The sequence below is a fragment of the Rousettus aegyptiacus genome, unplaced genomic scaffold, assembly GCF_014176215.1.
Source record: "Rousettus aegyptiacus isolate mRouAeg1 unplaced genomic scaffold, mRouAeg1.p scaffold_m13_p_17, whole genome shotgun sequence".
In the NCBI taxonomy this organism is placed as follows: domain Eukaryota; kingdom Metazoa; phylum Chordata; class Mammalia; order Chiroptera; family Pteropodidae; genus Rousettus; species Rousettus aegyptiacus.
The window spans coordinates 6,959,909-7,069,643 of record NW_023416292.1 but is presented as its reverse complement, the minus strand read 5'-3'; the positions used below and the strand labels follow the sequence as shown (position 1 = coordinate 7,069,643).

Genomic DNA, 109,735 nt, shown 5'->3' with positions numbered 1-109,735 from the left:
GTGAGGCCCTGGAGAAAAGGGCAAGGTAGCCACTGTTGGTGGGAACGGAAACGGAAATCACTGTGAGGACAACGGAAAACAATATGGAAGTTCCCTAAGAAGCTAAGTGTAGAGCTATGGTAGGCCCAGCAATCCCTCCTCTGCACTGACCATCTATAGATCATTTTAGGGCGAGCTTTCAGTGAAATACCTGAACACGACCAGGCAGTTTTCAAACACCCATGTAGGGTAGGGGTTCATTTCCAGCCGAATAAATGGGGTTGAGAAGAAGCAACAGGGGAGAGGAGGCAGGGGTTGCGTGGGGAAGGCATTCCGGGGGAGGGGCCGGGGCGGGGAGGACTACACAGAGATGGCAGCGTGTGGGGAGGAGCAGCCCGGGGCGTTTGCATGCATGTTTCGAGCAACGTGGATGCAGGATGCAGGATGACCAGGATGCAGGGTCCTGTTGTTTCTGAGGCAGCAGCAGCCTAGTGCTCTTCTGAGCTGCTCAGCAGCTTCCCTGCGAAAGCCGCCCCTGGCATTTGGAAATGAATCCTGCCAGAGGAATCGTGGGCAGGCCTCGGAGGAAAAGGCAGGTGGGCGAACACTCTGTGTTCTGAGGTGCCGCCTTCTCTGGGAAAATGATACTAACATGTTCAGACAGGAGAGGATCTCAGAACGCATAACATTCTCCCCTCCTCTTCACCCCGCCCACCCCAATCCAGTTCCTCAGGTCTGACTTTTCAGGATCTCGTAAATCTGTGCCATGGCTGCCAAACTGTGTCCCCAGTTATGGAAACCACTGTTATCTACTCACACGGACTCCTCCCTCCTGTCCCTCCAACGTTTCTTCTCGCTCTGCTGGGAACGTAGATCTCATTAGTCAACCCTTCTGCATGACCCTATTCCTAATCGGTAAATTCACGCGCATTTTCCAACTAATGGAGACTCAGATATGGGAACCTGAACCAGAGACGGGATGGGCCGCCCGAACGTGCTGTCCTGCCCCATGTCCTGTCACGTGTCATCTGTGGCAGGGGGACTGGTGGGGCAGACCACCTGGAGCCTGTTTTCCTGGGAGAGCCAAGAGCCTCTTGGGGAAAGATAGGCACCCTGGCGAGGCCTGGCCTATGGCGATTGCTGCCTCGGTGGGGTGGAGCGGAGGCTGCTCCGATTACGGGGGAGTTGCTGTTTCTCATGTTTCTCATCTGGCCTCGCTCTCGCGAACTTGCGTCTGAGCATGGGGGCGAGACTGGGCCCCCGCACAGTAACTGCCTGGAAACTCTGGTGAAACCTGGGTGAGTTCCTCACGGCCGAGAGGACCCACTCCAGCAAAGCTGCCACGCAACTTCGGCCGTCCGCTGCTGCTGCTTGCTTTGTGCAGCCCAGATTTCAGGAAGCTTATCAGGGGGGCACAGCAGCCTCAGCCAGGTGGGTTTTTTTAGGGTGTCAGTGGCTTCAGCATTAGAGGGAAGCCACTCTCATTTGGTGGGAAGTAGGGTTATCAGATTTAGCAGATTTAGCAGATAGAGATACAGGATACCCAGGTACATTCGAATTGCAGGTGAACGATCAAGACTAATGAGACCTACTTTCCCAGCAGAGAGAGAAGAAAAGTTGGAGGGACAGGAGGGAGGAGTCCGTGTGAGTAGATAACAGTGGTTTCCATAACTGGGGACACAGTTTGGCAGCCATGGCACAGATTTACGAGATCTTGAAAAATCAGACCTGAGGAACTGGATTGGGGTGGGCGGGGTGAAGAGGAGGGGAGAACGTTATGCGTTATTTAGTCTCAACTATCTAGTGGGATGTTCTCATATTAAAACATTATCTGAAATTCAGATTTAATTGGACACCCCGTGTTTTATTTTGCAATCCTAGAAATGACATGGAACTTTGGGAACACTGAGAAACTGTGCCTCAGGTGTGGACAAAATGTTCTTGACTTCTACTGTTAGCAGAGTTGAGACCAGCTCATCTACCTTCCCCGCAACGGAGCCCAGCAGCCTGGCCACAGACGGCCCCTGAAAAGGGCCCTAAGAAGGAAAGGAGGGAAAGACTGCCAGCTGCCGGAGGCTGGCCGAATGGAGATTTCATCTACTGAGGTTTATTCAGCACTTACTGTAGGTCAGCTATTATGAATGAAAAAACAAACAGAATGCTTTCCAAGCCCTATGAGAAGACAGATGTAGAAACAAATGAAATGTGTGAAGCGTTACTCGTGATGTGATGGAAGTCTCTGGTGGGGGCGTGGAGAAGGAAGTAGCCTGTCCCACGTGGGGGATGGGCAGTAGGGAAGGCTTCAGAGGCTAGGTGAACCTTGCCCCATATTGAACCAGGAGCAGGAACGCGCCAGGCAAATGGGGAACGTGAGCACTGAGTTGAGTTTCAGGAGTGTGTGGGGAGAGGGGAGGGTTGGTTTCTAGAACATTTCATGCAGAGAAGCTGTGTGAGGACATAGAAGAAGGTGGGAAAGAAAATGACCTGTTCGGGAAACTGCAAACAATTCCACATGGCGAGATCCTTGACCCTTAAGGGATGGGGTTCCATGGTGAGAAGAAGGAAGCCTGGAGAAGTAAGCAGAACCACTTCCTTGAGGGCCTCGAATATCAACTTCCGGGATCTGCGGTTCTGGCCATTTACTTTCTGCCATGCAGCCACTGCACCCTGAACTCCGCCTTTTGTATTTCGTCATTGCCTTATGCCGAAAGTCGTGCATCCCCGCACGCCTCAGGCTCATCGGTCTGGCCCCACTCCCTCCATCAGCTCCCCACGCTCCCTCTCTGTCCACTCTGGGTGATCTTCCTCCCTCTTGTGGCTCCAACCACTATCTCTATGTCGACGAGTCTAAAAAAATCTCTATCTCCTGCGCGTTTGCTTCCTAAGCGTCAGGAAGCATCGCCACCTGTTTACGCAACCTTTCCTTTTGAATGAGTCCTAAACGCCTCGAACGCAACATGCCAAAACTGACATGATTATTTTCTAATAGCTTTTTTTTTTGGTAGTATAGTTTATATAACAGAAGATTATCTTATGATAATTGTACAATTCAATAATTTTTAATAAGTTTGCAGAATCGGGAAACTGTCACTACAATCCAATTTTAGAACATTCCTGTCATCCCAAAAGATCCCTCCTATTCATTTACAATTAGTCTCTGTTCTCATCCCAAGCTCCAAGAAACCAAAAATCTACTTTCTGTCTTTCATATTAGCGGAATCACATAATACGTGATCTTTCGTGTCTGACTTCTTTGACTTCAGCATAATGGTTTTGAGGTCCGTCCATATTATAGAACACATCGGTGCTTTTTCCCTTGTTATTGCCAGTCACATTCCACTGTATGGCCATAGCACGTTTTGTTTATCCATTCACCAATTCACAGACGTTTGGAATTTTCCACTTTTTGGCTATTATGAATAGTGCTGCTATAAACATTGGCATGAAAATCTTTGTGTAGACACTGTTTTCTTTCTCTTGGGTGTGTACCCGAGGATTGCATCGCTGGGTTTATGGTAAATTTATATTTAACTTTTCAGGAAACTGCTAAACTGTTTTCCAGGGACTTCGTTATTTTCACTCACTGTCTCCTGGTGATCTCCATTTCAATCAATGGCTTCACCATCCAACCACTTGATACTCCAGAGCCTTGTCGGTTCTTCTTCACTCTTCCCTCTCCATATCCCCACATTCCAGCACTCGCCAAGCCCAGTCGATTCTTCTTCCTAAGTGTCTCTAGAACCACCTCCCAATCTCCACCCTCACTGACTACCCTGACTCAGGCCACTGCTGTTTTCTGCTTCAGTCACCTTCCTGGTCTTCTTCTCTCTGCCTATCTCACCTTCTCCAATCCATTTATTTAAAAAACGAAAGGTTGCAAAACGTTTGACATGCACAAAGGGGTATATGAAACCCTATAAGTAACTTATGAGGTATAACCAAAAAAACGAAAGCCTCATGGGCTTCCCATTCGCCTTAAGACTCAGCCACTGCCAACCCTGGCAGTGCCCTGCGGCGCCCCCTCCATCCGGCTCTTCTTCGGTGGCTCCTTGCTGTTCTTAAGATAAAGTCCAGACTCACTCATTTCATGGGAACCTCTTGCCACACCTACCCCTACTCCTTCTTATCCTTCAGGTTCTATCTACCCTTCAAAGTCACCTTCCCAGACAGGTGATGTACCCTGCTCCCCCCACCCCCCAACACTTGGCATTTCTCTTACCGTAGCTCCCCACAGCTGCTCATTTGTCTGTTTTTCCCATTACACACAGCTCTGGGAGGCAGAGGCCTGACCCACCTTGCCAGTGTATCTCCAGTGCTTAGCATGGTGCTTGGCACACAGTAGGTGCTCAGAAAACATCTTTTGAGTGTTTAATGGAAAGTGATTACTAGACATCCAGATAAAGATATCTGGTATGGATTTGGAGCTCTGGGGAAAGGTCTAGGCTAGAGATATAGATTTGGGGGAATTAAATCATATAAGTTAAAGTCGAAACTGTAAGAACAGATGAGAACGCTGCGGAGAGGCCGAAGGGTACGAGGAGCAATGAATGCTGCTCTTAACGTTTATGGGTCAGGCAGAAGAAGAGAGCCGGCGAAGGAGAACGAAGGGGAAGCCGGGAGCAGGAGGACCTGAGAGAACAGGGAACCCTGGGGTGGAGGGCGTATGTCTCAGTGAGACGGGAGAGGTCACAGCTTTGAAGCTTCTGAGAGGCCAAGGAGGAGAAGTGACAGGAACGCATTGGGTCTGGCGTATACGAATCCCTGGAGATCTACGCCAGAGGTTCTGAAGCTGGATGCATTTGGCTCGAAGAGTGAGGGTACATGAGGAAAGAATGTTCAATGTAGGCATCGGGGTATATTTTTGAGGAACTTGAGAGGTATGCACATCTGAAGGAGTGTTTCGATTTTTAGGATAGCAATAGGTTAAGTTTTTATTCAATTGTTTTTGAGCATGTTCTCTGTGCTAGACACTGAGCCAGGCTGAGCATGTTTTCAGCTGTGGGACAGATCCAACAGGGTTCACAGAATCACTGGAGAGGCATGATTCATGGGGTCTGACAGCATGTCACACAGCTCCAGAAAAGGACAATTGAGACAGTAAAGCGAGAATGGATATTGAACCCTTATCTTCTGCTTTCAAATTAAGTGAGCTTTTTAGCCTAACCTGTTTCGCGGTTTAATTTTGGGGAGGCAGATAGATGTGGCTTCCCCATCCACCCATCTCTTTGGGGGGCAGGGGAGGAAGAAGAAGATGGAGAGAAACTCCTGAAGGTCTGCTGTTCCTCAGGCTCGACGGCAACATGTACCTCTCACTCTCACGTCTGCCTCCTCCTAGTCCCTCTTGATCTTTATGTGCTCAACCTATAAGGCCAGGAAGTCTTTCCCAAGTTGGTTGGATTTTTCGCTTTCTGATGGCAGGGGTCACACGGCGTTTGAGGGCTTGGAAAGAGCCTGGGGAAACAACCTAATGGGGACGGCAGGAGAATTTTTGAATTTAGATGCTAAGAGTTTTAACAGGCTTCTGCCAGCAGAGGGAGCCCCAGGGTTGGGCGAGAAAGCGCACACTGCAGAGGGGTTAAAAATCACCAGGATGGGGACTTCATTTCTGGCAATGTTTTCAGTGGCCTAGAGGGATTTATGGGTTAAGTTCAGATGAAAGAGGATGAAAAGGGGAGGGAGGGAGGAAGATAGGCTCACAATCTGCTGACATATACACCAGAACAGAACACTCACACTCATCCCTCAGTCCACACACTCACAATTTCTGCTCTAGTCCAGGCCCACTAAGGCCTGTTGAATCAAAACCATCAAGGGTGGGACCCAGGAATCGGCATTATTACAAAGCTCCCCATGCGATTCCGAAGTAAACTGAATGGACAGACTGGGAACTGCTCTGGGTAATTAGGTAAACACTTTAACGATAGCTCGTTTCAGACTTAATTTAATGGCTCCAGGCATCAGCATGTTGACCAGTAGATGGAATGCAATCCGTGGGAGACTGCTGTTATGATTGAACCATTTTTTTTCTCTTTTCAAAGAATTATTTTTATATTTATAAATAGAACACGTGAGGAAGATTTTAGAAGACAGATGGTACCAAAGCCTTATCATGAATAACAGCCTCATTCAGAGGTGACTCCTTTTTTAAATCTTATTTTTTTTCCTTTGCGGATCAACCCCATATTTTTATACAATATGCTTTTACTGCTCTTTCTTGATACGCAATTTTAGAAATTATTAGTTTTCTACTAAGAAATATTAAAATTTTGCTTTTTAATTTTTTTTACAACATACATAGATCCTCATTTTCTTCCTCCTAGATTCCTAATACTATTTTAAAATTTTCAATTAAATTAATAATCAGTGTTCATATTCCTGTGACGACTTGTTTACAGCTCAGCTATGTAAGGTAACTACGACTGCATTTCTTTTCTTCTCTTTTCCCCGCATCCCCGGAGTTTACGATCGCATTTCTGTGTTTGCTGACTCCGTTGTCCACATTCTCCAAATTCTCTGACAAGAGCTAGAAAACTCAAATAAATTGGTCAAATTAATGGGATAATCTGTCTGTGTGTTTCCTTGGCGAGATCCCTCTTGGAGCCCCCAGTCCTCCCGTTCCATTCTGGACTAGGAGTTTGATAGCTCGGTGGGAGCCAGGACGTTCTTTTGCCATCCGACTTCTCTCCTTCTTGGTTGACTTCTCATGAATGGTAAGGACACATTTTGAGACCGCGGAGGCAGGAGTGAGTGCCGTTTTACAGTTAACGTCTTTACGTGGGCATTAATCCATCAGACCGTGGCCGCATAAACCCCAGGGTGGCGGCTCTGCCTGCTTGTCCTTAGTTTACTCTCTCCTTGATTCATGGTTTGGCTGGGTACGGATTTATAGTCTGGAGATGATTTTCTCATGGAACTGGAAGACACTGCTGTGTTGCCTTTCGGTGTCCAGCTTCCGGTGTTGATCCTGAGAAGTTCAGTCGCTGCCTGGATTCCTGGCTCTTAGTTTTCGAACTGGTTTTCTTCTTTCTAGAACTTTTGGGATCCTTTTATTCCATCACATTTACGGTGATGTACTTTGGGGAGAGTTTTTTTTTTTTCTCTCTCTCTCATTTATTGTGTTGAGTACCCACTGGGTCCTTTCAAGATAGAAATGCAAATCTTTCTTTGTGGGAAATTTTGGAGAATTTTTTTTTTTTTTTTTGGTGGATGTTTTCCCTCTCCATTTTCTCTGTGCTCTCTTTTTGGAATTATTGTTAGAAGCCGTCAGAGCTCCTGGATGGATCTCGTAAGTTGCTTATTGTTTTTGTCCTATTTTTAATTTCCCTTTTTATCCTGCTTTCTGGGAGATTTTATCAATTTTATCTTCCAGCACGTCACTTTAATTTTTAAATTTCTAGTTGTACTTTTATTTTGAGAAGTTCTTTCTTGTCACCTACTACTGTTTTAAAACTCTGATTTACTGGTTTTCATTCATGGATGCACTTTTCTCTAAGAGGATATCGATGTTATTGTGGCTGTTGTTATTAATGATTTCTCCTGCTCTCTCGATTACTTATTTTGGGGTCTGCATCTTCAATGTCAGAGCCTTTCATTCTATGATTGGCGATCCTTGGAGTCCATTCCTTGGCTGTTGGAAGCTTTGTGTGTGAGGGCAGGGCTCGTTAATTGTTGGACTCTACTGAAGGATAATCCAGAGATTATTGGATAGTTTCATTGGGAGACCCCAAATATCAGTGACTTTGGGTTTTCTTCTTTGGTTGGATACTTCCTTCTCAGAGGAATCCTTAATTCTTCTGCTTAGCGTGGGCTGGAGCAGGGTGAATGGAGAGGGACATAAGCCAGGCTGTTGGTGTTCTGGGAGCTGAGCCAGGATGAGGAGCTGGGGAATCTCATCTTTCGGGATGGAGTCTTTCCCTAAGCCTCCTGTTTCTAGCTCCGCGCCTGCCCACAGCCTCTGCTGTGCCTGGTGTCCCTGAGTCTGCTGCCTCTTTGGCCAACTTTTCCAGAAAATAAACTTTCCATCTTTAGTTGGAGGGCAAGAGAAGGGCTCTGGAGTGTCTCTTATTTTTGCCCTCCTCTCTCCCTCCCTCTTGTGTTCTGAGATTCCCGATGCCCTGATTCCTCAGACTCTCCCGGGTTCTGTGGCTTCCTTTTGGCTTCCTGTCATGGGCACTCGGGCTTCAGCAGTCTCCAGTTTGCCAAGTCACTTATCACCCGTCCATTCACTTTCCGTCTTCTAAAAGGATGCTGACACCTCTCATCGGCCGTCGTCTCTGTTCCGGTTCTTTTTGTTTTTGTGTTTTACAGCATGTAAATTTTTCTACTGTGATCAGTGCATTGGTAAGGAAGCAGAAATTAATAGGGTTGTTCATGTGCCATGTTTTAACTCTTGGATAGCTCTTCTGAGCACACTGTTAGGCTTGAAACCAGGGGAAGCTCATATAGTAGTGACATCTTCTATCTCCCTGCAAGTTACCCAAGAGTCAAGAGTGTAGAAATGAGGCTTTTTATTAAATCATTTTCATAGAAGAAAAGGAAGGGAAATATTTTATTTGTTCATTCATTGAGCACTAATAAATGACCCAAACCATGCTAGGTGCCAGGAATATGAAACCTGAGCAATATTTGGTGTCTTCCTTCAAGGAGGTTGTAGTTAAGTATAAGAAAGATAGGCAAGTAAATGAAAAGCCACAATAACATAATAATTTCCTATAATAAGGGTGTGCATAAGATGCTAAAGAATGCAGAACAGGCCATCCAAATCAGCCCAGGGTGGGGGTGGGGGAAGACTTTTTGGAAGAAGGTGTCCTGGAGTTAAGTTTTGAAGGATAAGTGCAAGTTATGAGACGAAGTTGGGGGAAGGGCATTCCAAGCAGAGGGAACTGCATGTGTTCAGGCAAGGGGTCCAGAAATAGGATGATATGTCAGAAGAAACTGACAGGTTGACATGGCTAGAGCAAGGGTCCATGCTGGGGAGTGGCCTGAGTAATAGTGTCATGGTTGCTACACTGTAAGTATCCATGCTGGCCCAGAGCGTGATCATGGGCCTACTAATGAGAGATGCCAAAATAATAGCATGTTATTCCTTCTCTGAATTCGAGCAAATTTAAAAATGTTATTTTAAAAATGAAGATACTATATGATTATATAAAGAGATATGCAAAGTGCTGGATGAATAGTAGGAATGTAAAATATTCTAGTTTTCTTGTGACAAACTCGCCTTAAATCCTTCTTTTATAGCCTCTACTCCCATGACAGTTATAAAACAGATTCTGGAAAATATTAACTATTGGGCAAATCTTTCCTTTCTTTCCACTTCTGCCAGGCAAGGATTACGTGAGCATCTTTCAATGGAATGTTTTATTTAATCAGCAGATGCAATGTTTACGTGTTCCCAGCATCTAGGGCACCCTTTCTGTAAAGTTTGGGTGGTTTCTTGAAAGGCCCTGGGCGGGACCAGGAGAACTGCATTCCGGTCTCCCCTCCATCACTGACATATATATAACCTTGGGCAAGGCCCTTCCTCTCTCTTGGCTTTGATTCCCTTACCTGGCAAATAAGAGGAATTAAATTAGATTAAGATTTGTTCCAGCTCAGAAATTGAATGTAGGGAGCTTTTAGCTGCACCGAAATTACTATAAAAAGCAGCTTGGGTTTTTGGATTTTATTTTCATATCATGCTAAGGAGAGAAAAGGCAATTCCTTTCGAATCTTGGCAAGCAAGCAGACGTGAGATTCCTCTATCTCTCTGTACCTCTCCCACCCTCCTTTCGGCTTCCGACTTTGATTTACTCACACAAACCCCAAAGAGAAATACTGGCACTAAAAAAAAAAACCGTTTCGAGTGTGTCCCTCTGGATTGTTAAGCTCTGTTGGAAAAGTTGGGGGAGCGGGACTCTTAAAAGCCAACTGTTGTGAAAACACATCCCCATCATCTATAGACACTCTCCAAAGCATGAGTCTAGCTATTTTAATCCCTCAAAGTGACTGGATCAGTAAATCGCAAGCTTCTGGATGATACTGTCTATTGATGGCAAGTAAAGGTTTGGATAAATGGTGGGGGTAGGAATGGCATTTCCTGTTCCTGTCAGGGTTTCTCAAAATGACCTGAAAGAAATGTCTTTGAATTCTCTCTGAACAGGCCCTTTTAAAGCTCAGAAGGTCAGTATCTTGAGCAGCCAGGGTGGACTGGGATTAAGGAATGGGTGAACAGCACATGGAGAATTTTGATCGACAACTTTAGGCCTCCCTTGGTCGACTGAACAAGACTTCTTGAAATAAAATGAGCCTTTCTCAAAGCTCCAGATCTCGTTATTAATAATATTAAACTAGCTGATGATTGGACGCAAAATGCAGACATCAGCACTCTTAGCAATTCCCAAGATACTGCCTGGTGTTTGTGCTCTGTCGTCGGTTTAAAGCCAATTTTAAAAAATGCTTACGACCTGCAATCTTTGTATGATATCAAAAGAACATGCAGACATTTTAAAAACTATTTTTGCAACTTTTTGTTCCAACTTAACTTTCTGTCCCAAAATGATCAGAACGCTCTTAGCGCCAGTAACAGACATTTGCTTCCATCTGCGTCTTATCGCATCTTTTCTCCTACACATTTCGTAACTCATTGGGCATTTCTTCTTCTTCTTTTTTTTTCTTTTTGACCAACATTTGACATTGAAATCTCTCTTCATCCCAGCTCTCTAGTTTATTCCAATAGAGGCATTATTTCAATAGTAGTTTTTGGAAGACCTACTGTGAATTAGAACCTGACATAAATGGTGATGCATATATATGATAGGATTTTAAAAAGTCTTACCTTGAGGCTTCAACCAAACGCGACTTCTTTTTTATTGATCTCCCTTTTCTTGCTTCTCGTCTCCCTCTCCCTCCTCCTCTGCCTTCCCTTCTGTTTCATCTCTCTCTTCCTCTGCGGTTTCCCACTCTTTGGGGAGGGGCAGGATTTCCTGCTCAGAAGTTGGTTGGTTTCTGGGAGGAGTCAGAAGACCTGATTTGGGACTGGAACCAGCTGGTTTGCCACCTGATACAAGGAGGTGAAACCCAGGCCAAGGAAGAAGGCCCTATGTTTGGACCAAGCTTGCAGCCAGGAGGCGCCAGGAGAGGAGCCCCATAGGGAGTTGACCAGGGTGAGCCAATGCCCCAGCAGCAGGCATCAGGGTCCCCAAAGGCCAGAGGACCTCCCGAGGCTCCCCAGGGCCTGGATGATTGGAAGTGGTCCTGGTTGCCCTGGATACTTATCCATTACTCTTGTTAGCTCTAAACGTGCCAGAGGCCCACCACACAGAGACCTTGTCCTGCCCTTAGGTTCTTGCTCTCAGATTCCTGGCTTTGCCTCAGAGGAAAGCACTGAAACAAGACCTGGGTTCAGGCATATTTTCCCTCCCCACGCGGGAGGACTCTGGTGATCCAGAGTGCTCCGTGGAGCCTGTTCGTCTATATGTTTCTCAGTTATAAACTCCTTAGGAAACAATCTATGTGACATAAACCATTATGGCGACCGGGGGCTCCATAAGTAGGGACAATAACTCTAGCCTGATTCACGCCAGTTAATGATGGAGGATGACACTCCAATTCATAGGTTTTTGTTCTTTAGGACTAAGGCATAGACAACTGTGTGTCAACTAAAACATCACTTTCTTTATCCATTCACGTATTCACTATTAAAGAAATATTTAATGGGCACCTACGCCATGCCAGGCACTGGGCTAGGAGCCGGAATAGAGTGCTGAGTCAAACTAGACATAGCTCTGTCCTGATGGGGAATATAACTGGTATGGTCGCAAACTGGTCTCCCTGGGCCTTGGGGTCATACGTCTAGAGGAGGGACTGGAATTGTTGGGCGCTTATGTTTCCTTTGGAGCAGCACCATTGGACAGCTTTTGGATAGTTATCTTTCTCTTTCTTAGCCATAAAAAGACACTGGTTCTTCTGCTCACCATATATACAAGTATCCTTACCTATAGCCTCCCAATGCTTAGAGGATAGACGAGCTTTTAGCTTTGTTTTTCTTTCAGGAGGCAGTTGTTTTACCTAGAGAACTGTACGTTCTATTGATTTCTAGCTTATTAACACTCTGAGGCTCTCTGAAAATGTCTATGCGCATATTGAATATCTTTTAAACTGCTAATTTTGGATTTCAATTAATTTGTTCCCCTCATTATCTCCTAATTCATATTTGAGCCTGTTAGAAGAAAAAGAAAAAAAAATGAGAAAAACAAGTCTCCTTTACTTCAACTATTGGGTCTACTCCAGAATACTCTTTGAAAGTTTTCTGAAGTCTGTTTTCATTTTTATTTAGTTTATGATTTTGAATCTTTATTCAGTATGTCACTAAAAGAAAGGCTTCTGGAATTGTCTTTTGTACTGTATTTTAAATTTTTTTTTCTTGTTCTCTTAAGGTGCGTTTTCTTCATTTTACACAGATGACTTATTAAAAATTTTCATTTCTTACTCTGCTGCTTTTAAATATTTTTCTCCAGTTGAAGCATTACCAACTGAAGTAGTTAGTACAGGTCTGTAGATCAGAACAAGTACCTAATGAAATCTTGAATTGTGTAACAGATTTCCACCTGGCTTCCTGAGATTTAGTTAGGAAAATCTTTGGTTATAACTTGGTTATGGCTCCAGACCAGGGTTAAAATTTAACTTTTTTTTTTTTCAATTCAATTTATTAAAACAGAAAACAAACAAACAAACAAAAAGCCAAAACCAAAACAAAAAAATCGTTCTCCCAGCTTCTTTAGGGCTGTGTTCTGGTCTAGTAAATTCACAGTGTGATTGGTTCTCCCCACCCCAACCCTGCACCCCTCCCTGCCCACCCCCAGAAAACTCTGAAAAAAACCATGGCTCATATAGAAGTTCAGGTAGAGAAGAATGGAAAAAAAATATGAAACGAGGATGGGTTTCAGAAGATATCAGAGTCTTTGAGTTCATGGTGGAAATAGAATTTTGTTTTTCAAACCTTAGCATACTAAATAAAGAAGCTAACCATTGACCTTTAGATTTCTGGACTTCCTCTTAAATGAATTAATTTAATGATTTTGATATGTCTGAAGTTCTCCATCATGGTCACTGCTATTCTAACTCAAAATTTTTGCCCTTTACCAAAGTAAATGCAAGAGTAGGCATTACAGTGCAACTTTATATGGAAAGCAGTCCTTCCAAGAGGAAGTTGTGTTTTTTACACAGAAGAGCCCCAGAGAGATGAAAGAGGCTTTTTAGGAAGAGTGTGTACCTGTGAATGGTGTCTTGAGTTTCCTTTCTAAGCAAAGGTTAGAAAAGGGACATGCAGTTAATGACCTGACGTTCTTTGACCCCAGAATCCAGGCTAAAAGTGACCTTTCACACACTGACAAGATGGAGAGTACCTTCATGAACAGTTTGTAGGGAACCTGAAGGGAAGTTTGACCAATTGCCTTTTCCCGAATTGGTTACCAGTCAAATCCACCTCCACCTGTTGTCCCTTGGGACTAGCTTGGATTAGACTGGTGACTTATTGAGCCATTCCATATGAAACACTCCCTTATTCATATATCAGAAATAAGGACTTCCAGAACAAAACAAAAATACACAAAATAAGACTTTATAATATAGACAAACAAAAGCAAAAGCAAAGTGAGCGCCAGGGGCATTAGCAGTTTAATGGCAAAATTAGTTACCGAATGGTACACTTCCAACAGAGGAGGTCTGATGAATTTGTACAGACCCGTGTCTAATTACTCAACGGTATACCTCCCAAACAAAATGTCTAATGACCTCATACGAAGGCCTAGGTATAATTATTTACCAGAATGGACAGCCGGAACTAAAACTTCTAATTACTTCATACAAAGATTGAGGTCTAATGGTTTTCTACGAAGACCTACTTGGTTACAAATCATAACTCAGTGAAACTAGTTGAAGTTAGATTGTTGTTGACACTGACTTACCTGGTGGCAGACTGAAGGACAAATAGAGTTTGGACCCAAGGAAACCAGGACGTTCACTCGTTGGTTTTTGGGAAGCATGAAGTTTGGGGATTGGCATGCTTTCCTAGACATACTGGGCTGACATTGTCTATAAAAGCATATTTATTTGTCGATTGACTGGCATTCTGAAATGAGTCCGTTTTTGGTTAGCTGACCCTCAGAAGTGAGGGGCTATCGCTGTTTGGTTGGTTGGTTGGTTTGTAAAAACATGTTAATTGAGGTGGGCTGTCATTGATTAAACCATTGGGTTTAAAACTGGTTCTGGGTACCATGATTATAGAACAATCACACTTTTCCCAAGAATGTACTAATTTTTAATATTCCCACAGTTGGTATCTATTACTTATTTTCACTAGAACATAGTGCAAATTGATATCTGATATAACACAAAATAACATATTTATTTACATTCGTAGGTCAGAGTTGTGTGGTGTTTTATACAGAGCAAGGTGGACTATTAAGTGTTTCACTAGGACCCAGTCTGGGAACCATTAGGTTCAACCTCTAGGTTAGGGTATTTTCTAAGAGGCAAAAGCATTAGTTAGATAAACTTAATCAGGAAATCATTTATTTTTGGAATTAAATGTATTACTTTTAATAGTCATCCAGCAAGAAGGAAAATATTTATCGACATGCTAAGGAAAAGAACAAAGAGGCATTAGAAACAGAGGAGAGGGGGTGGGTTCTAGAGAAGCAGGCTGGAACGGGAAATACATGCCCTAATTGGTGGTTGTACTAAACAGACTACTAGCTTCTTATGCTCGGATAGGACCCCAGAGGTCATAAGACTCAGATCCCTCCAAGTTCAGAAATTCCCTCTCCAGTTTATACCATCCCTGGCAGATGATTTCTAGCCTCTGCTTTTAGTAATGGGGGTGCTTACTATTCATCACAAGGCAACACATGTTTTGAAATTCTCTGACTTTTTAATGACCCAAGATCTGTTTCCTGTACATCTACTTGCTAGTCCTAGTTCTGAACTTTCAAGCCACATAAGTTTATTTTATTGTACTTTATTGGACCAGTATGGCAGCCCTTCAAATATTTGGAGGCAGTTCGTTATGTGACACTACTGTATCTTGTCTGCTCTAGTGATCCATGGGATTGTTCTGTATGTGACACTGTTTCTGGACTTTTATATGCCTGTCACTCTAAGCAGATTTATCTTAAATTATAACAACAACAACAACAACAACAACTATAATTGACTAAAAGCTTACTGTAGTTGATCCTTGAACAACACAGTTTTGAACTGCACTGGACTACTTATGTGAGAATTTTTTTAAGAAATACTTGTGCCAATTTCAATTCATGGAAATACTTGTGCTGCTTGGGAGTCTGTGGATTCTGGTAGCCTACTGTATGCATAGATCTCTGCTACGTTATACAGGGGACTTGAGCAGCCACAGATTTGGGTATCTGCCAGGTGGAGCAGGGGGGTCCTGGAACCAATCTCCTATGGATACCAAGAATAGTTAAGATTTCCAGGAGTCAAAAATTATACACAAATTTTTGAATGCAACAGATGTCATTGCGATTAACATTGTTTAAGGGTCCACTGTATATGCCAGGTACCCACCAAGCACTTAATCTCGTTTAATTTGCAAAATTATCCCATGAGGAAAGGACTACTTTGTAGACAAGGAAAGAATTTAAGTAACTTGAGGCTGACTGTATACAAGTAACTTGTCCAAGGCCTTGGAATCTCACAAATAGGGAAGTCAGAATGCCAGTCCCAGCAGCTGGACTTAACAACTTTTGTTTCCCACCTGCCAGATTGCAAAGTTAAACAAAACCACCTCCTCTTCACTTTTACTGAACATTCTACTTCTACCAATAAGATGTTATAGGGTTTTAGCAGCCCTGTCACAAGCCCTCGTTGGCTTACCTTGAGCTTATAATCAGTGAAAATGCCTGTGTCTTTTTCATACGATCTGTGATAATAAGTTTTCATATGATAATAAGCTTTCATAATTCCACGGTCATGTGACTGATTTTTTTGGACCTAAATTCTGTATCGTGTCTTCCTTATTTAGTTTCAATTGGTTAACTTCGGGGCAAGATCCCAACCTGTTGAGTTGTTTTGAATCCTGACTCTACTATCTCAGCTCTGTATCACCAACAGAATTGATCAGTCACTTCTCCTAGGTTGCTGATAAAATTGCCAACCAGGATAGGAACAAGGATAAGTTTTGTCCCTGTTTTTGGAGAGGGACTTACCCTATTTGATCACAACCAGGCATAGTCTTGTGAGACTACCTCGAAATCTTGATTCTGAAACTGTTAAGCAGACTCTTTCCCCTTACTTTCCTTTAGCTCATGGTTTCTCAGCCTCAGCCTCATTGACATTTTGTCATGGGTTACAGTCCTGTCTATTGTAAGATGGTGTGTAACAGCACCCCTGGATGTGTAACAGCACCCCTGGTTTCTACCCACTCGATGTTAGCAGTGGTGCCCCTCCTTCCTTACCAGACAGCCAGAAATACCTCTGGACAATTTTCAAATGTCTCCTGGGGTGACAAAATTGCTCCCGTGCCGTTGGGAACCACTGCTCTAACTTCATAAGTAGATTAATTGAGCAATTAAGTATTTATTAAAAACCTACTCTTTGCCTAGGATTTGATAATTTCTATGAACTGAAGAGGAAGAGACGGCCCTTGACCTCAAGAATATTATACTGTGAGAGATATGACCAGATCCATAAAACAACTGGGAAAAAGTCTATTACTAAGTGACCCAGTATGAAACCCAGACTGTATGTCCTGCAAGGATTCAGAGAAAAGACATCGGTGAGGACAGAGAAGATTTTAATAGCTCAAACTTGATTGGGTTGGATGGTTTGATCATCTAAAGGCACGAGGCATAATCTTCTAAACTAAAAATATATAGGCGTTGTACAATTAGGCAAATATGTAAAAAAATATATTTTCTTATATATAGGTAAACCAAAAAAAAATATAGGCGTTACCTTCCAAACCAAAAATTGGAGTACATGATTTAATATATAGGTTTGAAATCATGTCTGTCTTGGAGAATTTGAGATATGTGGTTTCAGAAGATGTGGAGATTGTGAGTGGGAAGGGTAGTGTGAACCAAGATGCAGAAGACTAGAAGGAATGCACCGGTTTCATACGGAGCAGCCCGAGAAGTCAAGTGGCAGGGCCGAGATGGAAGGAGATCACGGACACTTGGAGGCACAGAGTTCAGTCTGTGATGTTTCTTGCATGGAGGAGCAGCAGGATGAAAGGAAGAAAGAATAGTCTGGCAATGAGTTGGTTTAAGGCCAATGTGCTAGGAGGTAATTTGAGCTGTCGAAGGCTGGACAAGGTGGTGGCCAAATGGGCGGAGGAATAATTAACATAAGACCAACTGGAAGAAAAAGATTGGATAGATTCCTAAGAAGTTTCTGGACAGTTAAGGTGAGGCTATGTCTTAATATAGGGCTGAGTTTTCCGCTTTGGAAACAGGGAGAACACTGATATTCTTCTCTTCTTTTAAAAATGTCTCTTTTCCCTTGATTCATCTCACCTCATTCTGATTATTTTTTAGTTAGGGGTGATAGGATAGATTTCAGGGAGCAATGACATTTAATCAGGGCCAGGAACCCTGGGTAGGTTTTGAGCAGGCAGAAAGAAAACGGAGGGGTGTGTGTGGGAAGGGGGCGGTAGTGGAGAGTCTGATCAGAGGCAATGACAGGAGCCACTGGCATGTCTGGCAAAAACGCGCAGCCTTCGATGGCGAGAGTGAGATGTCTGAACCTGGTTAAGGCAGGAGACATACTAAAATCGAGAGGAGAGTGGCGTCGAGCTTGTGTCTCTTTAAAAGCCGCTGTTTAAAATTTCCTTTGCAGAGCCCTGTGGAGCCGCTGAACTGGTTATTACCGCAGCGCTGCCCCTGGCGGAAGGGGACTCAGGTCTGTGACAACCAGTCTTTTCTCATTCTAACCTAGAGGTGACTTGAATTCAGGAGGAGGAAGGCTGAGAAGAGCTAGGCATCCCCTTAGGTGTCCTTGGGAGCCTGCTTTCCCTTTTCCTACCGGGGAACTGGTTTTCTCCCTGCCCCTCCCCCTTCTCCTTCCCCTCTGTCTCTTTCTCTGGCTAGAATAGTTAGGAAGAAGGGGGCATCGGCCACAGGAGCCCCCGGTGCACAGGAGCCCCCCAGTGCAAAGGGAAAATGCAGATTCTGGCCTAGATTCGATCATTATCTCCCATTTCCATATTCTACCTCGGAAGTTAATTTATCTTCTGATTTTAAAATGAGGAGTCTGGTGGAACTTATGAAAGTTTCTCTCTTCCCACCCCTAACATGAAACAAAAACAAATCCTTAACAGACTTATAAGCATGTAGTATGAGTATCAGAGTCCCTGGCAGTGAAGCATCTGTTGGCTGACCTTCAGGAGGCTTCCCTCTCCACAGTGCCCAGGGAAGACCCCCCCCACCGGCATGCTCACCCTGCCTGCTGCCTGTCCACCCCAGGGGACCACGTCCCTCAGGAATCAGATACTGAGATATAGTATAAAACACTTTTTTATTTCAAAATGCAAAATGGTGGTCATTTGTCATAATAATAATAATAAAATAATAATAATAATAATATAAAAAGCATTTCTCCTTCTTCCCCAGTGCAAAATGGTAGATGCACTCGGCTCAAAGACATATGGTCTTGGATATGTCTTTCTCCTGCAGTGCTGCACAGCAGCAAAACTCAATCCCAAACTCCTTTTGGTGGATCTGTGTACGTTCAGTCCTAGAAGTCTCCGAAGGAAGTCCAAACAGCGCAGGAGTCCTGCTCTCCCCAAATGGGTCAGTCTCTGACTCTCTCTCTCTTTTTTCTCTATTTCCCTGCCTCTCTTTCTCGTCTCCGTCTCTCTCCCTCCCTCTGCTGGCCTCCCGCAGTTCCTAGGAGGCGTGCTGCCGTTTGGAGAGGGCCTTGCTGCAGACGATGGCCTCCTGCTGCTTGCCTTTCTCCAGCAGGGCCTGTGTCCGGCGGGTCTGGCGCTCCAGCGAGGCCCGCAGCGCGGCCACCGCTGCCTCCTCTTCCCGCTGGCGGCTGGCGGCCGTGAAGGGGCTGCACACGGTCTCCACCAGGCCGAGCACCACGCCGAACAGGGCCAGCACGCCGCCCAGCACGTACAGCTTCACCAGTTTCCGGCTGGACTTCTGGGCCATCATCTCCTTGGCCAGAGGAATGAGCTCCTGCACCCTTTCCATCAAGGATCTAGGCTCTCGGGAGCGGGAGGGACCTGCAGGAGGAGCGGAGCAGAAAAGGGGACTGTTAGTCACTGAAGGATGGCTTCGGCTGCCCCAGCACCCCTCCCTCAGCGTCTAGGTAGAGACCCGCAGAAAGGGGACTCCCGGGCCCCGAGCCCCGCCGTGCCGGTCCCCGCCGGGCTCACCTGAGCCGCGCAGCGGGCTTCTAGGAGGCAGCGCGAGCTGGGAGACGGTGAGCGCGACTGTGGGTCGGGGCAGCTCCGCGTTCTCCTCCTCCCCGGCAGCCGCGGTTCTTCCAGATGGAGACTCGGCAGCTGGCACCTTGCTAGCGGCCAGCGGCCGCTTAAATCTTTTCTCTAAGACCCGCCCCCTGGGCTCCTTGGGTTGCGGCCAGCGCAGCGCAAGCCAGAGAGGGGAGGGGGCGGGGGAAAGAGGAAAGGGGAAGGGGGAACGGGGAAGGGGGAAGGGGGAAGGGGGAAGGGGGACGGGAGAAGAGGGAGGAGTGAGGCAGGGGCCTGGGGGGAAGTGGCCACGATCTGCTCACGCTGGGACCGCGCGAACTGGGGGCTCCCTCGCCTGGGTGCAGGGGAGGGCAGGCCCGGAGTCGCAAAGTCCCACTTCGGGTGCACGCTAGAGTGAGGACCCGGAGCCCAGGGAGGTGTCCGCGTACTTTTGCGACTTGACTCTTCCTTAGCGGTGTGGGTGGGTGCACAGCCTCCCTCCTACGAGGCAGCTTGAGAAGGACCCCTACCAAGGACATCCTAACTGAAAAATCACTCGTTTTTGCTCGGAAGGGTTGTCATCTTCCCACAGGTGTGGCGATCGGAGGGGAGAAGGCCAGGGGGAGGGTTTCGGGTAAGGAACAGAGCATGTTTCCAGGCTCTGCGTAAGGCAGTGTGTGCTTACGGACTGTGATGGGCTATTTCTTTCCAGCCTGAGTAGTCTCATTCACAGGAGCTTGCATCGTTAGGGTCACCTGAGAGATTACTCACTGAGGATTATCTTTTATGCACAGAGGTTGTGTGTGTGCGTGATGTCCGTCTCTGTATCAGGGGACTGCCCTTAAATCCAAATCACCCCCTTTCCCACTTGAGAAGTGAAGTTGGGGGCTAGAGGGAGGTGAAGATGGAAGGGGTGTTTGTCCGCTTGTCCGGGAGGTAAATATTTTATGCTGTCCTCAAGGCATTATTTGCCACCTACCTGGACCCCGGGGTGCAACTCTGCTGTGCCTGCTCAGTGTATCATGGAAACAATTCAGGGTCAGAAGGGTGAAAGTGGTTTGGGTAAGAAGTTAGAGTAGAAGGTACTCTTGGAAGCCTGAGGCTAGTGGGATTGATAGTGACTAGGAATAGACATCATTACCTTGGCCGGGGAGTTCTGATTTAGCTTTGGTTCTCCATATACTAGAGGTAGCAAGCAGAGGAAAAGTAGAGCTTGGTAGGCCAAAGGGCTTTAAGCAGGAAAAGGGGGAGGGCAGAGGGAAGGAGGGGAAACCAGGCTGGCCAGAAAGTCACAAAGGTCGGTGATGCAATCTTGCAAGAGCCTGTCACAGTCAGTCAGGCTGAGTCCTGCAGGGAGGGACAGGGGGAAGGGCTATTTCAGGAATCAAATGTTTGAATATTTGAGTCACTGGAAATTTTACAGTGATCTTTCTTTGGGGGTCCGAGGCAATTTTCCAGACAATTCAGTTAAAAAAAGGCAATGATAACAACCATTCTCTGTGTTGGCTATTGGTAGTTCAAGGCATAGGATTGGTTTGTGCAGATTGGGCAAGATTACCTAAATAGCTATTTAGCATTCTACATTTTTGTCCGTACACAAGCAATCGAGGTGACAAGGGACCCAATAAGGATTATTCCTGAAGAATTGTATCCCCTGCTTATTATTCTTTTAAACTTGTCAGGCAGGAAAATCCAATAATATGGGACCAAGCTGAGATTAATATCGGTTTTGGCATTTTCTTTGAATCTTCCTTATTTTGGAGAAGTTTTTAAGAACTGTCAGAAACGATTTGTGAGCTTTCCCAAGATTTGTGAGTGTTTCTGGGAGAACATATGTGCACCTTACTATCAGGGCTTTTACCTGATTTCTGCTCTGAAAGTGAGTCAACCTGGCTTACTCCAAAATTGACGTGTCAATAAGCATTTCCGGTGTTTCTGTAACTCAAAGACACAAACCACATAGTCTTTCAAGGTCAACAGACTCTAATTTCTCTGACTTCCCCTTTCTTGTGATTTGTGGTGGTAGAGCCACCTCAGATGAGTTTCCTTCTTTCCCTCTTTGATGATATCTGACTTTGTCCTTCAGGCCCCACCAGCTTGCTGGCCAGGGCTGGGCAGAGAGGCCAGCAAATGGCATGAGTTAGGGTCACCTGCAGAGTTGATGTTCCTGGTTTAGCTGGTTTGCTGGGGCTGCGTGGGAGATGGGGGAAATAGAAGGCTGGGGAATCCAGGGTCCCTTCATGCCTAAGAATTTCTGACACAGCTCCCCTGTCTGGGTGAGGGAAAGAGAACCCAGCTTCTAGGGGAGGGGATTAGGTAGAGTTTGGGAAACTAAGCACATGCTTTAACTCACTGACATCACTTGAGAGATGTAAAGCCTGTGTTGCGTCACACAGGTCAGACACAGGTTATAGCTGCAAAGCTCAGACCCATCACAGGGTGACCGACCATGCCACTTTGCTCAGGGCTGAAGGGTTTCCCCAAGATGCAGGACTTCCAGTGTTGAAGCTGGGACAGTTCTGGGCAGACTGGAACAATTGGTCCTCCTACTCATATGGTCTACCGCAATATTTAATTCTTGCTATTTCTAGGAAGGCAAAGGAGGCCAGTTTAAAATTTGTTTATTTTGCTTTCCATATCTCTTTCTCTCAAACATTAAAGCACCCAGAGTCATCTGCAGAGGAAACAGTCACAAAGGAGCAACGTATGGTCCAAGGGGGAAGCTCAGAATGGGATAGAGCTGTCCCAACACCTGGGCCTTAGGGAAGGAAAGGACAGGGGACAGAGGTCCTTGGGATGGTTGGTCGTGTATTTATCTCAGTTATTAGTATTATTGTTTTGTTGCCTGCTGCTTGCTGCCTACCGGAGTCTTTAGTCCTTGGGTTACTTTCATTACATATAAATTAGTTTTGGAGAGAAGCTTCTTATCATTCACATATCAACAAATGATTTTTAAATCTAAACTTTACCTTCCTCTGGTCTTGTAGATCAGAGTTCTGGAGTCTAGACATTTTTGTGTGGATATCCTGCTTTTATCACAAGCTTGACACACTTGAAACAAGACTCCCCACATTCTCTGTACTCTTATAAACTAAGTTACCTTCTCAATATCCTCATTTCCAGCAGTGGCATCTCCATTTTACTTGTTCCCTAGGATTTTACTGTGGCATTTTCTTGGAGAGGTCTTCCTTGACCACTTCACCCACCCTTCTCTACCCAATACCTTGCTCGACTTTTCTCCGTAGCGCTTAGTACCTGACTTTATATTGATATAATTATTGACTTGTTTTTTGGATTGTCTTTCATAACCTTGAAGGATAAGCTTCATGAGGGCTGGGACTTTGCTTTGTTTTTCTTATGTCCCCAGGGCCAAGTATAATCCTTGGCACAGAGTAGGTCCTCAAGAGATAACTACAGGATTAATGAGCATTTTCTCCATTGAATTGCGAAGCCTGGTAGGGGAGGCACCATATTTATTAAATTTGCACGCAGTCAGACTTTAGTGGATGCTTAAAGAAGCATTCAAGACTTTTCCTTTTTTTTGGATAGGTTTTTAAATTTTTATTTATTATTATTTTTTTGCTTTTTGTCCTCTCTCTAATCCATCTCAAACACTACCATTCAATAAATCTATCTAAAATTACACTTTCATTCTTAATTACCTGTTTAAGGTGATTAAGATGCACTAGATTTTGAATATTGGATTTGTTTGACCAATAGTCTTAGAATCCAAGACCTCTGTGATCTGATCTTCCCTACTCATCTAACTTTATCTCTCAGTCATTCTCTGAGGAGAACGTTTTGCTCCACAGATGATTTTCTCACAGCTCGAGAAATATTCGTCCTCCCCTTTGCTGCCTTCTTTGCTCATGCTCTCCTTCCTACCTGAAATGCTGTTCTCTTTCTATTCTGTCTTCCTCCCTTCAGGTCATGTGCTCCAAGAAGCCACCACTGCTTCTGCCAGCACGCCTTGACCACTCCTTTCTGTGAATTTCGGCACAGGTTGGCACTACATTGTGCATTGTTTCATACGGCTCTCCGGGGTTTCCTGCGGGCTTGCTCTATCTCTGTGGAAGACCAGATCCTTGTCCCCTTCATGGTGTTAATATATAATAAGGGCCTAATCAATACTAGTTACACTGACCTGGAAGTCAGTACTGGGATAGAGATTGCAAAAGGATCAGTGAAAACTCTTCTGGGAGGTTATTTTAGGCGCAGTGGTTTATCCTTGGGGCTGAAATTTCTTAAGACGTGGCAACCTGGCTGAGTTCCCTCCACTCTGGCCTCCTCACCTTTCGCTTGCACTCCCAGCTTAGTGTCAGACATTGCAGCAATTGGCTCCCTCTCAGGCACCCCGCAACCTGCTCTTGGGACCCCAGGGCTTGACAAATCAACTCTGAGGAACAGACCCTTCATAGAGATTTTGCTTTTGTCCTTCATGGTTTCTTGCCAAGCAGAGGCACTAGCAGCTGGCGCGTGCAGGGTGTGCTGGGAGTTTTGGGAAGCCATGGATGCCCATATGCCACTTCCGAATTGCAGGACTGTATGTTACAGGTTCGAATCAGCACAAGAAATTTTTTCCGAGTTCAAATGCTAGCTGCACTTGAGAGCCTAGGGCTCTGGAGTTGAACAGACTTGGGTTTGTTTAAGTCCTGGCTCCTCTTACCAGAGTCTGACCTTAGACAAGTGACTTCTCTGGCCTCCACTTCCTCTTCCTCGTCTGTAAAGTGAGAGTGATGATAGCACCTATTAAATGGGATGTGGTGAGGACTGAAGGAGCTAGAGCACTAAAAAGGACTTAGTGGTCTGGCACGAATGGAGCGATGAATAAATATTATTGTTCCAGTTATTATTCTGTTATTATTCAATCATCTTTACCTCTTAACTCCATGTTAGCAGTTCCCATGGTCCTTTATCCCAGCCCAGGACATTTGCATTCCCTAGGTGACATACAGGAAGCAATAAGGTCCAAAAATATTTGTCGAAGCCAGCCACGTATCCAATATAGTGTCAAGTATAGTTATAGAAAGCAGAATACAAAATTATTCTTGCCCTCAAGAAGCTCATTGTCAAGTAGAGGACAAAGACATTAGACAAGTTATTACAATATACTAGGATAAGCACAATAATGGAAGTACATATCAGGTAAGCAAAAAGAACAGATGAGAAACATTGATTCAATTTGGGAAGGAGGTGGTCAAAGAAGGCCTAAGAGGAGACGATAAGTGAGTAACTTAGGGTACTAGAGGATAGATAGAGTTCACCGGGTAACTCTGGGAAGGAGTGGAGGTTCAGGGTTGGGGGAGACCTGGAATAAGAAAGGGCTGCATAGGAAAAGAGGGGATGCATGAGGAAGCGTTGCGTGGTCCAGGAGTAATTAGGCAAGATTAGTGTTACAGCGTAAAGAACGGGTTTGGGGAGACGGCAGGAAAGGAGGAGGCTGCAGTAGGCAGGAGCCAGATAATGACCAGTTATGAGCATGGTAAGCAGCACATACCATGCCTGGGAACTGCTGACCACTCTCTTCCTCTAGGGACACATTCTCCTTGGCTTCCATGATATCACAATCTCCCAGTTGTCCTCCTACCCTATTACGGACATTCTTAGTTATTTTTCTCACTTTTGCTTTTTATCCCACCCCTGAATGTCAGCATTTCTCAGGACTCGATCCAGGGGCCTCTCTTCTTATTCTGCGTGCTCTCTGCGGGCGATTTAGTTCACTCCCAAGGCCTCCGTTACTGCTTCTGTGCAGGTGACATGCAAATCTGAGCTCTAGTCTCGTGTCTCCCTGCCTGCGGATACCTTGCAGATATCAAACTCACCATGTCTAAGGCCAAATCCAATATTTCTACCCCATAAAATTGCACCGCCATCTTTCTAAGTCTCGGCTGCCTCGTCCACCTGTTCGCTCAGGTCCTAAGCCTGGGAGCCATGCTTCACTCCCCTCTCTCCGCCCCCTCTCCTATGTGAACAAACCCAGAGATTTGTCATTCTACCTGTTAAATATCTCTTGATTTTCTTTGCTTTCTACAACAAGGAACTGAATTATTCTGCAACTACATCAGCTTGAAAGAAGAACCCGAGATCCGGGTGAGGACTCAGCTCACCAGACAACTTGATATCAGCTTTACGAAATCCTAAGCTGTTGTGCCCAGACGTCTGACTACAGAAGTGTGAGTTAATAAATGGATTTTATTTTAAATTATTACATTTGTGGTAATTTGCTATTCGGCAACCAAAAACTAAGATAAGCAGCATACTAGGAGCTGCTGCTGACATGACAAGACAAAACCTATTATAAACTTGACGAAGACTGGGAGGACAAACGAGGATGGGGAGAATCTGGCTTGGGTTAAATGGTCCATGGTCATAAGCAGTTCCTTGCAGACACCTCATACTCCCTTGCATGTCTCTGTTTCTTTCATATTTACCCAGAAACACACAACTATGGTTGGAATCAGCTGTCTGCTCTGTATAGATCTAAACCCAAAGCTTATCATTGTTGGGAAAAATTACCCAACTAGACTGACTGTTTATTTTCTGAAAAATCTCAAACAGGCAGTCAGTTATAATTTATTATGTTTTTTTGAGTCAATTATCTTTATTACTCTCTAAAAGTATGTTTACACACTTTCTCCCCACTTCCCAAACAAGCTATATCCTCTTCTTCCCTCACGCCTCATATTCTGGTGAAATAGAAAAAATCGGACAGGACTCATTCATTTTCCAACCATCAAACCTATCTGCTTCAGCACCCACATGCTCTACCTTCTGTCACATTGCTGGAGTGTGTGCGGGGGTGGTGGTGGTGAGCATCTTATTCTTTGTATGTAGAGCTGTCCTTCCAGCTCATCCTGACCCATCTGCTTAAGGTGTTGGGAGCCCATGAATAAATCATGTTGCTTTAGGCTACAAGTAAGAAAATATAATTCAAAATGGTTTAACAATAAGAAAGATATACGATTTCGCCAGACAGGGTTTTCAGGATTGACTAATTCAGTAGTGTAACATTGTCAAAAACCCAAGTTCTTTCCATCTTTCTCCTCTTACCTCTTCAGAATGGAGACTTGTCACAGTCATTATGGTTCCAAAATAGGCTGGAGAGATTGGGGGCAGTGTAGAGAAATGGTTAAAAGAAAGTTAGGCGTGTTTGAAGACAGACAGCAACTGGAATGAATTTGCATTATCTGTTTAACATCTCCCTAGAATTCTCAGAATTATGGTTCTTTGAATAGTAGAGGAAAGAGTGATTTTTGGGTGGCTAAATGAGTTGAGGTCACTCTGGTTGCATAATTAATAAATTATTTGGTCATATGTGTTTAATGTCTGTGTCCTGTGAGACAGTTGGCTCTCCCTGGACAGTGACTTTATTCCTGGGTCGCTAGATTCCTGGCATCAGATGGGTACTCGATAAATATTTGTTTTGTGAATGAGTGGTTCTGGAGGTTTCTGTGTTTCTGGGTCAAAAGTCAGAGGGTCTGTTGAGACGTGATGAGGAAAACCAGAAGAAACCCCAGGCTGTGAGGATGACCAGGCAGAAGCTGAGGATAGAAGAGGATCTCTGTGCAGACTGATTTGCTGGGAGGTGTCAGACCCGAGTTCAACTCCCCTGGACAACTGGCGGGATAACAGGACACTCTTGACCCCCAATCAATGGACTTAAAGGAACAAATATTCCTAGACCTTGTCTGGTTGTGGGGAAGGGTTTCTTAGTGTACTAGCTGGTGCTCACTGGTCAAGGGTTGGGATGGGCCTAACACTGCCAGGGGGCACAGGGACAAGCGGGGGCTGACAGGGCTTTCGCCATATATGTTCCCTGATCCCCCGGGAGTGACAAGGAATCCTTAAAACACGTTTAGGAAGCCTTGCTCCCTAAGACCCTCTCTTCGTTCGCGCCCTCCTCTCCCCGTCATTGCCTCTCAGGGTTCTAAAAGCCGGGTCTTGAATCCCTTGAGGACCTGGATCCACGGCTTGACCCCAGACATATTGCGGTTCCCAATACCAAAAGTACCACCAGTTTGATTCCCAGCCTTTCTGTCCCCAAGCACCAGCCATGGTGAATGGAATGCGACACACAGTCTCGAAAGCCAGCCGATTGTGAATTTTCTCAGGTTCCGGTTCTCAGGGGAAAAAAGACATTTCTTTGTCTGGATGATTTTCTCTCTCTGTCGTCTTGAGAGGGAGTTATGGGGTAATATTCATGGCATCATATTCTTCAAACACTTTTTGTTTGAAGGATCCACACTAGCGAATCAATATCCATTTATTGAGTACTTATTATGTACAAAAACTGGGTTATGTACTTGATTAGGAGATAAAAAGACTAGCTGAGAGTTGTCCCTGTCCTCAAAGAGTTCGCAGCCCAGGTTTGGGGACAGATCACACAGTAACTAAAAGTTGAACAGCCATAAGTGTGTCGATTTGAAATAGGAGGGGTTCACAAAACAGAACGGAACTGATTGTTTACTGAATTGTATCGATGAGGTCTGCCGCTGGAGTTTAGGAAGAATTTACAGAGAATTGTAGAGAAGCTATCACTAATCCAGGAATCCGAAATGACTCCGGGATTTAGGACTTGGCCGAGGACACAAGAAGCGGAGAGGGTAGTGTAGACAGAGTCGGATGACTCATGCCCAAGTGTGGTCAAGGGAATGACCTGGCTGCTTTAGAACACCTAAGTGAAGGAGACCGTGTGAGTTAGGGGCAGCAATGCAGCTTTTTTTTTTTCTTTTTTCTTTTTTTCTTTTTTTCAGCAGGACCTTAAGTGCCTGGCTGTGGACTCTGGACTTTCACCTGGAGAAGATGGAGAGTGTACAGGTCAAAGTGCATACAAAATCCAGTTTAGCAAATGGAGCACTAGGGCAACTGAGGGCGAAATATATAGGTAAAAGTGCAAAGGTATGTGCACTTCTGTGTGTGTGCATGCCTACTTTAAGAGCAGCACAAAGTCAGGTGGGAGTAACCTGTTTCAACAGTATTTGACTAGAAAAAGACAGAGGTATTAATGTATCTACACGCTCGATATGGGTCCGTGGTGTGATTTGGCTCGATGCAGCAGCAGGAGCAGGGTCTCTACAGCAGAAGTCGTGTTAGCGTACTGTTTCCTTCCCCCAAGTCCATGGAGAGGACTGCTTTACGAAGACGGGCCAGCATTCACGCAGCACTTCCCGAGCTCTGTCCTGCAGGAGAGTTTCGTTCTCATGTGCTATTTCCATCCAGGTTTTTCTTGGACTCCGAGCCAACTTCGCTCTCTCAGGCCATTGTGCATTTTCATGCAGAGTTTACTGGGCCACCTGAGGGAGAAAAAGTATCAGTGTACCACCAGGTGACTAAGCATTTGTTTGGGACTGAAGGGTGTCCTGGGACATGGAACTTTCAGGGTTAAAATGAAGGGAGTCCTGGCAAACTAGAATGATTGGTCACCCTACAACTACGAGAATCTTCTCCTTGAAGATTTGCCCCCTCCCCCACCAGTGGTTTTCCTCTTAGACACTGGAATGACATACATGTCTCATAAATGTTTGCCCTCTCGGTATAACCTGCAGAGATCTCAAGGTCTGTGTTTCTGAGGCTGTCAACGCTGTGATGCTTTAGGTTTTGTAAATCTGAAACATTCACCGTGGCCATTCTTCTTACCAGTATTTTTCTTTCTTTCTTTATTTTTTTTGAGGTCATAGTCTACAAATTTTCCTCCCCTGAGATTTCCTATTGGTGGGGAACAAATTCTGTCAGTCTCGGGAGGCCAAATGTTATAGTGGAAAGAGTATGGACTTTGGAAGCTTAAGGACCTGCCTTTGCATTCTAGTTTCACCATATACAAGTTGTGGCAGACGGTGCTGTGCGTTCACTATGTCCTGCTTCGTTTTCCTCTTCTGGGAATGTAGGAAGATTACTGAGGAGTGCTGTGAGCAGTTCTGGCCAACGGGTTGTAAGCAGAGTCACTGTGTCACTTTGGAGCCAAAGCGTGGAATAACTGGGGAGAGTTCCTTCACGCACCTCGAACCTTGCTGCTGTGACCGTTAAGGCCATGTGTCCTGGTCGGTGCGGCTACGAGATGGCAGAAGTCCCCGAGTGACTGTAGAACAGAGGACCTCTCCCATCACCACTGTCTTGCATTTTTGTTTATACGAGCAACAAATAAACATTTGTTTTGTTCGGCTACTAAGATTTGGGGGTTAATTTAATACTGCAGCTTAGCCTAGCCTAACTTGACTAAAACAATAGTTCTGTGTCTCTATCACTTCAGGCTCCTGTAACACAATACCACAGACTTAAGACACTGTGGCTTAAGCAACAGACATTGATCGCTCATAATTCTGGAGGCTGGGAATCTAAGATCCAGATGCCAGCCGACTGGGTTCCTGGCGAGAGTCTGCTTCCTGGCCTGCAGACAGCTTCGCACTTGCTGTGCCCTCTGGTGTCTCTTTCTCTTCTTATAAGGGCACTGATCTCATTACGGGGACTCCACCCACATGACCTCATTTAAACCTAATTATCGTCCAAGGCCCCCACCTCCTGATACCATCACAGTGGGGTTAGGGCTTCAACAAATGAATTTGGAGGGCACATTCCGTCCATAACACTCTGTCACCTTGTACAGGCTACTTAACAATGCTGAGAGTATAAAAAAGGGGAATAATATCTCCTTCAAAGAGGCATCTTAAAGGGCTGCTATGATACTTAAATGAGATACGGAAGATACAGTGTTTAGAATGGTGCCTCATGCAGAGCAAGAGATGGAAAAATATTGTCCCCTTCTGTCCTTTCATGGCAATACGTACCTATTTCTTTCTGGAGCAGTATTTAGAGTAAATATAGCCTATAATGCCCAGGGAAGCGTACGTGTGGTCTCCAGATGGTGGAGAGAATTAGGTCGAGCTCTGCACTGATAGTTCAGATCTCAGTCCTTCACCTGGAGTGGTTTTTAATAAAGCAACCCATGCTCAGGGGATGCCACCAGGATGTCAGGCATCGGGACACCAGGAGACTTGTGTTCACCTCTAAGCATTCATATTTTAGGAAGATTATTGGCAGGTGGCGGAATTTCTGGAGGAAGATGACTAGGTTAGGAAAAGTCTGGAAGTCATGGGGATGGTTGAACACATACGTGTAAGGTTGGCAGATTTAGCACATAAAAACACAAGGAGCCCAGTAAAATTAGAATCTCGGATAAATGAGGAATGTGATTTTAATATAAATGCACTCCATGCAATATTTGGGGTCTGCTTATACTAACAAGGTATTCCTTGTTTATTCGAGATTCACATTTAGCTGGGATCCCTGTGTTTTATCTGACAATCCTAGCTACAAGGAGAAAGTTGTGTGGTCTCTTGTTGGAGACAAGTGCACACATGAGATAGAGAGGCCACCTGTCACAGTCATGAACACAGATGCGTATTTGAACTTGAACACTATTGGTTTGCTGGGTATACAAATTTCTGAGTGAGCAATGGGACAGTTCAGAATTAGGTGGCATTATCCTAGGACAGTTGCATGGGTGAGGCAGATTTGGGTGAGGATAAAAATTTTACTTATACCTCACTTCTTTTCCCTCAAAATATAGGTAAATGAAAATTGACTGTTGTTTCTTTTTGGTTTGCCTTAAGACATACGAGCAAGAAGATAAGGTTCTGGTGGTTCCTTGTACATTTTCTGCTCTCTCTCCCTCCTGGTCTTTCCTTCCTCATGCGTTTATTAGCACGTACATTTATTGAGAAACTGTGCTAAGTGCTTTCTTGACGAAAGAAATCTAACAGCCCCAAAGAGGCAATACTGTACTTTTTAAGAAGGAGGAACTATAGCTTACAAAATCTGCAATGATTTAGAAACTCATAGCAAGCTCTTGGGCAGTCTGTGGGTACAGTGGAAGGGGTTCAGGGCAAAGGAAGGCGCAAAGGGAGGAAGGATTAATAGCTTATAGGTTATTAATCTCAAGCCTCACCTGAGAGAAGAAAGACTCGAAAGGGGCAGCACGCAGCCACGCCTCAGGTCGGGGGTGTCTGGGGAAGGGAGACACAGGGGAATGGCTAAGTGGTGGAGAAAAGTCACTCTCCTCCCCCGGAACTTTTTACTTTATTTTTATTAATCATCCTAGTAAGGGATGCTCATTGTGGAAGATGAGAGCATACAGAAAAGTATAAAGAGATGGGAAATAACGACATGTCGTTGTGATATTCTGTCCCTGTCTTCCTTTGAGTATTTTTTTCTTTAGAGTAGATTTCATGCACATTTGGTTTCTTATTTCCCCTTCCCCCTGCCCCCCTTGTAAACCGTATCTCATAAACATTCCCCCAGGTTATTAAAACCTCTTTATCGGTATTTTAGATCAGAATGTGGTCAGTTTTGAATGATGTTTTAAGGGGGGGGGGAGGAATCAGATTAGATAAGGACTCCACACCTTGTCTGATGGGATATTGACCAGACCTTGGTCTGTGTAAGCAGAGGACCCGGGGAAAGACAGCGCCTTTTCTCTACAGCCTCAGACTTGCTGGGTGACTGCCCCAAGCTAAGTAATGAACCTGCTGTCCCCACTGGCCTTGAAGCCTGTCCTTATCGGGTGTTGGACTCTGGCTTTACTAAGTCTCGAAGGCCATAAAACAATGTCCTGCTTATGCTTGCTCCTCTGCCCTCTGTCCTCTGTTTGTAAACATCCCCCACCCCCACCTTCTGTCCTTACCGGTTCAGAAAGGCCAGAAGCGTCACCCTGCTTGGGAGGTTCAGCTCGGTTTGCCCCCTGAGTGCCCCGTCTTCCCTTCTGGTCCAGGTCATGGCTTCCAGGGAGTTTGCAGCCTCATGGAACATAGCAGAATGCACTAACCACAGATCCTCGGGCTGGGGCCTGGGGCGCCTGGGGAGAATGAGGGGAGCAGCCCTGCCACTCACCACCCTGTAAGTGAACTACGAAGCATCTGCATGGGAGTGACATTTGCTTTTTGTTAAGTACAACTGCGAAAACTGCTGATCGTAGCCCCGAGCCTGCGTGTGATGCACATGTGGGGACAGGCACCCTTCATAGAGCACACACCTTGCCAGGTACTTTGCTGAGCGTTATACGTGCGTTGTTCCCTTTCCTCTCCACAAGGATCCATGAGGTAGATCGGTACCATCCGACTGGAGGCACGTTGCTTTGGTTGTCCAGAGTCACGGCCGGTGCGTGCAGAACCAGACTCGCAATGTCACCTCTCACACTCTGATGTCCTAAACCACCAGCCCCTGAGAGCAGAGCATCCTCGAGCTGGAGGGGGCCTCAGGGGAGCGTGAAAAATACTGACCCCTCTGAAAGCCAGTGAAATCTCTGAGTGGGGTCTGGCATAAGGATATGATTTTATAAGTTCTGTGCGTAATTCTGAGGGGCAGCCTGGATGGAGGACCAGTAAAATCCAACACCTTTATATACTGATGAAACTGAGGCCCAGAGAGGGGCTTGCCCAAGTTTATTCTTCTACTGAGTAGAAGAGTCAGAGCTCTGTCTAGGATTTAAAGGATTGTTCGAGTCCATATACAGAGCCCATGCGGCCATGGGCACTGCAGGGAGGTGCGGTGAAGCCTTTAGGTGGCTGCGATTCCAGACATGAAGACAGACCCTCTTCCCCCATATTCCTTTCCTTCTCAAACCGCAGATGCTCATTCTCCATATTCAGCCCTTAGCCACAAACCTGAACATTAGGAAATGTAGTTTTTCTCTCTAATGGCTGTTTCAGGGATCATAATTAGAATTTTGAAGCCCCATGGGGCAGCCCTCTGCTACCCTGGGGAGCAGATCTCATGATGCAAATGCCCAACAATCCTCTTAGCCGTTCCTTGGCGTCTCCCTTCCCCAGACACCGCTGACCTGCGGCGCAGCTGCATGTTGCCCCTTTCAAGTGTCTTTCTTCTCTCAGGTGAGGCTCGGCCATAGCCACATGGCCAGTTCCACATTGCAAATCTGTGGCCAAAAGTCACAGAGGTTGGACTTAGGTCCCCAGAGCCTAATTCCTAGAGGGCACTGGCTGGGCGGTAAGGGTAGAGGTGGCTGGGGTGGAGGAGGGGGCGTGGTCAGGTGGAGGCGTGGCCTGGTCATGAGCTGGCCTGTCTGCCAGCGCAAGGCAGGGAATTTGCAAGGGCAGTGACAGTGGCAGAAATGTAAATATATTACTCCCTCTTCTGGGAGCCAGCCAGCCAGGAGGCAGCATTCAACTCCACCAAGCTGCAAACTGCACTGGGCTGTACCCGCGGGAGGATAGGGGCGGGACATTTAAGGATGTGCCCTGGGAGGTAGAACAGAATAAGCCGAGCCTTCCGCCCTGCCAGTGGCCCAGGAGGCTGACCTCAGTGGAGGGGATCCCCTTCCTCCCCGTGGCGGGGGGGAAGTTGTGTCATCCTGCCGTCATGCCCTTTGTATGATCTCGTCAGCTCACCGCGATGTTTGTTCTGTCACCTTCTCTGTCTTGCCACTCCTTCTAGGGCGCTCCCTCCTCACTCAGAGCAGTTTCCTGTCTGTGCGAGGGGGAACCCCGCTGGTGCTTACTGGAGCCCCTGAGACAGGGAATCTGGAGGCCAGAACCTTCTCTATCTATGCCCGTGCGAGAGACGCCATTGATATGGAACACAAACAAAAAAACACCCATGATGCCTGTTCTGGATGTTTCTACAGCATCGGATTCTCCCTGAGAGCCGTCAGTCAACATCGGTGCTCCAAGAGTTGGAACAAGGGCTCAAAGAGTCATTACTTTAGATACTGGGTCTTGATTAGGTTTGGGAAACGCGACATTCAGAGTCTAGTGGACTCTGGTCAAGGATTGCCGAGGGTGGAGTTTGGGTAATCTTTGGCTGTAAGTAGCAGTTAAGAACAGGAGTGCCAGCGCAGACTGGTCTGGGTTCAAATGATCGCTTACCAGCTGGGACCGAGTTACTGAAAATGCACCTCATTTGCTTCGTCAGCAAAGGAAGGATAATTAAGTGTCTACGCCAACAGAGAGGTGGTGGCTGTTAAGTGAGTTCATACATATGAAGGGCTTAGCACAGTGCCTGGCATGCCGCAAGCACTTGGTGAAATGCAGTTAACTTAGGCTGGCCGCCCGGTTCTCCCAGACCTCAGCCCAGGCCAGTGCGCACAGCTGTCCGTTGGGCAGACGTTCAGGTTGTGGAGGCGTGAGTGGGGGTGGGTAGATAAAAGGGTATGGAATAGAGTCACCCCGTGACAGGCAGCCCAGGCTTCTGTTCCGCTTCTTGCTGGCCTCAGCCTGAGGCTGGGTTCCTGTCTGCTCAGTAACAGAACAGACGTACTTTCTCTCTGGTTCTTGGGGAGACACACAGAAGAGTGACTGATCGTCTGGGCCGCTGAACAGTTGTGCTGCAGTGGAGGGACCACACCAGCTTGAGTCACATGGCTCATCCTAAGGCCACTCCTGAGCCCACCCTGTCCCACAGACAAGGACTCAGCCATGACTCACTGCATTCAGGCGATGCCCAAGCCTTAGTCACCTGGCGCCCCTTCCTCCAGCACCTGAGTATCTGCGTTCCCAGCCTGGACCAGCCTCTCTAATCCTTCTCAACTACGTCTCTCCTTTTCTTTCCCCTTCTCTCCTTCCCTTGCTCCCTACCCTTTGATCTGTCATTGATCTGATCTTGGTGGCTCTCTCTGGCAGCTGGGTGGTTTAAGCCTGGGAGACGGATAATGGGGACAGTAGCTTCCGGTGCTGCTCTCATGCCCGCTCAGAGACAGTACCAAGAAAGACTGATTGGCAAGCAGAGAAGAAGCCTGCCCACGTCAACATGGTGCCGTCTTTGTAATGTGAGCTGTCCATTCTGGTGACCAACAGTTCAGACTATGCCCTCTGAGACTGTAACTACACCTCCAAGGGCATGGAGACTCATTAAATGGTAGCAATTAATTATATTTCAGTGTGAATCTATTTCTTCCACAAATATTGAGCACCTATTATGTGCCAGGCACTATTTCTTGGAACTTGGAACACAGTAGTGAACGAAATGGACAAAAATCTTTACCTTCTCGGACATTTTGTTCTGGTGTGAAAGACAAAATAAATATGGTAATAGGTAGGTTATGTAGTTAGAAGGAGGTAAGTATTGCAAGCAAACCCAAACCCAACCCAACCCAACAATAATGTAGGGTAGGTGGGCGGGGGAGTGCCGGGGTCGGGGATAAGGATGGGTCAGGGAGGTTGGTTGCCATTTCGAAGAGCATGGTCGGAGTCAGCCTCATTGAGAAGGTAGCATTTGAACAAAGACTGAAAAGAGGTGAGAGAGAGCCTCGCAGACCTCAGGGTGGTCCAGGCGGAGAGAACAGCGAGGGCGGCGCCCTCAGACAGGAGCGGCCTGGTGGTAATCCGGAGGCGCAGCAAGGTCACCACCTGGCTGGAGTGGAAGGAGTGAGGGATGGCAGTGGTCATGTCGAGAAGTCTTGGAGGGGTTGCATCATTCGGGGCCCCTGTAAGGGCTTTGGCTTTGACCTTGACTGCAATGGGGAACCGGTGCTGGGTTCTGAGCAAGGGAGGCTGTGACCTGGTGGGAGGCTACTGCAGAAGTCTGGGGAAGAGAGCCTCAGGCCAGGGCAGTAGAAGTGGCCCTGGCCGCCTTCGGAAGGGGAGCTAACGGAATCGCCTGGTAAGCTGGTGCGGGTGTGAGGGAAACAGGAGTCACGGTTGACTTGGCAGCCACTTTCCTGAGGGTGAGTTCAAATGAGTGTGCGTGTGGGCGGGGGGCACTGAGGGCTGAGGGCTCTGAAACAGGGCAGGGGGAGGCGGGGAGAGAGGGAGGGGTGCCCAGAGGAGAAGCTTCAGTGTGGGAGTGGTGCCCTTGCGTCCCCTGTAGCCCTGGCTGGGTCCTAACCCAGCCCTGGGCTGTGTTTTAGACTACTTGTATGTGAACATAATGGGTTCTGAAGTTCAAAGCTTGCGTTGGGGGGCCCTGCAGTCCTTGGGTGGGGGAGGGGCTAGATCTGCACCGGGGAGTGCTCAGTGTCCCTAAGGACTGGGCTACTCTTGAATTCTGCAGAAACAACACCTTGGATTTGGCCAGGAGTGTGTGGGGGGCCCAAACAGAGCAATTGCCATTTCCCTCCTGTGAAGTCAAACCACTCCCTGGACCTGCCCCAGCCTGTGATGTCTGGGACTCCAAAGGCTAATTTACCAGCGCTCCTGAGGGAGTAGGAGGGGGATTTAAAGGTGAGGCCTATCCACCCTCCCCCCCCCCGTCCCCCCCTCCTCCAGCACCTGGGCAGCACCTCTGCTGGACATCTGGGATTGCAACACCTGCTCTTCTGCTGAGTTACCTATTAATGAGCTGAGTTCTTTGTCACATCCTCTTTCCTGGTGGTGGGCAGAGCACGGGCAGCTGCAAGCGGCTGAAAGCTTCCTGGAAGGCTTGAGTTTAGGGAATTGGAGAAGTGGAGAGAAAGAAACCTGGAGGTGGCTTCAGCGGCCTTTCTGGGCACTGGATGGGGGTCGGCCTGTGTTCTGCTGCAGAGACAGAGCTCAGGAAGGGAAGCTGCTTGCACTGGCTCCAGCGTATTGAGTTAAGCCAGATTTCACTGGAATGCTCACAGGGGTCAAGACCCGAACATTTACTGGCATTTCCACTATGCATCTAAACAACTTATTGTCCATCTGCTAATTATAATATTTCTCCCGCCCATCTAAATTTCTTGGGCTAAATTAGAAACTGAGGGTTCGAAGTACCCAGCTTAATCTGCAAAATTCTGTATTTTCTCCTTCAGAGTTCTCAAATCAATTTCTGGGACTTAACCTTTTTCGTGTAGAGAACTTTCTGCTTAGGAGAGGCTGACCGGCTGGAATGGCTAGTTAAGAGTCCCAGTTACATAGAAACTTTGAGGCAATAGTGTCCCCAAACAATGGCAGTGCAGGCGCTCCAGGGCCAAGGTATGAACTAGGTGACCTTCCAGATCTCTCTAAAGCCCTCTGACCCTCACCTGGGGAAGACTGTCCTTTGAGGCCAGCCTGCCCACCTTGCCTCTTACTGCCATTTACAGTGGCTCTCAGCCTGGTAAGTCCCGAGCCAGGAGCCCACCCAGGGTCCCACAGAGGAAGCTATGTTCCCAGGCCTGGCAGCGGGCCAAGGCAAGTTGGTCCAGTTATGCTTCGGCTTTGCCTTCCACCGCTTGAGGTCAGGTCTGTTTTCTGGCCCTGTGGGCAGGCATTCCTGCCCAGGGAGGGCGAGGCTAGAAGACCAGCCCTCCTGAGCTGGGGGCAGTGACTCACGGGTTACCTGTCCCAGGGCTTCCTGCCAGCCCAGGGAGGGAGCCGGAGGGGAGGCATTTACACTTGATTCCTGCTCATTCCTCTTAAGCTTTCTTTGGGTGAGTTGGGCTTTGACCCCTTCCTGATGAACTGTAGCCTTTTAAGGCTCCTCCAAATTCCCTGAGAAGTAGGGATTTTCCACTGTGTTTGTTTTCCCCAGGGGGAGGGGAAGGTCTGGGGCTTTTCAGGGTCCTGGAGGTTCGGTCTTCTCACCTTCCAGCTCGGTGACAGCCCCGGGGCTCTACCACCCTACATTCGAGCCCTGATCTTTGTGTCCTCTGCCTGGTCTTCTGTCCAGGGTGGTCCAGGCACAAGACGAAGCTGGTCCTACAGGTCCTGGGAGAACAGCGAGCACAGCGCGGTCACAGATGCCCGTGCCCTTCCCGCCCCCTGAATCCTGGTCTGGAATGGTCATGAACATTAGCCTGGCGCTTTCAGTTTGCAGTGCTCCACTCCATCCCCCAGGGCTCCCACAGGCGGGCACAGCGAGGCTCGCAGTGAGGCCGCGGGGACCCACTTGCCCAGTCCTGCCCTGGGCTGGGGGGTGCGGTGACGGCAGATGGGCGTGCCGGCTGCCAGATTCCTGAGGCCCGCCCTGCAGTGGGAGTCTCCAGAGGTGAGGTCGTTGTTTAAAAACTGGGAGCCAGGAGAGGAGACCCCCACATTCAGGGGGTGCTCTCAAAGAAGCTACCTGGAGGAAAAACAGAGGCAGCACTGAGCCAGGTATGTTACCTGCCTTCTCCTGCCCGGTGGGGGCTGGGCGGGGAGAAGGGCGAGCTCTGGGAGTCTGGGGCCTGGTTGCAGGCCTAATTCTTCCTCTTCCTGGGAGCTCACCTGAGCGAGTCACCTGCAAAGGCTAAACGTCTGCCCACATTTGGATTGCTTTTTCACGTCTGATAAGCATCTCGGTGACTTGGAAGAAGCAGGCTCAGCTCCAGGGCTGAGCACAAAGAGCAGCGGGAGGGGTTGGCGGGCCAGGCCTGAGCTCAGAGTCCCTAGTTCCGGTGGTGGGAGAGGAGGAAAACCGGAAAATAAGACAGGTCTCCCTCTTAGGACGGGATTAGCCGTATGACCTCAGGTCGCCTGTCTCCTCTCTAGGCCCCTGACTCTTTTGGGAGTTGATTGGAAAGAATGATTTCAGAACATGAGGACGTATAGTTTAGAGATCCCAGGAGAGCCCCAGTTCCCTCTCTGCCCTAACGTTGCCAGCTGCACATCCCCGCACCCCAGCCGAAGGAGTTTCTGGCTGGCACTGGAGCAGAGCGAGCATCCAATTCCAGGCAGAGGAGGGAAGGCCTGCTCTTGAGAACCCGTAGCCAGCCTCCTTCAGAATCCCTGCTCTGTGGCCTCCCAGCCCCACTCCTCCTGCACAGCCCCAGCTCATCCATAATTAGAAATATTTTGGGTTGCTTCCAGTTCTGGTAAAATCCTCACTTTTTTAAATAGTACCAGACAGGCTTTTCTGCCTATCACATTCCAGCTGCTTGCTTTGCCCGGAGTTGTGACCACCACAGCTGGCGGCCCTTAGTGGTATTGGAGATTGTGCCAATGGCAGAAGAAGGCGCGCCTCCAGACCCTCAGCCACTTTGACCCACTCAGCTTTGGGCCCGCAGGCCGGGCCGGGCCCCGAGAAAGGCCAGTCCTCCTTCTTGGGCAGCAGAAAGGTTTCAGACCTCTCTGCAGTTCCTCCCCTGCAAAGTGCCAGCCGTTTCCTTCTCCCCATGTTGTCTTTATGACTTCGGGGGACAGGGCCGGCCGAGCCTCTTCCCTGCCATTTCAGAGGAGGAAGCTGAAGGCTGGGAGAAGATGACATTTTCCCCGGGCACCTGTGAGTCACATGCCAGTTGGGATAGGAGTCCAAGGCTCTGGCATTTTCCGAATTTTTGTCTAGAAATGCACCTACTGCTCAGAGGTGTCCCAGGTCAAGTCCCGAGGTAAAGTCTGAAAAAACATGAGTCCAGAAATGGAAAAGGGGTGCCCTAGCGGTTTGCGCCATTTTACCCAGGCTGCTTTGCTCTGTTCCAGGTGAGGTCCTCTCTGGGGATCACCCCACTGGCTGAAGATGAGGCCGCTCCTCCTCCTGTGCTTTGGTGAGTGCCCCTTCCCATCCTTCCAAGCCCTGGTGTATGGCAGGAAGCCGACAGCTACGGGTAGGGGGACAGTTAACCAAACTGCGAGCGTTACCTGTCACTCATAGTCCTCGGGTTTGGAATGCTTGTCTGGTGGCCGCACCTGTGAGGTGGCTCTGCTCCTTTAGGCTTTTGGGGAAGGTGATTTTCCGTCCCTCTTTGGAGGCTCCCAGGTTATCTTCCTCCTACCCGAGAGAGATCCATGGCCCCCGAGCGCTCTCTCCAGTGCGGGCTGCAGAGCCACCGGGGCTTGAGGGGTGACATCCCAGCGCGTGGTGGCGGGGCGCTCACACGGTGCAGTGGGGTCGACCTTGCTGACCGAGGAGCAGAATGCAGGTCTCTCCCAGTGTTTCATGGACGGCCGGCGGCCAGCCCCCCTCTGGGCTGTGACAGAGGCCACGCCGCAGGCGAGGAGCGTCGCGGGCCGTGTCCTAGTGGCCACGCGTGTGCCTGAAGCGTGATTCTAAAAGCCACATACGGATGCCCCACATTTCAGGTTTTGGGTTGCCAGTGTTTCACGCCTCCTTGTTTTTGTTTTGTTTTGTTTTGTTTTTTTAAGTTGGGAGCTACAGAATAAGAAATCAGCTTTTTTACCTAAAAGCCTCAGGATCGCAATCATGACCAACAGTAGTGAGTGGGAGCAGGAGTGAAAGAGTGGGTCTCACCTTGTCGCTGTCTCCTTCCCTGGGGGATGCTGGGGCGGCCAGCTGGACCCTCTTCTCTCTGGGCTGAACCCCAGCACCCCTGTGATTTCAGTCCTGGCCCGCCTCCTGTATGCCCAGCAAGCCTGTTCCCGTGGGGCCTGCTATCCACCTGTTGGAGACCTGCTCATTGGGAGGACCCGGTTTCTCCGAGCTTCATCCACCTGTGGACTGACCAGGCCTGAGACCTACTGCACCCAGTATGGCGAGGTAGGCCCTAGCTCCATGACCCCCAGGGCTGGAGGAAGGTGAAGTGGGTGGGGTGGGTGAGCCTGCCATTGTTCACTGAATCTTTAGAGTATACTTGGTGTAGGCCCAGCCCCATGCACTGTGGTGGTTGGGGCGGGGGTGGGGGCGGGGGTGGGCAGGAGGGGTTTGCAGGAAAAGTATAAGGCTGAGCAAGAGAAAAGGTACTCAGAATTAGCCGAAATCTTTTCTCTCTTCTGTTCCATAAACCTGGAGTGTTTTTCCAGCCCTCGGGCACGGACAGGATAGTGTTTCAAGTCTTGGGGATAGACAATCAGTTCAATATTGATCTTTCGTACATAGAATCTAATGTGCCATCTTTGGTGGACAAAGTCAAGCGTGGCAGAGCACAGGTGCTGGGATGCGTGTCTTGCCGTGAGATGAACCGAGCTGCGCCTCGGTCACTCTGTTGCCACCATCTCTAGCCAGCGCTGGGCTGTGGGTGTGGACAGAGCTAGTAGAATACATGATCGTAAGCTCGAGTTTACTTTCTGTGTTTTGCAATTATGCTGCATGAAGAGGCATCTTATTCACTTCTCTGTCTCCTTGGGCCATATGTTTTATCACCCCAGGCAAAGAGAAAAACATTCAAACTGTTGTTAAAGGACATAGATCAGTTAAATAAACAAGGAAGTGACTTGAGGTTAGGGAAGAGGTTCAGAGACTCAGTTGGTAATTAAGAAAATGAGCTAAGCGAATCCAGGAATTCGAACCCTTCAAGCTCTGTGAATTAACATTGCTTATGTAGGCAACCGATTTGTTCAGAACTTGTGATTTTTTTTTTAATCCATTGCCTCTGGAGCTTTTTAGTAGGAACTTTGGTTTTCTTTTCTTTTCTCTTCAGCAAAGTTGGAGTCTTTCTTTGCTCCTTGTGTTCACCGAGGTTGAAATCTCTGTGTTTCCTTGTTTCCCAGATGCCTGTTTCATTAGATCATTTTTCTACTCTCAAAATACAGGTTTAGACAGAGGAATGGATGAGGGGGTGGTTTGCCCTGAATTTCCATAGCCTTTGGGGAAAAAAAAGAGAGACAGAGAGAGCAAGGAGGAAGAGAGATTGATTGGTATGAAGGAGACTTGGGTTATCTGTGGTTTCCTCTTTACAGACTGTCCTTGTCCTCAGGACCTTGGTTATGTACCTGATACTGCCTCTGAGGCTCACTGTCCCCAGTGTCCTCTTGGCAACTTTTAATCACAGGTTGTACTGGGTCATGGCTCAGGGGTACTGAGAGCAGAGGTGTCTGTGGTTTCTGCATCTCGCTCACTTGGATGTGGGAAAGCCCGTCTGACCGTGTTGGGTAAGATGGCCAGCATCGGACGAGTCCTCCCTGTGGGCCCAGGTTACTCCACAGGCATCAGGGGCCTGGCAGTATGGAATTTTTTTCTGGACAGTAGCATGATTTTAGCTGCATTTTACCACACACACTCAAATCTTGTGCCACTAAGCCATGTCTAAAGATTTCAGGGAGGCCTCTGATTCCCTTCCTTAGGCTGACCTGCCTTCTGGGAGACGAAGCAAGGAGCCATCTGAGGCTTTTGTGCTGAAGCGCTCCTTGGCCCCAGCTCTGCCTGGACCGCCTCCCCCCCTCTAGACCTGGGGCTTTGGGCTTCACCTTGGCTTGCCCTCTGCTTCTCTCTGATGCCCCTGGAAAGCTAACTGCCTTCCCTGCTTTCAAGCCACCCCCTTTTCCCCAGCGAAACAAGGTGCTTGCAAAAGAGAAGTCTAGACTTTTGCAACCCCAGGGATGGATAAATCTCTGCTATCTTGCTGCTGTGAAAGTCGAGAAGTATTGACTCTTTCTTTCTTTTCTATAAATCTGTGGATCCTCTTGGAAAGAGTAGAAGTTAGGGCATCTTGAGTGCAGGGTGGAGCCCCAGGTCTGCCACTTGTGGTGAGATTGTGGGCCACGTGTCACCCCTCTCCAAGTCTTGCTTTCCTATCCATGAGTGAGTGTTAGATGAAATGATCTTTAGGGTCGCTCCTTGCTCTGGCTTCCTTTGGGAATGAGCTGACTTCTGAGAAGCGGTTTCTCTCCCCCTACCTTCCGCCTCCTGGCCTTGCCTGGTTTCACCTTTCCTCCCCGCTGTCTGCCTGACCTCCCAGAGGCCATTGGTTGCCAGCAATGAACACACACACTGAAGGGACCCTGAACCCTCACGGGAGTGGCAGTGCCTGGGTGATGAAAATGAGAAATCCAGATTTAACTCAGCTGAGTTCTAATTTCAGTTTTTAACTTTATTTTATTATTATTATTTATTTTATTTTATTATTAGATATTATAGCAACTGTGTGTCCTGGGTATCATACTAAAAGTTTTGTATAAATTATCTCAATTAATTTTCACAGTACTCCATGAAGTGGCCCTTGTTATCCCCTTGAGCTGTTGGGAGGAATCGGGTATGTGCTGGGATCCCAGACTTCTGATGGAAGCACATAGGCATTGAGTTTTCTGAGTAGTTAGAGATGCTTCGGCTGGAAATGAGAGTCACGTGATGCAAAGCTGCGTTCCTACTGACTCTGGCCTTGCCCCTCTCCCCCTGGCCCCTGTCTGCCAGCGCCCACCCCCACATACACACCTTCCTTAAGTCAAAGCCACTGGCTGGTGCCTCTTTTCTATTTCTGTACAAGGGTGACATTGCGAGCCCTGAGCTCAGCACCACATCGCCCAGCACCTGCTGTCTGCCTACTGATGTGGCACGAATACAAGTGTAATAGGGATTTATGGCCTTGGACATTTCTGCAATGCTTTCCTTCCCCAGGGGGCGGGGTGGGAACTCAGTGTAATGGGAGTTGCAGGAGCAGCGCGTACTCCTTCCAGTTCCAAAATTGTCTGGACTCCTGATCTCAGAGTATATATGGCTCCTTTTTCTGTGGGCATGTTGTTGGCATGTTACCTCCTCTGCCTAATTTTGTCTCTGTGGCTAAATCCTGTTGGCCTCGAGGGCTTGCTTCTGTGGGTTCATGTTGCAACCCTTTTGAGTTCATATCGCAACCCTTACAATGGACCTGGGCCTCTGACAGCTTTGCCTTGTGCGCCTTCCCCCTGCCCCCTGCTCAGCTTCTCGCTTCTGGGCTCATCCGCCCTGACTACCCATTAACCAAACGGCCTGGGGCTGCAGTCCCACCTGGTCTCTTTCTTCCAGCTCTTACATAACCTGTGGCTAAACTCACTGTCATTGACCCCGAAAGCTCAAGCATGAATGAAATGTCTCTGACATGTTCCTACCCTTGTTCTCCTTTGTGCTTCCCTGATCCTCAGTCCCTCATTTAGAAAGTAGGAGTGATGACAGCGCCACTTCAGTGAGTTGTCGTGAGGACTGTATAAAAGAACGAGCCATGTGACCACTGGCCTGGTGTCTGGAAGATGCGAAAGGTTTCCGCTCCCTCCCTCACGCACCTCCAGGGGCCTGTGTCCGCAGGCAGAGGCCACCCGCCCCACCTTTGAATCACACCCCTGAGTATTTCTTCCCTGATCAGGACACACATGTACTTAGTGAAATCACCCGTCCTTGGGCCAGCCCCGTCTCCGCCTCCAAGGCGACAGCTGATGATCTGATTTGCAGTGGGCCGTTAGAGAATCTGCAAGCAGTCTTGGTTAGCGAAGCCACCCCCATTGGGTCGAAGAGTCTCTAGTTCTGATCCTGGCTCTGGCACTTAGGATAGAAATGTGACCTTACAAAGGTCATGACTTTTCTCTAGACTACCATTTCTCCATTGATGAAACGAAAGAGTTGGGTTAGTCAAACTTTAACTCTACAGTCTCCGCGAGCTTCCGGCCGGTCCCCCGTGGTCTCTGCCGGATGAGCACTGGCAGGGGCTGAGCCGTGTGTGCCCTCTGGTCCTCTCTGGGCTGGTGCATGCGCCTCAGGAACTAGAGGGTTTTGCCAGGAAGATTCCCGGCTTTATTTCTGCTCCTGACAGTGTCTCCTCCAATGTGTGTCTGCTCCCCCAAACACTTTATTTATCCCCAATTCTCTCCTTCCACAGGGGAAAACTTAATGACCCAGTCGCCTTAATAAGAGTCTTACAGAATGCATCCTCAGGTTAATCAGCTGTGTAAACCAAACAGCTGTCATTTTTATCTCCTGGAAACAAGCTATGGAGCAATAGCCAGTGGACATCACCCTCTCTCTAACACACACACACACACACACACACGCACACACACGCACACGCACACACACACATGCACACGCACACACACGCACGCACACACATGCACACATGCACATGCACACACGCACGAGAGTGCACACATACCCACGTGCCACACACCCCAACACACACCCCCACAAGCACTGCCTTTCTTCGATTGTTTTCTTGAGCTGTGTCTTAGCTAATGTGTAAGAAGAGGAACATCTTCAGATACATCTGGGTTTTTTTGTTTTTGTTTTTGTTTTTGTTTTTTTTAGGCAAGATAGTCTTTAGTTGACCTTACAGATTGCAAGGACCTTGTCGGCTTACAATCTTTTTATTTTTTAAATTTTTTATGCCTATAGCACTTGGTCTTCCTGGGTGGTCTCCCACCCAAGGACTAACCAGGCCTGACCCTGCTTAGCTTCCGAGATCAGATGGGATCGATCAGATGGGATCGGGCTTGTTCAGGGCAGCATGGCAGTAGACTATTTTATATAAATGTTAAGAAGCTTGTCCTCCTTGCTCTCAGAAGACTTTGAGCCTGTCTCTGACCGAAGTATCTACTCTTTTGCTCCCCGCAAGCTCTCAGCAGGTCTGAAACTCCCTAAAGCTCTTACTATCGAATTGGGAATTCACTCTTTTGGATGAAGCATCATTGAGTTTCTTGTTTAAAATGCAAACGCCCTTTATCAACCATTTATATCTCAGCAAGGGTATGCTTATGAGAAAACTAGCTGTGGATTTTGCAAAGGGTCCCAAGAGAGTTAGATCCAGAATAAGTAAGTTTTGAGGGGATAGAAGAAAATGGAAAGGGATGATGGGGAAAATAGCTACTATTAGAGGGAAGCAAAACTTGGGTTGGTAGAACGTGAGGTTCTTGGGTCCTGGTTGTTATGGGCCGGGGAGTATGGCCTGGGGAGTTGAAAGGAGAGGAGGGGAATGGTGTGGTGGGAAAGCCAGGACTCAAACCTGGGTGACCGCACAGCTTTGCTGGACCGACCTCTCACCCCATTGCTCCTGGGGTTCAGGTCGCTAGAAGTCTCTGGGCAATGTCTTGCAGACCTATCTCATTTCTTAGTCATCAAGAGCTGAGGGATCATTGTCACTGGAAGAACCTGCAGAGGTCTAGGCGCACAAACCGACTCTGCACGCAGGTCTAGGCTGATGCTCTCAACACGAGGCCACCCTTCACAGGAAGGAGAGAGAGAGTGTCTAGTCCCTTCGGTTTCCCCTGGTTGCCAAATGAAGTGGCCAAAGTGTCCCTTGAATCATAACAGGACAAGAAGGTTTGGAGGCAGATAGCCTGGGACAGAAATCCCTTCCTCCTCTCTTCCTAGCTCTGTAGACTTGGACTCATTTCTTAATTTCTCTAAGACTTGCTTTCTTAATCTTTGGCTATGATATACCTACTTCGGAGATTTCAGAAGGACGAAATGAGCTAACGTAAGTACTATGCTCAGGCACAGTGTAATTTCTAGGTGTGTGGTATATATCATCCCTGTAATCAGCTGCAGAAAATGACCTTTCTGAACTTAGTTTGGATGAAGATAAGGGTGGAACAGGGTTAAGGCTTTGGTTAAGATGTTACTTCATGACAAGGAAGATTAAATTGAAGGCACTTCTTGGCATTGGGGCTCTCCACCTACCCAACAGTCCGGCAGGCCCTGATTTTGACCTTGGCTGGCTATATCCAGTGACGTATACATGGTGGATCCCAGCGGGGTCTAGTGGGGACCTTGCTGATCGAAGGCCTTAATGGGTCCCTGCTTTCCCTGTCTACTTTGCTAGGAAGGGTGTTTCTCCAGTTTGATGTCTGGCCCATGTCTTATATTTCTTTTGCTTCCTTTGCATTCTTATTTGGAGTCTGTAACTTCTGAGCGGATAACCTGCAGTAGGGGAGAATTCTAATAGCACGTTAGAGTGAGAAGGGACTTCATTACCTCATCTCACCCCTGCGCTTTTACCAGTGAAAAAGCTGCAGTGGAGGGAATGTTTTTTCTTTCAGGGAGCTGGACTTTCTTGTCCTGGCTTGCTTTCGTTTGGCCCTGGCTGGCAGCCATGACCCTGACTGTAGCTCCTTACATGGACACAGGTGGCTTCTGGCTGGCTCTTGGGAGGGAGCTGGGCCATGAATAACCACAGCCTGCTTTCCTATTTCCCCAGAACGAGCTCTGTGTTCTGCACGGACTTGAGCTTTGACTTGTCTGCCTTCCTTTCCCACCCTCTCCGTTGCGATTCAGGCTCCCGCTGGCACCCGAGCTCTTCTTTGCCCCCCTCGAGCTCTCTGGGAGGGTTTGTCTTTCGGCCAGACTGAGCTGAGCTTCTAGAAGGCTCCGGGATAAGGGAAGAGGCTCAGCCTTTCCAGATGGAAAGCAAGCTGGAGCCAAACTGGCTAAAGGCCTGACAGGCTGGATTGATAATAATGCTGTGTGTCTGAGGCAGCCCAGCCAGGGGAATGCGGCCAAATGACCTCAGAGAGGGGGCAGCTGCAGCTGAGCGTTTCCAGCTCTGAGAGAGACCGGAGGCACGTAACGCACACCAGGGGAAGAGCCTCGCGCTGAGAACCCCCCCCCCCCCCGCCTCTCTCTCTCATGCATTTATACATATACTACATAGAGGCATACAAGAGTAAAATAGCAAGGGAAACTGAGGCCCAAAGGGAAAGAAGAAATTAACAGCTTGTCTTCACGTGGGCTTCTGCCATAAGCTGTTCTATTTCGGGCCTCCATCCCCCTAGCTAGTTGACAAGCAGAACTACTTAAAATACCTGCTAGCTTAGCCCGTCTCTAAGGATTGACATAAATCCCGCCTTTAGCCATGTTACTATGATAAGCAACGCGTTTGAGTGCGTGAGGCCATCTGATCCCTCCATCAGTGCCTGTACCCATGGAAGGAACGTGGAGAGAGCGTGGGCACCCCGGACACGGAAGGCTGGGGGAGGAGGCAGGACTCAGCCCAAACCGAATATCTGGGACATTTTAAACTCGTTTTATTTTATAATAACATCCATTTTTCTGAGCATACGAGTTAATATATACCTAAAGTATAAAAGTTTTAAATTATTAAAAAGTAACAAAGAAGGAAAAAGTTCACCTGTGATCCCATTACCCAGAGATATTAGGTTAAACTGCATGCAGTTGCCATTTTTGTAGGTCAAAATGGCTGAATCTCAGCAATTTCATGAGGAAAACAGGCACAATATCAGCTTAATATTCTGGGGCCTTTCCTTCCAAACATTTTCTATTCCTTTCAAAATGTATTTTTGAGGTTATGAGCTATATACAAGTTTATGTCCACCTTTTTTTTTTCATGAAACATAAGATAAGCATTTTCCCTGTATTTGTCTCATAACTACGTAGTAGTCAATCATTTGGGAGGATTGAAGGCATCGTCACACCCCCAGCTTGAACTGTTCTAGCTCCTGCGTCCCATGGCCCAAGAAAAGAAAGAGCCTTGTTTCTGACACTGTCTTGGCCAGGGGACAGGCTGGGAGCAGCTCTCAGCAGGGCCGGGGAGAGAGCTCTGGTGGCAGGCCACCGGAAGGCGGCTGGCTCCTGCTCCTCTGTGGAACATGGGCTGAGTGGAGGCAGAGGATAGGAGTGGAAAAGCTTGCTCCTGAGAGGCTGGGCAGAGTGGGGAGAAGGGCGCGCTCACTGGGATTCCGGAGGAGAGTCCCATGCCAGCAAGAGGCTTCTCTGGCCCAGAAAGGGTCGTGTTAAGTGCTCAGGTGTTTCATTCAGCCGCTGACACATCTGAGGGCTCTGTGTAGACGGAGGTGGGTCAACCTGAGAAGCAGGCTTTCTTCTCAAGGTGTTTTCTCTGCCTTGGCTTCCCGCATGGCCAATTTCAAGGTCAGACAAGCCCTTTGGGCGAGATGGGAATTGTCCCCCTTTACCATGCTTCCCATGATGCCTATGCGCGCAGCTGGTTTCCTCATGGAAATGAGCGGATGACAGGGAGGGAGAGAAGGAGGGAGGGAAAGAGGGGAAGGGAAGGGAGAGGAGGGATTCTCTCTGGTGCTGGTGCTGCACTGGCTGTCAGGCGACAGGAAAGTCACACAGCCTCTTCGAAGCTCAGCTTCTCACATGCGAAACAGGAATCCTGCTGCTGACCACGTGGGTTTGCTGTGGGGCTTAGCTAGGTTATGGTATTGAGACTCCTCACACAGTACCCGGCACGGGGCAGGCACTCCACCCCTTACCACTGACCTTTTGTTACCTCCTCAGCCCCCGCCCCTCCTTCTAGACTCCCCAAGCGCAGGAAGGAAGGGACTCGTGATGACATTAATGAAAAACGTTACTGCTATTGAGCATTTACTATTCACTTGACCGGTATTTATGGAGGACCTACTATGTGCCGGGCACTTTTCTCAGCCCTGGGAATACAGCAGTAAAGGAAAGTGAGTTCTGCTCTCCCGGCCTATCCATTCCAGCATGGGGAGGCAGACCGTGAACAAATCCTGTGAGCCAATAAAGGGACGATAAATGTCAAGTGGAGATACGTACTATGCGCTGTGAAGAAGAACGTGGTAGGGGCGGGAAATGGACGGGGCGCGGAGAAGCGAGGGGGGCCGTGCCGCTGTTCCACACAGGGCCGCTCGCCAGCCGTTACTGGAGCATTAAACAACCAAAAAAATGTATTGTTTAAAAAAGCGCTTTTGGACGTGATGAGGACAGCTCCAAGCCCCGGGGCTGGTGACAGCTCTCTTTGCCTATCGGAGGTGGGAGTTGGAACGTGGGGTGGGAAAGAGGCTCAGAGCCCCGGGACTCCGGGTGCCTCTTCTGCGTGCGGTGTTTCCGGCTTTGTGGGCCGTGAAGAGGAAAGATGGCGTCGGGCAAGGAGTTTTTATAAGTAAGTCGCAGGCTTGGCACATTGATTCAGTCCCTTTGGGAGTGAGCTGTCGGATTCATCGGTTCTGCAGACACCAGCTTGTTAGCTTATAGCCTTCCCCGGGAAAGCTGCAGAGCTTTCCCCAGGTTCCGGTGGGTGGCAGCTCAGGGGAGAGCAGAGGTTGGGGTGTGTGGGGGACAGTCGTCCCTACCCAGGAGGACCGGCAGACCAGGGCGGGGGGTCTTGTCCAAGCCTTGCTTCTGCTCGTGGGTGAAATCTGGGGCCTTCTAGACATTGTTCTTTCCTCTGGGCACGAGGTTTAGGACCATGATTGCTCAGAGAAAACAATTTTATGTGCATTGCAAGGGGCAGCTGGGACAAGGTTATATTGTGTGTGTGTGTGTGTGTGCGCACGCACGCGCGCGTGTGTGTTTGTTTCTTGGTGATCTCTGCCCTGCCGTAGAGCCCATGGGGTTCAGTTCTGTTTCTTATCTCAGTCCAGTTTTGAGGTCCTCCCCAGTGAGGCTTTTTCCTTCTTGGTGGCCCACTGTGGCCCAGACCTTCATGGGGAAGGGCCTCTGTCCTCGGCCCCAGGGCTGCATGCCTACCCACAGAGTCCTAGGTGGTGGAGGATGTAGGATTCTCTCCCATGGGTAGGATATGCCACACCTGGGAAAGATCACGTCCCAGATGTCAGTGTTCGAAGGCCTCAGGTAATCTGATAGGATGCGGGCTCCCTGAGAGCAGGGTCTTTGTTTCACTCACTGTTGTAATTCCAGAGACCAGAGCAGGGCCTAGCACAGAGCACATGCTCAGTAGATTCATGGAATGATTAAATGACTCTATCCCAGCCTCCACCCAATTTGCAGAGGAGAAAACTGAGCTCTGAAAGTGGGATAACAGAGCTAGAACTGGATCCCCAAGTTCCCTTGTTCTGTTTTGATGTCTCTTCTCCCTGAGCCTCAGAAACTCAGTTCTCCCCAGGATGCCAGGATTAAGCTAGAGACGTAAACTCTGTAGCCTGCATTTAGCACATAGTGGATGCTAAACTAATGTGAGTTTCTTTTTTTCTTTTTTTTGACACCCTTTTCAAGTTTGTCTTTCAGGCAATGTCATCTACTAAAGATTTTTCTTCCACCTCATACCTCTGTCCCAACCATAACATCTATGTTGTATTCATTTAGCTGCGTGTTAGGGCAGACACAAAGGAATTAAATTAAAAAATGACCAATAGCCTTGTTTACGAGGTTCATCTTTCCCAGTGTATTGGTCAGTGGCTCTCTAGGGCGAGGATACCCGTGGAGGGAATGTCTTGGGCTCTCAGGACTCAAGGGGACAATTCCACGTGGACCCCGCCCCTGAGTGTGCGCTGTCTCCCCCCCCCCCCCAGTGGCAGATGAAATGCTGCAAGTGTGACTCCAGGTTGCCTCACAATTACAACAGTCACCGAGTGGAGAATGTGGCTTCGTCCTCCGGCCCCAACCACTGGTGGCAGTCACAGAACGGTAAGGGCCTGCCACCTACAGGGGCCCAACCTTGTGGAGGCTCCCAAAGGTGGGGGTGCAAACCCTTTGGGTTTCCCGGGCTTTTTTTTTTTTTTTTTTTTTTTACTGCACTGGGATATGGGTGGTCGATAGGCGGAAACATCTGCTTCCATATTTGAGGTCTTTCAGGTGTTGTGTGTAGAAGAGTTAAGAGTCACTGGAAGTTAAGGGAAGGGTAAGAAGAGAGGGGAGTCCTTTTAGTTCACTCCGCTTACTCGCCATGGGCTTGCTGAAGGGACTGAGTCTCGAGGACGGGTCCATGTTGTACGGACAGGTTGAAACTCTTTAAGGTATTGGCGGTACCAGGTGATGGTGGGAAGGAAATCTGGCCAAGCGTGGATAGGATCTTGAATAGATAATATAAGCAGAAAAATGCCGGCGCTATTCCTCTCTGAGGGAAATCAGAGGGTCGAGCGAGAGTGCTTCCGCCTTCCTGGGGCCGCCATAGTCCAGCGCCTTCTTCAGGACAGGAAGGTGGAAATTCTCTGGTCTAAAGTTCCTACTTTTTGTCCTTCTAGATGTCAACCCTGTCTCTCTGCAGCTGGACCTGGACAAGAGATTCCAACTTCAACACATCATGATGGATTTTAAGGTGTGTCTCCTGGGAATGGCAGTGGATAGGAGAGGGACTCTGGGCCATGGGGCTTAGACTCATAGGGAGCACGGAGCTCTTGTCTGCCCAGGCTGGGTGACACTTACTCCGACCCTATATCACAGTGACAGCAGGGGCCCCGCTTAAGAGAGAGCAGTGGCACCTCCAGGCTCCCTGTCTTGGCCATGCAGCGATGACATATCTGCCTCCTCTCAGCATCCCCCACCCCCAGTCCATCTGATTCATTCATCTCTCTGCCAAGCAGCATTCTGCTGGCTGGCCCTGTCACTTGTTAAATGGTTTTTTATTCTTGGTATACTCTGTTTTAATAACTTTGGTGCTGAGCTCTAATAAACAGCCAGAACCGGCCCATCCACGTGAGAGCTGCGCTTTGGAGCAGCCCTTTTGAAGCAAAGTACTCGTTCAGGGCTGTTTCTTCTCAGAGGACTTTCGGATTCTGCCTTTAGACTAACCTCTGACATACTCCTTTGGGAGGAAACTTTTTTTTTTAAATTTGTGATGGGCCATTTTTTTTTTCTTTTCAGAAAAGATTTGATTTTATTTATTCTACAGAAATAGTCGGATGTTTAAGAATAAAGTTTGGTTAATAAGATTGGATGATTGGGGAAGGCGATCATCAGGACTTAAAATGAGTTATGAAGGAAAAGCAACAGGACCTAATTTCTCGTGTGACTAAGGAAGTTAGTTCTAGGAGCCTCACCCCAAGAAAAGGTCAAAAGCATTTCGAGACGTGGCAGGGTCATTTGAATAAATGCCCAGTGTCTTACGGTGACAGCTTTGAAGAGCGCCATTCATTCAGACGGATGCTGTGAGTTTCTTTGTTTTATGTCACTCAGCCATTTGTGTATTTGTCCATTCTTGCTCTGGACGTACAGAGCACTGATTACATGTTAAGGTTGGTGCGAGATGTCAGGGATAAAAACGATGAACAAAGCTAAATCACAATCCCCAAGTCGCCGCAGTTTGTGTGGGGAAGACAGAAACGGTAGTGAGAGCGTGTGATGTGCGCTCTGACTTTGGTAAGAAGAGGTGCTGGGGAGCGTGGGACGGGCGCGTGCAGTCGGCGGGCCTTGTCTCCATGGGGCGTGGTGTCAGAGAACACATCCGGGGTGAGATGAGCCTTTCTCGACCGGTGACAGCCAGGCGAAGGGCGAAGTTCATTCCAGGCAGAGAGAACAGCAAAGCACGAAGGCGGAGGGGCAAGAGACAAGAAGGCCTGTAATTGGGGAGGAGGAAGGTACATCGGGTCCGGAGGGAAAAACGTGTGTTCGTGGCGAGAGGTGAGGATGTGGAGGGCCGCGAACTGGAGAGAGACGAGTTTACAGATATCGATGGGGAGGGCGGAGAGCGGACGAAAGACTCGCCTCTTCATTCGGCACATGTGGACTAGGCAGCTACTGTGTCCCGGATGCTGGGGGTACCGCTGTGAGTGAGACAGACACGGAGCCTGCGCCTCACTGTAGCGGGCCTCAACCAGGGGCTATCCGGCAGTTTCCGGAGAGGTTTTCGGCTGCCGTGACTGTGGTTGTGCTATTGCCATCGACCGAGCAGGGGTCAGGGATGCTGCTGGTCCTCTCACGACGACCAGGACTGCGGCTGCCAGCATGCTTAGGAGCCCGTTTCTGTGATCGCGTCTCCAGGCCTTCCGGCCCTTCAGTCTCTCAGAGCCCGCCTTGTCTGTCACTGCAGGGGCCCATGCCCGCGGGAATGCTGATCGAGCGCTCCTCAGACTTCGGCAAGACCTGGCAGGTGTACCAGTACCTGGCTGCCGACTGCACCTCTGCCTTCCCCCGTGTCCGTCAGGGCCAGCCTCAGAGCTGGCAGGACGCTCGGTGCCAGTCTCTGCCCCAGAGGCCCAACTCACACCTAGAAGGAGGGAAGGTATGTAGACGGGACCCCGAAAAAGTAGCCATGGGGAGGGACCTTCAACAGCCCATCACCCGGAGAACGGACGAGAGCCTGCTGGGCAGTGCTCCTTCCGGCCTTCCCTGAGCTCTCCACCCTCACACATTTGCTGCTTGTCCTCTTCGCTGCCCAGGGAGCATATTTCCGAAACCGTGGAGAGCACTGCGTGGCCCAGCCCTGCTCTCTGCCATGGCCTCCTGCCCCACGGCTCGATAGCCTGTCCACATAGTGGACAGTGCACGGCCAGCTTTGCTCCGGTGCAAGGACTTTGAGATGGCCGGTTAGAGTCAAGTGAGCGAATCACACTAATTTAATTTAGTCTCCGATGTCACCTTGGTAGGGCTTAACGTGAGAATGAGCTTTCTTCGTTTAATCCCTCTATTGAGCCCCATCCTCACCCTTGAGGAAATTCTGGTACAAGCCACAGCTCCAGGTCGCCTGGACTTAAACCCTGAGCTAGAAATGAGAACCTGCCTCTGGAAGCATCTCCGAGCGCCTCTTCCTGAACCCTCCCACGTGGGGCGAAACCCTTCCATTTTTTTCATAGCCACTTTTACCCGCTGCCGCTGCCTTGGGAGGCTTCCTCTGGCCCTGGCCGGGAGCCCTTGAGCCGCTGGGCCGCACCACGTGCTCCGAGGGCTGCCCTCCCTGTGGGCAGCACATCTCGTCCCTCCTCTGCGACAGCTGCTCCTTGGTTGTAATCACAGCCAGATCCACGATGGCTGCATTCTCCAGACCCCAGATTGGAACACAGGACATTTTCCTGATTTCTGGGGGGTTGAAAACGCTTCTCGTTTATATGACTTTATATGAGATAAAGCCTCATCTGAAGATGAATGGTTTTTATTAAAAAGAAAAAGCATAGTTGAAATTCAGGTCTCGAGGGCAATGGTTGCCACATCTCTGTATCCCTGGGCTTCTGGATTTTCTCATTCATCCTAGGTTTTGGACAATTAGTGCCCCCTTAAATTTTTATTATATATCTTACTGTAATTTTCGACACAAGGAAATGAGGAAATTCTTGGGATTGCTGTATTTTCAATGAAGAAGAGAGATTGTTCTTTCTCTTTCTCCCCTTCTCCCACCCCCTTCCCCTCCCCCTTCCCCGCCCCGCCCACCCCCTCTCTGGCCTGGCCAGAGGGTGGTCAGAGGCCTCACATCCACTGTCTGGTCTCTGGTCGGCTCAGCTTCTAGGTTAGGAGGACCTCAGTGGAGCACGAGGAGGGTGGGTCATTGAAGGGGAAGGAGACTTCTGAGCTCAGGACACAGTTTCCTCCTTCCTCAGGGCCTCCTTGCCCTTTCTCTGTAGGTCCAACTTAACCTTATGGATCTAGCTTCTGGGATTCCAGCAACTCAGAGTCAAAGAATTCAAGGTCAGTGTGGCTACCCCTCTAGCTGGTGGGACTGCGGGTATGGAACCCAGGTCATGGGACCTTCCTGGTCTTTCATTTTTCTGTCAACATGGCTGCATTGAATATCGGCCCTGCTCACCCCATAGAGGTACTGGGGTGGTCCCAGAGACTCAAAGGGCCTGAGCTGGAGAGGGTGGGGGTGTCTTTTCAGCCATAGGAGGGTTGAGGGCTGCAGAAAATGGCCCCTGGAGTAGCCTTTGGAAGGCAGGGAAGAAGGGAGGGTCAAACCAGAATGCCTTTCCTTATCTGCCCACCCCAGGAGACTATTTGCCTCTAACTTTTTTATCCCCCCCCCCGCCCCGCCCCCACCTTGGCGTCTGCCTCTTCTCAGAGCTGGGAGTGATCACAAACTTGAGAGTCAACTTCACCAGGCTGGCCCCCGTGCCCCAGAGGGGCTACCACCCGCCCAGTGCCTACTACGCGGTGTCCCAGTTGCGTCTGCAGGGCAGCTGTTTCTGTCACGGCCACGCTGACCGCTGTGCCCCTCAGCCCGGAGCCCCCGCCGGCCCCTCCGCCACCGTGAAGGTGACAGTCCAGAGTGGGAAGGGCACAGGGGCGGGGGGGGAGGGGCGAGACCAGAGCGTAGGTACTAAGGACACCCTCGAGGCTCACACACAGCAGGGTAGGTAGGTGCTAAACTGAAGACGCGGGTATTTAATATTTTAGCAATGGTGAAAAAGCGTGAGTGGTTATTTCAGAGGTCAGAATTTTGTAGCGCTTCCTTAGACCTGCACTATGGGGTGGGAGGGTTTTTACTTTCAGTCACACGTAAGCATAGGCGTGGGTGTGGGGCGAGCGCAAGGCCACGCTTCTCAACCCTGGCTACGTGTGAGAATTTTCTGGGGAGCTAAAAATATTGCGCAGACCCCCACATTCAGATACTCAGATTTCGTTATTGTTTTTTAAGGCTTCCAGACAATTTCAGTGTACTGCCAGGATTAAGAGCCCCTGGTCTGGGGACCCTAAGCTCCCCTCTAGTGATGAGAGCTGGGGCAGGGAGAGAGAAGAGTCTTAACACAGATGCCAGGTGCGTCCCAGGCCCGCTGAATCGGGGGCCTCAGAGACTGGAGTGAGAAGCTCCAGCTTGTTAAGCAACGCAGGGATTTTGCTGTGAAGCCAAACTCGAAAGCCACGAGTAGAGGAGAACCCTGGGCCAGGAAGAGGGGGCCGGCATTTCGTGGTCCTAGGGCTTTAGTTCTGTTAACGTCTGGGAACGTGATCTTTGCCTTACTGATAGGCGGGCACAAGGGAATGGTGTAGAATGGCCTGCGAGGGAGGAAAAGGTGAAAGGAACGTTGCTCGGCTTTATTCTGTCAACTTCTGGGCCAGCTCCTGCCCCGGGGTCCAGAGGGGGCCAGAGGGAGACCAGCCCCAGGAGTGCGCCATCTTTCGGGGCCACAGACAAGGACCAGACGCGGGACTGCCGGCCAGTGCCTTGCGCTGTGCGCTGGGGCGGAGGACATGCCAGCTGTTCTCAGATCTGGCCTTAGGGGGAAATCGCCGCTTTTAAAAAGGGACGATGCCTGGCACTTGTCCCTGGGTTTCGGATGGAATTGGGCCTGTGGTTGGTGCTTTTTAAAATGCTCCACAGCTGATTCTGAAGTATAATATATCCAGGGTTGAAGTCTGTGGGACTAGAGAGACCAGGGGGGCGGGGTGAAGGAGGCGCCGTTCTGGTTGGCAGGGTAGAGAAAGGTATCCCAGGTAAAAAGAAACACGTGGGGAAAAGCAGGGCTTGCAGAGGGAGCAGCTAGAGCTCAGCGATGCCCTGCCGCCAGGAGGGAGCAGAAAACGGGAATGGAACACAACTCAGGTCCTTGAATGCCACGCCGAGGGGGTGGGGCTTAATTTGGGAGACAATCAGCACACGATAGCTCTTCTATTTTTATATCTTAATGAGTCTAGTAACAACTCATCATGCAGTGCAATTAGCCAAACAACCTCAGTCATAGATTGTTGGAATAGAAATCTCTAGAGGGCCCACAAGCTTCTAGAATCACAGTTTACCAACAAGGGTGGCTGAGCACCTTCCTGATGCTGCTTTGGACGGGGCATGACGGGGTGTCCAAATGCAAGGAACGAGCTTGGAAAACCAAGCCAGGACAGCAGTGCAGACACACGTGCGCACGTGCACACACACGCACACACACGCACACACGCACACACACACACACACACTGGCACATACGCAGGCAGCCGAGAGTCACAGGAGTTGAGTGGAGCCTGGAGGAGCTGGGGTCTGAGCTGGATTCCAAGGGGCAGGTGGTAGGGTCTGAGGAGAGGGAGGGCAGCTCCATCCTGGGGAATGCTTTGATCACCTGACCACCGTTCCTGAGGACAGATGGCCCCTCTCCTAGGTTCATGATGTCTGCGTCTGTCAGCACAACACCGCGGGCCCCAATTGTGAGCGCTGTGCACCCCTCTACAACAATCAGCCCTGGAGACCTGCAGATGACCAGGACCCACATGAATGCCAAAGTATGACCAGGCGGGGCGCGGGCCCTTCTGGGCCTCAGTGACCTTTCCAGGGCACAGGGAGAATCTATTCTTTATTATTTAAATATAATCTCAGTTGCACTCCTGCAGTCTAAGCTCTCCTTGCTCTGTGGGGATGGAGAGAGCATTTGGGCTATAGCTGTCCTCTGCCTCCGCCATCCTGCTCCTCATTCATGCCTTTGATGCTTCCGTGCTTTGATGCTACATGGCTTCTTCAAGATCCTTCTTTTACTATTCCCTCCACTTGCCTTATCCTGTGTAGGACGCATCTCATCTCGTTTCCTACTTCGAATGGTCCCCTGGAGTCAGGGCCTTTCTTTGCATAAACGAGGGAAATGGGGGAGGGTTCCCAGCCCAGAGAGAGGCAGTAACCCAATGGGAGGTCCCTGGTGGCAATGGGGGTGGGTTGGGATGGACCATTCCAAGAATTCTCTCTGGCCCAACACGGCCGTTATTCTTGGATTAGTTCCCACACTGGGTGTCAGGAGGCCTGAGTTCTCACTCCACTCTGCTTTATTACTGGCCATATAGCAGAAGGCTCCCCGGGCCCCGGTTTCCGCATTTCCCAGATCTGAGTACGTGGCAGAGTTGCTAGAGATGCGGATAAGTCCGCGAAGCCATGCTTCGTCGATGGCGAGGGTGCTGGTCCAGCGTCAGCCTCGGCTTCTACTTTTCCAGGGTGTGACTGCAATGGGCACTCAGAGACGTGTCACTTCGACCCAGCTGTGTTTGCCGCCAGCCAGGGGGCACGCGGAGGGGTGTGCGACAACTGCCGGGACCACACGGAGGGCAAGAACTGTGAGCTGTGTCAGCAGCACTACTTCCGGAACCGGCGCCCCGGCGCCCCCATCCAGGAGGCCTGTATCCGTAAGGAGGGGCTCCCCAGGGCACCACCTGTCCCTCTGAGCACAACAGAGCACATGTGCCTGGAGACACGTAGACCCTCAGGAAGTGTGATGAGTGGGTTCTCATCACTCATCAGGACGTGTGGGCGATTGTTTTAACTTAGCTGTGCACTTCTAAGCAAATCACCTAACTTCTCCAGACCATCATCAGTCAATCAGTCAGTCACAATGTAGACTTTATTGTGGGCACAGGAGAGAAAAAAGTGAACGAGATACAATTCCTGCTGTTAAGAAACACACACACTATGTGGTAATATAAACCATACACACTTGAGAGAGAGGGGCAAAGCCCTTTGTCTTTTATATGTGTTATTGCCTTTACTTGCTACAATGTGCTTTGCTCTAGAGTGTTCTATTTCCCCCAACACTGAGAATTCCTGTATGTCAGGGATTAGATCTTGTATCTTCAGGCCCTAGTACAATGACAAACAAATAACTGATGCCCTGAGAGTAAAAAAATGGATGTAACGTGACGGAACACCCAGGAGTGACTTAACACGTGCACAAGGGCCAGTGAGTTCGCACAGGCGAGAGCAAGCAAACAGGACGGGAGCCATCTGATTTGGGTGGGGTTAATCGGGGGAGACTTTCTAGAGGAAGAAATGGTCTGTTTCGAAAGGCACGAAAGCGGTCTGGGTGTGATGGGGGGTGATGGTGGAAGAAAGGAGAAAGCTGGGCCGCTTCCTGTTGATAATATTTGTTTATCGAAAGAGTGGGAAAGACGAGTTGACTTCCGTTTCCAGCACTTACTGGCCGTGTGACCTGAATACGTTCTTCACCATCTCTGAGCCTCAGTTTTTCCATCTGTGCAGTAGGGATAGGCATCTCCACCTCTCAGAGTTGTCGTGAGGACTATCTAAGGCAACATGCAAGAGTTCCCAGCTCAGGGCTTGACACATAGCAGTGGTTTAGTAAAGAGTGACAGGGCTTGTATAGTATTTAACGTGTGCCGAGCCCTGTTCCGCCTGCTTCACATTTACTCATTTATTTCCCATAGGAAGCCTAGGAGGGTTGCGTAATTATCCCCATTTTACAGATGAGGAGACTGAGGCACGGAGGGGTTAAATGATTAGGGGTATAAGGTTGGGAGCCAGGAAGTAGTGGAACAAGGACTCGAACCAGGTGGTCTGGCTCCTACGACCTGCCCTTAACGTCCTGCTTTTATTTGTTCTTTATTCCTAACGTGGTGGGTGCTTTTGTCTCTCAGCCTGCGAGTGTGACCCAGATGGGGCGGTGCCAGGGGCCCCCTGTGACCCGGTGACCGGGCAATGTGTGTGTAAGGAGCACGTGCAGGGGGAACGCTGTGACCTGTGCAAGCCGGGATTTACAGGACTCAGCTCCGCCAACCCACAAGGCTGCCACCGTGAGTAGGGAGACTCGCCTGGCATGGTGCGGGGCAGTCTGCACGGGGCCACCAGACCCCGGACGCACCCTGCTCACTAGGCTGTGTGTCAGATGCGGTGCCACCGACCTCCAGTAGGTGGCAGCACAGCCCTAGGTTGGGAGGGGGACTGAGTCAGCCTGCCGATGGGCGGGCCCTGGGCCAAGCCACCAGGTGCTGGAATTGGTGGGAAACGCAGAGGATTTATGAGTCAGCCGGATAATCTGGGGGGATCGGCCCTGCCTGGTTCTGCTCCCGGGCTGGGCCCCCTCCTGGCGTATGCTCCCTGGGGGCGAGATTTTGGTGAGCTGTCCCCCAACCTCATCAACCTTTGCTCCTGTAGGCTGTGACTGCAGTGTGTTGGGGTCCCGGCAGGACATGCCATGTGATGAGGAGAGTGGGCGCTGCCTGTGTCTGCCCCATGTGGTGGGACCCAAATGCGACCAGTGTGCTCCCTACCACTGGAAGCTGGCCAGTGGCCAGGGCTGCGAGCCCTGTGCCTGCGACCCGAACAACTCCCTCAGCCCCCAGTGCAACCAGGTACACAGCGAGGGCGGCCCCTGAGCTCCCACCAGCGTGTGCGCCCCCCACGCTGCCCCTCTGGGCCTTTCCTAAGTCGGGCTGGGCCGCCTCTGTCCCTGCCCCCTGGGGACGGCCACCAACATCCCTCCCTCGGTGGCGTGGAGCCCTGGCGATGCCTGTTTGCCACCCCTTCGCGGGGGCATCCTGGGCTTTGATGTAGGAGCTCGTCTCCGAGTGGGGGCCCTAGCCCAGGGACCCTGCTTTGGGGGCCTCTGCCTCGGGGAGGCTCTGCAAGCCCGGGCCTGCAAGGGAGGCTCCCACTCCGTGCTCTGCCCTCCAGTTCACAGGGCAGTGCCCCTGTCGGGAAGGCTTTGGGGGCCTGCTGTGCAACGCTGCGGCCATCCGCCAGTGCCCCGACCGGACCTATGGAGACGCGGGCACGGGGTGCCGAGGTACGCTCCCACCAAGGAGGGGGTGCCGAGCCTGTGGGGGGAGGGCGAGCACCTGGGGGGGCTCGCGGTGGGGGCGTGTGCTCTGTGGTAGGGGAGGACATCTGTAGCCACGCATCTGGTGTGGGCCCTGGCGGCCCCGTGAGAGCACACGGTCCCCACTGCTCCGGCCGGCCTGCTAGGCCTTCCAGCCCTGAGCTGGTGACATCAGGCCGTCCCCACATCCCCACGACAGGAGGGTTGCTTTGCTCCCCACTCCCTGAGCAGGCATTTCCCAGAGCCATCTCCAGGGCCTCAGCAGGGAGGCGAGGACGCTTCTTTCCTCCTCGTAGATGGAGGAAATGAGTCCCAGGGGGAGGCGTGTGGTCCCCAGAAAGCCAGTCTCACAGCAGCCACAGGAGCTCGCGGACCTGGGCCTGGTCCCAGCTCGACGTCGGCCTCGCCGCGTCGTGTGGGGCGCGTCGCATGCTCTCTGTGGGCCTCAGTTGTCTCATCTATAAAAACGAGAGCACAAGGGCGGCCGGCTCTGTCCCGGAGTGGCCGTGGAAGCCAGCTGAGTTGCCGCGTGTGTGGCGAGTGTGAGACTGAGGACAGTCCCTGACCCGCGGTCCGTGCTGGGGAAGTGCTCGCTTTTGCTTCCGTCGTTACCAAGACTGTACGCTGACCTTGACAGTCTGTTAATGCCAAAAAGAACCCCGAGTCAGACCTCCTCTTGAGCATTCCCCACCAGACACCTTGGGCTCCCTGACCCTGGCCTCGTTTCTCCCCGCCCCAGCCTGTGACTGTGACTTCAGGGGAACCGAGGGCCCCGGCTGTGACAAGGCCTCAGGCCGCTGCCTCTGCCGCCCCGGCCTGACCGGGCCCCGCTGCGACCAGTGCCAGCGAGGCTACTGCGACCACTACCCTGTGTGCGTGGCCTGCCACCACTGCTTCCAGGCCTACGACGCCGACCTCCAGGAGCAGGCCCTGCGCCTCCGCAGCCTCCGGAATGCCACGGCCGCCCTGCGGCCGGGGCACGGCCTGGAGGACCCCCGCCTGGCCTCCCGGGTCCGGGATGCAAAGAGCAAGATTGAGCAGATCCAAGCAATTCTCCGCAGCCCCCCGGTCACGGAGCAGGAGGTGGCCCAGGTGGCCAACGCCATCTTCTCCATCAGGTAACTCCATTTCCTGCCAAGCACTTATGTCAGGACCGCCCTTCACAGTTCACAAAGCACTTTTCATGTACATGCTCTAAACCATCACAACAGTCCTGTGTGGGTGTTAGTACTTCCATTTTCAGATGAGGAAACGGGCACAGAGAGGTGATGTGACAGAGCCACAAGGCCACCAAGGGGCAGAGCAGGGCCTCGGAGCACAGCCTGGAGCCCACGCCCAGCATTCCTGCAAGTGCCCGGCCTGCCCGTGGGAGAGTCAGCTCTGGATTAGTCACCCCGGTGGAGGGCATCTGAGAGGCAGGGGCTCTAAAAATAACTTGTATTTGCCTTTGGAATGGGAGCGGTCCCACCTACACCCACCTCCTACCAGCAGGGGCTCCTTCCCAGTGAGATTTAGTTCTGGAAGTGGCTATAGTTAGTTTTCATTGCCAGACTGTCGTGCCCAGAGCCGTCCAGGTGTGTGACTGACCTGAGTCTCACAATTGAGTAGTGAGTCCAGAGGCCTTTGGTAGGCTGGCAGCGCGGGCGTGGAAGGGCGGTCCGTGCCTTAGCAAAGCCTGGAGGTGGAGAACGCGACAGGGAGAGGGAATCTGGGCCGGTGAGCCCCTGCAGGTGGAGATGAGCAGGGGCCGCAGCTGTGGGAGCTCAGGTTGGGGCGCGGACTGCAGGACGGAGCCTCGGTGCCTGGGTTATACAGGTGCTGGCTGAGTCAGCCTGCAGCGAGCCAGGCAGCGGGGTCAGGGAGGTGTTTTTCATGGAGGCGGAGGAGGTTCGGGGGTGTCAGGGTCACACACGTCAAGGAAGGAGAGGCTTTTCTGGATCTGCCTGCAGAGGGATGGAGGGGAATTAGGCTGGCGCCCCCAGCCCCTGCCCTGCAGGGTCCTCTTCAGCCTTGGGAGCCTCCTTCTGTTGCCTCTGCTGAGGCCTCTGCTTTTCCTAACTCAGTAGCAGTTTCTCCAAGGGGAGGGCTGGTTCTGGGGAGGCGAACCCCAGCCATCTGTTAGTGAACGGTCCTCTCCTGTCTCAGGCGGACTCTCCAGGACCTGCGGCCCAATCTGCCCCTGGAGGAGGAGACCCTGGCCCTCCCGGGAGACCTGGAGAATCTGGACAGAAGCTTCAGCCGCCTCCTCGTTCTGTACCAGAATAAGAAAGAGCAGTTTGAAAAGATGAGCAGTGCCGATCCTTCAGGTGAGGAGTCGGTGCCCGGACAGCCGCGGGCATCACCTCGTCTCCCCTCCTGCTCCTGCGTCCCTGCGCCTGGCCTCCGGGTCCAGGGGCCGCTCAGTTTTTCTCCCCTCTCCCCACAGGAGCCTTCCGGATGCTGACTGCAGCCTACCAGCGGTCGTCCCAGGCCGCCCGGCAGGCCTCCGACAGCTCCCGCAGGCTTCTCCAGCTCAGGGACAGCCGGAGAGAGGCAGAGAGGCTGGGGCAGCAGATAGGAGGAGGGGCTGCCAGTGGCCCTCAGCTCGCAGCCCTGAAGCTGGGCATGGCTTCCCTGCCTGACCTGACACCCACCATCAACAAGGTGAGTCACGGCATGGAGCCCCACTGCGCGGAGCCCCGCCCCAGCGTGGCACGCACCAGCTGCTGCTCCGTTTCCCGTTAGGGCCACGTGAACCCACCCTGCTCCCCAGCCCATCCTGACCGTTGGCCCCCATGGGTGTGCTCAGCGGTTGCCAAGGAAACAAGTTTCTGGTGCCCCGTTGCCATGGAGATATCTGGCTGTTTGTTTCCCGGGTGTGGGATGGGAGAGGTTGTTGAGGAGCTGTGGGTACCCTCTCGGATGCCCCCCTCTCTCCACAGCTCTGTGGGGGCTCCAGGCAGACGGCCTGCACCCCAGGAGCCTGCCCTGGTGAGCTCTGCCCTCGAGACAACGGCACGGCCTGCGGCTCCCACTGCAGAGGTGCCCTCTCCAGGGCCGGTGGGGCCTTCCAGACGGCGGGGCAGGTGGCCGGGCAGCTGCAGGGCTTCAACGCCCAGCTTCAGCAGACCAGGCAGATGGTAGGTGTGGCCAGGGTTGGGTGGGCACCCATCAGAGGTGGCAGAGGGGACAGAGCCCCCAGGCAAGTCAGTTCCCACTTTACAGTCAGGAGATGAGGGAGCAGAGATGTCAGGTGACTTGCCCCAGGCCCCATAGCAAGTGAGAGGTGGAGTTTGGGTTTTTGGCTTTGTAAAACCTCCGCGTCATATTTCTCTGGGACCAAACTGGGTTAGTTACATGTTTCCCAGGCAGATCGTGGGTTGCGGGTGTCCACAGAATCGTGGGGGCTGCTGGGGGCCTCCTGGGGCTTTGGCCACTGCTGACTACAGTGTGTGTCGGCAGATCAGGGAGGCCGAGGAAGCTGCCTCGCAGGTGCAGTCAGACGCGCAGCGCCTGGAGACCCAGGTGAGCGCCAGCCGCTCCCAGATGGAGGAGGACGTCAGGCGCACACGGCTGCTCATCCAGCAGGTCCGGGACTTCCTCTCGGGTGAGCCCGGGCTCGCCCCTCCCCTGGGCGTGTGTCTCACTCCTGCGTCCTGCAAGCACAGCCAGCCGCCCCCTCTGCTTGCCGCCCCATCACTCGCCTGGCTGGCTGCCATGCCTTCCAGTCGTTGTCCCACCTCTGCTCCTGCTGCCCCAGGTTCAGTCTCAACAGAACAGCCTGAAACATCTTTGAAAAACATGTACACGGAGCCACATCCTACCTGTGCCTTAAAATCCTGCCCCGGCCTCCCCTTGTTCTTGGAACAAACGCCCAGCTCCTCATCATGGTCTCTGCTCACCTCCTGGGTGTGGACCGGTATCCTCCCCCTGCACACCGACTCTCCTTGAACAGGCCAGGCTCTTGCCCACCTCGAAACATTTGCTTGCTCTTTCTCTGCCTGGAATGCTCCCTCCAAGGCTGCTGATTCTCACCCTTCAGGCCTCAGTGTAAATATCTCCCCGGAACCTATCTGGTTGCCCCCCTTCCCTCCCAGTCCCTTCCGACCTTCGCTGCACTGTGAACTCCACGAGGGCAGGGATGGCTGTCTGCCTTGCTCACTGTGTCACTGGAACCCAGCATAAGGCCAGACACCCAGCGTTGGTTGAATGAATAAACGAACAGGATCCCCTCCCTCGCCGCCCTGGCGAGTGGAAGGACCTCTGGCTAGGACTCGGGGACCTGGGTGACTTTGCGCAAGTTGCCTTTCTCTGTGCCTCAACCTTTGCTTCTGCAAACACCCGGATGGTAGTATTTCACGAGTTTATTCTGGGGATCGAGTAACTGATGTAAAATGTGTTTTGAAAAGTTAAAGATGCCTCAGGAATGTGAGTTGATATTATTAGATTTCTAGCTGCTGCCAGGGAATTTACTTGGCTCCTGGCCCAGTTAATAGGAGCTGAGGGCGTGGGGTAACAATGGCAGTTCTTGCTACTACGTGCTGCTGCCTTGTTCCGAAAGGGCCGAAGCCCTCCTAAGTTCAGAGAGCAGGCCAGAGAGGGGCAGGAAGGGTCTGCTGGGGTCCCCTGGCTTGACTGAGGCCATGCTGGAGCCAGCCTCTCCGACAACCCGAGAATTGGGGAGAGTTACCTGGGGGTGCAGGGAGGTGGTGCTCAGCAAACAGGGACGGAAGGGCAGGCCAAAGTTTGGGACTCAGACTCACAGATGAGGAGGCCTTTCTCTGACCGTGCCAAGTGGAGCTGAGGGACCACCCACGCTGCATCGGCCCGGCCCGGGGGTAGGAGGCGGGTAGGAAGTCTCGCCTTGGGGTGCAAGGCCAATAGGAACAGGCAGGGAACGTCTGGCCGTGGGGCCCTTTTCATCCTCTCAGTTATACTTGTGTCTCAGGTCAAGTCCTATCATGGAGCCAGGGGCAAAAAGAACCAGGGACTCAGGACAGTTCTCACAGTCTCCAGGGCATGGGTGCTGGTCTGCAGAGTCTAGTGCAGGGGGTCCGGGTACCAGCTGCTGTTGGCACGCAGGGTCACAGTGTCGGAGGGTCGGGGGGAGGCCTGCGGATGAGAAGGAGATGCCCCTTCCCAAGTCTTCAAATGGGATTGAAAAAAATAATAGTTTGGGTTTACTGAGTTCTTACTAAGTGACAGGCACTGTCCTGAGTGCTTCGCATTGATTACCTTATTTAATAGCCACTGCCTGCCACTCTGCAGATGAGCACTCGAGGCTCAGGGAGGTTAAGTAACCTTGCTAAGGGTGTCCAGCGGGGAGGGAGTACAGGTAGGATTCGTCTCAGTCTGTAGTCAACACACCCTAGATTATTACACTCTGAGACAGACTCGCGCGCGCGCGCGCGCTCTCTCTCTCTCTCTCACATACACACACGCACGCGCGCACACTTTTCCTCTTTGCCTTTGCTTACGTTTTTCCTCTCCCTGGATTATCTTCCCTCCCCACCTCTCCTGACCTGGCTAATTCTCACTCATCCTCTCAGAATCTTCCAGGTAGCCCACTCTCCAGGCTGCCTCCCCGGACCTGTCAGACTGGGTTAGACGCCCTTCCAGTGGCTGTCCCAGCGCCTTGTGCTTACCCCGTCACTCGAGGTTGTGCTTCCTTGGTGACGAACCTGTCTGTCCCACCGGATTTTGAGCTCCATGAGCACAGGGACCAAGCTTAACTTGATTTTCATTCTCAGCTCCCCACATGCTACTGTTCAGAGCAGTGAGTGTTTGCTGAGCCTACCCCGGGACTCAGAAGCCTATGACACTGAGTGTAACGCAGACCCAGCCCATGGGCCCAGCCAGAGTGATGCAGGATGAAGGAAGGGCTGGAGCCAGGTGGGAGAGTGCTCAGTGGGGGGCCTTCTGGGAAGGCACATAGGGAGGACTCTGGGTTAGAGGAGAGGTTGCTGGTCTCTCTCGGGCAGCCCCTGTGAGAGCTCATAGTTGGGGATAAGCCCACTTTGTTAAACGCGACAACACGACAACAGTTATGCCTGGGCTCCTGCAGTGTGCCGCTCTGGCTCTGAAAGGACACAGCAGTGAGGAGACGTGGCTTCCACCTTTCAGGTGTGTCCTTCCATTTGGCTCGGGGAGGAGCCTGGGGCTGGGACCCATGTAGGTAGCTGGTGAGGAAAGCCTCTGATGGCAGCGTAAGGCTGGGCCCAGGGCCCCAGAAGCGTTCCATGCCAGGGAGAACCATCTGGGTGGGTGGGTGCCGCCTTCCCCACCACGTCGATACCAGTGCAATCCGTGAGAGTGATCAGGGACCGATGGCGAGGAGAGGCCATCTAGGTACTTCTGAGCTTATTCTCTGACTCCGAGTTGGTCTGTAAAATCCTTGCTGCCTGATCGTTTCATTTCATCCCTTCAAGTTGAGGATGGTTATTTCCATTTCATAGAGCAGAAAACTGAGCTCGAAGAAGCCTTTTGACTTGTCTCAGGTCACCTGACTAGCAGGAGGGAGGCCTGGGTCTGGAGCCCTTTCAATCATTCACTCACTCTGCAAACCCGATGTGCCCGCGAGTGCCGAGTGCCACGCTAGGGGCCGGGGCTAGAGCTGAGGACGAAACCCAGGCCCTGCCCTGGAGGAGCTCATGTTCCCAGTGGGCAGACAGACAGACAGACAGACACGGGATGAATGAGTTACGTGTCTGGCAGGCGGGCAGTGACGAATGCAGGGAGAAAGGCGAGCAGAGGAGGGGGATCAGGAGTGTGCGATTCGGGATCGAACGTCCAGGCTTGGCCTCTCTGGGAAGGTGACATTTGAGCAAAGACCTGGCAATCTTTATCTGCTTTTGCAAAAACGAGCACTCTGCTCTGAGGAGGGGTGAATGGAAGGGGTCTCATTGCTAAGGAAGCAGTTCCAGTTCCTGGCCGCGCTCCCCAATTTAGGGCTGATTGTGTTTGCACTTCAGGCATTGTGCAAGGCCAGCTGTCTGGCACCGCCCCCTTCTCCCGGCCTGCAGTTTCCTGTGCCACCAGACACTTAGCTGCCACAGCTGTGCTGACAATCATCATCCCTCGGCGCTCCCGGAAATTCTCAGAGAACGGGCACCTGAGTGTGCCTGAGGGGGGCGGCAGGGCCTCGGGGCCCCAGGCCGAGATGTCACAGTGGTGCTTCCCATGGTGCTGCTCAGCCGGGAGAAGCCTCTGATCTTTGGGGAGGTGGCCGACCCCCCCCCCCGCCCCCCAGTCTGATGGATGGCTGTCTTCCAGACCCCGACACTGATACAGCCACCATCCAGGAGGTCAGCGAGGCCGTGCTGGCTCTGTGGCTGCCCACAGACTCCGCCACAGTCCTACGGAAGATGAATGAGATCCAGGCCATCGCAGCCAGGCTGCCCAACGTGGACCTGGTGCTGTCCCAGACCAAGCGGGACATTGCTCAGGCCCGCCGGCTCCAGGCTGAGGCAGAACAGGCCAGGTACGGCCCCAGGCCGCGGACTCCTCCCCACCCCAGACTGGGCTGGTGCTTAGCTCCCTGAGTCTGTCTCTGGAAGTCAGAGAAGGAGCTCTCCAAGTCAGAGGGGTGCAGGGGGCGGGGAGGCAGGAAGGGGTGCTTACTGTGGCGGGGGTGGCGAAGTGACGCACAGCACACAGGTGACATTTACGTGGCCCAGCCCTGTCTTCTGTACTGGAAGCTGTGCCCAAAGGGCGCCTCCGACGTAACACCCACATTCGTCGTGTCTGCTTGCGTGTGTGTGTGGGGGGGTGGGGGGCTGGGGTGGAAAAGCTCCTGAGTGAATACCCCTCTTTCCGTCTTGGCTGGGAAGGATATTGTCTTGGACCGGCGAGTGCGCCGAGCCACACATCTCTTCATTTCCTGTTGGCTTGTTCTCTCCCCTCTCCCTTCTGCCCTCCTGACCCCAGGAGCCGGGCCCACGCAGCCGAGGGCCAGGTGGAGGACGTGGTGGGCAATCTGCGGCAGGGCACGGCGGCTCTGCAGGAAGCTCAGGACACCATGCAGGGCACCAGCCGCTCCCTTCGGCTTATCCAGGAGCGGGTTGCGGAGGTGAGGAGCTTTGGCTTCCGTGCGCCATTTCGGGAGTGAACAGACAGATTCAGACACGAGGCGTAGAAGATGCAGAAAGTGACCTAGATAGAAACTGAACTGGGACCTAGAGAAGGTGGGTTACAGCCTCGAACCTGGCTTTGACCCTCGGTTTTCTGGTCTTGTGGCGAAACGCAGAAAGGAGTCGGGGTCCGCTGTGCTGGAGAAAGGGGGGGCGGGGAGGCGGGTAGACAGATGAGAGACTGGGAGGGGGCAGCAGCGAGGTCCAGGCCGGGGAACGTTGGAGGAAAGAAGGGTGGAGACCACCGCCCAGGAGACCCGCCGCAAACCCCAGGTCTCCCTTTTCCCTAAAGGTTCAGCAGGTCCTGGGGCCAGCGGAGACACTGGTGACGGGCATGACGGAGCAGCTGGGCGGCTTCCGAGCGCGGATGGAGGCGCTGCGCCTCCGGGCCCAGCAGCAGCGGGCGCGGGCGGCCCTGGCCCAGCAGCACGCGGAGGATGCCAGCGGGAGCGCGCTCAGCGCGCAGGAGGTGCGGGGCGGGCGGAGCCAGCCTGAGGACCGGTGCGGGGGCGGGGGACCCTCTGTAAGCGTGACCTTTGCACTTTGAACACTTTATCAGACCGTGGGCTCAAAGGCACTTAGAATAATAATTATTCTAGAATAACCAGACGGGTCTTCGGGATTAACCCACACCTGGCCGGGTGTCTGAGTTCTACCTCGGGCTGCCGCGGGTGTCTCTGGTTCAGGGATGTTAGAAGCGATCCAGTCCAGGCCCTCTCCGTTTATGGATGAAGTGGTCACTTTGTCCAGGCCCAAAAGCTCATCTACAGAGCAGGTCTCTTAACACCTGACCTGTAGCTCGTGCCCAGTCCTTACTGCCCAGCCCAGACAGACACTTTCGACTCAGCCTAATCCGAGAGCCCCATCGCTGACAGAATTAGATCAGAGAGAAGACCGCAGAGCCATTCTCCATGCCTCCAGTGAACGGGGGATGTTAGCACTTGCAATCCTGGTGCAATGGCCAAGCTGCCAAGCACACTATTAAGTGACAGCTGTGTGCCTGGCACCGAGCTGGAGGTGAGTGAGAAATGACAGGGCTACAGACAGAGTGAGGGAAACGCAGAGGAAGTTTAAGATCTAATTCGTGGCCTACTGGCTTTAATAGGTAAAACCAACCCATTTGGGGATATTAGGAGGCACCTTATCCCTTGGCATCGACTTGGGTAAGATCGAGTGCTCCGGCCAAAGCTCTTTAGGACTTTGGATGATGATGATGATGATGACCAAGGCTGTTCTACCTTTTTCTTAGGGTTTTGAGAGATTAAAGCAAAAATATGCTGAGCTGAAGGACCGGTTGGGTCAGAGCTCCATGCTGGGGGAACAGGGCGCCCGCATCCTGAGTGTCAAGACGGAGGCAGAGGAGCTGTTTGGGGAGACCATGGAGATGATGGACAGGATGAAAGGTGAGGGGATGGTCCGGGAGCCTGACTGGGAGGCATCCCTGAAGGCTGGCCCCACCCCACGGCTTCTGAGGCCCCGTCTTTTTGGAGCTAGCAGCGCTAAGGGAGTGAGGTCATTTGGGAGTTCCTGAGCATCTAGCAAGTATGAGGCACAGTGATGGGGCTGTGGGATGTAGAGATGTCCCCAGGACTTGGCCTGTTCTCAGGAAGCTTGCCGTCCGGATGGTGCCATTTTTCTTATTGCCTGCAAAATGCACAAAACTGTATTTAACAGCACAAGGAGGTCTGTGCTGGGCATCTAGGTGACAAGAGACTTGGGGGTGGGTGGTTCTGAGGACAAATCAGGGAGAAGCGTTCAGTGAAGGGGATGGTCAGGAAAGATAAGATTAGATGAGGGCCTAGAAGGACACATGGGTCTGGGAGAGGCTGTGAGGACGGGGAGGGGCCTCAGGACAGGGTGGGTGGGAAGGACGGGGCATTTCCTGAGGGAGGAGCAGGAGCACCGAGCAGGAGAGGAGGTCTGAGGAGGACCAGAGTGGGAAGGAGGGAAGAAGCAGGGATCAGCATGTCTGGGTCCACGCGCCTGGCCAGGATGGGAGGCGAGGCTCAGCCCGGGAGGCCCTCGGGGACCATCCAAGGGCTTCGAATGTGGCAGAGACATAATGGAAGGAGCTCTTTCAAAAGGGTTCCGAGGTTCCTCGGAAAGGGGAACTGGGACTTCCAGGAACCAGACTCAGTCCTTGAGCTGCGACGGTGGCATCCCAACACTGGCGTGCCAGTAAATGCCTCCAACAGACTTTCTCTGAATTTCAGAGAAGACACAAAAATCTGCTTGGCTAGCGGGGCAGACACGGAGGATGTTGAGCTGGCAGTTGACAAGTTGATGACGGGTAGATAGGAGGCTGTGGCCACCAGCCCTGAGGGGCGAGGCGAGAGACGCTGAGCTCATGCAGGAAGTGAGGGCTGGTCCGCGCCCTGCTCATCTCCATGTCTCACTGATGCTTTCTGTGAAGATAAGAATTTGCTTATCAGACGTGTGGATGACAGGTAGTTAAAAGGGTAGACAACAGAACCCGTATTCTAAGGAAACCTCAGAAGTCTGAAAGGCCAGGCTGAGCCTAACGAGATGAAATTAAATAAGGAGAAAAATTATCTTCCCCTCTGGCCTCCTTCGGGCCTAAACCAGAAGTGCAGCTCACGTGAGGCCCGGCTTCTCAGGGGCTAACGTAGCTGAAAACACTGTAACTGGTAAGTGATGAGCAAATACGAGTTGTTATCCACCTGAAAAAGACTCAAAAGTTTGGAGTAACCGGAAGCTTGAAATACGTTAGCAGTGTCTTGTTACTGCCAAAGCAAATACATACAAAGCAGCCAAAATAAAGAGAATAATGGCTCAGGGGTGATGTTAAAAAAGATTTAGTAACCAGTGTGTCACGCACCCACCAACCTGAAAAGACTCAGATTGTAACATTGGAACAGCTACTTACCTGCTTCCAGGACTTCAGTTTTAACTGTGGCATCATGGGGACAATCGTGCGTAGGGGACAGAATAGCAGCTGTTAAAATTATAAGATTTTATCAGCCCGTAGGTATGTATGGGTGCCTGGCTGAATGCCAGGCCAGTAGCAACCCCGTCACACTGCGGGTAGGATCTCACCCGGGGGCTGGTGCTCAGTGGTGGCTGCTACATCGTTGGAGAGGATACTGCACACTAAGCATCGGTGGGGAGAGCGGCCAGGGTTGGGAGGTCGGGAAGGGCGATTTTGGCCAAGGGATGGATGAAGGAATTAGGGAGGTTAAATCTGGAGAAAATGAGGCCTTAGACATATGAGGGACCGTGGGGTGGGAGACAGAGCAGATATATTCCCATACGCCCAGGAGACAATTGAATGGAAGCAAGAAGTGGTCAGATTCAGGCTTAATGAGAAGACTTTTTAAATAACTAGAGCCACCTAAAATTGGCATGCTGTGAGGCAATGCGCTGCCTCCCTAATCCTGGAAAACTCCAGGCTGAGGCTGGGTTCCCTCTCTCACGAACATGGTAGATGGGTCAGGTCTCCTGCCTAGACCAACAGCAGGGACAGGCTGGACTGGACCGCTCTGGCGTTCTTTGAGTCCTCCATGCACAGTCCGGGATGGTATGCAGACCGGACTAGAGCGAGAGGGCTAGACTTCTCTGAAGCGGCCTTTGGGGAGGCAGCGTGGGGAGGAACGCTGGTCGCCTAGCCGGCTCGTCATCGTGGGGCCCACTTGAGGGTTGCTAGCATGGCGGCTCTCTGGGTCCGATGGTGGCGTGTTGTTCATCTTGGTGCCAGTGGCCTCCCTCCTCCGTGTGGGACAACTGAGGGATCCTAGAGCAGAGGAGAAGGGTAGAGAGCACAGGATAATTGGGGTGAGGGCTTCCTGGGTCTGGCCGTTGCCACGTTTGTTTCTTTAGTAGTGGGATGGGCTGGCGGGGCTTGAGGCTGGAGAAGGCTGCCCTTGAGAAGACTGCCCCTAAAGATGATTCTTCCTGCAGGTGCTGTCGCCAGGTGGGTGGGAGGAGAAGGAGAGGTTAGGAGTCTTTGAGGGGGGTGTCACCAGTCCCACCTCCTCTAACCCCTGCTGTTCCCTCCGCCCTCAGACATGGAGTCGGAGCTGATTCAGGGGAGCCAGGCCATCGTGCTCCGCTCGGCAGACTTGACCGGGCTGGAGAAGCGCGTGGAGCAGATCCGCAACCACATCAACGAGCGCGTGCTCTACTACGCCACCTGCAAGTGATGCTCCAGCTGCCGGCCCCTGGCTCTGTGTGTCTGCCTTTTTGTGGGGGGAAGACTGGGCCGGAATGCTTCCCGGCTCCTTTCACGTAGCCAAAAGCACCACCTGGACCACCCCTGGTATGCAGCTGTTAAGCGCACTGTGGGCTGCAGCTGAGCCTGAGCTGACGGGACAGAGATGGTGGAGGTGGGCCACCATCTTTCAAGTGGAGGGAGCTTGGCGGTATCCCCGCCCTTCGCTCTCCCTTGAGGCCGATTCTGGGACCAACACAAAAATTTACCCCAAAATGATATATGAATGAAAGCTCAATAAAAATCTTTGGAAAGGATCCTGGGATTTCGAAGAGGGAAAATTGTTTGTCTCCCATTAAGGAAACCTTTACCACTTGTTGCCGGCTCCCATTTGGGCTCTGGGTGCTCCTGTGCTCAAACCCAAGGCCTGATGGTATGTGAGGCGTAGGCCGCCCCCACTGCTCAGTCCAGCTTGCTCATCACGCAGACGTAGGGAGACTGGGCCCCTCTGCCTTGGGACCTGATGAGAGAGCAGAGGAGCCCTTTTCATCTTTGAACAATGATCAAGTTGAACATTTACAGATCAGGAAATAGAAATCCAGAGAAGGGAAGGAAGGTGTCCACATTCACACAGCTCCTGGAGATAATACAACCGAGACTGCACTCTGTGTGTCTTGGGATCACAGAGAGACGTCGTAAGGGATGTGTATTTGCGTGTGTGTGAATGGGAGCAGCATGAGCATTCGTGCGCTGTCGCAGCCCAGGCACTGTGCTGGGCACTTATCTACACGAACGTCTTGATTGTTTTTAAGCATCTCAATTATTTGTTGAGCGCCGTGCTGTGCACATCGTCTGTACTGTCTCACAGTGGGCAACGCTGTTGTTCCCATCTGACAAGTGAGGAAACTGGGGCACAAAGGGCTGCATAACTCCCCCAAGGTCACAGATGTGGCAGGCCAGGGCCGGGCCTCAACTTCGTGCTTTCCTGATGCAGTCCGTAGGAGAACAGACGCCGGCGTTGGGCCGCCTGGGCTCCAACAGCACCTACTCCAAGGGGTCGTCTGAGGAATAAATGGGTCAGTACGTGTCAGTCATGTGGCCAGGTGCCTGGCCCACTGAGTGCTCCCAGTCCACACAGGCCACCACTGTTGCGAGGTTCTCCCTGGCCTCAAGCTCTCCACGCACGTTCGACTCCACACAGGCTCACAAGTCCCCGAGCTGCTTCTGATTTTGAGAAGAACCAGACGAAGCCTCATAGAGAAAAATATGTCCATTTTATTTAGCACAACACTGAGCATGAAGCTGGACGGGGGCCGGACGGCAAGAAAACTGGGGAGGGACATGGACGACGTGCCTGACTCTCGGGGACAATGGGGAGCAGAGTCTGGGTTAGAATTACTGGCTGGAATTAAAAGCGCCGGCTTCTCATTTTTACTTATTCGGGTGTGTGTGTGTGTGTGGAGGTCATCTGGCCAGGATACTAACTCCTACAGTATACCCAGTCATGGATTTCTTCCTTTTTCACCTCGGAGGGCGTGGCACTGCTTTTGGACTGGGGCAGGGAGGGAGGTGGCTGAGAAGTCGCCCAGGGTGGGCTGGTGTGGCCTCGGCCCAGCTGGGAGCTGATCCTGGAGTTAAGGATTCAAACTCTGGGAGCTCGTAGGCAGACCACAGAGCTGCCTGTCATTCATGCAGATGGGCAGGCGACTGCATTAATGAGCCCACTGGAGGCCTGAGGGGCAGGAGCACGTGTGTGCCGCGTGGGGAGTCTGGGTAGAGGCTCCTTATGGCTTTGCTTTGAAGGTGACACAGCCTGGCCAGCCTGTTAAGCTTTTCACGACAGATGACACAGACCCGGGCAAGAGCTACCTATGCACACGGCACAGAGCCACAGCACACAGGGCGCGGGGCACAGAGCAGGCAGGTCAGGGAGACCTGGGAGCCAGCAGATGTCGCTCCTCCTGCCCACAGCGGCAGCGAGGCCTCCGCGCCTGGGGGGTCCCGCCTGGACCTTTGGTGGCGGTCTGCCCGGGCAGCGGCAGTCGGCCGCTTCTGGCCAGAAACAGCTCCTGCCAGGCCCTGCCCCACTTGCTCTCCTTCCTCCTGCAGCAGGGTAGACCTGGGTTGGGAAGGGCAGAGAAGAGCTGACCATCTCTCCTGCAGAGGAAAGGGGTTCGGGGTGGGGGTGGGGCTGCCTCCTTTGGCACCCCGGAGGCCCCATCATTCAGACTCTGGGATGGGGCTTTCCTACTGGGACAGTAGCCCCTCCTCCCCCACCCCCCAAAGCCTCTGTCCCGGCCCTCCTGCCTCTCGTCTTACCTGAAAATATCAGTGACACAGGCACAGACCCCAGAGATCACATAATGAGACAGACTCCAGTCTGCCCTGCCCGGCAGTGGGAGCTGCCGCTGGCTCTGACTGGTACCATGACTTCCGATTTGAAGTTCCTGGGAAGGAAATGATGCATCAGGGCTATGATGAGTTTGAGGAAGGAAGACGAGCTGAGATCTCTGTGCCTGTGGATCCACTCGGCTGTCCCTTCATGAGGTTCAGGAAGCACAAGTGCTTGCGGAAAAGACAAACAAGACAACCAACTCCCGTTCCTCCCCGCAAAACACAGAGGCCCCAGAAACTCCAAGGACCTTGTGTTTAGTGTTCACCATGCCCACATACCCAGTGTTCTGCAGATATTTATAATCCCTATTGCTTTATTAAACTTTTGACTCTGTGAGGCAGGCTGAGCAGGTAAACATAATGCAGTTAACCCATTTTACAGGTGAGCAAACTAGAAACAGACATTGATTTGTCAGTGGCCACACAGCTAGTGGGTGGTAGGGACGGGACTGGAAGAGTCCCCTTCGACCCCCAACCACAGCCCTTCTCAGCCTCGAGCTGCCTCGCGTGGGAGTGACCCTTTGGTCAATTTCTTTCAGCCGTCGCCTGAGTTCTTTCAGACCCAGGCTGAGCAGGGCTAGGCCTGTCCTAGTGGGGGAAGTACGTACTGTTTTTTGTTGGCCTTTTTGAGGAGCGTGGGCTCGGAGCAGTAGGAGGACTTCCCTTTGCTCCCGACGCTCAGGCAGCTGGAGCAGCAGCCGCAGGGCCCGACGGCCAGGGGCCCGTGCTGCATGGGCACCAGGCTGCTGCTGATGCGGAGGGAGCCGTTGACCAGGCAGTTGAGGGACCGGCCGCTGGGGGCAGTGGGCCGGGGGCTGTGCGGGCAGGGCAGCCGTGCCAGGGCAGGGAGGGCAACACACTGGTCCAGGGCAGGCGCCTCGGTGACGGTGATCTCAGGGGAGCTGGGTCTTGAAGCGTCCGAGGCTTGCGGGACAGGTGGCCTGTTCTCCACCTCCGGGCGGATGCCCGGACTGTGCAGGTTCATGTGCAGCTTCCTCATGTGGTGCACCACAGCTGCTGCGTTGAAGGCTTGCTAGGGAGACACGGGAGCCGCCTCTGGCCATCTCCATTCTCGGAGGGCCCTAGGGCCCAAGCTTTCCTATGCCCTGCAGTCTCCTGACACTGATGTGTCCCTTTCTCATTTCGGAGAGGGCCGGGGGTTGGGGGGAGGGCAGTGTCTGCTGAGAAGCCCCAGGGAAAGCGCCCACCCCAGCCGCTGCCCCAGCCCTGCCTCCAGGGGTCCAGAACAGCTCATCACCTTTCTAGGACAACTTACTCTCCACTTGCTCTTGGCAAAGTTCTTCTGGATCTGGAGGCTGACCGACGGGTAGATGTCCCGGCGGAGGGCTGTGTTTCCAGCGATCCTGTGCGTGCGGAGGGGACACCGGGCTTATGGGAGGCTGTGGGGATGCAGCCAGGGCTGGGGCAGGGGACTGTATACTCGGGTCCGGGTTAAGCTGAGTGCGGCACCAAGGAGAAGGGCGGCCCGCAGTAGGAAAGGCTGGGGCCAGGGCCCTTCTGTCCCCTAGGATAGTCATAGGGCACCTATGCTTTAGCAAAACCAAACACTTGCTTTAGAGCAGATCAGCAAACTATGGTCTTTGGGCCAAATCTGTTTTTGTAAATAGGTCTTATTGGGACACAGACATGTCCATCCATTCAGGTGTGAGCTGTGGCTGCTTCTGCACTAGGAAGGCAGATTGACTAGTTGCCACAGGGACGATATGGCCAGAAGAGCCGAAAATATTTACTAACTGGCTCTTTACAAAAAAAGTTTACCAATCCTGTATTGGAAGGTGCTCGAGTTCTCACCATCCTTCAGCTCAGTACTCTGCTCGGAACCCACCTCCTCCTGGAAGCCTTCTTCAGGAAGACCGCCCAGTACAGGCTGCCCTTTACCTGTCCCCGCAGCCCCTTGTTCACCTGTCTCTAGGTGTTCCTCAGACACCTGACGTGTGCACAGCACTTTCTATGTACTTAGGGACCCAGAGAAGTAACAGACGTGGCTTTGATGCCTGGGGGCAGGGATCTGTGTGAGCCTTGTTTCATGCCATGAGTAGATGGGGGGTCCGCGGGCACTGCCGGCGCCCCGCTTTGGGGAAGGACCGAGACTACTCCGGACCTTGAAGGATGTTGCACACAAGGCGAGAGAAGGACATTCGGGGTGTTGAAAATGGTATAACCCAAGTGCTTGGTGTGTGGGGTGGAGGAGGGCTGAGAGGGAAGTCGAGGTCTCAGGCCTTTCTGGAACAGAGAAGGTGTGTGGAGAGCTCTTCTCTGCAATGAAGTTGGAGGTAAAAGGTCAGGCCAGGTCAGGAAAAACCTGGGAAGACATAGGATTCTGTGCCTGCTGTGATAGGAAATAGGAAGCTACTGCAAATTCTTCCAGTATGGAAAAGGGAAGTATTTCAAGATGTTAGTTACCTATTTTGTAAATTGTGATTGTTCTCAAATCGCCTCACTAGGAATAGGTTTTGACCCGAGTCGAGTAAAATGATGCTGTTAGGGTCCTGGCGGGGCTGCTTATGCCCGGAGCCTCTTGAGTAGCCAGTACTGAGTACTGCACCCCAGGGTGGTGACAGTGCCTGGCTGCCTTGCCTCCTGCACTGGACTAGGTGACCCGGCTTCCACCCCTGGGTCAGAACTCGCATAATTAAATGCTGTTTGCACCCCCGTCTATGCCCCTCAGATGCCCCAACAGTCAACAGCTCGGGGCAAGCGACTCCAGAAAAACACACCATGTGGACAGGTCAACGTCATATTTTGGGGGCCATAGGCTGGGGCTAGCGCCCACCCCATTTCTCACTCACCAAGGGTGCCTCAAGGCCTTCTCACAGGTGTACCGCTCATTCGGGTCCTTTTCCAGCAAGTGGCAAATAAAATCCTTGGCTAAGAGGAGCAATCAAAGACACAGCAGCTAAGGACCAGATTTCATGACTGATGGAAATTCACTTCCGGGCTGGTGGGTGGCAGTGAATGCATCTTTTAGCTAATCTTCCAAAGAGGCAATTTTAAGAGTCTTAAAAAGAGAGAGAGAAAAAAATCCAACCGCCTAACAACAACCCACCATAAACCGCCAAGGAGAGGCCCTCAGCGGCCTCGCCCCCACATGCGGCAGCTGCATCTCTCCTCACGAGGCGCCAGCGTGTCTGCACGCCACGCGGGTGCGCGCGTGCATGTCAGGGCCAGCGCCGGCACGTGGGCACGCGCGTGAGTGCTGGCTTTTTCCAGTTCCGATCTCCCCGTAACGGACCCAACAACGTGCAATGATTGCCTTGTGACACACACGGACACGGCACGCTCTCAGGCGCGGTGTATAAGAGGCAGAGCTTGGCCTTGGTTTTGCCACTCCTGCTGGAATACCCCCGCACCCCGCTCCACTTGGCTCTGCCCTCCTGGCCCCTCATCTGAACTATCTCCCCTGCTTTTACCAGACAGACTATGGTTCTGACTCCAGGAAAACAAAAACATAAACCTCAGACGCAAATAATTTATTTGGCTTTTGAACCAGATGAAGATTTCTCCACTCTTGGTGGCAGCCTATTTTCTCTGAGTCCCTAGGGACTTTCAAGAGCCAGGACTGCCATCCTTTGTTAAGCTCTTTTCTCTTGACAGCCTCTGCCTTGAGCCCATTATCTTGTCCTTCGCACCCACTGGCCTTACCTGACTCAGAAATGTCGTCCCAGAAAGGAGACTCAAACTCATAGTAGCCATCCTTGATCTTCTCAAAAAGCTTAGACTCAGTTTCTTCGTAGAAAGGCGGATATCCACACAGCCTGCAGTGGAACGGGAAGGGGCAGAATTCTGAACAACCCCTTCCTCCCTGGGCCCGTCTCTCCCCTCTGCCCAGCTGCCCACTGGACACACAGGCAGACAGCAAGGGTTCCCCACCAGCGGTGTGTCAGGACATGGCTTTGCCTCTGATTTGGAAGTGACGCAGGTCCCATCAAGTGTTTGCGTAGGAGTCAAAGCTTGGCACGACAGCTCTGGAAGCCCCTTCGTACATAATTCCCCCAAACCCTCACCACCTCTCCCTGCACTTTTCCTGACCCTTAGTGACATGTCAACTATCTTTAAAAAGGATGGTAGAATGTCCACTTGAGTGTAAGTTTCATGAGGGATTTTTTAGGCTATTTTGTTCTCTATTCTTCAGTACCTAAACCAGTGATTGACACAGAGTAGACGGTCAATGAGTGTTCGTTGAGTAAATGAATGAATGAGTAGTTATTCAACATAAGCTTAGGAAATAGAAAATCGAATCTATACTAAGTGGTGAACGACTAATGGCAGGTTATTTTCTTCAGGGTGAAGTTTGCTCTGGGTGAGGAGGGGTGGTGGTGAGTTGGTGATGAGCAGGGTTGGACAGCAGGGCAGGTTTGGAATGTGTGGAGAGGAGCGATGACCGGGTTCATCCGGGTCATCACTCTGCCTCGGGCTGACGGCACCAGGAGAGAATCTGAGCCGTGACCATGGTGGCTGCTTGGCTTCTGAGCTTCTTTTGGCCTCGCCCCTTTCTGCTGCTCATTCCACAGAGCGGCACTCGGTATATCAGTATACGGTGAGTGAGGGCGGGTGCCGGAGGAGGGCGCGCCATGCGGCTGGCCAGGGGGTCACACTGAGCCCTTTTTTATAACCTTGTAGAGATCAGGAAAGGAAGCTTTGGAGCTGTGTGCACAAGTAAGTGTGTGTGTGTGTGTGTGTGTGTGTGTATGCACGTGTACATGCACATGCTTTGGAGGTGGATGGTGCTTGAAGAGCTAAGATGGGAGGGGAAGAGATGGGGTGAGCAGGCGCTGAGATTTCCCAGGAACTGAGCCAAGGCCAGCTTCTACTCACAGTATGTAAGTGATGACGCCAATGGACCAGCAGTCCACAGCCTTGCTGTAGGGTTTCTGGGCCAACACTTCCGGAGCTGAAGCAAACCAAAGGCAGAGTCAGGGCTGGGGCAAGAGGAGAGGGCTGTAGGCTGTGGGCTGAAGGTCAGGAAGATGCTTAGAGAAGAGGACCCAGGCTAGTGTTGTTTCTAGAAGTCTGAAAACGCCCCTAGGGCAGGGACCATGCTGCTCCCATCAGACTAAATCTTCTTTCATCAGATTAGAACGTCCCCACGACAAGGGGCTATGGACCCCCTATCAGACCGGACATCTCCCCCATCAGCCTTAGTACTCTCTGAAGGCAGGCCCTGCGTCTCCCAGCTCAGATGGGGGATCCTGAGGACAGGGGCTGTGTTTTGGGGACAATCTCCAAGTTAGGGGCTGTCTCTCTCCCAATAGACCAGGCTACCCATGAAGGTAGAGACCGAGTCTCCCATGTTAAGTAGGGAACTTAGGAGGTACCTGTCCCATCAGTTTTTAGCACCTTCTGAGGTTGGGGCTTAGTTTGAGGATCAGATCATGAGCCTGACTGGGGGATGAGCCATGTCTTCCTCTGACCAGGAGCTGGGGCAGTAGAGAACTGCCTTCTGCATTTATCCCAGGCTCTGGGGCTTTGTTTCCAGTGGGACTCAATATCTGATGGTAAGTGACTGACCCCTTTTTTAGGGAGAGAGCAGATTCCCTCTATCGAGTCAGGGTTCTACTTCCCACTTCCCACCCTCAAGCCAGCGATGACTGGCTAAGAGGGAAGTGGTGGGGTGGACGCTCCGAGTTTCGGCTTTCTCCCCCACGGATCCCAGGAATGCTCTCGCCTGGCGTCTGGCCTGCTCTTACTTGTTTGGGGGCCTTGGAAGCCTCCTTTGTAGGCAGGAGGCTCCGCCTCTGCCAGATTCCTAGGGTATTTCCTTGCGTGTATATTTGGGAGCCCATGTCTGGGTTCCTCAGATTCGGACTTAACACTATGCCTCCAGGATACCAACACTGGGGGGCTGCTGTCTCCTCTAGAGTGGGAGAAAGGAAAAGGGAGCTAGTGGTCAAGTCCTCAGGAATCCAGTGATCTCTGGGTTTGCGATCTTGTCTCTCCCCCTGGTTTAGCTGGAAAGACAAAGGTGGGAAGTCTGTCTACAAAAGCAAGAACCAAAGTATAGGTCGGGGCTGTGGGAAGGCCTCAGGGGTAGGCTGTCTTTAAGATGTTGTATGTGGGAGCATCAGGGGTAGTTCTGGACATCAGTGGATTGGCTGGCTTGAACCTCATAAGTGAATGTTCTACCTGGATCACTTCCGAAATTGAACCCTGTCTCTTCATAACCACCCTACTCTGTGAATAATATCCATGTGGCCGAATGTAGCCAACTGGTCAACATCCTTCCTTCTCCCACACTCACCTACGTAGCCTGGGGTCCCACAGGCAGTGGACATGACACCACTCTGTTCCATCTTGGACAGACCAAAGTCTGTGATCATGATCTTAGAATTCTCTTCAGGGGTGAGGTATAGCAGGTTTTCAGGCTGTGGGAGAAGAGAAATGTCATGTAGCGTTGGATATAATCATCTGAAACACACATCTCTTTCCCTCCCCCTAACGTATCATTTCTTAGAACGCTACACCCCAGGGTTCTGATTTCAAAGCTCATTTCTCCCCCATTTTTCCCTCGTGCCACACACCTGCGCCCTCAACCTCTGCACCCCAGCATTGTGTTATTCTTATAGCCTTGACTTTGCTTAGCTTTATAGTCTCTGATGTACTAATCTCTCCTTCCCTTATCCACAACTACACTACAACTGTGTTTTGAGGGAAGCAACCCTTGGTTAACTGTCTCTGATCTCTTTAAAGTCTGGTACATGTCTCGTGCAATGTTGACCCCAAGTATTTATTAAATTTGAGTTTATTTTTGGCTGGGTTCAACACACATATGGATTATCTTGGTATCCAAATCGGGCAAGGCCTGGAGAAAAGTTCAGGAAAAGGCTGAGGTGCAAATTAATAACGCCTATTGGTCCTCCAAGGTTGTTCATCTAATGGCAGAAAGGGTCTCAGGAGTGAGCTCATCCAACCCTCTTATCTCACACAGCTCAGACTGCCCGTGACATGTGCAGCCTCCTCAAGGGTCATTTCTCTGTCCTCCCCGCCCCCCCTCCCCCTGAAGGCACCTTTAAGTCTCTGTGGACGATGCCATTCTCATGGAGGTATTTCACGGCCGACAAGACCTGCTGGATCACCAGGCTGGCATCCTTCTCAGTGTAGACACCCCTCTCCAGAATCCGGTCAAAGAGCTCCCCGCCAGAGACGCTGTGGGCACAGGGGCAAGCGTGGGGAGTCAGCTCTTCTAACGGGTCAAAATAATGTAAATGTGTTTTCTCTACAGCCATGGGGACACAGCTGAGCTGGAACAGACAGACACCCCCAGACGGTGCAGAGAGGACTCGTCCCTCTGGTCCCCCAGTACCTCCTAGGGTGCCTGCAATGATATCGTATCACTAGGGTGTCATTTCTTTGGACCACAGCCATTGACCTCTCCCTGGAAACTTCCTTTAAAATGCAGCATTCCCCTGGCGAGTGTTTGAACAGAGCTCGTTTCCTTTTCTCTGATGACACACGTAGGGAGAAGTGAAACGCGAATCAGGCGAAGCAGGGAAGAGAAACTGTGCAAATGAGACTGACTGTGCTTATGTCAGGAACTCTTTCCTCGTTTTGGAAAACTGGGCTACCTAAAGCTGGAATTATGGGGGAGAGTTACAGTGGTATTTTGAGGCTCACGTGGTAGGTTATCTTAGGAATCGGGGGATTTTAAGGTCAAGTCTGATCCCCATCTCTCAAATAACATGAATTTTCTAGTCAGTATTAGACCATATCAGTGCCAGAGAGCTCACTGCCTCCTAAGAGAGACTGTTTTATCTTTTGTCATCTTAATATTTCTGCCTATTATGACAAAACCCAACTCCCTGCGGTTTCTACCAGCAGACACCAATTCCACCATTGGGCCCATTAGGGCCCCACAAAACAAAAAGAACATCCCTTCATATGAATCTTTTCAAGTATGTGCAGACAGTGAAATGCTCTCCTGAGGCCTTTGGGATAAACATCCCAGACTGCTTCAGCCATGAGCCAGGGTTTCTAATCCCCTTCCCACTGTTCTGTGACATTGGATGTGGATGTAAACATGTGACAGGGAGTAGGATTTCTCCAATCAGACACCCTACTCCTTCTGTTTCTGTTTGGAAGCTGTGGAAGATGCTTTTTGTATACAAGTACAAATTCCTGAGTCGGAGCATCCTGCTTGAGGAGGTGTGGTGGCTCTTCAGTGACTTCTGAATCTGCCCACCTTCCTGCCCCTCCTGAGCCCTCTGAATGGCTATGTGCTAATCCTGTTGAACTGGCTCCATTAAAGTGCCACATGGCCCTTCTTTTGTTATTGTTGCTTCTGGGGCCCCCTCAACCTTACTCTCCTGACTGCTTGCTACCTCTGATCACTGGGCCTCAGGTGAGCCCAGGAGTTAATAGGCTGCTAAGGCGTGAATTAGCTCATTAAAGTTTCTGAGGAATCAGCCTGTTGGTCAGAAACATTGTGTCCAGCTCTGCAGAGATTGCAGTGATGTGTGCGTGTGTGTACTTCATATACAGAACTTTCCCTGAGCCCAAGGGTGATCCCTCAGGAAGACTGACCACAGCAGCATTCTCAGGCAGAACTCTTATTTAAATATGACAGGGATGCAGAGACCTTTCTAATGAGGCACCATTTCTGTCCCACTTATGGACAGACACACACAGTCGCAGCCTGTTTTTAACTTTGGATGGCTCTCTTTTGAGAAAGGTTTTTCTTTATATTGAATTGAAATCTATCTACCCGTGGCTTCTACTCCCCTAGTAATTTTACCCTGGAGTGATGTTAAAACATTTCATATTCAGTTTGATGGACATGACTAGTCAAAATGGACTTAAGCCATGGTTCCTGAGAAGGGTTCTGGAGGCCCATTGCTACACTTTCAGTAGTAGGAGGTCCAGAAAGTTCGAGGGGAGGGGCTGGGGCAGCAGGGGAGGATGAACAGGTTGGGAGTCACAGCTATTTGCTGACTGGTAAGGAATATTTTAATGACTGGTAAGGCCGTACTGGGACACATCAACTCAATAATCAATCCTAGTTTTTACCCCTTGGTCCACATAGAACATGTCCACACCTAGAGGCATACCGATCTTCAAAGAACTCTTGGCATTTCAAACCCTCTTGAAATAATGCTTGATTCTGTCTTTTAATCATTATCCTTCCTTCGCCACCATCCAGCCTCCTCTCGGTTTCCCAGGCCCCCCGAGATGTCTGTGGAGGAGGCGGGTCACCTTTCACTTACAGCTGCATGACCAGGTAGTAGTGAGTGGTGCTCTCATAGATGTCCTCCAGGGTCACGATGTTTTCATGCTTGATCCTGGGGAAAGTGAGGATCATCACGAAAGGTATGGGATTTAGGTTATCCAGACAAAGAATACAGACTCAGCCCAACTGGACTCTGATTCCTGGGAGAGATGCCAACGTTTAGGGAGATAGGTTCCTTGTGAAGCCTTCCGAGTAAGTAGGCACCACAAAGAAATCCCAGAGAAAAGATTGCCTGATTGGCCTTCAATTCACATTTTTGAATGAATAATTGATCATCCTGCCATCAAGGAACAAATGTTTCATTGTTACTCCAGGGATCTCATTCGATTTTACCAAAAGAAAAAGTTCAAAGAACTGAAGAAAGCTAAGGGAGCATCTACCACTAGGTCATTCTACAAAATGAGTATCCAGATCTCCCTCAGAAACATCACAGAAAGGCTACTGCAACAGGAGGGATTTAGGTTAGCGAGGCCTCCTCGTGGGTAACCATGGAGGAAGCATTGCAGAATTATTGTTCCAGGATGTTGTGAGAAGGCAGATGCTCATTTTTGAGGTCAGTTCTGTGGGATGCCTTAGATAAGTGATTCTCAATCAGGGGCTATTTTATCCCTCAAGGGACATTTGGCAATATCTAGAGACATTTCCGACCATCAGGACTAGGGAGGAGAGAGAGGCCACAGGCATTTAGTGGGTAGAGGCAGGAATGCTGCCAAATATCCTACAATGCACGGGATAGTTCCCAACAGAGCAAAGAGCTATCTGGTCTAAAATGTCGAGAGTGCTGAGAACCCTGCCCTAGAAGACCTGTGTCTGTGGTTACTCGGAGGCTGAGGCGCGCAGAATAATCGTGTCAGCTGAGGGGCTTGGCCTTCCAGCCAGCAATTCTGTGCATGACTGTCCAGGAAGGAAATTTCTAGGAAGTTTTACTCATGGCCGTGCAGCACAGGAGTTAAGAACTTGGACTCTTAAGTCAGTTGGGTCTGAGTTCAGATCCAGCTCAGGCATTTATGAATTAGGTAACTTTGGCTGGCTTACTCAGTCAAATCTTCTAAGCTCGCTTTCCCTGTCTCTAAAGTACATCTCTCTCACAGGGTTATATCAGTATTAAAAAAGAAATGCATGTAAAATGCTTAGTACCAGTGCCTGGGGAATACTAAACACATAATTAATAGTATATATCATCTTTAAGATATTTCTAAAAATATAGATGTCTTGCAGTGGTTAGCTGATGGATTCGACTGTACTTACAAGCTGACAATGCTAATATTAATTCATTGATGATTCACTCACTGTATAACTATTTATTGAGCTGATTATGCTGTTAGGGGCTAATTATACAGTACAGTGATAAGAAAGACCACCACAGCCATTGCTCTCAATGAGTTTAGAATCTCTCTGCTCTAATCTCCCTGGAGCTGACCCAAATCTCCAACGTCCTACCAAACACCTTCATGTAGAGATAGATGGAGACTTATATTCAATATGTTCCAACCAATTCCCCTCTATTTCCTCCAAGCCTACACATGCTTTTTTGTTCTCTATCTCAAGCACTGATTTTATCGCCCACTTAATTGCTCAACTCAATCATTTTTAATGCTTTTCTTTTTACACTTTTTCCAGCCAACCCCAAATCCAATCACTTCTCTCTCTAAACTGTCTCCTAAGCACAGACTTCTTGCCACCATATGATCCTGCAACTATCTTTGCTTGTACCCTCATCTCTTGCCGAGATTATTGAGAAAGTCTTGTAATTGGTCTCCCATTCTCTAGGTTGGCATCCTCAATCCACCCTTCACCATGCTAAGAGGGATGACTCTAAGATATAAGTCTGATCATGTGACTCCTTACTTAAAATCCTTCAATGACTTTTCTTTGCCCACAGAATAAAAGCAACAGCCTTTATCATGACATCTAAGACTCTTTGGAATTAGGTCCCACTTGACCATTTTAGTTTCATCTCCCGTCCCTTGATGGTACTCACTCTAAGTTCAGGGGCTTCCAAAGCTAACATACCTTACACACACCTTACACTTCCATGACTCTATGCTATTCTTAGTCTGAATTACCTTTCTGCTTCTCCTGCCTCCAAAAAATTCTACTCATTCATGAAGGTCTCTCTTCTCTGAAAATGTACCTAATAATCCATACTCATAAAAACACACATGCAGGCAGAATGAATCTCTGTCTCCTCCAAACTCTGCCTTATGCCAGCATGGCTCACATCCAATGGGATTAGAGTTTGTGAGAGGCACCTCTGTCTCTACCCAGAAAATGTGAGCTCTTGAGGGTAAGGAACTGTGTTGGCTTCATCCTTGTGGTCAATGCCCGTTACACTTTTGGCACACCACAGTGGTCCCACAAGGGTTTGTTGTACATTGGTAATTTGTTAGTGTAGCCTCCATCATGATGCTTGGGACGCTGAACCTACATTTGCTGTGAGACAAATTGAGGTTAATTTCTAAGTCTTATGCTGCCTCCTTAATTATCGATTCTTCCTGGAGTTGGCCCTCAATTGATTTTTGTTCCATTGAGCTAATTACCCTCTGGTCTATGTGCACAAACCAGCTCTGCTACCAGTTGGTTCACTACTCAATTTGTTGCCAAAAAAAATAAAAAAATCAGCCAAGACAGCTGTCTGGCTAAACTTAGCTGATTGACCAGACTGACCCATTAGCTCCATCAAAGGGAACAATGACATTTGGTTTAGAAATCCAGCCCCAGTCCTTCCCAAAGGTAACTCATGAAGGAAACGTTGTGATCCCATATATGTTGAACCTGACCAATCCTAAGACCCACTCACTTTTTCAACACAGCGATCTCATTCTCCAGGCTGCTGTCCCGAAAGGCAGGTGACTTCTTGATGCACTTCAGGGCAAAGAGCTTCCCTGTTACCCTTTGCTTCACCAGGAAAACTTCCGAAAAAGCTCCTCTGAGTAGAAGATGCCAAGAAATAAAAATTAATACTAGGGGGCTAGAGAATCAAAACTAAAGGGCCAGTGAAGGAAGATGTGGCCGGCAATTAGTTTCCATTGTTATCGTGGGCACCGATGAACTGTGTTGATGGCAGACCCTATGTGACATTCCATTATTTTCTTTCTTTCATTCGTCATGTGGGAAAGAAAAGATTCTGCTACAGATTCAGTGACTTTGGGGCAGTGGAGTGGCTGCCACTTCCTGGATCTATAATTCGGAAAGGACTCCCAGACACTCTGCTTCTCTATGGAGAGATTTTCTCCACTTGGCAGATGGTGATCATCACCATGAGCTAATTATTAGAAACAAAGAGCTGAATAGTCTCTCATTCAGTAGGATCGGCAAGGACCACAGACTGAACCCAGCAGCTCTGGGCAGGCTTCTGAAGACAGAGGGAATGGAACCCAATAGCAACATGGGGTAAGATCCAAAATTATAGGCCTGCCCATGTTAGAACCTCAGGTTTTTGGGTGACATATCACTTAGCTTCTGCATACCTACTTTCTTCATCTGAAAGATGGGAATATCAATAGTGTCTGATTCATATGGTGGTTTAAATGAGTTAATACATGTAAAGGGCTTAAAACTCTTCCTGACATCTATTAAACTACGTGTGTTAGATACTATCATTGTTATAATTACTATTATTATTTGGGTGTCACTAGGGAAGATACCTGGTGATAAAAAGAGGCGATAAAGTTTCAGTGAGGAAACAGCTGAGCCACATTCTCCCCTGCCACATGGGCAATCAAGAATGAAGGCCCGATAGCAGTCAAACTGGTGAAGGAGCTTTGAGATTCTGCAATTGAAAATATGTGATGTTTCCTATGAGTCTCCTGCACTTGGATCTGAGTTAATCAGAGTCTTTGGAGCTTGTTTAGTCATTCATTCTTTCACTCATTCCTTCAGTCAAGGTTTATTGAGCATCTACTGAATCTTAGACACTGGAAATAAAAAGGTAAGTGTTTCTGAGCTTAAGAAGCCTGTAGACTAGTAGAGAACATAGACAAATAAGCAATTAAAATTTGATTTGAAAAGTGTTATCAGGCAGCGAATGCTTGTTGAGCTGGCAGAACCTCTGTGTTAGGCACTGGGCTTAGTGTTGGTCTAGCTTAGAATCTAGTATGAGAGAGAGACACATACAGACAAGAAGTGTTATGTGACCACAGAAAATGGAGATGTAACACAGGGCCTCTGCCATGGTTGGGCAGGTTTTTTTTTTTTTTTTTAAGGTTTAGTAAATGTTTCCATCAATTTATTTTCTGTATGCCTTTAAAAAAAAAATCGCAAGTTTAATACTAATGCTTTAAAGTATTGTATACCAAAGCCAACTCTTACTCATGCTGCAAGTTGGTCTATGTTCTCTTCTGTTTGCCGGATGATCTTCAATAATTTCTGCAAAGAGATTCCTCTTCAACAGATTATATGCAAGAGTTAAAAGCTGGACAGCAACTTTATGAAAATAGTGTGAACCATAACAGAAGAGGTCCATTCCCAACTCAAGCCCCATGCCATAATCACTTGCATCATTAGCAAACTGTGTAAAAGTTAGCACTGTACAATTCCAACAGATGCCGTTCACCTTGGAGCCACTGTATATCTTCATATGATAATTATTACAATAGTCTTCCCCCTGCAGACAACGGTCGAGAGAAAAGGGCGCTTTTTCCTGATGTGTACAAAGTGACCACTTGGGATAGATGAGAAGGATGTAATTGATGGCTGTCTGATTTAAGAAGATCCTGTGCTCACTTTAAAGGGATGAATGAGAGTTAGCCGAGTAGGGGGAAAAATTTGAAAGTGATGTTTCAGGTGGGGTTGGGGAAGAAGTGTGAGAAAAAGCAGTGGGGTAGGGAAGAACGGCATCTGTTGGAATTGTGCAGTGCTAACTTCTGCACAGTTTGCTAATGATGAATGTGATTATGGCATGGGGACTCCAGTTTCCTTATCGATAAAATGAGAGTGTTGGACCACGTGACCTTAAAGATGTCTTTCAGCTATGACCTTTCAGGGTCTGCCTTCAGAATTCTCCCTTTCACCTGTATCTTTAGAACTACACATTGATGAGCTCCTGATTCCAAAGTGGACACCCACTCTAGATCCTCTTGTGAAATGAGATCAGATGAAAGCCTTCCTGGGGTGCCATCTACACTGAAGTGTATGCCAGCGGCCCCTATTGTGGCCATTCTGTTACTGCCCTTCTGCCTTGGGGGTGGGGGGCGAGAGGATGGTAGGGGCAGCGGAGAGGGAATGAAGACTTAATCGCACCACCTGTCAGGCTGAAGAGCAGAGGGCTAGTTTTGAGCAGCCCAGGGTGCTGGGGTCAGGGGGCAGGACAGGCAGAGCCTGCAGAGCTGGGAACGATTGCGATTGCTTCGAGAGAACCCCGTCTGTGTTTCTGCTCTGAACAGCTTTTCACTCTTGCTGGGACCCTGGGGGGTGGGGACCAAGGAGGAAAATCTCTTCCTAGGCAGTGAAAGAAAAAAGGTTGATTTGGGTGACCTGCCCCCTACTGTAGACCAGCTTTGCCCAGGCTCCATACAGCTGCCGCAGGGCCCTGGAATTGTGGGTGAAGTTTGGGCAGATTTGGCAAAATCTTGGTGGGCTGTCCAGAGAACCTGAAGACTAGAGGGAAGAGGCTTTTGGCACAGGGTCCTGGTGCGTCCTGAACGGGGGAGTCTGCTCTGCCCAAGTGCTGCAACAGTGACTTGTCCCCTGTCTTGTTCTCTTGGCCCTGCAAATTAGTGCGGCACTGGATAGTTACAGCCACCAAAAACACTTAAAATATAGATTCCTGGCTGCTGGGTCCTAAATCCCAGTTTGGTAGGTCTGGGGCCAGGAATCTGTATTTTTCAAAAAATTACCTAGGCTAAAGTAATAGGGAATTATTATTCATTTCCTTGACTGTGACAATAATCTTGTGGATATAGAAGAACATGACTTTATTCTTATGAGATGCAGACAGAAGCATTCACCAGAGGTGCTGTCATGATGTTTGCGACCTGTATACAAATAGTTTAGTGAAGAGCGTGTGTGAGTGTGCATGTGTGTGTGTATGTGTGTAAAACGAATACAGCGCAGTGTTAACAATTTTTGAATTTAGGAGTTGTGTATGTTGGAGTTCACTGTACTATTTCACCTTTTCTTTACTTAAACATTTTTTTTTATACTGTACTATTTCCTTTTTCCCACCTTTTTTCCCCTTCTTTATTGAGATATAATAGACAATTAGTTGCATGTATTTACATTGTACAATTCAATGAGTTTTTTTTTTTTTCAATCATAGTTGGCATACAATAATATGCCAGTTTCTCACTTAAACGTTTTTATAGCTAAAAGAAGGATAAGCTTCCCAGGAGACTCCGATGTGCCCTGGTTTAGAAGCTGCTGTGGGAGATTTTACTGAGCTCCATGAGGCCAGCAGGTGTCTGTCTTCTGATTGTCCTACAGCACAAGCCTGAGCAGACGGTGAATGAGCTCCTGTCCTCCCAGGCTTCCTTTCCCCTCCTTCTCTTGATTTTTTGGGCTGCTTAGCAAATCATTCTGATTCACTCATGAGCCTGGTTCCTCTCTCTTGCCAAAACGCCCTCTCGAGCCACCCCCATCTTGGCAAGGGCCCTTGATGGAGGGCCAGAGCTCCGATGACCAGCACCACAGCTGAGATCCTCCTGCGTGTGCAGAGCCTGACCCTTGCCTGGCCACGGGGTGCCCAGAGGCCTCCTGTCAGGGCTGACTCTGGCTCCTCTCAGTCTGCAGTGCGAGTGTGGGCAGGCTTCACTGCCTGAGGTCACTGCCTCCCAGCCAAGGCAGAGGGAGCTAAAATTAGCTGGAGTTGGCTAAAGGGAAAGCTTGCTTAAATGGACAGTCTACTAACTGCCCCTCACTTCCCTGGGCCCTGGGCCCAATTAGCTCTGACTAATTAGCTGACCAAATGGGGTTCAGAGGCGATGGAGGCCAGGGGCCCAGAGCTGCTGCCAGCCTACGTCAGAGACTGTGCTCTCCCGGAAGAGAGGCAGGACTAAGTAGAGAGTCGGCTCCAGACAAGCTCTCTGTTCCACCAGCCACGTCATCGTTGTCGGAGGCTGGGCACAGACGCCCCAGAGGCTGTTAGGAGTTTTCCAGCACAAGACTTCTACATGGTACAGAGAGAATGGTGGGGCGGGGAGCTGATTTAGGTGTGCATAACCCGCCAGCTCTCCAGGGCCCCCAAGAACCTTGTCTTGCATCTACAGTGCACAGTGGGATCGACCTGGTCACTACGGGAGAAATGAAGAAGCTGGGTGAGGAGGACTGGGAAAGTTCTAGGGTCACTGACTCTCCAAAAGTGCTCCAGAACGTCCCTTCTTGCAACCAGGGCAAGAACTCAGAAGTCCTGGCAGATGTGGGGGGCAGAGCTCCCTAGGTGGGCCAGGCGGTAGAACCCGGGGTTGGGGGAGAGCTGGTGTTCCCCCACGGCTGCGGGGTAGCAAACGTCTGCTGCGTTACCCCACGCTTCCTTCTCGTCCTCTCGCCCCCAAGACCCCTACTCCGCCCCTCTGGGTCCCTTAGAGCTACGGAGGTGATGCCACAGCAGCCTCAGTCCCAGTTCCTCGGTCTCTGCTGGCTTGGAACAGCCACTTCCCAAGCCCCCCGGCAGGCAGCCCAGCCGCCCCCCATCGCTCAGCCCTGACTCACGATCCCAGCACTTCCATGAAGACGAAGGTTTTCCGGATGTTCGTGGTCTGTTTCTTCCAAGAACTGCAGTCATCTTCTTCCTTTCGACCCATCGCCTCCAGAGTTGAAGCTTCCGGGGATGCTTTGTTTGAGGAAAAAGAAGACAGGGACTGATCAGCTAATTTCTCAAGTTTCTCAAATAAGATGAGAACAAGTTGTAAACAGAATTGAAAATACTCACATCCTTCATGTAACAAGTAGAAGGAAGGAATTGGAGCAAAGCCTGGATAAGACTATCCTTGCTTTCTAAATTTCTACAACAAATTTATTAAACATCTGCTGCATGCCTGTTGCGCTTGCCACATGCTCAAGGGGTTCAGAGCCTAGTCTACAGTGGAAACTCTGCTTTGCAGAGTTTAAAGGCAATAACACGTGCACATACACAGATTAACATGGGAACATCCACCTCGGGGGGATCTGAGCTGAGCTGAGGCGTTTCCTGTGTGGCCAGCTGATCACCAACGTGTTTATTCACGCTACCGAGTCAGGCTGACTTCCTGTCATCTCAGCTTTGCCACCTCCTCCGATTATTTCTATCCCCACCTCTCTCTTTCTTGGTTAAGTGAATGAATGGTAGATGAATGAGCATTGTCTCCTCTGCGACTCCCACAGCATTTAGCACAGTGCTGAGAAAATAGTTATTCATTAAAATTCAAACTGAATCACGTCCTAACTTTAATATCAGAGTCCTAGAGTCACCATACTCACTCAACAGTCAACACCTGTGCTGTGCTGAGTGCTGGGTATGTGCTGATGGACAATGCCACGGACAATGGCTCTGCCTTCCTGGGGCAGGGAAGCCTGAGGACACGGGCAATGAGCAAGTAAACCAATGAGTGCACAGTGACAAGTGTGGGAAAGCCATGAAAGGACAAGACCCAGGATTGTAACGAAGGCAAACAGGGTAGGTGTTCTTTAGATGAAGGTCAGGGGAGGCCTCTGAGAAGGTCAGATTTCAGCTGAGACCAGCAGTTTAAGAAAGAGCCAGCAAAGTGTTGAGGAGCATTTCAGCAGAGGGAATGAAACACAAAAGTCCACAGCAGGGAAGGACTTGAAGAGGCCGAAGGAAGAGTGGAGCTAGGGCAGTGTGAAGTCCGCATGGCAAGGCCCGGCGAGGGGGCGGGAGAGGTGGGCAGACGATCATCCCGAGGCGGGCTTAATGGACTCCGTTAGAGACACTGGGTTTTCTCCTTAGGGAGACTTGGAGACAGTGAAGCATGTTTAGCAGGAGAGCTAAATTACACTGCCGAGGTTTTGAAGAGCTCATGTTAGCTGCTCAGTGGAGGATGGTGTGGAGGGGGTGAGGCTTGATACGTGGAGAACAGGTAGAGGGCAGAAACCGGCGAGGGGTATGATGGTGGCTTGGACTGTAGTGGTTGGGAAGGAGAGAAGTGGTGGGGGGGGGCTGGGATATATTCTGGGGTCCAATAACCTATGATACCAGGTGATGTGCCTAAGCGGGGGGGAGGACCCGGGGGGGGGGTGAAAGAAGTCTAGACCGACTCTCCTACTTCTGTAGGAGCGCCCCGGGGTGATGATGCCTTTTCCAAGGTGAGTACTAGGGAGAAGCGTGTTCTTGGGGTGTGGCTGGAGGGGGGTTGGAGGGACTCTCTGTTCCTTTGGGTACTCTGCCCTCGCTAGCCCACTACAGCTGGAGGGAGGGGCACTGAGTGTCTGGGAATTGTGGGTGTAATGCATTTCTGCCAGTGCCCTCTCCCCTGAACCCGACAGAGAAGTAGGAAAGTATACTAATGGCTGCTCTTCTTAGGCCGTGCCCCCCCACTTCATTAAAAAAAAAAAGATTCCAGTAGAATCCATGGGGTCTTCTAACAGATTCAGGACAAAGAGAAAGTCTGTGCCTTCAGAATTCAGCATTAGGTAAAGAGCATAGGTTTGAAGGTCGACTTGAGTTCAAATCCTACCTCCACTCGTTACTAGTTAAATGGCCTTAAGCAGACTCATGAGCTCTTCGGGTCCATTAACTCATCTATAAAATGGGGACAAAGCCCCTATGTTTATGGTGAAGAGTAAATAAAATGGTCTACGTAGAGACTTAGCACGTTGTCTCACATGTCTCAAACAGCTTTAAGAGAGAATGTTTGGGGGATAATAAATCGATGTTTTTTCATTACTGGTGATCCCCAACTGGAGGACTCGTGTTGTAGAATAGGTTCTACCATGTAGGAGGAAACCTCTTCAGTCATCGAGATACAACTGTGGGCTTAGACCCTGGGAATAAGAAGAATGCGACACAAGTGCGGTCTTTGCTAGAGAGGACAAGGCATGAAAGGACTGATACTTTTGCCCCTAGTGGACACTGGGAAGGAGGTGGGGAGGCAGAGGGTGTAGTTGTCAGGAGCACACGTCTTTGCTAACATCCATCCGGGAACGGGGAGGTTGGTGATGTGGATGGCTGGGCTTCCCAGGACGCTGTGGGCGGGAGACTAAGCCCAGGGGAACTCTGACTGCAACCACATGTGAGAGCGTAGTGACGGGGCAGGCCTAGGGGGAGCAGCTGAGTGAGATGCTGCTGCACGAACTGCAGCTGTTCCCCAGGGGCTACGGGGGGCTGGAGCCAGCTCGTACTCGCTCGGACAGGTGACTGTGCACGTCTCTTCCAGCTTCGTGGCCTCATGTCGTTAGTGTGAAGTTGGCCGCGGTGGGAGGATTTAAGGCATGGAAACGAGCAAATGCTACAGTCGGAGCTTCACCCCACTCTTCCCCTGACCCTCCAAGAACCGGACATTACATATTTGCCAGCTCCCCTCTGCCATGCCCCTGGCGAGGCGATGCATTGCACTAGACGGAATGACGACTGGAGTCTGGATGAAGAGACGGGTACGGCCAGGGCGCCTACGGTAGAAGTAAATGGCCGGGATCAGGGCCTTTGGTGGAGGGTGTTGGCGTGATGTTCCATAGACCACATGGGACCAGTCACACCTCAGGTCACTAGTCAGCCTCTGGTGAGATCCCGGACATCCGGGATCCAAGGTCCCTGGTAAGTCTGAGGCCCTTTCTTCCATATTACAACTAAGTCGAGTAAGCATCTTATAACATAAAATGCCACCTTGAACTTGAGCGGGGGGAATAAAGGCCATCTCAAGGCTGTGTATTTTCCTTAAAGACACTAGGTTAGCTACATGACACTATTAAACCTGAGACGTTATGATGGACAAGTTCGAATGCAGAGTTTCTCATTTCCTTTTTGCTGACTGGCGGGGTAAGGTTTTTATAGGAAATGAAGAAGCTACACCTACTTTGCACCTTTTAGTATGGGGTGTAAATTTGCAACCGGGCTATATAATAATTGGTGGCTATTACTATGAAAAATACATTTGAGAAACGTTAAGAATTCCTTCGCATTTGATACAGCCAAATGTAGACCTGGTGGCGTGTGCTTGTATCTTCAGGCCCATTTGCTGATTTTCTCCTATTGGCGGGGTGGCAGCTCAGAGGGACCACAGCTGTTCGGGGCCCAGGCACCGGCCCGAGGAGGACTTGCCAGCAGTGCAGTGGCAGGCTGACCCTGGACTTGGAGGGCACAGTCTACAAGGTAGAGACAAATGGACACTGACCGACAGAGACTGCTTGAGGAAGATGAATTATTAGAACAGGGAGCTATCTTTAGCCAGATGCCACTCTGCAGATTCTTAGCCCCAGAGCTTCCACTTATCGGAGTGGTTGACATTTGGGCCTGGACCAAATGCTCCTTACTATGTAGACATACGGTAGCTGAGAAGTCTTGAAGAATGTAGGGGATGAGGGCAAAGTGGCGGACGTTAAAAGGAGCCAAATCTAGAGGGTTATTTTGTGCGTCTCCTCCTCTGACGCAGACACTGCTTTTCCAGGCAGGGAGCCCATCGAAAGCCTTTCCAGCTCAGGCCCATTGGCTGGGCAGCACCCATCACTCCCCCTTCTGGAGCCCCCGTGGAATGACTGCTTGCTCTCCATCTCATTATCAGATCTGTACTCACTGTTCCTTCTTTCCCATCTCTTAAATAGCTTGAAAACATAGTATTCTTAGCCTAAGCCAGGCTATAAGAAAACATCTTTCCCGCCCACCCCTCCTCCCATACACTCCATTCTAACAATTTAGTTCCATCTTCAGAACTATATGGAAAAGTCAGGGCCCCAGATCTAAGCCCTGCTTCCTTCTCACCCCTCCTTGACCTCAGAGGAGCCCCAAGGCTGCTGTGCCCTGTGTAGGGGAGATCTAACAGTGCACCTACATTCTGATGCTGCGTCCTGCTCTTTCCCTTAAAGCCCCCCACATCCACCTTCATTCTTGACTTCTGTAACCTAGGTCCTTTCAAAGGGAAAGAAAACAAATTCTGAGAAGGCTGACACTCCAATATTGCTCTCAAAGTACTCCCTACTTCTCTATTTCTGGCGACAACCTCTGTTGGGCTTCAAAGCTCCACAACAGCCACCGAAGGCTTCTCGGAGATTCAGAGCTGATTTTACGGGCACAGCTCAGGTGATGCCGAGGACGTTAGCATTCAGGGCCGGTGCAGGCCCCTCACCCCTCAGCAGGGCCAGACCCTCAAGAATCTTCTGCAAAAGTGGCTCCCGGCAAAGGAAATGACGTTAGTACATGGAATCATCTTTGAGTTGTGGAGGTAACACTTCTTCACTCCACAAGCACTTATTGAGTACCTCCTGTATACTCACTGGAGTAAACACAGGCATTTCTATGAGATGAGGCTACCCTGGAAAGTGCTTACCATCAAGCTGCAAAGACCAAGCAGAGGCATAGAAATAAGTCCCTGAAAACACAGAGCAGTCGACAGGAGCTGGCAAATGAAGGGGCACATTGGGTCGGCACCAGAATGGCTCCGCGGTCCCTGGTTGGTCAATTGCTTACGTGTGGGTTTCCCACAACACGATGTGAGAGCTTAAAGGGCAGGGGCCCTGGATTCCCCATCTGGGAGTCCCCAGTGCCTGGTCCTGAGGCTGGGACATACTGAAGGTAGAGACCACATTTATGACGTGAGTGATGAGGCGGAGAACCCGGGGGCGGTGGGGAGTGCATTAAGGAAGGCTTTGCAGAGGAGTTGGATGAGATGGTGTTGAAGGGTCAGGGGATGAATTCCTGCTACTGCTCTGGAGAGGAAAGGCAGTAGAAGCCCCGCACCCTGGGAAGGGCGGGCAGTAGGACCTCCTCTCTAAAGCTCTCGCGTGGGGCTCTGGCCGGGGCACAGCAGCAGAGAGGGAAGAATCTGCTTGGCTTCTCGGTCACCATCGCCACTTCAGGGACAGATGATGTAGGGCCTGGGATGGGCTCTGGGCCCAGTTCTTGGTAGGCAGAACTCCCCTGGGATACTCGAAGAGGGTCCCCTGACCATTCTACCTAGAGGCAGCCCCCCAAAGTCACTCTCTAAGGTGATCCTGAGCCCATCTTCTGTGACACCCTGACCGTAAGAAATTCTTCTGCTTGTCTGCTTGTCTGAGGTCATAGCCTCAATAGAAAGCGAGTCCACGTGGACAAAGACCAGGTCCATTCCTTACCTCCCCTGGGCCTGACTCAGTGACTGGCTTCGGCTCATGCTCAGTCGTGTGTTTTGGCTGGCCTCCCTGGACTCTTGGGGAAAATTCCCACCGCTGGGGAGGTGACTACGGAGGGAAACGTACTTTGCTCAGGTGTGGGGTGGACACCGCCTCTGGGCGCAGCCCTGGCCGAGCTTCTGTGACTAGCTGCGTGGCCCCTGGAGGCGTCCAGCCTGGCTGTTTATGAAGTACTGGTGAGAGGTCTTGGGCTGTGAGCCCGGGAGGCAGGCACCCTTCACATGCCTCTCCCATGGGGCGTCACTGTCCTTCTCTTCCTCCCAGGCTCCATTCGGTCACGAGAGCAACGTGAGCCCCAGACAGAATTTTAAGACAGATGAAGTCGCCAGCGGCCCCTCATCATCAGCATCACCGTACCCTGAAGGTGTCAGGCCACCTCATGACCCTACCCTGCCCTGGACCTTCTCTCTGGACCCTGGGTCCTGCCTGCCCTCCTCCACGTGGCCTCCTTATCAAAAGTTTCCCACTTCGAGTCACAGCCATTGAGAACTCTGCTCTGAGGTGCTTATTAAGTGAATCTGCTCGGCTTATTGCTTCAGAGGGCCACCCCTCCTGACACGACGGCCCAGAGTCTTGGGAGCGCCACGTTTTAATCCGGACGCATTCAGTTCCATTCAATCTAGTATGTGTTTCCCACACCCACAGTCCAGTTCCTGAACTGGACACAAATGACAGGAAGGAGAGAATCTTTGAGGAGCCCCCTCTGCAGCCTTCGACGCACAGATAACGGCTCTCAGTGCCACTTACAGGGAGAGCCAGCCTGCCTTCACAGGTGCTCGGCTTGGGGCACAGTACGCAGGCCTCCGAGCCTCCCCACGGGACCACTGCGGCTCTTTCGCTCCCCTCAGGCGACTCAGGCTACCCTAAGACTGCTTTGTGCTTCCCCCGCTTTCCATTTCTTGGTAGCATGACTCAGAAAGGCCTGTGGGTCTTGGGAGAAGGTCATCCGTTGGATCATCTGTCCTAACAATGTGCTGCTCTCTGCCTCCAGGCTGGGGCACAGGAGTCACAGCAGTACCTAAATTACCTGGCTCTGAAGGGGCTGAAGGCTAAAGCTGGGACATTTTCTTGCCCAGGCCCCGCCGTTTCCTGGACTCGGGCCCATACTGGACTTGCCATCACCCCCCCGGGTTGGGAGCCGCCCTGGAAGGAGCTCAAGTGGTGGCTGCAGTTTGGGCTTGGCTCCAGGGAGCTGTGCAGCTCCAGGCAGATCACTGTACATCTCTGGGCTCCCACCTCTCTCCTTGGAAGAAGGGATTGGACCAGATTAAGGTTCCCTGAAGTTTGCTTTTTGGAATATTAGTCTCAGGAGACTCTCTGCACAAAGTGGATTCGCCGCCCCTGGTTGGTGAGTCGTGATCCACATTACCTTATGAAATAAAGGCTCTGAGGACCATTAAAGGCACCTACTCGATGCTGTTCAACTGGGCATCCCCCATATTGACTCTTTCCCTTCATATCTACTTGCACCCCGGGCATCTAGGGTTGCTCAGAGGTTACTCTGGAAAACGAGGGCCAGTCTCTCCCTGATGCTCTGTGATCCTCCCTGTGCTTGAGCGATACATGAAATTTCCAGCGGCCATCCCTCCCAGCCCTGCTCTCCTTACGGACTCACAGGCACATGGCTGCGTCTGCGCCGTCAAAACCCGTTTCCAGTTCATTGGCTGCAGCTCAAGTGGCTGGTCGGCTGGCCGGAGCCCAGGCCTGGGACCCTAAAGCCTGCTGGAGACTTCTGGCTGGACAGAACCTTCATGGAACACGGACCCCGTCCCCCGCCCTCCCACTAATCCTGAATCTCTGCTCGCCAGTTTCTGTTCATAAAATCACTGAGGAAGGATGTTTGTCAATTGCTTCCTGCAGTTTATTTCAGGCTTAAACCACATTTAAGTTTAGTCAGATTCCTCTTGCTACAGCGACAAGCCAGAACTCATTGTTGCTTAAGGTTTACCATGTGCCTGTCATCTTTAGGGCTTTGCTTGGTGGCTGAGAGATCGACACTTAGGAGTCACGAAAGAGAGAGAGAGCTGGGTGGGCTCTTTATTCTTAATGTGCCTGTAACCATGGTGGGCCTCAGTTTCCTCATCTGCTAAATGGGAACAATGATCTCTTTCTCGGCATTCCTGTGGCTGTGCAGTCCATCAGTGGGCATGCAAGCACCCCACGACCTCTGAGGTGCTAGGTGTTGGGACCACACCACAGGCACATGACTCAAACACCGTGCACTGGGGAGAAAGAGAGGGAAATGAATATCTGTTTAAAGAGCTGTGAGCGCAGGACACTGGCCATGAAGCCGCTCTCCCCCCTCGGCCTGTCTCAGCTCCCACGTGCCTCCTGCAATGTGAGCATCTCATCTCACTGTGATTCTGAAGTGTTTAAAGATACATAAATTCTTGTACATCATGGCCCTGACAGACAAACCGACTACTTTATCTGGTACTCACCAAGGAACAGGGATCTGTTGCAACCTTGTTGAAAACACTGCCCGAGTTGGTTTTTTTCCATGGGCCATATGCCGCTCTCCCCTGGGGCACCTTTCTAAGGAGTTTTCAAGGGTAATAGTGTGCCTATTACCACACGCTGCCTTTAAGCTTAACTCCATGCAAGAGGTGCCTCCTTTGACCAGGTGGGGGGCTAATTTCTCCAACCTGCCCCAGCCAGGCGCTCTCCTGAACCTTCCGGAAAGGAAAGCGAGAGGAGGGATCTCCAGCCCTCCAGCTGGGGAAGGGGCACAGACTGCAGGACAGGCTGAGCTCAGGGTGGCTGTGGCAAGGAGCTCTGCGTTACCAGCCTGCCCTCCAAGGTCACAGGTTCGACAGCCGTCAGAGCCCCTGCAGCCCCCGCCTCCCCGCGGGCAGCCCCCCACCCCCACCTCCACCCCCACCCCCCGCGCCGGCCGCCTGGCCGCTGACCGTGGCGGGCGCGCCTGCAGTTGTAGCGCCGCGGCTGCTCGCAGCCGGTTCACAGACTCAGCTGCTCCCCCTCGCTCATTCATCCTGCAGCTCATTCACTCCGAGGGCTCTGGCAGGCTGCGGCTGGGCCCCATCCCTCGCAGGCGCTCCGTGCGGCAATTTATTTCTGGCCGAGTGCAGTGTGTGAGCGGGCGAGAGGGAGCGAGGGAGGCTCGCTTCTCTTAGAGGGGATTCTTTTCGGCCCCAGCCGGAGGCGCCGCAGGCCTTACAGTGTTCGCTGCCCGCCTGGGCTGGTCACCTGGGGGGGGGGGGCACCGTGCTAGGCACTTCACCTGCACCATCTCCTTTAATGCCTCACTGCCCCTTTCAAGGTAGGTATAATTAATCCGTCTCATAGTTGAGGTACTGATGGGTAGAAATGTTATAAGCATTTCTGCCCATCAGTACCTCAACTATGAGACGGATTAATTATACCTACCTCGAAAATGCCCCAAATCAAACATGACAAATGACGGAGCCCAGTCCATCCGAGGCCTCTTTGTCCCCCACCATGTAACCTGTTGCCTCTTTCCTGGTGGTGGTTATCGGGTTTCATTTCCCTCTGTCCTCATCCGTAGGATGCTTTCGTGCAACCTCGACCCCTGACTGCTCGCCCCGGAACCGTGGCTCGCACTATCTGGGGAAAGGCGCACCCCAGAACACCGAGACCTCTCCGCACTGAGGCTGGGGCTGGGCCCCAAACATCATTACTTGAGCCCCTCCAGGCTCTAGCTCAAACTTTTCCCACTCTACCCTCAGGCTTCCCAGAGTTTTGCCCCCTCTTTCTAAAGAGTGCTCTTATTAGCACCCCCCTCCGACCCCCAACACACACACAGACACCCCAGCTATCTGCAGTATCGTGGAAAGGTCACGGTTTGCCAGAAGATCTGGGTTCAGATGCTACTGCCATCAAATGGGTACTGCCAGTCCCAGCTCTGCAGCCCCAGGCAAACCATTTAACCTCTTTGTGTCTTGAAGTTCCCACCTGTACTAAGGGTGAAACGCTACTTGCTCCACCAACCCGATGGGCTTGTTCTAAGGGTGATCGATCAGAAGCACATTATCAATGGTAAAGTGTGGTCCCCATATCCGGTATTACTAAGCTCTCTGTGTTGTGGCCTCTTGGGGCTCATCTCTGGCCCTGGTGAAACTTGGGTTCGTAGGAATTTCCAGGGGCCAGGCTCTGTCTGCAGCCTCTGGTCTGGGAAAACTCATCTCCTTACCCAAGACGGAACCTGCTTGACTCTCTTGACCCTTCTCAGTGATTTTCCTCGTGATCGAGTTATCTGGCTCCAGAGCAAGCAGCTGGCCAGCCACGCACTGCAGCCAGACCAGAGCCAGCCCTGGCAGCGCTTCCAGGAGCCTCAGGGTTAAGGTTTGTGCGTCAAAGTTACGTGGAGAGAAGGGGCGACAGTGTGGATGGGGGGGGGGTGAATCCAGAGCTCTTTGACCATCTTCACCTGAGAAACCGAACTAGGGAAGTTTAAGGACCGGAGGGAGATGGATGCAGCCCTGGGGAAGGTGAAGGAGTCATCTTGTGACTGACAGCTTATGCCTCGCGCTCGGAGGCTGAGTTCTGCATCCTAATGCAGCCAGGGACAAGGATTTGGAGCCTGTCCCTGGACCCTGCCTCAGGGACTGGGGCCAGTCTGCCTTCCTTCTGTTTGCAGAGCCACAGGCTAGTTACAAACCTCCTTTTTGCCCACTGGCTGTCCTGATCCTCACCGCAACCCAGACAGGTAGGCAGAATGGGCTTTGCCCTATTTGACAGATGGGGTCAGAGAGGGTATGAGTTGAAGGCTAAATAAGAGGCAAGGGTGCAGCATGCTGGGGGTCCAGACACTCTACAGATGGACCCCCCTCCCCCAGGCACAGAGCCTAGAGCTTTGCCCCTGGAATGCAGGCATTGCCAAGGGGCAGAGACAGATATGTTGCTCCCCTTTTCCTGCCCAGAGGCGCAAAAGGTTCCCACTCAAGCCAACCCTGAAGTTATGGCCAGATGGCTCCCCACGGAGGTCCCACCTGGACCCCCATTCAGACTTATGTTCCAAGGCAGCTACAACTTACCCTTGATACCACAAGAATCAGGCAACCCGGGAACTGGGGCTGAAATAAACACCCAAGTTGCTCACAGAAGTGGCTCTTCAAACCCACCCGGTAGAAGCCACATGCCTCCCGCTAAGCAAGGAAACCTCCTAAAACCAAGAAAAGAAGCAGGTTCATCTTACCCAGGGACTCGGAAAGAATTCGCTGCTCGTGGTCTCCCACTCCAGCTCCTACAGGTCTGTGAGGATTAGCTGCTCCAGTGCTTTAACAAAAAACTGAATTAAAGGGGAGGAATGCAGGGGTTTTCTTTCCCAGGACCGTAACCAGGCAGCCTTAAAGGGGAGGAAAAGTAGCTAGGTGGCTTGCATGTCTCATTCTTTCCTCTGCTCTGCTTTCCCTCCCTCTGAGCAGTATTTAGTCTGATCCAGAAAAAATGCTTGCAGAGGGGCCTTTTTGTGCTTTGCGTGCGCACGTGTGCGTGTGTGTGATTGTGTTTGTGTTACTGTGTGTGATGGAAAGATAGGAAAAATAAAAAGCAAACACAGAACAACAGATTAGAGGTTTCCATTGCCTTGAATGGGATGATAACAGAAAATCCGAGATATCTAGGACCGCCTGCCTCAGTTTCCCTCTTAACCACTCAGTTGTTAGGGCATGTTGTCTAAAAACGCCTTCCTGTCTCCCTCCAACGCACCTGCACACTGCTGGCCTTGGTGAGCCACAGAGCTGGGGATGAATCCCCCGCCACAGAGACAGATGCTGGGTATTACAGGAGAACATGGGGCCTCTTTATGCCGAGTTCAGAAGAGATGTCCTTGCAGGTACTGATCAGCCACACGCCCGACACGAGAGGCTGAGGGTGGGGATGGAGCATCCATTGCTTGGGTGTTGGCACAGGTGACCAGGGAACTGAAGGGACATTTGGGAATATTTCTCGAGGAGGCAGAAGAGAGCTTTTGGCATGACACATAGACACTTACGTACACGTACGTGCACGCACACACGCGCATGCACCCATGCTTGCAGTTTCCCCCAGTTCGGAGTCTTTTAGTGGCCTTATCTCTATATTTTCCCCAATATCTCAGCCAAATATTTATTAAACATCAACTCAGTGTCCAGTAGAGAAGAAAAGACGACTATAATATGGAAAACAATCAGGGATCTGTCGGTAGCTAAGTGGGGTACTATTCACTTGTGTCGCCATGGGGACACTGCTGTGGGCTGGAGACGTTGGAAAGGTCTCATGGAAAACTTTCAGGGAAGTCAGCCTGAGCCTCCAGGATGAGTGGGGCCCGATCTGGGAGGCGTGGGGGCGGGGCGGGATTAGGAAAAACACAGAGGTTGGAACACACACGAGGCATGCTGCGAATGACTGAATGACTGACGGGGTGGCCCTGCGATGTGGTGGGAGCGAGGCTGACCTGGCAAGTGCTTTGGACCTGGCCGCAAAGTCGCTGTAGGTTCCTTTGCCAAGAGCGTTTGTGGGAAGCCAGTGGCGGTGTGCTCGAGGGTGGGAGAAAGTGGAGAATGGAAAGTCAGCAGGAAGATGTGAGCGGAAGAGGCCAGAACTACGGGGGTGGCAGGAGTAGAGAGGAGGGCGTGAGCTCGGGAGGTGCCGATGCCTGTCGGGGAGCGCCCTCCCCTCACCCACGATGTCCGGGCACATCCAGCACATCCAGCGTGTGGTTCAAGAGGACATTGTCAGAGGGAGGAGTGGCCATGTTTACTCACTAGGCGCTTACCTCACTGCTCCCATGTGGTTATGCTTACCCCCCAAAAAACAAACTAAAGGGGCCTCTTATGGTTTGGTGTAAGCAGGAGAAAGGAAGGTTTGCTCATGAAGACAGAGCAGTCCTTCCTTGTCTTACTTTGGTCTGAATTGTCTTTTATATTTAATTACATCTCCAGATTGAGCTTTTTGGATGTCAAATGGCAAGACGTAATGAAGCGTCAGAGTAGAAAAGGGAAAGGACAATAGCATTCATTCATTCATTCATTCATCCATTCATGCAACGAATAGTTATTAAGCTCCTACTCTGTCCTAGGCTCCGAACATACAATAGGAAACAAGACAGGCACAGGCTCCGCTCTCATGAGCCACGTTCTAGCGATCACGTCACATTTTAAACAAACAGATAACTACAATGGTAATAAATGCTATGAATAGTTTAGCGCATTATGAAAGCATACGATACAGGGACCTTATCTATCCCAGAGGAAGTAACTTCCATATTAGAATCAGAAGGAAGACGAATTAGCTACGCGAAAAGTCGGAGAAATGAAAGAACGGCACATGCGAAGGCCCTGGGGTGGAAAGGAGCCGCACCTACTGGAGAGTCAGCGGGAAGTGCATTATGGCCAGACATAGACGTGTGCGCGGACGTAAGTGTATATGTGTCATGCTGAAAGCTACCCCCGTAGAGGGAGAGAAGCCCCGCACACATCTGGCGAAGCAGGGAAAGGAACATATGGTTCAAGGCCTTGAAAGTACGACCGGAAGGATAATGAACTAACATCATTTATTTCATAACACATTTCCTGTTCGAACAAAGAATGGCATAGCACAGGGAGTGGGGGCAGGAGGTAGAGACTTAAAATACAGGCCGGCGGAGACAGGCTGGCACGCAGGCGTGAATCGATGTAAGACTTGCTACTTTAGTGTATATTTGTTTTAAAAATAAGACGCCAGATTTCTAGTACTTCCGGGAATAGCTGCTGCTGTGTCTTGACGCGCATTGTTCCTGCAGCCCGCGAGCTGCTCGTCTTTTCATGTGAGCTAGACCTTTAAAGGGTCCCCTCCTTGGAGCCTCCTTCCTGGGGTCCACAGACAAAATGGACGACCCTCTCTGTTCTCCCCAAGCCCATCTCCACAATGGTGCCCACCCTGCTCCCCCGGGGTAGAAACTGGCCTGATACATGTCAGGGTTATCCACCAGTGACGGGCCCTCTAAGGCTAGAAACCATGTATCCGTTACCTTGATGCCACCATCTTGCCTGGCAGAGAGCATGTTCCGCAAGGGTCTGCAAAATCAAAGGGCTGAATAAAAGCTCAGTTTTCTGGTGTGTCCTGAGTCTGCCGCCATTAACAGAGGAAGGGGAAGGAACTCGGCACATTAACGTGAGCTGCCCTGTGCACGTGCAGAATCCAGAAGAATATTCAAAACAGCCCATTTCTTCTGGTTCATGTTACATCTTCAAATTCCTTTAGAGTCTACAGAGAGTTGGGCATCAGGTGGGCCGTTCAGTCAGGATCTCTGGCTGAGTCCCTGTGACCCTGGCCGCCTCGTGGGGGAGATTCCGGCCCATTCCACTCGGACCTTCTCTTTCTTCTCCTCTTTCCCATGATTCCTTCTATTTGACCAAAGAATGGAATAAGCTCAGGGAGTGGGGGCAGGAGGTAGGGGCTTACAATACAGGACAGCGGAGACAGGCTGTATATTCTTTCCTCAGACGTTCCTGTCCTTCTCCTCAACCTCTGCTAAGCTTCAGCAAACATTCAACCATACCTAGCTCTGCCCTTGGGCAGAAAGGGGGGTGTCATTGGCTCTTATAAGTAAGATGTCTACAAGGTGACTAGATTTTCACCTGATTCCCTCCTCATGTGTTTGCTGAGCATCTGCATGTCGAAAGAATCTTCTATTACCTCCAATTGCTTTGGGTCACATTCCCAAAGATCCCCAGCTCGGTATGTGCCACGTTCTAGGAAGAGGTAAGGGGCAGGACACAGACCGTGGCTGCGGGCCTCGGAGTTTTTGGCTGACGGCCTGGTCGGTTCCCATGTGGAACCTGCTTCTGGTCCTCGGTGGAGGTTGCGGTACTGTTCTCCTCTGTGTCCATCATTATCTGCACGTATTCCTGTATCCACAACTGGAGGAATCAGTCATGACTCTCCAAGGTCACCAGTGTGTGACCTTGAAAAACAGCCAAAGAAAGGTCAAGGGCAGCCATGAGTATCACTTGTCTCATCCAAACTTTTATCAAGGTCACTGACAGAGTACCCGATTGTCCAATTTGATTTTAATCTCCTTTTTCTGTTTCTTCCTAACCCTCCAGGGAATGAACAAAGAACAAAGGGCAAGGACATAAAGACAAAATTACGATGATGAGAATTTCGCCAAAGCATTTAGCCCACATCATCATGAATAAATAGCTCTTAGATTTTGCCCCAGACTAGGTTAAGGGGACCTAGCATTTGTCCCCATAGCATCTTTATTGGCCAAGCCACCTCGGATGAATCTAAAACTCAAGGGTCTTTCTGTTCTCGCATGTCAAGTTGAGCCAATGATGTCAGTTTACTCCACAAGTCTACTATTGGGTTCAAATGAAATGAAAGGATGTGTACGAAACGTGAGAAGAAATGTTGCATTTATTCCCAGTTGAAATCGCGTTCGCCTCTAGGTCTTCCCTGCATTGGGCAGAGTTATAATGCAGCAGGACTGTCTTGGCTTCTCCAGAGAGACCTGGGGTAACGGCTCCCTCACTCCCAAGAGCGAGCTGCCACTGCCCTCTAGCGACGGCATTCTGCCCAGACCTGGCGTCCATCCGTCTGGTGCCGGGGAGGACAAAATTCTCCGTATTCCTGATATGGGTGGTGACTGTTGCTCCTTTTCTGTAATATTGTAAGAACCAACAAGTATTTGTCAAATGGCCACTATTAGAGGGGACAGTGTGTCAGGCATTGAAGTGACATTCCTTCCCTCTGCTGCCCCCTCCCTTAGGAGAGGAAGGTCTCAGACAGTCACCCCCACGAAGTCAACCTTCTGGAAACTTTTCAGGGGTGAGTACTGAGCCCCTAACCTCTGTGGAAGGTCCTCAAGGGACACAGAGGCTGCCTGCTGATCCCCTCTGTCCCCACGGTACCCGGCACGGAGCAGGCACGGAGCAGGCATTCGGGAAGGATTTGTCTGCTGAAGAATTTGTCTGTGAAGAGTTGGCCCTTGGGAATGCCTCCTGGATAGGCACTGAAATCCTGTAAGGTGTTACGGCTCTTCAAGAGTCATAGCGAAGAGGCCGAGTCAGACGCAGAGTAGATCTGGGATTGAGTTGGGAGCCCCGTTGCTGGCCGTGCGATCCTAGGCAGCTTCTTCACATTTCTGAGTCTGTTTCTCAGGTGTACAATAAAATGGGCTCGAGTGAATATTTTCCCCTACGAGTGGGTCATAAGGATTAAATGAGATAATGGTTGGGAAGTGCTTGGAAAATGATGAGCGCTCAGGAAGAGGGGACCCTTTGGGGGCCCGACTCAGTCTGAGACACTGCAGGGACCAATGCAGAGAGCAAGGCGGCTCCGGAGAGCTGAGGGAGGGCAGCAGGCGGGGCGGGAAAGGGGCGGGGCGTGCGTGCGTGCGTGCGTGTGTGTGTGTGTGTGTGTGTGTGTGTCTACACCCCTACAAGCCAGATGCCTGGGCAGAGGATGCCCACGTGCAGTGGGGTCTCAGCTCGAGGTCCCAAGGGCCAGAGATGCAGAGATGACCCGTCCTCTCCGCCTCGGGATCACTGCCTTTTCCAGGGAGAGGGGCAGTGCTGTGCTCCTGGGCGCTCGGTACCTGCGGCAGTTGGACGTGTGCCTAGGGACGGACTCAGTCATGAGTAGGGGCCAGTGAAAGGCCAAACCTTTCCTTCATAATGGGTTCGGGAGAGTAACAGCCAGGACTCTTGAACAACCAGAATGCTGAGGACCTGGGACCTAGACAGCATTCTGGGGACACACCCACCCTAGGGCCCTTTGAAAAGTAGCAACAAGATAAACCTTCCTTCCAGGGGTCCTCTCCCTCCCTCTCACCTACTCTTCTCTCTCCTTCCTTCCTTCCTTCCTTCTCCTTTTCCTCCCTCTAAACTTCCGGGGGAAGGAGGGCTCATGAGGTTGCTAGCAGCATCACCACCTAAATGTTCTCATCTGCTATTGTTCCTGAGATGGAACATTTAAATAATAGAACTGCCGATAAGTAGAAACCAGCAGAAATAATTCACTCCTGAGGAAGGAAACAATTGCTTGATTTAGAGTCCAGGGCTCTTGTCTGACTGTTCTCAGCACCATAGTCTGAATTCGACCTTCAGAGAGGGATTGAAAGAACCTGGGGGAGGCAGAGAATGCAGGCACGATGCTCCTGGGCAAGGTCTGCGGGCTGAGAACAATGGCCTGGCTCCCTCTCGGCAGCACATTGGACCAGGCGAAACACACCGCAAATCTAAGGCTAGTTCCTGCCCTTCATACGCGGTGAGTCTGCAGCCCGGGAGGGGAGCAGGTTGGCATTGACACTCCAGGGGAGGGGGAGCAGGTTGGCATGGACACTCCATGATATGGATTGTTTTAATCTCAACTTTCAGCATTTCCTCGTCCAGTTCCCACCCCCAATAGGTGGGAGGCAGCAGAGAGAAAATGATCTATCTGCTCAGGCTTTCCAAAACCTTGGGGGAGGCAACCAGGCTACAGGATTACAGAGCAGACATGGATCACCCTCCTGCAGTGTGGCAAGGCCAGTGTACTCCATAGCACTAGAGAATTATTGATTGATCCTGGGGTCCAGAGGACTTAAGTTAGCCAACCGACAGGGTCATGTGTGGGAGCCAGGCCTGCAAGATGGGGTGCGACAGAGAGAAAGAAAGGGGGACATTTCCTCTC

At 50.7% G+C, this 109,735-nt stretch overlaps 3 protein-coding genes and 1 pseudogene across 5 annotated transcripts; 1 reads left to right on the top strand and 3 right to left on the bottom strand.

The window, feature by feature from the left end:
- Positions 1-18,786: 18,786 nt before the first annotated feature.
- On the bottom strand, positions 18,787-19,501 carry G0S2 (G0/G1 switch 2). The gene is made up of 2 exons (XM_016158558.2): positions 19,361-19,501; positions 18,787-19,207 (listed from the first exon to the last, which is right to left on the bottom strand). Exon 2 carries the CDS (start codon positions 19,173-19,175, stop codon positions 18,864-18,866), a length of 312 nt encoding a protein of 103 aa, XP_016014044.2. The 5' UTR covers positions 19,176-19,207; positions 19,361-19,501; the 3' UTR covers positions 18,787-18,863.
- A 17,143-nt stretch (positions 19,502-36,644) lies between these two features.
- On the top strand, positions 36,645-73,550 carry LAMB3 (laminin subunit beta 3). Its single transcript, XM_016158569.2, has 24 exons — positions 36,645-37,712; positions 37,952-38,376; positions 39,679-39,743; positions 40,539-40,693; positions 51,085-51,199; positions 51,757-51,830; positions 53,541-53,732; positions 55,066-55,129; positions 55,500-55,693; positions 57,526-57,646; positions 58,343-58,531; positions 59,777-59,932; positions 60,294-60,490; positions 60,813-60,924; positions 61,697-62,075; positions 63,103-63,263; positions 63,383-63,600; positions 63,879-64,076; positions 64,399-64,543; positions 68,209-68,416; positions 68,863-69,004; positions 69,358-69,534; positions 70,315-70,468; positions 73,089-73,550. Exons 3-24 carry the CDS (start codon positions 39,716-39,718, stop codon positions 73,223-73,225), a joined length of 3,516 nt encoding a protein of 1,171 aa, XP_016014055.2. The 5' UTR covers positions 36,645-37,712; positions 37,952-38,376; positions 39,679-39,715; the 3' UTR covers positions 73,226-73,550.
- Positions 45,218-45,350, bottom strand: LOC118613114 (annotated as a pseudogene).
- CAMK1G (calcium/calmodulin dependent protein kinase IG) lies at positions 72,726-103,554 on the bottom strand. 3 transcript variants are annotated; one of them, XR_004955101.1, is made up of 14 exons: positions 103,296-103,554; positions 92,516-92,636; positions 87,669-87,797; positions 84,846-84,920; positions 82,653-82,791; positions 81,887-82,010; positions 80,464-80,539; positions 79,291-79,403; positions 78,438-78,516; positions 76,904-76,991; positions 76,236-76,660; positions 75,553-75,680; positions 73,605-73,753; positions 72,726-72,816 (listed from the first exon to the last, which is right to left on the bottom strand). XR_004955101.1 is itself a non-coding variant. In XM_016158572.2 (13 exons), exons 2-12 carry the CDS (start codon positions 92,605-92,607, stop codon positions 75,590-75,592), a joined length of 1,431 nt encoding a protein of 476 aa, XP_016014058.2. In that variant the 5' UTR covers positions 92,608-92,636; positions 103,296-103,554; the 3' UTR covers positions 74,320-75,352; positions 75,553-75,589. The 3 variants fall into 3 exon arrangements, 2 of the variants coding, with proteins under 2 accessions (XP_016014058.2, XP_016014061.2); XM_016158572.2 differs by lacking the exons at positions 72,726-72,816; positions 73,605-73,753 and adding an exon at positions 74,320-75,352; XM_016158575.2 differs by lacking the exons at positions 72,726-72,816; positions 73,605-73,753; positions 103,296-103,554 and adding exons at positions 74,320-75,352; positions 92,736-92,807.
- Between the last annotated feature and the right edge of the window lie 6,181 nt (positions 103,555-109,735).

Coding starts and splice junctions, on each gene's coding strand:
- G0S2 (XM_016158558.2), bottom strand. CDS start 19,175: ATGGAAAGGGTGCAGGAGCTCATTCCTCTGGCCAAGGAGATGATGGCC.
- LAMB3 (XM_016158569.2), top strand. CDS start 39,716: ATGAGGCCGCTCCTCCTCCTGTGCTTTG. Junction 51,831..53,540: donor ACATCATGATGGATTTTAAG/GTGTGTCTCCTG, acceptor CTGTCACTGCAG/GGGCCCATGCCCGCGGGAAT. Junction 58,532..59,776: donor CATCCAGGAGGCCTGTATCC/GTAAGGAGGGGC, acceptor TTTGTCTCTCAG/CCTGCGAGTGTGACCCAGAT.
- CAMK1G (XM_016158572.2), bottom strand. CDS start 92,607: ATGGGTCGAAAGGAAGAAGATGACTGCAGTTCTTGGAAGAAACAGACC. Junction 87,798..92,515: donor TTCATGGAAGTGCTGGGATC/GTGAGTCAGGGC, acceptor TCTTCTACTCAG/AGGAGCTTTTTCGGAAGTTT. Junction 82,792..84,845: donor TACTACCTGGTCATGCAGCT/GTAAGTGAAAGG, acceptor CTGTGCCCACAG/CGTCTCTGGCGGGGAGCTCT.